At 42.6% G+C, this 144,179-nt stretch overlaps 2 protein-coding genes, 1 non-coding gene and 1 pseudogene across 5 annotated transcripts in view; 3 read left to right on the top strand and 1 right to left on the bottom strand.

Annotated features, from left to right (window-relative positions):
• The window catches only part of MSGN1 (mesogenin 1), a 14,395-nt gene extending 4,774 nt beyond the window's left edge, over positions 1-9,621 (top strand). For all 3 annotated transcript variants that reach the window (XM_039887805.1, XM_039887803.1, XM_039887804.1), the window contains exon 2: positions 8,525-9,621. In XM_039887805.1, coding sequence (XP_039743739.1) covers positions 8,773-9,357 — 585 coding nt within the window. In that variant the 5' untranslated portion in view covers positions 8,525-8,772 and the 3' untranslated portion in view covers positions 9,358-9,621. The remainder of the gene's footprint in view (positions 1-8,524) is intronic.
• A 35,018-nt stretch (positions 9,622-44,639) lies between these two features.
• Positions 44,640-81,047, top strand: KCNS3 (potassium voltage-gated channel modifier subfamily S member 3). Its single transcript, XM_039887795.1, is given in 7 exon segments — positions 44,640-44,811; positions 59,437-59,575; positions 60,223-60,329; positions 65,878-66,011; positions 66,756-66,933; positions 79,048-79,929; positions 79,932-81,047. Coding segments are annotated over 2 exon segments (1,473 nt in total). The 5' UTR covers positions 44,640-44,811; positions 59,437-59,575; positions 60,223-60,329; positions 65,878-66,011; positions 66,756-66,933; positions 79,048-79,106; the 3' UTR covers positions 80,582-81,047.
• LOC120622454 (5S ribosomal RNA) lies at positions 49,641-49,759 on the top strand. The gene has a single exon (XR_005658483.1). It is a non-coding gene; the product is annotated as a 5S ribosomal RNA (ribosomal RNA).
• A 12,208-nt stretch (positions 81,048-93,255) lies between the features above and the next one.
• LOC120622600 (uncharacterized) lies at positions 93,256-93,374 on the bottom strand (annotated as a pseudogene).
• Positions 93,375-144,179: the final 50,805 nt, after the last annotated feature.

The raw sequence follows: 144,179 nt of genomic DNA, 5'->3' as shown, positions 1-144,179 counted from the left end.
AAGGAAAGATGGGACTGGAGGGAAGGGACAGGTGGGGATGAGATAGGAAGCTTTAGTGACGAGAGAGATGGGCGAAAAGAATCTCAAAAGAGAAAACAGAACAAGGGCTCATCAGTGGGCCTGGTCCCTACGGCATCGGGAAAAAGATGCTAAGATCCATAGGATGGCAACAGCTTCTGTCGTGGGGACGGGATGGGAGGGGAGGAAAGAAGACGGGAGGAGAAGGGAGGGAAATGAGGGGAGCAGGAATTTACCTCCAACCCCATCGTCTAGGAAAGGCCAGTTGAAGACACTTACCTTCTGCCTGGCTTTCTCACTTGTGCTTCCCAAACCTGGTCTTCCTATGAAGAATAATTAGATTACATCTTCGGCATGTTTTGAGCTACGAGAAGGGAGAACATCGTGCCCCGAACTACAGGCACAGTTATTTTCACAAGATTCCATTTCCTCTGTTCTCTTTGAATCCATCTCCTGCTAACAGCTGTCTGGCTTCCTAAAGCAGCAACAGCTGCAATGATGAGCCCACCATTTGAGCCTGTGGATGACACGGGCTCAGCCCCGAGATGCAGCTGTTCCTTAAAGCCTCATGTCTTGGCCCTCCCCCCGGTCTGGACAACAAAGAGAGACACTTATTAACCACCCACGTTTCCAGGTTTTATATGGGTGACCCCATATTCCTTTCACCAGTGGTCCAGTCTCTTAATTCTGCCACTTACTGGTAGTTTTACCATAGGGAGGCATGAAGAGCCTCTCTGAACTCAGTTTCCTCAACTCTCTGATAGAGACGATACCATCACTCACATTACGGGGTTGCTGCGAAGCTCTGAGGATGTGATAGATACGCGGACATTTTACAAACTATAAGGCACTATTCCTGTATTAGTTTTTATTAAGGACCTTCCAAATGAAATGGTCACTGAGGGGTGGAGGAGACATAGAGGGATTCTGGAGAAGATACTTGGCCAGGCTTAAAGGAACCCATAAAATCTGAGAGGTTAAGGGAGAGGGAGGGACATTGGGATGAAGGACAACAGTCCAGGCAAAGGCTGAGGAAAGAAAATGTGGTCTAGGGACAGTGCAGGGCCACCCTGTAATGGGGCAGAGAAAGGGCTTAGGAGCCAGGGGGACATAAAGTTGGACCAGGATGGGCCAGGTCATGGATAGCCTTAAGTGGCAGGCAAACACGTTACCAGGAGAGCTTTTAATAGCATGAAAAAGTCTAGGAGTTATGGAGGTCAGCCAGTGCCGCTCCCCGTGTGCTGTGTTTTATCTCTATTGAACGATCAAGATAAAGGGGCCTGCGCTGGGCATTCTCTTGGCTTCCATGTGCCAGGCTCAGTAGCTCTTGGACTCTTGTGGGCCTTCTGTCTGTCCAACCAGCAGTTCCCCACTTCTCTGCCTGTTAAAAAAAGAGATTACCCAGCTCCAGCCTAGATTTACTAAATCAGAATTTCCAGGACAGGGGCCCAGGAATCTTCCTTTTGAAAATAATCGTTCCTCTCTCCCCAAGTGTTCTTGTCCTCGTGACGATGTGGGAGTGCTGTGCCTGCGAACTGGATGATTCTCCCATGAGGGCTGATCCAGGGGCTTCAGATCTGCTGGAGAGGGAGGATGGGCGCTCAGGCTGCAAAGGGCTGGGAACCGTCATTCAGTGCTCTGTGCCTCACCCAGCGGGGATGTAGAAGACTGGAACTTTTTCTTCAGAGGAACATGTCCTCTCTTTCATCTCTCTTGTCACCCTCCCCGGAAACTCCTTCCCATTTCTTTCTGCCGCATGAAATGCAGAGCTTCGACAAGGGCTCAGCGAAATCCTCATCATATCCCACTCGTCAGTGTCCCGTTATCTTTACAGTGCTGTCTCACCCAGTCACTCTCCTCCTTCCTTCCTTCCTTCCTTCCTTCTTTCTTTCCTTCCTTCCTTCCAACTTTGTCTTTTCTTTATTTTTAAATAAGTATATTGACCAGATGCTTCGATTCAACCCGAGGGCAACTGTGATTTCAGAGTCTTTTCCCCTAATTCATGGATCCACTCAGGCCAGCTTTGCCTCGTTGCTACTGTTAAAATTCTACTTTTTAAATGAATACTTTTTGAAAATTTAGAAAATACTAACAACTATAAAGAATAAGAGCATCTACCAATGGTCGAATGCTTATTATGTCTGAGGGCCGTTTTGATGAAATGTGTTTACAAGCTTCAGTCTTCACAATAATCTTGTGAAGTAGGTACTGTCATAATCCCCATATCACAAGTAGAGAAACTGAGGCACAGACCAATTAAATTACTTGCTTATGATCACATAGTTACGAAAGTAGAGGGGTCCAGGTTTTAACCCAGGTACACTGGCTGCAGTCTATGCCTCAAACCGTGACACAGACTACCCCCTCAAAAAAAAAGTCTGATGAATAAATAAAAATGACCCTATATTCCTACTACCAGAAATAACCATTCTTAAACACTTAGACGTTTTTTCCTAAGAGAAAAATTTAATCATATTAAAGTATTAATTTTACGTGTCCTGCTACGTATTCTAATCTTAGCTTATATTTTGTTATGTGTTCTTCGTAAATATGATTTTTATCAACTATATGTGTTCCATCACATGGAGAGGACGTCACTTATGTCATCGATTCTTCCTTGTTAGATATCGAATTTGTTCCTAATTTTTTATTATCGTAATACTATGACAAGTATTCTTGTTCATGAATTTTGACTACTAGTGTTTAGTTCTATAGAATAAAGTTCATGCAACCAAGCTAGTTTTTAATCTCAAATGCATTCTAGAGACTTTAGAATATTTGTTCAATCTAAATTGACCCACAATCAGTGTGTGGGGTGGACCATTTCCTCACCCTCTTGCCAAGGTTGCCAATTTGGGAGGTGAAAAATGGCCTCTCTTTGTTTGCATTTACATGTCTTTGATTCCTAATGAGATGGACATTTTCTTCTATGTTTATTACCACTTGTATTTCTTCTTTTGTGGGTTGTTTATTCATGTTCTTATTCATTTCTCCAATGGTAAGCTCGTGTTTTCCTTATCTGTGTGGGTTCTTCATAGCTGTAACCTTTTGACTCTCATATTTGTGAGAAATATTTTCCCAAGTTTGTTCTTTGCCTCGTATCTGCTTTTTAGGTGTTAATTGACTTCCAAATATGGTGATCTGAATTTAAAATGATCCAGTGTAGAGGCCAGTGTTTCTGAAAATAAGCAGGCTTAGAATGCATATATCCTACTAAAAACATTTTTAGTATTCATATCACTACCCGGAGTCTCAGCATCTTAATTACTGGCAATGGAGAAGACGAAAGAAGTAACTTTGCACTTTTCTGCTCTTCAGGCTGGTAAAAACAGAGGGAAACGCCTCCTTTTGAGAACAGCCTCAGTGCAAATTGCTTTCACCTTTTTTGACATGGGTATTAAAATGCCACCCCAGATACCAGCGGTAATAAAGAATCCAACTTAAAAGGGGCAGTAGGTGTAAATGTAACACATGAGATTTTTTTTTTTTTTTTTTTTTTGAATCTTGCTAACCAGTTGCTGAGAATCAGTGGCAAGCAATCAAAGCTGCTGCCCCTCCCTAGTCTGTGGGGGGAAAACCGGGCTATTTGGGACTAAATGTTGACATGAGATTTTTGAACCAAGAGGAAGTGCTCATATTCTCTTGCAATAAGAATAATCCACACATCCTGCCCTGTTGCTCTCAAGCGAGAATTAGCTTTCACTTCCCCTATTTATTACTCTCATCTCTGCTCTGATGTCCCCTCTACCCCAAACACACACAGAGTTGAGTCCTCTGCTACCCCCCTAACCCGCCCCCCGTCCTCCACATCACCGCTCATTTTGTGCAGACATAGCGACTAGATTTTCTCCCTCCCAAATGAATGTATTTAGTCACATTTTCAAAAGTGAAGGAGGCTTACATTCTGATCAGACACCATAGAGACCCCACAGGGACATGGCTACCTGGAAATGGACTATTTTTAGGGAAAGTCTTGGCTTCCATCTACATTCACTTGGCAAGGAAAATCCACATGGCACTTGGCTGAGGAGCGGGTCGAGGACTTAGGATGTGGAGCTCAGGCCGTCAGTGTGCCTGAGGAGAAAGGAGGTCGTACAGACGTGTAGGACAGAGGTCTGTCCTTCCTTGTGATGTCGCTTAGTGAAGGGGCTGGAGATAAGCATTATTTCGGGTCTGGAAATCCCCCTCAGAATGGCTTGAGAAGTTCACAAGGGTTTTCTGTTTCTGTTCTGGAGGCTTTCTACAGGTCAGCATATTTGTCTTCTGTCTCTCATCTCTCCTGTGAAGCAAGCCACATTATTTCCTATTTTTTTTTTTCCTGCAATTTTGTACTGGTGAAATACCTAGCCTGTGAAAATCTCCTGTTTGTACATTGCGTGATGCTTTACAATTTATTTTGAGGAGGATTAAAACCAAAATAGTACTCTTTGTCTTTGCAATGGACCTGAAACTCACATCAGGAGAGCCCAAAACTTTCGTTATTTCCCTAGTTTGTAGCGAGAGTAACGGCAGGGCTAAGAAAGTAATACACCCACGGGCTTTGCTAAAACTCTCACAAGCGTAACAGCCTGGGAGACCTATGTCAGAAACCAGGTAGGAAATTGCTACTTTTATGAGAAATAACTCATTACTAGCTCAAAGACATAGGAAGACATCACATTGCACTTAGGTGTTTTCTTTTAATACACACACATGTCATACTCCCTTCGTACCACAAGAATTATTTCGATAATTCAAGAATTATCAAAAATTATCTTGGCCGAGTGTTAGTTGGGTGCCAAAATTGCGATGGCGTGAACGGATCCAGGTTTTCAACTTAGTCCTAACTGCATTCAAACACTGGCCCTATTCCTTGCCCAAGAGGAAGGCCAGTGGGCCGGTCAGGCCAGGGGCTGGTCAGGCCAGGGGCTGGTTCAGCCAGAGGGGTGTGTGGCTGTGGCTGTGAATAGGGACCTTGGAGTATACAAAGATCAGAGGAGTGTGTACACCCCAATGGCCAAAGACAGCTATTGAAACCAGGGTCCACTGAACATCTGTGATCAGCTCAGAGTTGGATTAGAGACAGTGAGGACAGGAAATGGCTGCATTACTGTACGTGGCTCTGGGTGTGTCAGCCACAGAGGTGTTGGTTGAAGCTGTGGCCTTGAAAGGAGAAGCTGTGTCCATTAACTCTGGGCCAGGTACTTAGCATCTGAGTTTTGCTTCCTCTTCTGTCAGATGCCTACCTTTACCCAATAGCATGTGAGGTTCTCTGTTTTAGCACCTGGCCCAGAGTGATGTAAGTACTCAATAAAAGGGAAGCATTTTTAATGTTATTATTGATATTAATAAGTAAAGTGTTTTATTTATTAGAGAATAAGATATTCTTTCTAAAATTTTCAGTAATGAGAAAATAAATCTAAATATCAACTATACCTGTTGTTTAATAAAGATAATTGTGTGGCCTAAGGCCAGGGAAAGTACTAGAAAGTGGTAGGGGGAGACAGATGCCTTTTCTTCTAGAACTATGAATCCAAAGTTGTAACCTTACAACATGCAGCTAGGGCCCTTACTTAACTCCCCCCCAACCCCCGCCCGGTTTCCTCCCCTGCGATATAAATCACTCACTGGAGCCCAGTGCTCCGTAGTCAGGCTGCCTGGGTCCCGAGTGTGGCAACTCCATTTTTTAATCGTGACTTCAGAAAACTCTTTCGACTTCTTTAAGACTCAGTTTTTTTTTTCCTCATGTAAAATGGGAACAAAAAGAATACTTTCTTTAAAGAATGTTTGTAAGATTTCAATGGAATAAATTATACAAAGCATTTAGCACTAAATAAGTTTATTATTATTACTGTTACCGTCACTGAGATGACTACAGGTATAGCCAAGAAAGGGGGTCCCTGTGCAGGTCACACACACAGCCCTCCCTTTAGAAGAATCAGGCCTGTCCGCTCACCGGGGTAGAGATGAGTTTTGTGGTGCTTACCTATCTCACCATCTAATTTAGGAACGAAAATGGAGAGTCCAAACCTATTGCATCTTTTTAGCCCCTACGGTGTCTAATACACTGAGCCATTTCAGGTGCTCTGTAGACACTGGCTACGTAAGAATGGTACCAATCAATCAGTTTTCCCACACTGACTGAGCTGCAGTTACAACTCGAATTCAGGCTTCAAGAGCACTACAGGGACGATGATGCTGAGGCCTCCAACTGTTCTCAGTTGATTTAGCCAGTGGTTAAAAGCCTGGGCCTGAGGCAACCTGCCTGGGGCTGAATCCTGGGGCTGCCAGTAATTAGGTGCGGTGTCTTGGGGAAGTTACATAACCCCTCTGTGACTCAGTTTCTTATTAACAAAACAGGATGGGTGATGATAACAGCTCTTACTTTGTAGGGTTGTTGCGAGGATTAATGTGAGTTAGCCTATGTAAATCTATGTTAAGAATAAGATCTGGCGCCGCATTGGCCTCTTGGCGACATGCTGTCCCCAAGCATGCGGAGCGATGGCTCCCGGGCTCCGTGGTCCCGCACGTCCAACACACAGACCGCACACAGAATGCTTTGTGGAGACCAGCAGCATAAACGCAAGTCTGGTTCTGCTTTGTTTCTGACTAGAGACGGAGAGAGAACATCAACAAACATGAAAACTAGGCAGCTTCCTTGTTCTAAGAACAGGTTTTGGGGGGCCAGCAAAGCTGGGTGTCCATCTGATGTCAGTGGTAGAGGAGTCAGGGCACAGTAAGTTGTTCCAATACAGGTGACAATAAGAACAGAACCTACACTTATGAAGTGTCCACACTGTACCACGGACATTGTCTCATTTAGGAAAGGAAATTCCTGATAATAGAAGTTTTAGAAATTAGCAATTTCAGAAAGCAGCTATGGAAAAAGAGTTGTCGAATCTGAGAGCTGAAGTAATATTATATGGAAACCATGATGCTTAGACTATAAGGACTGAACACAGACTGTGACAGTGGCCACCACTGCCACCTTGGGTCTACTGGGAGTCCCCTTCTCTTTGAATCGCATTCAGGTCACCTGCCTCTACCACGACACCTGAAATAGAAAAATAGATTTTTGCTTTAAAAAAAGGTGAACTCTAAGGTTTTACAAAGGATCTTGACTTGGCCACTTCCTACTGGCTTCACCAATCCCTGTCGTCTTAACTGAGACTTTTAATCTCTTAGATCCTTAGTTCTTTCATCTGTAAAATGTTTTTTGTTTTTTTGTTTTAAATAAAAGTTAATTATAATATATGTAAAGTTCCTTGAATAGTATCAACAGATTCTAGGCTTCTCAATAAGAGCTGAAGGAAAAGGAAGAGGAGCAGAGAGAGAAAGGAGAAATGACTACATTTATTGTTTCATTAAAGTTATTATTCTTCCAGATACGGCTGAGAGTCTTTAAGTAAATTGCAAAATTAAGAGCATTCTTCTACACATTGTCTGCTTGAGCTTTTTCTTCCTGATCCAAGCTAATTAAAAAATACCATAAATGTTTTAATTAGACCACTTTTTTTCCCCAATAATTGCAAAGGAGCCTTAAATAATCACGTCAGAGGACATGTTGATTTTACTCTAAAATATCACTCACAGTGTTTCCGATGTTAATACTAATTTGTAGAATCAGTTACATGGAGAATAAGTAACTTTCATGGAACAAATGGGGATCTGAGATGACCTTTCCCAAAACACAGGGTCTATCTCTCAGAGCCTGTAGGAAGTGGAGCAAACTAGCAGGACCATCCAACTTAACACATTCGGAGGCAGCTGGAGCTGTGGTGGGGAAAACAGCCCGGCTCTCTGGTTAATTTCACACTTCCTCTATACATTTCAAAAACTAGGTGTGACTCTGCAGCTGGATTAAAAAAAACCTTCAGAAGTATCAATGCCAGGTATTCTACAAATTCCCTGCTTTAAAGGGACCTTCTCTCTTCTGTTCGCTGTGGAGGAACCCCGGTCGGCTCAGTTAAGACGAAGGCTTTGAGCTTCTTGAATGATGATATTTCCTGCTCATTAGGCTCTCTGGATTTACCGGAGCTGCTGGCCTATGTCATTCTGCGTGTAGGATGTTAGGGGCTTGTCTGCGCTCTACAAAACCTAAAGAAATTTGCTAAAGAGGAAGGAAAGATGGAAACTGGCATCCGTTATGTGCCTGCCGTGTACCCTCCTCCCTATGAAACAGCCCTATGAAATAAGAACTGTTTATTGCCTGCGTTTGACATATGAGAGAATCCGAGCTCAGAGGGGTTACCTCCTCCCCAGACCACAGTTTCTCCAGCAGTTTCTCTAGCAGTACACCCCGTCTGCTCTGGAATGTCCAGGAGGCCTTAGAGGATGGGGTGGAGGCCCTCTGGGGCACTCTGCTGCTCTCTGCCAGGCCCCTGGCCACCACCTTGCTGCAGAGTGCCCCACGTTTGTTTTCTTTGGCTCCCTAGTTAATGACTTCCACAGGACGATGCTAAGTCTAGTTATGCAGCCTTAATTGGTTTAGTTACAACAAGATAATTCCTTTTTTCTTCTCTTGGAGGCCTTTCTGTTTAAAGACATTTTAGCTGGAAGATGCTAATTATCGATGAGGAGAAAGTGACACCTGAAGAGTTCATCTTCCATCTTGGTCCTCGCTTGCTCCTTTGAACTCCCCTCTCCCGGCCTGCTTTCCCACTTCATCACTTCTCCCCCACCATCATAAAAGAGACTTCTGCCCTGGCCGGAGGCAGGACTTGCTTTCTCACTTGCCAGGGAGTCGTCCGTCCTCTCTGTAGCTGTCTCGCAGGCATGGACAACCTGCGTGAGACCTTCCTCAGCCTCGAAGATGGCTTGGGCTCCACCGCCGACAGCCCTGGCCTGCTGTCCTCCTGGGACTGGAAACCCAGGGCGGGGCCCTTTGAGCTGAACCAGGCCTCCCCCGCTCAGAGCGTCTCTCCAGCTCCGTCGCTGGAGTCTTATACTTCTTCTCCCTGTCCAGCTGTGGCTGGGCTGCCCTGTGGGCATGAAGTTGCCAGCAATGGGGGCAGTGATGGCTGTAGCGTCCGTGGGACCGGCGGCCTGGTGGAGGTGGACTATAATATGTTAGCTTTCCAGCCTGCTTATCTGCAGGGCGCTGGTGGCCCCAAAACCCAGAAGGGCACCAAAGTCAGGATGTCTGTGCAGCGGAGACGGAAGGCCAGCGAGAGGGAGAAGCTCCGGATGAGGACCTTGGCAGATGCCCTGCACACCCTCCGGAATTACCTGCCACCTGTCTACAGCCAGAGGGGCCAGCCACTCACCAAGATCCAGACGCTGAAGTACACCATCAAGTACATCGGGGAACTCACGGACCTCCTCAACGGCGGGAGGGAGCCCCGGCCCCAGAGCGCCTGAGCCCCAGGCACTCCACCCGCCCATCCAGCTCCCTGGGGCGGTCGGGAGAGGAGCTCACAGACCTGGAGCAGCTCACGGGACAGCAGCGCACAGTCATGTTTGTGTATAAGAGAGGTGACCTTGTCGTCAGGACAGGTCTGAGGGAATGCCCATGGGACTTGCTGGACCTGCCGGGACACTTAGCTGCCAGACAAGCAGGTACTTTGGCTTCCAGTTTTCCCATCATTTCTCAGGAGTCGACTCGCCCTTTGCAAAGAGACAGATTACTTTGCCCTTCTCTGTCTGTTCAAGTTATTTTAAAGGGTCGATGATTTTAAATGCAGTTTTTCGATAATGTGAAATTGTTACAGTTAATCTTTTCCCTCTTCTTGGCATCGGGAGCTTGCTTTCTTATTTAGAAAGATTTGTCAAGCAAAGGGCTATGGAGCCCCGTTTTCTTTCGTCTCTGTGTGTGTATGACTGAAATCATGCTTTTACTTGTTCAGGGACCAAGTAGGAAGAAGGAATTAGTGTCACAGTAAACGGAAAGTCACAGGCAGACAGGTTATATTAAGACACAGTGACAAGCCCAAAGGCTAGTGCCTCTTTTCTTCAGGGAAGGAAAAGAAGACAGCCTAGGCTGGGTGCAGGGAAGAAGGGGGCAGGATGGAGGAAGAGGAGGTGGGCTCAGCACCCGGGGGTGGCCTGGAGCAGGGCTGGGCTGGCCGGAGTGCCCTGTGCCAGGCCTGGTATGGATATGGCCTCACTGGGTCCCTTTACGTATTCATTTCTCAAGTGCAGAGATTGGTTCAAAAAGAGGAGGGGACGATTTTACTTCTGTACACAAATGTAAAAGGTCAGGATTAGAACTCAAGGCGATGTCTAATCCCTCCAAAGGTATTTGTTTCTTCCACAACATCTTCCTCTCCCATTCGCCCCCAAATCACCCCACGTGCAGCCATACACAAACACACACCCCTCTTCACTGCACCTCGTCTTAGGGGGGTGACTGTATCACCCTAAGCTGGGCTAATTGGGTGGCGCATGGCATCAAAAAAGGGGCTTTAAATTAAGGAGCTTTCCCCAAACCAGTAGGCTTTAAGACTGCAATGGCCCTTTGCATAAAGCTTACAGATAAATATAGGCATACACACATTTTGCGAGAACATCTGTAATTCCGCAAATTGCTTTTGCTTTTGTTTTTGACTTGGCAATATATAGTAAAAGTCCTTCCAAGTGAACACTGATAAATCTGTGATGTGAGTTCCAGTATTACTTTGATCTTATAGACGAGGAGATTGAAGTACGGAGTCACACGTGTGGACATGTAAAGCAGAGGTTCAATGTTCCATGGGGTATAAAGCAGAGGTTCAATGTTCCATGGCACAGGTTTTGCCTAATTTGTCACATTTTGAATAACATCTAGGTTGTTTTCAGTTTTTTTTTTAATTACAAAAACTGCTTTAACAAGCATCGCAGACAACTAGCTTTATCCACTGATATTTTAAATAGCCTGAAAAATACCCAGGTATGGGATTCTTGTATCAGAATGCATGCACTGTTAGATGACTTTTTTAAAAGTTTATGGTTATTTATACTTTCCCTAACACTCTATGACAGAACCAGCTGTCTCATGTTGCCACTGGATATTCCTAATCTTCTGAAATTTTTAACTGATAAAATATTATATCGTTGTGCTAATTTTAATTTCCTATGTACTATTTGAGATGGCACATTTAAAAAAAAAATTTTCGTGACTATTGTTCATTTTGCTTTCTCTTCTATAACTTACCAGTTTATGTTCTTTGCCATTTTTCTATTGGGTTATTTTTCTTGTTAATAATTTGAGAGTGTTCTTAGTATATTATTTGTGTCGAAAATATTTTCTTCTAATCTATAATTTTGTTATAAACTTTGTTTATGGTGTCATATTTATGGTATTGATTATGGTATCTTTTGCTCTTTGAAGCTTTTCATTTTTATGTGATCGAATCTCTCCTTTTTTCATGGCTTAAGTATTTTTTCATGGCTTAAGTATTTTTTCCCTTTGCTTAATTTTTTCCAGTTCCAAGGCTATCCAAATGTTCTGATTTTTGCAAATGTTTTTACAATTGTTTACAATAGATCTCTAATGTACCTGTGACTTATTTTTGTCTGTGATGCATAGAAGGAATCTAACTTGATTTCCGATTAATGTTTTTATAACTGAAGAATATCTTGTCATCAGGAGGTGATGTGTGGTGGTGGGCACAGTTGCTAAAATGTCACTCTGTGTATACACAAATCTTCATCAACTTCTCATGTATTAGTCGTTGGTGTTTTAGAGAAGAAACTAGAAAATGTTGGACAATATCAAGATTTTCTTCAAGGGACTCAACCCTGTGCGTGTATAGTTGTTCGTGTGAGAGTGCATGCATGTGTACATGTATATGTATATTTGTTTGTGTGGTGTGAGTGCGTGTGTGTGTGTGTGTGTGTGTGTATGGTGTTTCATGTGTTGGGGAAGGAGGATTAGAGAAAATAATAATATGGGGAAGGGGGTGTCCAGCCTCTGATCAGCTTTTAGATAGACTGTTATTTTCCTTGCCATTTTTAAAAGAGTAGAACTCAAATGCTCTTAGTTTTGATTTTTTCAAGCTCCAGCATTAAGAATGGGCCATAAATAGCTTGGATAATTTTGGTTGGCCTGGGACTCAATACTGTGGATGGGTTAGGAGGTCCCGTCCTCACTTTCAGAAAATCCTAGAAAGCCACAGACACCTAATATCTGGGCTTGCCCTCAGGAATTTTAAGGTGTCCACTGGACGAGAGGCAGCTGGGAAACCAGGAGAAGGTGACAGCTTCTGGGGAGGAGGCCTCTGGCCCAGGGCCTTGCCTCACGAGCGGGTCAAGCTTAACATGGCTGCAGTCCTTTCTAGATGGCCATGGGTCACCCTCAGCCCTGTCCTGGAGAAGCGGCTCTCCATCAGCAATGGAGTCCTGTAGCCCCAACGATATCGCTTCTGGTGCTGGCAAGGAGAGCAGGAGCCAATCCCTGATTCCTCTAGGGAGCATTTAAAAGCAGTTCTGGGCGAAGCTCAAGAATAGGAATCAGTTACTCCTGGTGCTTGGACAGGGAACCACACAGCTCGTGTGTGTCTGGTGTGTGGTGGTTGGAATTTTCGTATTTTTTATTTCATGTCATCCCTCTAACACCTGGAGGCGGTTGGCATTATCAGTTCCATTTTGAGGATGAGGAAACTGAGGGTTAGGACAGCTAAGCAGTGCAAAGCCACATGATTAGCGAGTGGCTGATCGCCGCTCTAAACATGATTGACTGACTAGTTGGCTAGTAAGTTCAGCTCTGATGCCAAAAGCTCAGGCACCTTCCATTTAATCATGCTGCCGTCTCTTCCAGCCGGCTCTGAGGACACTGCATGCCCTGGGCTGGCACTGGGAGAGCGTTCTGGGCACATGCTCACTCTTGGGGCTTTTCTACCTTTTCTCTGCTTCCCTATCCCTGGGACCCTCATTTCTGTCACCATCTGAAACATTTTAGAAGGGGCTGTTCATCTTGCCCTCTAAATTCACTCCCTTTGAACTTCTGCCTCCACCCCAAACATTTCCAGAAATTCCTTTCACTTCCTTTCTGGCACCTGGAGTCCTTAACTCAGAGAGGAAAGCTGACTTCTGCTCATTTGTGTTCAATAAAGTGTTCCACAATTCACACCAGGCTGAGGTTTCTTTCTTCTTCTTGTACTTTCTGCCACATTAGCTAATTGGGAGAGAGGCCAGAGCAGGGGTGGGGAGGTGCTCTCCACACTGACAAGTCGACAGAATTACCCTTATGTTGGTTAAGATATTTTTTTAAACCAAGAGTAAAGAAGACGCATATGTAAGTGAGTTTTGGATTGTTGCCTTCGAGGTCCTGTTACAGTGGCTCTGTATGTTCCGTGCCTGCACTGGGGCATTATTTGATCCCAGGCTGTTCCTACACTCACTCCAGGCGGCAGGAAGGAGCCTGGGCTTGGGCCCCGACCCATGTGGGCTCAGCCCGTGCTGGCTTGCCTGTGACCAGAACTTGGCACACTCTTCCTGTCCTCTTATCTTGCAAATAAAATATTGAACTGAAACTGCGCCTATTAGAAGGCCCTTGATCTTGGTATTTTGGTTCCAAAAAGGCCCTTGAACTCTGAGGAGAAAGAAAGTAAAGAAAAACTTCTGAGGAGGTTGGGGTAAAGGACCATTATTTGTTTGTCTCTTGGGTTTGAAAACTACTGAATCTCTCTCCCTTAGCAGAGTGTCCCCTGAAGTCCTCCACATGAGCTCTGTTGGCCTGTTTCTCTTTGAGTTAAGAGGGGAGACAGGGCAGGGCTGAAGGTCAGGGCCCTGTAGGAGGGAGGAGAGTTTAGGATGCAGCACTTGGGGCTATGCTCAGCCCAGTCAGCAGCAGTTGTGGATTCATTCTCTGAGTTGTCAGGCTCAGGGCCAAGGACTCTATATACTTTTTCTCCTTTAATCTTGACAGCTAACAATAGGAGATGGCTATTATTAGCCCATTTTGCAAATAAAGAAATAGGCTCAGAGAGGCCAAGTTACCTTGCCCAAGGTCACATAACTGGTGACGGGCCCAGGGTTGGGCCCAGGTCTGCTTGACTCATTCCTTTGACTACACTGAGTTCTAAGTGCCAGAAAAGCAGCAGTGACCAAAACAAACAACGGAAAAGCCTCTGCATTCAGGCCTTTCCCACTAGTGTGGTTTCCTCTGAGGAAGCTCTGCGTTTGCATACGCATTGTCCAAACACCTGATTAGCATTTATGTAGATCAGGGCATATTTTAAACTGTGACACCCTCTCTACTCTCCTCCCACTGGTATGAAGCATGATCATTCTCTCAATTTCTCTCCTCTCTCTCTCTCTCTCTCTTTCTCTCTCTCTCTCTTGTTCTTTCTCATAAAATAGAATTTGAAAAAGTGTGGGAGTTTTGTAACAATTTCAGGGCATTAGGTACCCTCCAAAGGTATCTAAACTGAATTTGAAACACCTGTTCTTAGGGACTACAGCTTACATATCTTTTCCTTTAGTTTCTTTTAGCACAAAGTGACAAAACTAAATAAGAGCAACGACAATATTTATGGTGTGCTTACTGTGGTTGAGGCACTATTCTAAGTATTGTACCCTCTATGAAGTAAGAAATAACTTACAATCCTCTGAAGTAAGGACTAAAGTCATCCCCATTTTTACAGATGGGGAAACTGAGGCACAGAGCTATGAAAACTTGATTCAAACCCCAGCCCGGTGAGATGCACAGCACAGCAGATGTGTCTTTATATTGCTTCAGTGGTTACAAAGTATTTTATATACATTATGCCGTTTAATTCTTATCTATACTTCACTACATATGAGGTTGAACAGGAATTACGTCTACATACAGGTGAGATTAAGGCTCATAATGACAAAATATTATAACTACTAATAAATGACGGAATCCAATTTTCAAACTCCCACTCTGGTTCTTTCTGGCTGTCTCCTGAGGAACTCCAGCCATGCCCTAAACCCTGCACCCAAAGGTATCCTCATAACGACAGGAGTGTACGGTACATTTCTGCAAGGTGGCTTTTGCATGGAACCTGTCTGCGCTTTTGAATCTAATCATTGTGCACACACAAAACAATCAACATCCACATGTAATGCGGGGTGGCAAAACCCTAAACCCTTGAACAGAATTTTATCCCCTTCCATAATTCAAGAATTAGTACCCCCGAGAGACCCGTCACTATTTTTACTGTATGTCTAATTACTTCCTAGCAGAGAATGCTGAGGACATGTAAGTAATTTAAGTTCCAGGATGCTAACAAGCATCACAATGCCTGCTATATTCTGTGGCAGCTGAGACTCCTGCAGTGTGGGCGGAGGACCTGTCACTGGAACACAGAAGAGAGAGGTGATGGCAGGAGCTGCCAGGCCAGCAGAGAGGAGCAGTGAAGGAGACAGGAGTCCAGTTTTAGCCTGGCCCTTCCACTGTGCTGGATGAAGGGGACACAGAGATGAGATGCCCACAGCCCAGCCAGGGAGAGAGGTAAGTAAAGAGACGAAAGGAACTAGTGCTCTCTGTGGGACTCAGGGAAGGTGTCACACAGGAGGCAGCTCTTGAGTTGTCCTCTGGGTACCTGACGTTGCATACTCAACAGGGAAAACACTGTGTGCAAAAGCAAGGAAGTCTGAAATAGGTTCGGGATTTGGGGATCAGAAGTGGGCTGGTCTGGCTGAGTCAAGGACTGAGTTGGAGGTGCAGGGGAAGGAGAAGCGTTGGGCAAGCAGGAGCAGGAGGCTGAAGACGCGAACGTCCTTCAAGCTGTGGGGACTGTCAACCTGAGAGAAGCCCCTCTCGCTCACCGGCTAACTCAGGTGGTTATTTATCTGGGTCCCCATCAGAGGACCTGGCACAGAACACAACATGTGTGTAAAGAGACATTGACGTGTGGTTCACGAGGCTCCATCACTGGATACTCGAGTTTGTCTTGGTTTACTTCTTATGTGGTATTTCTTTACATAACCATGAAGGCGAAATCCCGCCTGTCGCAATATTTCTTCAAAATCTTTTTTCTCATATCTGCTTTTTCCGTATCTCACAGTTCATCGCAGATCTTTTTTTCAAGCTCTGCAAACATTCCTTCCCCGTTCTGTCCAGTTCTCTGTTATCCTTGCCCGCTCGGTTCTGGCCACGCCCCCTGTTCTGGCCACGCCCCTCGGCTCTGGCCACGCCCTCCAGCTCTAGTGCTCACCCTGCACTCCACGCTGCACTGGTTTGCACTTCAGGGCCCTTCCATTCTTCAGATCACTCACGCCCTGCAGATTATCAAGTCTGCAGTGTAGCTAGCTACACATAACGAGGCCTCGGGCCAGGAAGGAGTGGAGAGTGACCGAGATGCCACAAATTTAGACACAGGTAAGGTTGTATTCCTTTTCCACCTATGTGGTCTTGTTTAATCCTTGTAATAACCTTGTGAGGATCAAATGCTGTCTCTGTCCTAAAGAAGTTTCAGTGGAGTTGGGGGAGATAGGCCTGTACTTAAATAAGCATAATACAGGCATAAAACAAAGGAATAAAAACATTTTTTTTAAAGGTATCTAAAATCAAAGGGAGAAAGGGAGGGAGGGGGAGTTCTGTTTGATGGGACACCTGGCTTTGTGGGTGAGCTGGCGCTGCACTTGAACCTAGAAGGATAAGTGGGATATTGATAATGCTGAGGGGATTCAAGAGAAAAAGAAGAAGAAAAGCAAAGATACAAAGGTAGGAATCAGTGAGAGGCACATCAGGGGGGCGTGTGGCAGAGACAGAGGGTAGAAAAGTGACTTTGGGCTCGAAAGCTAAGGTTTTGGATTTAGCAAATGCCTTTATTTTTTGTTTTTTTTTGTTTTACTCATTGTGTAAAGATATGTGAAGATGACCAGTTTATTTACTGAACAAGAATTTATAAGCCGATGGCATGCTTCTTAGCCTATGCTTGGTTCCTGGGAGAGAGACGGGGCGTCTGTCCTTTGGAAGTTTATAATCTAGTGGTTGGAGAATAAGACTTGATGCCTAGAGAGAACGTGGCTCAGGCCAGAGTCTGCTCGGAACTTTGGGGATGGAGGGGCATTCTGCAGGCACTGGAAGCGCAGAAGGGGGGCGTTGAGGGTTACAAAATGTGAGAGTCGAGTGAGGAGGGGTGGGAAGGGAGTGGGGAGCAGAGAATTCCTAGTGGAACAGAAGAGTGGGGTGAATGAGGGGCCGAGAGACACGGTGAGAAGGGAAAGTGGGCTCAGCTCTGGGAAGCTCTGGAGAAGCCAGTACAAAAGACATATCCAGATTTTGACCGGTCCTCGAGCATTCGGCTGTTCTTGAAAGTCCATTTCAGTGCATACCTGGCACTATAGACTGCTTATCTCACATCTGCCACATCCTGGCACTTCCAGCAAGGCTGTGACGTAGCCATCACTATCCTCATTTTACAGACTCAGAGAGGTGAAGCAAGTTTCCTGGGGCTCATACCTAGTAAAGGGCTGTCTGGTCACAGAGCTTGATAAAGAACCTGAAAGTAGAGACTTTGGAGTGATAATCACGTGGGAGGAATTATTGCTTAGGAGGCTTCTGAGGACAGGTATTACCTCTGCTTAATACGTAAACACGACACATTCCAGGAACAGACAAGGGGCAGATTTGTTTCTTTAGTTATAGCCGAATTAAGGAAGTGCAAAAGCCTCCCCATTCTGATCTGTTCTTGTTTGAGGGATGACCTTAAATAGATATATAAAACCAAATAAAATGCCGCCGGCACTCCACTGGGGTCTCTGGCTCTTGCAAAAGAGGCCGTATCAGTCCATCCTACTCTGGTGTTCCCCGGGCCATCCCTCACCACAGCAGGTGAGGGTCCAAGGTGCTCCCATGCTGGCTTTTAACACCACTAAGGAGGCCGGAGGTGCCAAAGTGGGCCCCTGGGGGACGAAGAACCAGGAGGCTCCACCATAAAAGGCTCCAGTTAAAAGGAGCAAAAGGTGCCGGAGAAACGCTGGGGCCTTGCTTTTTGTTTGTGTGTTTGGTGTGCGTGTATTTTAAATATCAGGAGGGAATAAGTTTTCCACTCCTGAGCCCGAGGCACGTCTATCAGTGCTGAGGACCCAGTAGTGACAGAGAGAGCAGCTCATTGCTGCAGAAGCAGAAACCCAAGGCAGACGCTGTTCCCCCCACTTTTGAACCCCCCACCAATCCTCCTTGTGAACAGAGCCTTTTTCTTTCCTCAAAAGCTGTAATTTTCCCTAGTCACCAGCTGCCGCTTCCAGACCCAGTGTCCCTTGGATGTCCAAATTCAGTGGTGAGGGAACAGCCAGCCGTGTCGCAGCAGCCCGTGCTCCATGGCCACCAGGTTCATGTTTGCACTGCCAGGGAGGCCCTGTTGCTGGAAAGCAAGTAATCCATCCAGAAATCTATTTCTGAGCAAGTAGGTCAAGTCCTGCAGATCTGGGCCTGGACTGCAGATGGGGAAGGGTGGAGCCGGTGGGATGCTCAGCAGATGCCCGAGGGTGCTCCCGGGAAGGGCGAGCGGTCTGCTCTCCCGGGCACAAGGCCATGTGGTACCAACAGCTATCATTATACACCAGCCTCGCTTCCAGTCGAGGGCCTACCCGCCAGCCCTCAGCTTGTTTTCCTTCATGTCAGGTGCTTAGTTAAGTCTTTGGTGGAAGAGCAGTTAGCTAAGTTTCTGTACCTTTAGCAAGATCTGAATCCCTCTTAATTATATTTTAAAATAATACCAAGGTTTCAGGAATGTGGAAGGCAAGGAAGGAAGGAAAGAAGACTCTTTCCAGAGTTTCATCGTGGAGTTTAATGCTCAAAAGCTGTACGTGTACAATACATATATACATTAGAAGCTGTAAGTCTAGACATCCTCAGAGACCCATGATGCAAAAAGAATATGTTTTTGGGAATATGTTTTTGACTTCTGGGTAAAAACCGTGCTTAGCTTATATTCGAAGTAGCCAAGAGGGTGGCTCCGGAAGAGATATGCCTCTCAGGTGATCTAAGCCAGCACTTCTTCTTAATATTATTCCAAGAGATTAAAGAATTCACCTTTTAGGTCTAATGATTCTCAAATTTTGGGAGATGATAGTAACAATTTTATATAAAGGTGATACAATTTAATATGCAAATGCTGATAAGGGTACTCTCCAAATATAGGGAGTTGCAGATAGACTTCATGTCCTAGGCATAGACCTATTATGAAAGATTCGAAGTAAAAAAAAGTTATAACTTAAAATAAAACGACCGTTCAGTGTCTATCTCATGGCTCGTAATGACAATGGCTTTTTAGGCTGGGTCATGCATTAAAGAAAGTGCTACAGCTCTTTTGAATTAAGATGCTGACTCATTCTGGTTTTCCTCTTTTCCAATCAACCACACCTAGACAAATATGACTTTTCAAATTAAATTGCATTCACTTGGTCTTAAACCTGTCCATTGGAATATTTCAGCAAGTCTAAGCGAGCATGAAACAGGAGCATGGAACAGTCATGTGTGACAAGCCTGCTCACATCTTCCAGTGCTGTACTTTCTTCCCTCATGGAGGTGAACATTTTTACTTCAAAGCTTTTCAGGTGGGAAGGAAACTTTATGGAGGTTACATCCATGGGGTGGGAGACAGTTTCATGGGAATCCTCGGCATTTACACAGCTTATTTAAAAAAAAAATGGTAGAAATAAGAAGAACTTATATAAGATTAGTAATCAGTGCTACAGGAACATCAGTTAATATCTGTAACTTACATCTAGATTTCAGTCCAAAGAAAACAGCCTTAAATGCTTCTCACTGTCTGAAGTTCTCAACAAAATAAAGAAACCTCACTATCCAGATGCTGGATCCTTTGCATGCGACAGGAACAGAATGATACCACTATCTTGGTTCTTCTGGGGAAGTGAACTTGAAGGGTCAATTTATGCTGAATTTAAAAATTTGCTTATCATAAATATTGATAAGACAAGATAAAGTCTTTTGAAATAGTAAAAGAAAAGTGAAAGCTTGTGAGAGTAGGGAGAATAGTTTAATCCTTGGTAGATAAAATATTTACTTCTGAGTCTCTTAACATCCAAGGCAGAAAAAGAAACAGTGTCATGGAATCACTAACTGAAGGCAAAACATACAAAGAATAATGTTCATGGCATTGAGTGCTAAATAGCACTGGTTTTACAAGGGCCAGTCCATTTTATTGCTTGATCTTCAAAAATAGTTTCCTAGAAGATGAAATGTTTGATGGCTTTCCACAGATTCTCAACATGAGCCAAAGACATGATGTAATTTGCTCTCAGGGAGAACTGTCACCCTAGGCAATGAATTCAGTTGGCCAAATTTCTAATTTCTAGGAAGAAACACTTTACTAATTAATTCCCTGGACATTTAAAATAGTACAGATTCTTTGTGATTAGCCTCACTTTTCAGGTCTCTGCCCAATGTCACCTTCTCAAAGAGTAGCTATCGCATCCAACATAGGGCTCATTAGTATTGCAACCCTTTAACCATCTTCATGTTCTTCAGAGCATTAGATTGTATCTGTGCTTGTTTTCTTCAAATGATTATAGGCTCTGAGGGCAGACACTTTGTTTTGTTCGCAGCTATATTCTTGGTATATACACAGTACTTGGTATATACTCTATGCTCAAAGAGTTTGAATGAATTCTTACCCTGGAAGTGAGTCTCTGTAAGGACTGGGAAAATGAATTGGGACTTGTGATGCCATGAGCATTCTAATGAGTAGAGGACTCATTTCACTCACGTGTAGCATCATAATGAACACCTGTTATCAATTTGAAGTCACTTAGCTATTAATAATGAATGACATTCCACCACCATGGGCTGCTCTTGGGATCTGTGCCTACAGCTGACCAGCAATCCTCTAGAAATGACTCCAGTCATGGATCTTCTGAATACAGAAGCTCGATTTCGAAGAAAACTTCTCTTAAGTGTTTCGTAACTGAAGAGTCTGCATCCTGGTAGAATTCTGAATACAGTGAATCTATAAGAATCAATCTGGAAATTAATTCTTTGGGTAATAGGTTTAATAGAATGTTTTTGGTTGAAAAATAATTGTTTTGACAGTTCAGAGACTGTGATATAATGAAAATTAAGTTGGAAATAGAAAACTTAGGTCTGAGGACTCCTAAAATCCCAAACACCCGAAGAGAACATCATCTCAAAGTCAGGATGTTATTTTTGAACTAGGTCAGGGAAGACAATTGTGAATACAGCATCATCCTCACTGGAAATAGACAAGATACAGGGATTATGATAAAAGAAAAAAATCTTACCTTCCTGCTGGTTCTGCGAGTGTTCACGTCGAACACAAACGTTGCACTTGTTTTGGTAACAAAAACTGTGGGTCAGCAGCATTTGTTTCATGAAGTGAATTCTGACGGATCCAGGCCTACCGTTTCTTCCAGGTTCGCTGCAGTCACTGCCACAGAGCCACTGGAAAATGTCTGGCAGACATTTTCAATAGGTAAGGAGACTCCTTTCCAGAAATATTGTGAACCAGAGAAACGTGGAAATCCCTACCCCGGAATGACGGCTAGAAAAGGTGATAGAATATAATAAACAGACTTAGGAGCGTGGCTGGGCTTGCAGAGACCATAAAGGAAATCCGTGAGATCAAAAAAGAAGAGGTAATAAAAATAGGGCAAATAAAAAAAAGAGGTATAATCTGCCCCCGAAGCTGCTATAGAATGGGCATGGCGGGGATAGACGGTGGTGTGAGTTCTAATGAACGAGGACTTATATTTTAACATCTGTACGGTGACAAGAGAATCTCAGGCTTGGATTTAAAATGAGACCTCCGAAAGGATCATATTCTCACTTAAAAGGTAAGCTAGAGAAACGTTTCCACAGAGCAGGAAGAAAAGATGACAAGGAAGTTTCTCCATCTGTGATTGAGTTCTTGGGGGGCGGGGGAGAGTAAAGAAGAGCTGCGAAAAGTATTAATAACCCTGAATATAACTACTCGAATGTATCACGTTAAGTCAAGAACATTCTTGCAATTAGTAATTCTTCCTGCTTGGGAATTTGTGGTAGTTTCAAGTTAAACTAAAAGACATTTACCCTTTCAAGTTGAACATCCGAAGCAAAATTAGCTGGCAAGAGAAATTAGGCAAAGAGTGAGACAGATAAAAATAACATGGCATGTTTAATAATCAGTTTTCATTCATAGATTTATTTGGTTGTGAATTTCTTGTTTAAGAGTTTTCTTTTCGTTCGCAGAACATTGATATATCTCATGTGCCAAGCAAGAAGTTTTAAGTTATAAGAATATGAAAATTGTACCTATTAATTCTTCAGGGGAGAAGGGACAAGTCATAGAAAAATCCTTCGTATCAGCAGAAGTTTGTCCTTTAAATGCAGATTCAGAGAAGCACAGATTCTGGAGGAATTTACGTCCTAAGAGAGTACAGATCATATTTGGAGTTCCAAAGTGGTTTCAATCAGAGTAATGAAGGAGGGGAGTTAAAATATCACTTTATATTTTATGGCTATTTTATCTGTTTCCATTCCCACCCCTTCTACAGAGTATCAAGTCTTCAGCTGGCTTCAAGGGAAGGTTTAGACAATGTGGGTAAATAAGAACTAGTAGGCTGTGGGGTCAGTTCTGACATCAGACAAAAATATACATACAAGAGGACGTAGAGTCTAGATCATATGTGTACATAAACAAATTTACTATTAAGTTTAGGTGGCAGAGCTGATATGAGCCTAAGTCATGTCTCAATATTATGTACCTAGCTCTGTAGCTTTCTTTCTAGTGGTTCTATAAGCTGTTGGTCACAAATTATTTCAAATATAGATGTTGTGGCAAATCTGACTGAGAAGAAAGAAGTTTCCATTGATAATTAAATCATTGTAGGAAGTTAAGAAATTAACATGGAATCACAAATTCTCAGTCATTCCCTCACGTGCACTGAGAAGCAAGGGACTTGAAGAGCTATATGCGTTCTGTCGTCCTGGAGCCAGTAACCATGCTTTTGTGCAGGTTTAGGTGTCAGGTGCAAGGAAGAGAGAAATGGGACTCAGCCTTGGTCAGCGTCGCCTCTAGTGATGGTGAGGGAGAGGCGGTCAGCATCACAGTGTCCATCAGCCTTGGGTGACACCAGAGAAGGAGCCACAGTGGTTTCTTGTAGAAGCCCTGCCTCCTCTCTGGACTCCACTGTCAACACAGCCATGCTGTTTGTTTCTAAAGAACTCACTCATCTACATCTCTAGCAAGAGAGACTATATATGTAAGTCCTGGAGTAGTGAACACGTAACATGTGCGCATCTACTCTGAAGTTCAAGGCAGTGTTCAGAGTATGTATCCTGAAATCTTCACCTGTATACTGAAGATCAGACCTCTTAAGAATTTTGACATTCTAAGATAAGGCAAGATAGAGCTTTAATGCATACCTCCACCTGGAGCATCAAAACAGACTTCTGATGATATAGGTGTTGCTTCCATTAGCAAGTACTGTCTCGTTAATGCCGAAGGTAGTTAGATGCCTCAGGCACTGGCACAGGGAAGGCTTTATTCTTCACAGTGAAGTTTACTAACCCCATATCTGGAAGAAATGATCCTACTGTAACACTGAAGAGTCAAGCGTGGCGCTGGAGTCTAAGGGAGGAGGACATGACTGCTGAGTATTCTGCAGAGTTATCTCTGCCCGATTAAAATGAGATTAGCCCCAAGCAGCCCGGTAGCCAGGAAGCCTTACTGGTGATGATTATGGGTTCTTGGAAGTGCTAAGGGGTCGTTCCCGCTTTGGTCATGTGTGCTTTCTTACTCTCTGGTTGTCATCCTCCCACTGTTGTTCCAGAAGCAAGTTAATAATACAGATTTTCCCTTGCTGCCCATTTCTCACATGAGTCTAAAAGGGAAGTTGAGACAAAGTAGACTGACATGATAAGGTATGTTCTTTTTTTTAATCGGAAGTTCAATTTTTGACCGCGCAAGGCAGTAATTTTTAAATTAACAATGAACTTGTCAATGACAAGGAACATAAACACTAGTCTTGACTGCCACTGAGGTAGCCACTTTGTACAAATTCCAAGTTCCCTTTCCATCCCTAACTTGTATAATAATTCAAGGAAGTATCTAAAATTTTCTTGTTTGGAGCTAGAAACACCTAATTCTTTTCAGAAAGCTGTGGACAGCAATATTTTGGTAACTAGAACCTGATAAATCCTATAAATTAGGATCCATGTTGTAATGAAGTCTCATGCTTCCAATAACTATACTTTCTCGGATAAGGGATCCAAGAAAGGTAGTTTTCTACTGATATTTGTGCTTTGGCCGGCCATGTTAGAATGAGGCACCAGCATATTAGATTCCATCTATATTTCACTTATTCTTATCATGGTGTTTCTCTAAATGGGTCGATGTTTAATCATTAAGCTGAGATTAAATTGGCAACCTTGTAATAACTGCCTTTTTCACTAACAGGAACCTTGATGACAATTGTGTTGCTATCGCCCGTCAATTCATAGTTCCTGGAAACAATGCCATCAGTGAACAGTTTGTGATATTCTTGGGGACAGTCCAAGGAATGATGTGCTTGGAGTAATCCATGTCATCTCAGAGAAGACACATTGCACCCTATTTTTCTGTACACAAATATTGTAATTAAAGTATTAGAGTTTTCATGGAAAGAAAAATGTCTGTGTCCAGCAATGGCAATGGGTATTGGGACGGGAGATTTTGTCTGTATCACAGATTGAAAGACACAGAAACAATTAGAATAACGAGGTTCTAACTCATGTAGTTTGGTTATGATACAATAAGAAAGTTATAATCTGAAGTGCTGCCCAGAGTAGGGACACTAACCAGACTTTGAAGGATAAATTTACAATAATGAACTATGGCTATAGAATCTGTTAGCTTGTATTAGGGATTGTGACAGACAGGAATAAGTGTAGCCAAGACAAGATGACTGAGCAGCCAGCATGGGAGGGACGTGGAGGGGACCAGCTCCTTCCCCCAAGAATTGCCCCTTCCCCAGCTGCACTTGCTTAGATATCATATGACCATTACCCTTGCCGTGGAAATATGGACGGTGGATGAAGGGGGGCTATTTGACCTTAGCACCCCTAAACACATTTCCTTGGCCATGATGATTGTTTCAGAGATGGTTAAGTGATAGAGCATGGGCTAGTCAGGCACCCCTGGAGGACTTTTATTTGAACTCTTGAGACTGATGCTTAAAAAATTTTTTTTTTTTTATATATTAGTTTCAGGTATATAGTAGAGTAGTTAGACAAAAGATTGAAGCCTTTTCTTTAGAATCTTTGGAAATAAAGAAGCTGTCCTAGGATTATCTTTGCCACAGCAGAGAAGATCTTTCTGAGAATAGAGAAGATGAAGGAAGGGCCAACCTAGCCACAGCTCGGGCCGACTCTAACCCTGGAGTTTTCAATTTCTTATATGAAGCACTTTTGTTGACCTGATTAGAATTAGGGATCTGATGATTGCAACCAAGAGCCCTAATGCAGGATAGTTCTTACATCGTACACCAGGCTAAAATAGCCAGGTCTTCTCAAGTAAATGCTATCAAAACTCAACTCCCTTTCTCTTCCCCACAGGGCAAGCCACAGCTGTGTCCACCATTAAAATCATCCAGTGCTGTTTGCAGAATGAGCTTGATCCAATAGCAGAAAGAGTAATGCCTTACACCTGCCGAGAACCACAAATAGCTAGGATCCTGATAATTCGTTTTAGTTTGTTTCTGTAATAAGTTATACCATTGAATGGTTATAAAATAACTCCATTTGCATTTTCCATTCAAAATTTGTATCTTAGAATTTTATGGGAAATAAGTCTGCTTCTTATTTGCAGATAGCATCCCCCACCCTATGCAATTTAAAAACCACGATGACCGAATAGTATTTTCATGACTATTTAATAATGGAGACACCATCGTTACAAACAATCTTGTACTTAGAGTTTGAGATTTCTAACTTCTCATAATGATGTCAGAATATTTATATATACACTTTCTCTATATTCGACACACTTTCTCTATATTCTAGGTCAAGAAATATGAATTTCAGGACAAAAATCAGACTGCTTTCCAATTAGTGTTCTTATCAAACAAACAAACAAAAGTCTTCATTAGTTTTGTGGGGGAGGAAAAGAATCCCACAAGTTTTTTAGAAGAAAAAGGTTATTTTTAGATTTAGAAATTCACCCACCTGTGATGGCTGGGCTTCAGAGGCTGTGTACGCAGCAGGATCTTGGTGTGGGTTGTGCTGACTTCACAGCCAGCCTGGTGGGTGTCCCTCACTAGCATCACATGCCATGTGGCTGGAGTGTGAAAGACGATGCTCCAGATGCAGGCCACCCCTGAAGCTGCTTGAGTCAAGGTCACATGTGTGAGAACACTTGGAATTACTTCACAGTGGAAACCCCAAAAGCCATCGGACCAGTCTCTTTCATGGGACTCAATCTCCCATCCCAGCCAGAGGTGAGAATCAGAGGCTCGGGGAAGGCTCTCATGAGTTTTCCTACCAAACTCTCGCCTCAGGGAAGGCTGCCGCCCGGTCCGTGAGCTCATCCTGGAGCCAGGAGTGGGACTTCTTTCTTAACAGAGACCTTTGAGAAGAAGGTTTATTTAATCCTGTTCATTTGTGCACACTTTAGGTCCCCTCATCTTGATAGATAAGATCTCTTCTTGGCCTCAAGTCAGTATGATTATTATCCCATGTGCATATATGCTCGAGTACTCAGAAGGTATTATCTAGTTCTAGCACGTGATGGCTCCTGTTTTATGAACATTATAACATCTAAGAAGGAGGCCAAGGGTAATTCCAGAGTACTTTGTATTTGTATAAGAGGAGAGGCTGTATAAGACGCCCAGCAGAGAGCTGCCACACAGTAGATATCGATGTAGCTACCCTTTATTAATACGGCAGAAGCCTGGGGTAGGCCAAGCTAATAAGAACAGAGATAATTGACTCAGTCAGAAACAACTGCCATCTTGCATACTTGGCATAGCTTTGCAGTGTGTCTATTAACCCAGGAATAACTTCTGCTTGGTAACTGTTTTAACAGAATTTTAGCTTTGTTCAGGATTGAGCAAAAACATGAAAGTACAGTGCTTTTATTTCTGCTTTGAGGATTGCGACCTGACTCATTGATTCCAGAAAGCATTTCTGCCCCCTGGCCAACTATAACAGCAATGCTCACTTGTGAGAATTGGAAGGTAGCAATGTCACATGTCCACGCCTTTCTCTGGCACCTGCCGAAGAGCAGGCTTAAGGGTAAGGGCCTGTTAGCTCTGGATGCTGTTGCTTTGAGCCCTGGTTCTACTGATTTTTTAATAAGATTTATTTACTCAGCTTTTAAACTCACCTCCCTTGTTTGTATGGTGGGGAAAACAGCTCCTGGGGCAGTTGAGAGATTAAGTGAGCTAATAACACATGTGATGTTCTTGTAATGCTGGATATATGTTTAAGGCTCAATAAATGGCACCTCTTTCGATCGTCGCTAGTTGTTGGAACTGAGTCAGATGTCAGCCACATGAGAGAGAACACTACAGAATTCTCACGGGGCGTGAAGGGCTCAAAGGGACAGGCAGGCCCATCGCTGAGTCGTATCTAGAAAAACTGCTAAAGACTAGAACAAATTCCAGGTAAAGACATACCCGAAGTTTCCCCCCTAGACCAAGTTCCTCGACGGCACTTGTAATTGACCTTCACAGCCTCCCTCAGCACTTCACATTGTGTCTGATAACTCATCTGTTTGTTGGAACATTTGAAAGTCCTGGAAATGGACTAGTGGGAAAGTAGCTGGAAAGTTAATATGGACATTGATATGGCAACGTAACTAGTTTATGGATCTATGGAACTAGTTGACTACTTCGCATAGAGCGAGGAAGTGGGTGGAAATAGCTAGAGCCACAGTTACGTAAGCTTGAATCACTTTCCAGTAGAGTAACATGGTGCCTGCCTTACTTGGCCAGGAGAGGACGCTTCCTCTCACCTCCGTGTCGTTTGTCTCACACACGACGTCTCTGGAGCACCATGAGGTGTATGGGTGGTTCACACTTACCTGATAAGAAGCATCGTGGCAGGATCGGTGGCAACATCCTGTCGCAGAGTTACAGTGAAGTTGGCACCTCACTGTGGGGAGAGGATCTGGCTTTATCAGAGGCGCACATTCGTTTTCCACATGAGGCCCTATGGCCAATGCTGGAAGTCTTAACTGAACCAAATCTGATCAGCTTTCCATAATATGCCGTCATTCATTCACCTCCCTCCTCTCCCCATGAGAGTGAACTTAAGCTGTTCACTGCCATATCCCAGTGCCCACGACGGGGCCTGCTGCATAATAGGCACAATTTAAACACACAGAACAAAAGAAACCTAACTATGTGACTTCAACCTGCTTACAAAGAAACACGAACTACCGGGTACCCCCTCATGAGCCCACACTTGGGCATGCTCTGAGATTAACTTATCTTCTAGGTCTTAAAACTCTGATGGGGCCTGTGGGACGGCTGGAGGGGCCTGAATGTCTCAGAAAAACAAGTGCAACTAAACTCGACCATCTCTCTGTAGATGCCAAATATTAGTTTCATTGTAGTAAAACTAATTCCATTCAGTCAAACAAAGCTAAACCACCATCATCTACCACATAGCCTGCTTTTCCATGACCAATTCCACATCCCACGTGTTGGCTGTGCTTGTTATAAGTGACCCTCATTACTGAGAGGCCTCGGCTGACCCGGCCTGGGCGCCGAGTGCCCACAGGCGGACCGTGTCTACCACAGTCCTGCGGATGAGGATGGAGCAGCCTGCCCGCCTGTGATCAATGCATTGCGGGCTCTGGTTTTTAATTTGCCGCCAGCGATGGGCCAAACACCGGAAGTTTTGCCCTTCCTCTGTGTCACACGTGAGAGTCTCTCCGAGGAGCCACAAATAGCTGCCGAGCTTTCTCTGGCCCCACTCCACTTCTGTGCTTTGGAGGCGTTACCCCTCTTCTCCTGGCTTCCATTTCATTTACTTATGTATTAGTAAAATGAGTGAGTTGGGCTGGATGTTCTCCAAGGGCTGGGACTTTTTATTAAAGGAACCGTTCTCCAACGAGGGTCACGGTCATAGGATTACAGCCTTAGGCGGAGGCCTGGGTGGGTCTGGCCGTCAGCAGAACAGGGCTCGCTGACTGCTGGGGACACAGAGGGATTTTTTTTTTTTTCCACTCAGTTTCAGACTTCCAGGCTGGTCGTATCCACTGGGACAGATGCTAAACTATGACTGCGGGGAGAACTCTCAGGGTCTGGAACATCTTTAAACCAAGCAAGGCGCATTTACTGGGAACGGGAGAAATGGACCCAGGGATGAGCCCTGGGGGGCACTGTGGGTGCCATTCGGGGAAACTGGGGGAGAGCGGGAGCCCTTCTGTTTGAATGTGTAAAACTGATAAAACAAACAAACAAAACCAAGAAACCAAAAACAAATCTTTGGAAGCTGTCCCAGCCGATGGGACTGGAGGGCAAAGGTGGGAGGAAGCTCTAGTTCGGCAGGTCTAGTAAGTACCTCGGAGGTAACAGGGCTTCCGGGTCATTAAGGAGTGTATTCGATTCCTGGTCTTGACACTCGTCGGCTGTGTGACCTTGGGAAAGTTACTTAACTCAAGGTCTTTATCTGTGAAGCAGGGATTTCTTGAGTCACAGGGTTCCTAGGTAAAAAGCCCCTGATGACTTATGGAAACACACTCAGAAAGCATGTGAGAAACTCCATTCTCTTCCAACTCCTACCTAGAAGAAAAACGATTCCCTAAGTGTGTGTGTGTGTGTGTGTGTGTGTGTGTGTGTGTGTGTGTGTGAGAGAGAGAGAGAGAGAGAGAGAGAGAGAACTACTGAGCATAAGTTGTGATTCTTAGTATTTCAGCAATACTTCACCGTTTTGTACAATGATTTTTTTATATTAAAAAATGCCCGAGTAGCAAAATTAAATTGCGTAGGAAAATTAAGTGAAAAAAAGAAAGACACGATCTGCATGTTTTCTGTGTTCACGGAACTCCTCCTAGAAGTAAATATAACCGTAGTCCTATGATGATTTCTGCGTGCAGGATTTTGAGTTATTGAAACTCCGCGGCTGCAGTCTCGGGCCGATGCAATGGCAGGAGCTGGCCACGGGGTGGAGCCTGCGCCCCTCTAATGGATTTAGGGGACGCGGCCCAGGCGCTGGGGAACAAGAGCGCTGAGTGCGGCGAGGCTTGGAGAGTCCTACTCCACGAACAGGCCTCCTCTGAAATAGAGCCTGCTCTAAGCCGTCCTCTATAACATTAGCGGGCCCCACTTAGCAAGGACGAAGTGAGGCTGCAACTGAGAAAGACATCCTCGGGTCTGCGGGTCAGGGTACGCGGCCTCCCCGCGCTTTACTGGGTTGAGCGAGGCTTTCGCGTCGGCCGCTGTGGATCACTAGGACTCAGAAAGGCGATGTCCCACAGCAAACTCAGAAGCCGGAGGCTCTGGGACATTCAGGTCGTGGATTATGCGAAGGTGGGACTGGACACCTGTCTGGGCGGCAGTCTTGCACACCTGCCCCTGTGCTGACCTGAGCAAGCGAGCACATGGGGGAGACGGCAGGGCCCTTGTAGGGGGGCAGTCTCTGTTCCCACACGTTGACTCGGTGCGAACTACGGGTTTCCCGTGGGCCTGCTGGGTACCACGGAGGGCCCCGAGGCATCCAGGTTCATCCCCTCAGAAAGCCCCTGTCAGGAGGGAGTCTCATTGCAAAAGAAATTGGGAGACGGGGAGGGAAGAGGCTGCAGTCTGGACCGGGACGTCCAGTCCTAGCGGAATGTGCAGAGGGAGCCTGTCAGGTCCTCTGAGGTGCGCACGCCCCTTCTCCCTGCCAGCAAAGAAACCCACGTTGGACATCTGTCGCTCAAGAGCATTGATGGCTAATTGGTGGGAACCAGCCATGACTGAGGGCCACAGCAGTAACTAATTCAGTAAAAACGAAGAAAAAACACACGCACACACACCACAAAATACTTGTCTTTCCCCCTCTTTCTCTCCTCCTGCCCCAATTTATTGGAGGTCTTGATCCTATAGAAGGAAAGGGGTGGCGGTGCTGGGAAAGAATAACTCAGCCCTGGCCACCCCAAGGTGTCTCTGAGTCCAGGGCCCTTCAGCCGCAGGCCCAACCAGGAATTGAGGGGAAGTGAAAGCTGTGAATTGGCCATCGGACTATTGGCTGCATGACATTTTATTTCAAACTTTCCTAGACTTTTAACAAACAAAACTACCTGACAGGTTGTGGCCTCTGCCCAGGGTGTCACTGAGGGCAAAGAATGAGCCATTTGAAAGGACGTGGTTGAGATCGGTGATTGGAAACGGAATGCTTTTCAGGTTTGTTTTGGAGCTAAGGCTGATCAACAAGCCTCTTGGCCTCAGTTTTCTCTTTAGCAAATCAGTAGCGCTGGTCGGTGCCCTTCCCACCTGCAGGCCAGCCCTGAGGGGAGGGGTGGGGAGGTCTCTGCGGTAAAATGCAGTGACTGGTGAGGCCCAATCACCTTCTCATGATGTCCCTGCTTCTCCTGGCTCCTCCCAGGGCCTAAGCACTTTTAGCCGAAACACCTGAGCAGCATCTCTCTGCATCTTGTGAGATCTGAAATGTTTTTCAGTTAGTTCCAGCAGAAACGAGATTGCAGGTCACAAGTAAAGGTGTCCACGAGCCTAGAGCAGGAGTGAGGAAACTGTAAAAACTGAGTGCAAAATATTTTAGGCAGTGGTGGGCCACACAGTCTGTGATAAATGTTCATTCAAATTTGCCTTGTAGTCGGAGGGCAGACGCAGGTAACGGAGTGGGGCTGGGTCCCAGTTAGAGCTTTATTTACCAACAGCAGCATTTGAATTTCATATAATTTTCATGTGCTATGAAATGTCATTCTTCTTTTTATTTTTTCCAGCCAAGACTCACAGCAGCCCAGAGGCCCGACGAGGACTGGGAGACAGGTACCCGAATGTACACGCTTTTAAGAGCATTCTGTGACAGCATTCTGTGGCTCGGCACCCTACTAGGTGTGCTGGGAAGAGAGACTGGTTTTCTCAGGAGCCTCTATTTGCTGGGCATAAACACAAAATAGTGCTACTTCTTACAATCACTGTCTTCAAATGGGACACCTTCCCCTTCCTACGTCCTGGGTAGATTTCAAAACCTCTGCTTATTTTTTTTTATTAAAACTAGTTCCATTCAGTTTACGAGGCCAACCTTATATGTGATTCAAAGTGGTTCTCCTTGCCCATTTTAGGCCATTGCCATGCTGACAGGGCTTGGACTGGGCAATGTGAATTATTAGACACTGGATACGTGAATTACAAATGCATCTAAGTTTGGAATTCTCCGGTCTGTTAGTGGGTCAGTGGTTTTCATGGTTAGATTTTAGATATGAATATTACTAGATAAGTTCATGGCTTGGGAAGAAAAGGAAGGAATAGCCTTAATTATTTTTAAGGGTAGCGATGATTTTTTCCCCTTCATTTTGGTCTTCTCCAGAGTGCCAGCTCGTTGAAACAATACTTGAAAATATGAACTGTTTGGTGGCGCTTCATATTTTATTTTATACAGAAGGAGTTGGAGGGCTATTAAAAAGGGTCTCTGAGTGCTCGGCTGCCCCCAGGGAGATGGGGCTGGCCCTTCTCGACAAGTGTGAACTCTCCAGCACCTCTGAGAAGTAAGTGGCAGGCAGTTTTTCAGCAGTTTTCGAGCCCTAATTGGGACAGTTTCATCCGACAGCAAGCGACCTGGGTTCACCAACCGAGAGAGAATGGAATAGATTGGGGAGGGACATTCAGAGGATACTTTGCACCGTTTGAAAGAGTAAACTTGAAGTACAGGCTTCTCATCAGCAAACAGGCTGCCTGGGTACCTGCAGGGCTGAGATGGGTAAATGGGAACATTAGCCTCCGCCCTTGCTAAGGAGCCAGATGAACTGACGCCTGGGAAAGGCAGTCTGAATGTGAATGGAACACTTAAGACTAGGATTCTAATTGAGGTTCACTGACCTGAACGAGCCTTCCTATTATGTCCTGACACCTGCTTCAGAGGGTTGTGGGTTGAGGTGTCCATTAGCTTGAGAGCGAAAGTCTCTTACGCTCTTGGAAGGAACCAATATGGGAAGGCAAGGGGATCCGAAAGAGGCTGGCGACCTCTGTCTGCGCTCTCGCCCTGGCCCCACAAATGTCAAGATTAGAGCTGAATCTAAGGGTTAGATTTTTTGTGAAGCACAGCTGATCTTTGGAGTTTATATTGGTCTGGTCAATTAACCTAACTTGCCATTTCGTGTAAATTTTCCATTGACTGTGAGCTTTTCAAGGGCAAGGACCATATGTGCTTAATATGTAGAGAGGTAATATTTTAAAATATTAATCAGGGTGCCTCCTCCTTCTTCATTTTTTTGTACACAACCTCCCTCCCCCCACCCCCCATTTAGTCTGAGGTGAGAACTTGGATTGTTAATATAGGAATGCGAAGGAAAAAACATCAGAGTTTCACTTTGACTTGCAAAATAGGCACTTGAAGCCCATAACGATGACTTTGAGAGAAAGGAATTAATTAGGGAAGCTTGAGAGCCAAGCTTCTGGCAGAAACAATAGATGGGAAAGGGAGTTGATGAAGATGGAGCCGGTTTTTCCACAGAGCTGATAGGAGAAACCGTGGATGGTGGGGAGATTGGTCACTTAGATTCTAGAGAGCCGGCAGAGGCCTTGAGAGGAGGGGACGGTGGAACCCCTTGAGGACTTTGGAAGGGTCCCAGAGCAGAGGATACCAGTATCCATTTTTCCAACCGATAAAGTGTGGTGTTTGCACCAAAGGGTGGTGGCAGCTGAGTGCAGTGTTTGGGACGTGGGTCTGAGTGTGCCTTACAGGGTGCACCTTGCAGAGCTGAGAGGGGCTGAGAGGTCCTAAACCCCTCGGAGTGCTGCTGTAAGTGGCCCGAAGGCGTGAGGGTCAGGTTTACGAGGAACTGAGTGAATTCAACAAGCAGCTGAGGGCCTAGTGAAAATGTGCGGATTGATGATGAGTGACAGTTGCAGGACGAACGTCAAACGGTGAGCAGCCCATCTTAGCCGAGGCCCATTGTGAAGACTCTTCTCCACTCACCCCCACTACTGGGGTGATACACAGCTCCCCCAGATCAGAGATACCTCATAGGACGAGGGAAGCAAGGGGGCAGGGAGGAGCTGGATTTTACAGAATTGAATTCTAGGAATCACCTGGAATTACAAGGATTATTATTATTATTATTATTTCTGCTATGTAGAAGTCGGTTCTCAAGAGCTAAGTCGGGGATAGAGAAATAAAACAAATAAAAAACGTGCACCTCTGAATCTGAGTCCTTGAAATTCGCATCCGATGACCCAGTTCCTTGCACTGGGCCGGGTGTTATGTTGATATTTCGAAAGGCCTGCCAACTGGGGGATGAATGAAAGCAAGTGTGACTTCTCGATCGTCCGATTGTCCGGGAGGGTGGGGGGCGTGCGTGTGTGTTTGGAAGTCACGCTGCCAGCTCTTTAACCTAAAGGGCCTGCCCCGTCATTACTTGGCAGAACTTACAGACCCTGCTCTGAGATGGTTTACAAATAAGGAGAATGTGGTTCAACCAGCTACTCATGAGGAGTACTTCACTGTGGAAATGGAAGGGTGTGCTTTACATTTCTGTCGGATTTATGGTGATGCTCCTCATTATCCAACTAGGAATTTATTTTGTTTATGAGAAATTCCTCTTTTATATACAGAAAAGGACCATGGGTACGAAGGGCTGGAAGAAGAAAGGGAAAGATAATTCATACTTATTTCTCCCTTTAGGCTTGAAGCACCTAAGCTTCGAGACAAATTTTTAAGTTAGTTAGTATTACGATTACATCCATGTTATAATGGTTAAATTGTAGCTGTGGTTGGTACACTTGGCACTTAATAAAACTTCAAATGTGGGTCAAAGGAATTAATGAATGAAAATTGAGTCACGGACTCAGTGCTACACGGTGGTGAGTGGTAAAGCCTGGAAATAGCTCTGAAACCTGTATGTTTCCACTACGCTGTGATGCGCATTCTAGGGTCGTGATTAGTCCTTTGGTAACCTTGTGTTGAAATCCTCTTTTTTCATAGTCTTGGATCTTTGGGCAGCATTATTTTGACACTCCCAAAGTAGTTGGATATATGCATCCTTGCTGGAGGCAGGAAAAAAGCGAGGCGTGTGAAGCCTCGGAGGGAGTTCAAGGTGAATGAAATGGAAGCTGAGGGACCACACCTTCTGTGGCTTCCACCTTCTCAGTAAGTAGGTGGCCGGGATATCCACGGAAGATGAGACCTGGGGATTGGGCTGGGGTGGAGACGCTCCAGGGCTTAGAATGGAGAAGATTCGGTTGATGTTCTATGGGAAATATTGCAAAAATTAGAGTTAAATAAAAGATTTGCTGAACACCAGAGGGGGACCCTAATAATGTGTGAGGAGAGTTATACTCAGCTCACAATTTTCTGAGGGTTCGAGTTATCTTTCCCAAAATGCGAACGAGAAAAGTAAGAATTTCCCAAGGCTCTATAGGTAGTAAGTGGTATTTTAGATCTATATCAACGGCTGTAAATACGCATACATCATGGAGTTGGTTCTCGATATTTATTTCTCAGTCGATTATCTGATAGAGTGCTCACTTCTTGAGAGTGGAGACTAAGTATCTTCATCTCCGTGTTTTCCAAAGTTCTTAGCACAATGTGCAGCCCTGAGCAGGCTCTCAAAGGACTGGGTTCGGAGCCAGAGGCTGGGGTCCAGGAGACATCGAAACACAGCAGACACAGGGACAGAGTCAGCTGGCGGGCTGGTCCGGAGGGGCAGCGCTGGAGACAGGAGGACGGAGGCTCACGCGGGCACTTACGCTGCACTGCCATGGATGTGTCCTCCGTGGAGGGGAGGCCCCACGATGCCCAGATCGCCCCTGACTCATCAGGGGTCTCCTTCTAACCCTGAACACATGTGTGGGAGGGGCTCCTCCTCTCCCTGTCTCTCCCCAAGTGCGCTGCCACGGTCAAGGATCCACTTACCGTATTTTCTTGGTCTTATTCTTTACGATTCAGGATCCCACTTCCATTTGTATCCAAGGTTATTAAAAATAATAACTCATATTAACTTAGTGCTCTGGGGCCTCTGTCATCACAGGAAACCACCAGAGCCATTGCGTGTGGCTTCCTGAGAGTATGCACACACCCATGCAAGTGTGTGCCTATGAGTGTATGCGTGTGAATGAGGGTGCGTGTGAGCCCACGTCCTGTAGAGCACATTCACTGTTTTAGAAATCTATTTGCTAGTTCAGGAAAAAGAGTAGAATTTTTCAGACTTAAATGACCTGAGCCCAGACATTAGTTTGGATCTTATAAAGGTAGCTGTGAAAATACCTGCAAGGCAGTGAATGCTGTACCACCGTAAAACTGGACATTTTAGAAAATACAACATTTTTTTGAAGAGTCTTTAAAAAAAAAAAACTTGTGATATCATCAAGAGCTCAATAAAATAGTGACCATGTGTAATATTTATTATTAAATCTTCACTATCAGTTCAGATTAGGATCAGTCGCATTAACACATACAGAGACACAAACACAGACACACAAATAAATGGTTTACTTTTCTCTCAGATGAAAGAAGTGCAGCACCTGGCAGTATGCAGCCTCGAAGTGACAGCTCTGTGAAGTGGTCACACTTCATCATTCCTGGCGTGTATCTTTTGTTTCCATGCTCCAAAATGGCTGCTGGAGCTCCAGTCATCTCGTTCACATTCTAGGCAGGAGTTAGAGGAAGGTAAAAAAAAGGGCATGCCTCTTCTCTCTCTTTTTTTTTAACTTTGTTTTTATTTATAATTTTTAATTTTCAATTCCAGTTGGCATACAGTATTATATTAGCTTCAGGTGTACAGCATAGTGATTAGACGCTTATATAACTTTTGAAGTGATCACCCTGCTAGGTCTAGTACACATCTGACACTGTGCGTAGTTATTACAATATTATCGACGATATTCCCTGTGCTGTACTTTACATCTCCATGACTATTTTTTAACTACCAATTTGTACTTCTTAATCCCTTCCCTCTTCACCCATCTGGCAGCCATCGAAATGTTCTCTGCGTCTATGAGTTTGTTTCTGTTCTGTTCGTTTGTACCTCCTCTTTTTAAAGAAACTCTCTGGGAACCCTTGGGCTTACATGTGACTCTGTGGCCACACTAGTTGCAAGACAGGCTGGGAAATTTAAAGTGTTTGGTTGGACACATGACTGCCTTGCAAACAACAGAGTTTTGTCTGTAAGCTGGAAGGGAACAATGGAAACTGAGTGACCAGTGGCAGTCCCTGTCACATTCTATAGTGCTCTTATCTACCAGCTCCTTTCTTGCTATGTTATCTTCACTCCTTGCCTGGTGGATAAGGCAGGCAGATGTCATCTCATTGAATTGTGACCCTTTTCAGGAAGGGACAATGCGATCGGTCTTTTTGATCCTGTCTCTTCAGCTCCCTTCTTTAGCTTAGTATCTGGCATATTAGTAAGTTTAAAATCTCGATTTTACGGGTGAAAAAACTGAGCCAAAGGGAGATGAGGTGACTTACACTGCCATTCAATTATGCATGATAACGTTTCCTATTATACTAAGAAAAAGAGAAGTCATCTACGTGCTTTTCCCCTTCGGCAAGGAAAACACGAAGTCAGTCAGCATGAGGTAGCCATAGCAGTTAAGGAGGCTCTTGGTTCATCCTCATCCACATTCTAGCAGTGGCTCACCTTTGGTTGGGACCCACATTCTACCTGTGGCTAAGTTCTCTTTTGTGTTTCTCTTTGTTGGCATGAACTTCTACCTGACCGGGCAGGATACTAGGTGCTTTACAGATATCGTTCACTTCAATTTTGTAACTCTTTGAGATAAGTATTGTTCCGATCACCTCCTATTTACCCAGTAGTGAAGGAGGGATCTCCTGCCCTAAATAGTATAAGATGGCTAAACACAACACCCAGTACAGAACAGATGAGATTGACAGCAGTTTACTGGTCAGCTATGCTCCCAGCCTTGGGGAGGAGGGCACCACATGTCATGCAGGGCACATGGGGCTACACTCCGGAGTGGAGTGAACCAGATGGGGCCGCGGGAGGCAGGCTCTGTAGCGATAGGAGGGTAAGGTGATGCTTGGTTCCTGCAGGGGATGTGATTGTCTTTGAACAGTTTTGTGGGATGGCAGGTTGGTGAAACGCATTAAGTCAAGAACCAGGTGGGGTGCAGATGGTCCGATTGACGGTGAACTAGCCAGGTAGGGAGGATTTCTTACTAGGGGATGGGGGAGTGCATATCTAGGGGACCTGTGAGGCTCAGAGATGTAAAGACAGAACATGGAATCTCATAATAACTGGGGGACACAATCCAGTATAATTATCCCCGTTTTACATGGGAGGTACTGAGACACAGGGAGCACCAAGGTGACACAGCTAGCTTGATGCTGAGTTGGACACAAAAGCCTTTTTCTTTCCTCTGTATAATATAATTATCTTATTTGAACCCCACCCCCACCCTGTGGAGGAGCATCTAGCTAATGAGGAAAACTGAGGGACACAGACAGAGGTGAAATGCTCCAAGTCACACAGCCAGAGAGAGTCGGAGCTAAGTTAAAACTCAGCGGTGTGTCCAAGGCTGTTGACCAGCTGGCACAGCTGTCTGTGGTGTTAGCTCTGACAGCAGGAGAGTGGTCACAGCCTGCCGGCCCCTGCCTATCTGCGGGATTAGGTAGGACACAGACTTGATGATACAAACGGGGACATCGGCAGGGTTTCCACAGCTCTGAGAACTCTTTAAAGGTAGAGACTGGACTGAACTCTAGATTGGTTCGTTGTTTGTTCGTTTATGGTTTCTCTGTGGAGAAATAAGGACCAAGACAATTAAATTAAATATATGCATATCCAGGGGTGACATTAAAAATATTTAACGACTGCTGGAAAGACTGTCAGTTCTAGCTGGGCCAAGCATCAACCTTTTAGTTGCTGGATGTTGGACAGTCCTGGGGTTTCCTGGAGAAGGGGCTGGAGTGACAGGAAGGATACTCAGGGAGTTTGGGGGCAGGGCTATTTACCAACCGGTATAGAAGTGTTCCAATCTTTATTTCTCTATCAGCCCTGTCCGTACCCTATGACGAGCAATCCTGTGTGTGGGTATATATACTCCCTTCAATTATCACCAGGTCCATAAGGTGGCACATATGAGGATGTCCATCTCAGTGTTGTTTGTGGTGGCAAGGAATTTGGGACCAAGGAATTCTGGATGCAGCCATCCTTGGGGAGTGGATGATGTGGACAGTAAGAAAGAGGAACAGACCATATGAGAAGAGAGCAATAGAAATGGAGCTAAAAACAGCCCCAGTGTGTGGCACGAAAGACACAAGGAGATGTAGCTAATGGACAAATGACCATTTGCATAAGTTAAAAATACATGCATTCAAACAACCATACACATCTTACCAGGACACGTGGAAACTGAAGGTTATCCAATAAACATATTAGAATGGCTGCAGGTGGAGGGCTGGACGGCAGTGCAGTATGGAATGGGGGAAAAAAAAAGGCATAAATAAACAATGAAAATAGGAGAGAGGCCTTGTGGGTGCTAATGATGATAATTTTCTATAACCGAAGAGTGAGAGAGCCTTCTGCAACCAGCGGGGAAAACAAGAAAAAGGAAAGAAAGATGAGTAAGCCAGCGAAGCTGACGGTGCTCACAGGTAGTTGCAGCTGCATTTAAAGAGAGGGGCGGGCGCATCTGAGGGAGCGGCCAGCCCGTTACCGCAGCTGCGGACGGGGCGTTTCCTTTCCACCGTGCTCCTCCAAAACGCCCTTTCGGCTCCTTCTCACCACCATGTCTTGCTATGGTAGAATTTCCTCCTTAATCTCGTGGTCAAAGTTGTGATATTTTTCAAAAGAAATTTTCGTAGAAGCTTCCTTCTGGCCTAGAGGCCGCACGGGCTGCTTCCACCAGCCTCACACTGGAAAGAGCTCAGTTGAGTGCTCTCCCTGGCAGCACAGCAGCTTGACCCGTAGACGTGATCCTGGGAAGCAGGTGGGGCAGCCATCGGGGCTGGTTTTCTCTGGACCGAGGAGGTTCCTGGGACACTGGACTTTCAGTTTTGAAGCTGGGATAATCCCGGGGAAACCAGGAAGAGTTGGTTACTCTGTGACTATTTCTCAGGAAGCAGAAGGAAAAAAATCATGGGGTTGTGCCTAGTGGTCTCTGTCATGGGGATACTTTTCAGTCTTCTAGCTGGAAATGAAGGCTGGAATCTAAGTCCCATCAGACAAATGAAGGATTACTAAAATAGGTACAGAACTCCCCTAGAGGACAAACCATGAGGTTGACACATTTGGCCTTTGGTGCCTGTGAGTGTGCTTTTCTGCATCCTCCTGCAGTCTGAAGGCCTTAGTTCATCCACCTGTTCACACACCTGTCCATCCACCAATCCATCCATCGATTCATCCATCCACCCCTTTTATCCCTAAAACACTGAGCATCTATCGTGGACCAGTCTCTGAAGATACTGAGATGAATAACTCCACATAGTGCTTCCTCTCAAGGAGCTCACGGATTAATTCAGAAGACTCAATCCAAGCCCAAGACAACAGCACAGGAATAAAACTGTAACTGGACGTTTGTACAAAATATAATGGGACCCAGCAGAAGGAGCAACTAAATGTGATTCGGGTCGGGGGAAGCTTCAGAGAATCGGAGGATAATGACGCTGAAGGCGAAGGTGACAGGAAGGAAGGGGGCACTCGGGAAACAGGGTACAGGCAGGGCCAAGGCTCAGGGAGTCCCGTGGAAAGATGGATAGGATGTGTCAGGCTGGAATATAAGAGTGGAGTGTGTGTGTGTGTGTGTCGAGATTGGGGAGGATGTGTGGGAATGAGTAAGGCAGAGCGAAAGGTATGAAGAGCTTGAAATGTGGCTGAAGAAGTAAGTTTGGCCAGATGTGAGCACTCTAGAAGTCCATTCCTTGGAGTATTTTTATCACCTGACCTCTTGGACGGAGCCTTTATTCTGCTAAAGATTATTATGAGTATCGACAGTGGAATGTAGTATGTGCTTGTCCAAAGCCTTTTAACTATGGCATAGGTGTTCTAGGGAACTCTCCTTGGGAAATGCTCAGGGTCCTTGGAGGACAGACACCTCCAGGTACCTGAGGAGACCATTCCTTTGTGCAATTTATAATCTATGTCCTTCTCGCTATAGAATTATAAAGCCTTTAGAGCTGGCAAAAACTATGGACCTATCCAGAGAGGAGAAATCACCGAGCTGATCAGAGGTAAAGGCAGATTAGGATTCAAATCTTTGGACTTGTAACCGTAAGGTCCTTTCAATAGAAAAATAATATAACAGAGCATTTAAAGTAGTCATATTAATAATTTTGTGAAAGAAGAATGATCATCGTATCAATAATCTGGAATAAAACCAGTCTAGCTGCATCCAAGCAGAGAGATGGACGTGATGGTTTATGTTTTCTTCTCACCTGTTAGAAGATAATAAAGAAATAAAGGCTGTCCGTTCCCATCAGGAGCAGGTGATGCTGAGCGGCCCTGTGACAGACAGAGCCTTCAGACATTCACCTCACAGACATGCAGAGCCTATAAGAGGTCCTGGAAACTCCATCTTCAAGGAGCTCTTCACCTGCTTGGAGATAAACAATGAAAATCCAGTATGGTAGGTGCCATGCAAGAGGGAAGCAAAAGATGCTGAGGGAGCATGGAGAGGAGACATATGACCCAGGACAGGAGACGGGGCTTTCAGGGGGCCATGATAATTAACCGAGTGGTATTCTAGGGCCCGCGAGTTTGTTGAGCAAAGGAGGGCTAGGTGACTGGGGAGGGCGTACCAAGCAGCGGGAGGACCACTGTAAATGCAGGTGACATGAAAAGCCTGGGGCGGGTGGGCTTGGGGAATGGCACATGTTCCATGTGCTCGCATTGGCTGGAGTGACATTCAGGCTGCTTGTTGAAGAGTAGTGAGTAAGAGGCTCCATTTTCACCTGTCGACCTGTCTCCACTTAGAAATCGAATTCACGCTTCCCTTACCCCCAGGGGAATCACCCGGCTGGTTTTCTGTCATTTAGATTGTGGTGAGAATGACAGGTCAAGGACAGGCTTGGGTGGGGAAAGGGAAGGGAGTATGGATAAGTGGATAAGTGGGTAAGAGAGGGAGCGAGACCCGAGAAAGGGGAAAGTGTCCCGAGCTAGAGAATCTGGAGGCCTGGGACACTGAGCTCACACATCCCACATCTGCTCGCGATGCCTCCACTGACTCTGGGGGGCCTTTGAAACCATGGAGGAGTGAGTACCACTGTCGGCTGATAATCAGCCCCGTACATGTTAATGCCTGGCTTTTCTAGATGCTTCCCTATGGGCATGGTTAATGAAGAAGGGATGAGATGTCATAGCATGTGGTGTTAAGACATTCTGATGGAGTAGGCGGTGGGCCTATGGGAGGAGTGGGGCAGTGAGACAGAGCATGCCCTGTGGTGATGGGCACTGAGGTGAGAGGGCTACAGACACAGGGGGTAAGAGAGTGTGTGTGTGTGTGTGTGCGTGTGTGTGTGTGGTGTATAGGAATGCATTCACCACTTTGCCCGCAGCAACCTTGGTAAACTTTTGGGAGTAACTTTCAGGAAAAAGACATGCTTTTTATGGTCTACACAATGCTACCTGGATTATGACTTTGTTTCACATGTTCACTCTGTGAGAGAGAATGTTTCTTATAGACAAAGAAATCAGGGCTGAAAGGCTAAGTGACTTTCACAGGGCTCCCCACAAGGTCCAGCAGGATGAGAACCCCAGTCTTTCTGACTCTCGAATCTGTGCCTTCTACACCTGCATCTCCCCCAGAAAATGCCCACAAGGAGGTCTGCCTTTTTTGTCGCCAGCTTTCACAGATGCCAAGCAGGGTCCTTTCTGACTCCCAGTGGGTGTGCCTCCCCTCCGGTTCACATGTGCTGTCCAGACCCCATGGGAAGGACCTCAGTCTCCAAGCGTCATGCACTGCAGATGCCTTCTGTAGCACTTAGAGATTCTGAAGGTATTTCATTCTCAAGTAAACAATGCCGGGCCTCTGGATAACCTTAGCGATTTAAAAAACGATTCAATAGCTAACTTCTGGGAGAGATCTGAATATTCTTCTCAAGAGCTGATAAAATGTAAACAAATTTTATAATAATCTTAGACTTTACCCTAAGGATGATGAATTGGGTATGGAAATTACCTTCTCCAGTTGCTTGCAAACAGCAGTGTAGACAAATGCTTTGCATCCTCTTCAAAAGGACAGGGACTCGCTTAGGGGAGCCAAACAAGCTTGGGATGAGGGACAGAGGCTGCCCAAACCCCTCATCCCTGGCCACCTGAGTCCCACCCTTGCCTTCCAGGAGCCAAATGAAAACGCTGGAGTCTGAAGGACGATCGCCTGTGCTTTCACTTCCCTGCCATTCCTGCTGGCTACTAGCCTGTCCTCTCGCCAAACCTCGCTGTAAGATGCAGGTTGCACCTCCTTTTGGAAACCTGCTCGAGTCTGTGAACACGGCTCGCTTTTCTGACTCCCACTGCCGGTTTTGATCAAACAAAAACAATGAGAAAACCCAGACACCACCGGGTACTTCGATGAGGTCAGAGAAAGTGTCTTTCACCTTTTCCACAAAACCCTTGGCCCCCACCCCTCGCGTGTGCCTGGCTCAAGGCCTGGAACTTAACTACGTGTGGTCTTGCGAGGTGCTCGTCTGAGGCGAGAGGTCAGCGGGTGCTGGGCTCGGGGCAGCTGGCAGATTGTGTGATGTGGGGCGGGGACCCAGGGAACACTGGGCGCCTACAGCTTGGAGCAGCTGGCTCCGAGGAATTATTGCAAGTCTGCACAACTTAAAAATCTGCAGTTTGGGGGCGGGAGGGGGAGTGCGGGGGTGGGTCCTCGAGCGTCCCGTGTCTCCTCAGGCGGTTCACCGAACCTTCTTGCTCACTGCAGAAGGGCGGGCGATGCCTTCTGGACCACACGGCTCCCTCCCAGAGGTCCTGGTTTGTTCCTCAACCTCGGCCTCAGGCATCTCCCTCTGACCGTCTTTCCATTTTTCGGAAAGGGGACCCAACTCGGTCCCCCTTCCACTGGGTGCACATATATCCACCACCTCTTCTGACTTGGTAAGTCGAGGAACAGAGCGTGGAAGCCAGTCTCGTTCTGCCCGAGTCGTCAGGCGGCCGGGCTGGTGGTAAACAGGCAGGACGTGGGGCTGTTTCTTCCTTCGCACTTTGTTTTGAAACAAGTTGGGGCCTCGCGACTTCCTAAGAAAATCCCGGCAAATTTGCAGTGTCTCCCGGGCCGCGCGACTTTTGAAACGCGGTTGCCGGAGCCGCGGGGGCCGCAGAGTAGGTCTGTCTCCCAAGGGGTCGCGCTGCTCCTGGCCAAGGAGGGCGCGCAGGTGGGAGGCGCGGGGCGCGCTCCAGCTCCCCCCAGGACGGGGCGCGCGGCTCCAGGGGTGACTCTGCACTTGGGTCTGGGCCGGGGCGCGCGCCCTGCAGGGCGGCCTCGCTCTGTCCAGCCATCCGTCTGCCTGTCGCGCCGCCAAACCCATGCAGCCAACAGCCGCCCGCGGCGGAGCGCCGCGCCCTCTGCCCCGGGGAGCCCTGGCTGTGGGCCGAAGCTAGGTGGCGGGAGGAGCTGGGACCCGCGGGGCGGTAGCCGAGCGCCCCGCCCCGCCGCGCCCCGCCCGCGGCTCCCGAGTGCCTCGAGCTCCTGCCGGGCGGGACGGAAAGACGGACGGACGGATGCTGGCGGGCCACCCGGCTCTCCTGGCCGCTGCGGCGGCGGGCGCGGGGCCGCGCGGCGAGGCCTGATCCCTGCAGCGCGGTCGGGCGGCGCGTCGCAGAGCCGAGCGAGTCAGAGACACCGGGACTCCTGCAGGTACCTGCTCCTGTCCCCATTTCCCCGTGCGCTCCGGTGACTTATCTGTGCGACCCTGCAACTTTCCCCACTTTTTGCCGCCGCAGCCTTCCCCTCCTACCCGCGGTGGCCCAGGTCACGAGTGCGCGACCCTTGAGATCTACGTCCGCAGGGGACTTTGCACACTGCTGGGCGCTCCCCATCCTCCAGTCCCCAGAGCCAGCCGTCGTCGCTAGAGCCCTAGGGATCCGCCTGTTGCGCGAGCTGCCGGCAGCCGAGACCGGGCCTGGGTCCCTCGGAAAGCCGCAGGCAGGACATCCAGGATGAGTTCGTGGGCGCAGGGTGGGCCAGGGCGGGTGGAGGACAGACTGGAGGCGGGAGAGTCGGTGAGCTGGGGAGAGGCGGCACTTCGCATGGGGGCGTCCCTGGGCGTTTCCTTCGCCGGGAAGCTGTTCCTTCTCCTCCTCGAGAGGAGGCGCCTTCCCGGCGGCCTTGCTCCGCCTTCTTCCCTGTCATTCCTCCCCTCCCCTTTGCCCTGGCGCCCCCCGACAGTTGCAGGCAAGAGCGCGCCGAGGACCCTGGTCCTGGTGCAGCGCTGTGCACAGGGACCGCCGCGCGGTCGGGGTGGGAGCGGCTTGGGGGTCTCGGGGCCGGTGTCTGGTCTCCCGCAGACTCCTCGCGTTCGGACCAGTGGTTGTGGTGGGATAGGTGCCATGGAGCGGTAACTTCCCTTTCCCGCGACCCTCTGGGCGGCTGCCAGATCTCTTGAGGTGCACGGGCCGGCGAATGAGCCACATCTTCCAGCAGGGGCCGCGGCGAGCCGGCCGGCGCCTTTCGCATTGCAGGGCTCGTTCTGTGCGCCCGCTCAACTCCCGCTGTCTTTCTTCGTCTCTTTTGGGAAAGGAGCACCCTTTGCGCCCTGCGAGTCTCCCTGATCTGGCTGGGGAGACCGAGGCGGTATTCTAACTCCGGCAGCCCGCGGCGGGGGCGGAGGGTAGCAAAGAACTCCCACCACTCGCCAGGATGATAAGCCAGCGGCCCTGGTTTGATGCCGCCCTTGAACGCGGGGCGAGGGGACCGGGCGCGGGGCCGCTCCTGTCCTCATAGAGGTTTTCCCTGCTCTTGGTTTTTGTATTTCATCTTACTCTCTGAAGAGTGGGGCAGGTGAGGTAAACCAGAGCAGAGACCTTTCCCGTCCCTTTTCATGTATTTGCTTAAGTGATTTGCATAACCATTCGCTTACAACTGTATGTTATGCCTAGTCGCCCCCCACCCCACCCCCACTTCTAGACTACTTGCAAATACCTGCCCAGGTAAATAGAAAGCAGGCATTTCCCTGAGCACCTGCCCCCTCTCTAAAGGCAGATGCTCTAGTTTCTCTCCTTTCTGCTTTTTTCAGACCGAGAGAGGGGTGGTGTTGACTCTGTCGTTGAACTTGGTGTATTGTGTGGGTCTCACTGCTACCTGGCTTCTAAAATCCTTGAGGACACTGATTCATTCAGTATGTGTTTGCAAGCAGGCCACCCTGGGCCAGGCCCTGTGTTCCATTCTAGGGGCACACGATTTTAAGTTGCGATTTCTGCTCCCTGTCTAGTCCTGCTGTTCCTTTTTTATTGTCACCAGACTGCTTCCTTCTCCTGTTCTAACATTAAATAAAAATTGACTAGGAATTGTCAATATTGGAGTAGGAGAGAGAAGGTGATACCAAAGTGCTTAAGAACTCTGAATCTAAAGCACGTTGTGAATATTCTAAGGAGACTCATGGGATCTGTTGTAATTTGGTTTTATGTCTGAGCCATGATCATCTGGAAAATCAGCCCGATGAAACCCATTCACGAATGCAGCAAAGATAAACTTTTGCTGGTCACGTGTATAGGAGCAAATTGGGAAGTTGAAAGCAATCTTTGTTCTGTTCAGAAAAATTAGAATATTAAAAATCCAATGCTCTGATGTTTGGGTTTGCCAGCAAAGCACCAGCTATGTATTTTCCCTTCTTTCTTGTTAGCGTGTGTGTGTGTGTGTGTGTGTGTGTGTGTGTGTTTAAGAAAGAAGGAAAAGAATGAGGAGGACTCCAGGTACTTCCCCTGTCTTCAGTGAGTTCTGCTGACAATCACTGTAATCCTTCACAGACTCTGCCTCCCTCTGTTCTGCCCAAGGTCTCAGTCTGCCCTGCATCTGGCATTTGGGATTGGACTGTGTGTCAGCTTTGAGAGAGCAGCCACCACAGGGTTTTCCTTCTTTTTTCTTTTTTTTTTTGTAGATAACATTTATTGGCTACATACTACATGGCAGCTACTCTGCTCGGCACTTTTCCAGGCATTAGCTCATGTAATCCTCAGAGCGACCCCATGAGGAACTGAGACTATCGTTCTTTATTGCAGTACTTCTATGGGAGCCAGCCTTAGATGGAGCCCCGATAGGTGATAGGTGCATTCTGAGATGGATGGGAGAGAAAAGGACTGGGTGGGGCCTGAGTCTCACCAACAGGTGAGGACAGCTCTTCTAGGAGAGAAGTGAGTTTATTGCTCCTGCTTATCAGGTGTCAGGAAGGTGAATCCTCCAGGGTGACACTGTGTGTGAAATACCCACAAAGTGAAATCATAGAAAATAGATTGCAACTAAGGACCTGGGTTCTAGCCCTGATTCCTACCTCTTTATGGCTCCCGATTTGACATAAGTCACTTTTCTTCTCTGAGTCTCAGTCTGTTTAGCTCCAAGTATCAATATGTCTCATATTTATTATTACCCTGTACTAGGCACTGGGCTAAAAGCTCTCTACGTATTAATTCATTTCATCCTGATGACAACCTTAGGAGGTGGGCTCTGTTATTACTCTATTTTAGAAGAGAAAAGAAGAGACCAATTGAGCCACCTGTGCAAAATCACACAGCTAGGACAATGTGAAGCCAGGATTCTAACCTCTGGCCGTCTGGCTGCAGAGCCGTTGTGAGATTCCCTGCTCCTTGTTTTACTGCTACAGCCCCCGCACTATGCACTGTGCTTAGTAGGACTAAGACTGGTGACATTGTTCAATGGTGACAGGTAGAGGCTTCTTGCTGTTACTAATAGACTTTTTGGCCACTTGTCTAATCTTTAAAAGGAACCTTGAAAACTGGACTAGGAAAAAAATATATATTTTTTGCTTTTGCCAAAATAGTCTTCTTTCTAATGGAATTCTGTCCAGTTGGTTGGGAAAAAGAAAGACAGACCATAAAGATCATAGGCTAGGTAAACATTATGGCTATTTCCAGAAAACGTGTTTATTATCAGTGAGAAACCCAGAAAAATCACAGAACACTTTGCATTCTGAGTCAAATCCATTAAAAAAAAAAAAATCAATCCAACCAGTAACCAACCCACAAAAATTTTTTGTGTGGGGATCATGTGCTCAGTACTGCAGGCGTCGAGGGCAGGCAGAGTCTAAGACATGTTCTCTGAGCTTGAGCTTACAGTGGACCTGGAGACTCCAGATTAAGAAGCACAAAACAGGACAATAGAAGATGCTAAATATTTGAGTCTTGATAAAAATCACAGTGACTCTGCCAAATTTGTAAAGACTGTTGTAGTTTGCAGAACCTTTCACAAGGTGATCTCATTTCAGTTCTCAGTAGTAACTGTGGTAAGTGGTAGGCAGGGTGGAGGTGAGGAAGCCCATCTTGCAGATGAAGAAAAAAAAAAATAAAGCAAAGCGAACCTTGGACTTGGCCACAGCCAAGATTCTTCTGATTTCAAGTCCATCATCTTTCTGCCTCACAAAGAGGACGGTGATATGCGGAGGGCTCTTGGAGGTGGCTGAGTTTTAGTATCATCCTAAAGCTGGCTTTTGGTTACTGGTCTTGGCTAGTTAGGGTGCTTAGTTAGGGGCAGGGGAGGATGAGAAAGTGTTTTTTTGCTGTTGTTTTATTTTTGCATTCAGGGACCTGGTATGTGAAACGTGGAGAGACCCTAATTATGATTAAACACAATCAACGATATTTAGAATGTACAATAAAATATAGAAGCTGATTTAGAAGAATTTCTATCCCTGTATTCCTTTATCTTTTCTCTAGATCACCTTTTGCAACTTTGTGATACACACACACCTACCCCTTATAAAAATAAACTCTTCTTGCTAAGCTATGGATAGTTAAGACCAGGTTGTAGTATTTAGGGGCCTTGCTCACTTTGGAATCCTGAAAGCCTTGCACCATGGTTTGCTTGGAGTAGGACCCTATAAATTATTATCTTTAATTGCACACGTGTTGAATGATAAAGGCCCAAGATCTGCTTTTAGCCACTAATGTTACAGAGAAGCAGTTAATGTTGACAAGAGCGGCTTCAGTGTGCTTGCCAAAGTCTCCAGGGAACGAAGCATCCTGCAGCTCAACCTCTGCTGAGCAGCTAGCAGATTCTTTCCAATGTTGACTTATCGATTAACTTATGTAGTCATATATATATATATGTATATATATATACATATACATATATGTACATACACATATACATATACGTGTGTGTGTATATATATGTAGACTCTTTACATATGCAAGTATGTACAAGCATTTATTCATTAAGTATTTGAGTACATACCCGCTGTTAAGTACTATGCTAGGGGCTGGGCATGCTGTCCTAAAGGAAACAGGTATGGGGATGGGATGGGAGATGGGTAAGGAGACAGGCAGTGAGCAAATCAATGCAAACATTTAAGTAGTAGCAAGTGTTCTAAAGAACTTCATGGAGAAGAAAAACAAGGGTGATGAGGGCACTAGTTTAGATGGGGGAGCTGAGAAGACCTTGCTGAGGAAGAGACTTTCCATTCAGAGGGCCAGGTGGGAGTTTATTAAGTGAAAACTGGGAGAAAGACAATTTCAGTCTACGGCCATGCCACCCTGAACAAGCGCGATCCCGTCTGATCTCGGAAACTAAGCAGGGTCGGGCCTGGTTAGTACTTGGATGGAAGACCATCTAGGAAGACCAGGTGCTGTAGGCTTAAAAAATGAAAAGATAAGAGATTGTAAGCTGACAAAGTTCTTGCAATCTGTGAGGTCAACCAATGGTTGCCTTGCCTAAAAAAAAAAAAAAAAAAAAGAGAATTTCATGCAGAGGCAAGAGTATGAGGATTCTAAGGCAGGAATGAGCATTGAGCATGGGAGGACTTCTGGGAGAATGGAGATGGCTGGTTGGAAAGGAGGCCAGTGGCCAGATCGTGCTGCACCCTTTAGGTCAAGGTCAGGATCTTAAGAGTTTATCCTGAGGGCCGTGGGAAGGAAATAATGGAGTTTCAGGGAGTTTCAGGAGCCATTTGTGTTTCTGGAAGATTATCGGTGAAGACTGTGAGGAGCAGATTAGAGAGATTCAAGAATGGCAGTTGGGAGCCTGGTTAAGAGGTGTGCTGGAGAGGTGGGGTCTAAAGCCAGATGGGCCTGAGTGAACAGTGAGTGGGAGGTGAGGAAGTGGAGACCGTACGTGTGTAGGTTGGTTGCAAAACAGAACAGAGAAACTGAGTGGGTGCCATTGAGAGTTTGTAGATATGCATATGTCTATGTGGAAGGTGACCTTGGCTGAGGTTAGGGAGCTGAGTCCAGCTCCTCGATAAATCAACACACACACATTTTTGCGTGTGGAGTGAAATGGTACTAACTCTACTAGGAAATTAGAAATTTAAATCCTAGGGCTGGCTTCATTTCCAATTGCTGGATAAATTTGAGCTGATCACTTGTCCTTCGCTGTTTTATACCCCCACAGCCTAGTGATTTTTTGACTAAAAAAAAAGATATCCTTCAATGAATATTCTTCTTTAGTAGCATCATTTATTTGTGTTAATTTGGATCCTTTTTATAAATTGAATTAGGAGACATTTAAGTGGAACATTTGTGGTGAGATTGTAAGCATTCGCTCTTTGATGATCACCAATAAGTTGCTTTCAAAATGACTTAAATGGAGAGAAACTAGTGGTAAGCCTGGCGATGAGGAGATGCCAGTCCCTTCCAAGACATATGGGTAGGGAGCAGGGCGCTGTGGAGAGCCCAGGATGTGGCTATAAGCCAACTCTCGTGTGTCAGTGGAATCCTTCCTTACCTGATCTTCCTCATCACGTGACACACATTCTCCGTACCCTTGGATATCTTTTAAAAATATTCAAGAGAGTACATCTGGTCTGTCCTCTGGGAACCCATGTTTAGCAGAATACACTGGCCTAAAGATCAGTAATGAACGTCACCAATAGCCCGACGGAGCCTTGAAGAAGAGAGAGCGTACCCAATGATTAATTTATAGTTGCAGAGACTGAGAGAGTAAACAGGTCCATAGAATGGAGTTCCTGCAAAGATCATGTAAGGCAGTTGCTCTCTCTTGAAGACTTCTTCCAGGACTGCTGACATATCTTGACAAGTTAGTGTGTTGAGATGAAAGAATGCTAGAAGTCTAAAATTTGGAGTTTGATCATGCTCACATTTTTTTACTTTCATTCTTCTATGGACTGGTTTGGCTTTCCTATGCCGTGGTTGATATGCCAAGGTGAACTTATAAGCATTTCCTACGATTTACTTAAGGTAAAGGATTGAACTGGCCAAAGAGATGAGAGAACTTTGTAGTTAAGGACTGTGGTCTGTAGGTGTGGATTGAGAGGAGACACTTGGGTTCTGTAGGGTTACTTCAGCATTTTTTGTCTTGGAGGTCAATAAATCATACCCTCCAGGCAGTGTTTTTCTTGTGGGTTTTTAAGATCCCAGTTTTCTAAGTGTGGTGCTCTCATGAGGCTACTGACATAAGACAGCTACCTGACCACCTCCCCTTGGTAATTAGACATTGCCTGGCCAAGATTTAGGCCCACGGCCGTTTCATCTACTTGGCGAAGCTTATCTCTTCTAGGCTCGAAGGGTAAATGAAAGTGTCATTATGCAGCAGTGTCGTTCTGTGGGTCGGTCAGTTGATCGATGACTGATCTATCTGTCTGTCTGTCTGTCTGTCTGTCTATCTGTCTATCTGTCTAATCTATCTTAGCTGAAGTGTAAAATGTTATCGCTACCCCATACATTCTCATCATCTCCTTAAGTCACAAATCCTGCAGTGTAGGCGCTCTCAATATACAAAAATAGGACTCTTATGAAAGTTCATATGCTGCTTTAGAACTTACCTTTTAAGCGGTTCCCCCGACTTCTTGATCTGATTAGAAAGCGAATGTCAGCACGGGGCATCTTTGGGGCGATGAGCACCGAGCTTTCGTCTCCCAGCTCCTCCAGAGTTAAAATGGGGAAGCTGCAGTACAACTTTGCTTTCTTATCTCGTCTCTTTTATATGGGACTTTGAAGTACAGAGTCCAGGGGGCCCTCCATTCTAACAGGTTTTCTTTTAGTTGCGTTTTACCAGTCACTCCTGGCACCCACATCAACAGTTAAGAGCACGTGAGCAAGCTGTGTTATACAACCCTTTGTTTGTAAGTCAGTGTCAGCAACTTGGAAATAATTCCCATCTAAGCATGACTGGCCATTGGAGTTCGGTTTCAGACTGCCCCATCAATGCCGTGAGGTCAAAGGAGTGGGAGGTCGGGCGGTTTGGAGTAGTGGAACTCCAGAGTTGTGTGGTATAGGAGGGAGGAGATGGAGTCATCTCTCGTGGGACCCGGGCTCTGCTTCTCTTACTCACCTGTCCTCACTGATAACACTCAGGAGGAGACAGAGTCTTCATTAGTGTGGGCCGCTTAGCTGATTGGTCAGAAGGAGGCAACCACAGAAAACGACCCTATTGGGTACAGAGTTTCAGTTTGACAAGATGAAGAGTTCTGGAGACGGATGGTGGTGGTGGTTGTACAACACTGTAAATGCATTTAATACCACAGATGGTTAGGATGGTTAAATTTTATGTTGTGTATTTTGCCACAATAAAAAATTGGCAAAAAAGAAAAAAAAAAGAAATCGAGATTCTAATGCTATAAAATAGCATTCTCAGATGTTGTAGTCTCAACGTTTACATGCTTAAAAATGATCGAGAACACCCCCCAAAGCTTTTATTTAATGTGGGTTACATCTACCAGCATTTATACTAGAAATTAAAATAGATAAAATTTAAAGTATTTAATTACTAATTCAAAGTATTAACTTTCGCAATTCAAAGTATTGAGTTTTAACTTTCGCAATTCAAAGTATTGCTTCCATGTTTTACAATAAAATAACTAGATGACTCCTTCAAAAAAAAATACCACCTAATTTTTTCGAGTTTATGTAACAAGCCAACATAAACAATCTCCCCAAACCCTGTTTGCACCGTTCTCTTGAGAGCATCTTCAGAAGTTACCAAATTGGTAGGATGTGGAATTATTTTGGATTTCCTTTGCTAAACTCAATTGAGTAGGAAACTGACAGACAGAAAAACTTTGAATGTGAAAACCAAAGCCATGTTGTACTCCACGGTATGCAGAGTTTGTTTTTTTCCAGCATGCATTCCTGTTTCCTGCTGAGCAAGGACCTTCTCAGGAGGAAAGCCTGCAGCTGTCTCCTGGGCTGGGCCGAGCTGCCAGCTGTCACTGCTGAGCTCCTTGGAGGCGGTGGGTCTCCTTGGAGTCAGAGGGTCTCCTTTGCTCCCCTCCAGCTCTATCCCACCTCGTTCTTCCTTTTATGGAGAACTTGGAAACTTAGAGAAAGGTGGGTACACTTAGAAAATGGATTGGAAGATGGAGGGATGTCAGAATTAATTTTAATATGTCAAATTGAAAACGTTTGACTTGCATTGCCTGGGGATCTCATTATTTTATAATTTTTTTCATGTTGATGTAGTATGGAATTAGTCATAGAAGGCAGTTGTGGGCAGAGCATTAAAAAAATTCCCTAGTATGGCTGCCACAAGCAGGATGGGGATGTTTGTGAAGCATAAAAACATTATATTCTATTTTTCAAATAATGGATTAGATGCTATATAAACCATTATATTTATTTTATTATATTTTTTAAAAAGTTCGGTGAAAGGTTTTTTTCTTTTTTTCAGTCTGTGAAGTAAATAGTCACTGTGGCAACATTCTAGGAGAAGGCACTTGGCTCTCTAATAGTTTCGTTGAAAACATGCTGAGGATTTATGATTTGGCAAAAGCACTCTGTTACTTCCAGCAGCAAGACACGCTTTCCTCCAATCCTCTGGAAATGTCCTAACATGCCAGGTGCTCGGACTGAGCACAGAGAAACAATAGCTTGGTCAGGCGATCTCACCCCAATGTCCTAGACCCCCAGGAAAGGCCGTGTGCTGAGAAGACACTCCCAAGCAGCCTTCTCCACTCTATTTTGAGCAGGAAAGTTCTTGTCTTTTATACTTAAGCAGAACATTCATTTCGTTATATTTCCACCAGACGTCTCCCACTCGCTTGCTGTGTACAAGACACTGATGTTGCTGAGCTTTGGCGATATTGCTAAGAAATGAGTCTCCGTAAGCCCAAAGGGGAAGTGTCTGTTGGCATTAGATGTGTGTGCAAGGGCATGCGTGTGTAACACATCCAAGGAAAGTGTCCTGGAACAGATGACATTTGAGCTGATTTCTTGAAGATAAAACTGGAACTAACTGGAAAAGAAAGGAACAGAGGGAACAGCTTCAGTGAGGTTTGGAAATGAGAGTGAACCGTAAGGCTGGGTGGGGATGGTGAACGATTTGCCGGGATTGAGGCTGAGGGGTCTGCAGTAGGTTGGTGGATATTAGGCCAGAAAGACAGGCGGGGATGTTGCTGTTTGAAAGTTGAGGAGTTGGGATTGTATATCCTGAAGATGCTGGGGAGCCACAGAAGGTTTATGTGAGGTATTGACATGTTCTGATTTGTACTTTAGGGAAATCCTTCTGGCTGCCTGTGGAGAGGGAAGGGTGTTAGTGAGAGGTGGGGGCAAGGTGATGCCACTGACTTGGGGACTGGCTTCTGTCATCCGGGTAGTTAATTTGGCCCATTCCTTGATTTCTGAAGTGGCCTGGCTCCTGCCTGATTCCAGGTATGGCTCTTCAGACTTCTCTTTGAGCCCCAGAGCTTCAGACGCCTTCTGACCAAAACTGGATTTGTTGTTGTTCAAACCAGCTGCTCTTGCTTGTAGTCAAAGAACCCTGAGAGATGTGAGGGCGTAAAGACTAATCTCACAGCCTTTCCTGCTGGTTTTGAAAGGGGAACACGGAGCAAACACACAGATGGTGTTTGCCAAAGGGGAGTGAGGGATTCCTGGGAGGGGCACAGGAGACCAGGTCCTGCAGAGGGACTCTGCTGGCTTCCCAGTCCTGCTGCAGGTGGTCCGGCTGCAGGTGTGTCTACCTGGGGGAGAGGGTCTAGATAGCATCAAATAGATGAGGCAAAGCCTGCTTACTTAGAATTCCAGTTCTTATGCAAATGATACTTAGGGCTCTGGCCATGCTTAATAATAATAATAAAAAAAATAAGTATTTATATAGCACTTATGTTAAGTGCTGGGTACTGTTCTAAACATGATATACATATTAACTCATTTTATTCTCATAACAATACTTTTATGTATTATCATCTTATATTAAATTATATAATTTGTATCTATCATCTATCTATCAGAAGAAATATCAAAGAGAAATTTCAATAATTTTCCCAAGACGTACAACTAGAAAGTGGCAGAACTGGGATTCAAATCGGGGAAGGCAAGGTACAGAGTCTGTGCTCTTACCTTTGAATTTGAATCTTAGCTCCATTACTTACTGTCTGGGAAAAGGTATTTAACCTCTCTGCGATCATTTTCTTCATCTGCAGAGTGGGAATAATAATAGCATCTCCCTTAAGATAGATAAGTAAGGCATTTAAAGCCGTGCTTGGTACAAAGTAAGCACTATAGAGTGTTTGCTAGAAAAATGGTTTTGTAATAGACACTGTAAAGAAGGCTGGGTGTACATCCTTTGCAGAGGTAAGCCCAGAAAACATTGCGACTCGTCTGCAGATCACTTGTGCTCCATGTAATGACCTTTGTAGATATTACGTAGCTCTTCATAGAAAGAGCACAAGATGTTAAAAAGTCATTTGTATTTTCCCTACACTCATTTAGGGAGATGATAGGACAAAAGTAAAGTGTGTTCTATGGACATGGGCCTGGTCTGTAAGGTCACAGAACAAACCACGATGAACAGGAGGAGAGTGTGTGACTCTCTTCCCTAGCATGGACATCTCTGAGGCAGCTGGCCTTGGGCTCTGGGCTGCCACTTCCCCTCCATCCTTAACCATTCTGAATCTCGATTTTCTCATTCATAAATGGTGGGTCATAAGAATGTCTGCCTCTCTGGGTTCATCTGGGGATTAAAGAGCGCATTAGTTCATTCATTACTTCATGCTGGGCATTAAGGATGCAAAGATTACGGGCCTCAGTGTTGAGGAAATTGTGCTACTGCAGTTCAGCAAGTTCAATACTCTGCTCGGATGGAGGCAGGCGCTGGTGGGTAGAGGTGGGCGGCCTGGTTTGAGGTTAGGGAGAGGTCTGGGGTCAGGGCTTGGTTCTGGAGAATAGGAAAGAGAATATGAATCTTGAGGGCATTCTGAGCAGACAGACAAGTGAGAAGTGAGGATAATTTTAGAGAATTTTAAGTAATTCTTTATAGTTCTAGACTTTGAGTTGGGTTGTGGCCAATGAGGATAATGGATGAGAAAAAATAACGGCCGCGAACATTTAACTGTGCATTTACTATGCACGAAGCACAGAGGGCTTTATTTTCATTGTATAATTTTTAATCCTCATAACTGCTCTATGTGATGTGCGATATTTTGTATCCATATTTTACGAATGAGGAAACCAAGGCTCAGAGACGTTAAATGACTTGCCCAAGGTCACACAGCTAGTGCGTGGTAAAGCTGGGATTCAGACTCAAGCAGTCTGAATCCAGAGTTTATCCCAAAGGCAAAGGGAGCTGTCAGAGGACTTTAAGCCTGTGCATTTTGGAAGGTAACATTAGCTGGCATGAGGCATGAATCTGAGGATGGGAAAGGGCACGGGCCTAAGGCAGGGAGGATTATTGTAGTTAATCGTGGAAAACACGGAGCGTCTGAATAAAAGCAGAGGCAGGAGCGATAGGGGAGGGAAAGAGATTTGAAGTATGTTTGGGAATCGAAGGGAAAATGTGGGCGTGTTTATTTTAATGTCCCAAGGGGTCATATAAATGAACATGTCCAGTGGGCAGTTATATGAACCTGAACTGTAGGAGGGGATCTGGATGGAGTTATACCTCTGGGTGCTGTGGTCGTTAGATGAAATCGTCAAAGAGCAGAGGAGGAGCCCATGGGATGGGGAGAGGCACGGATTTGAGGTCTGCAGATTGCATCCAGGCTGCAGATTTGTGTGATTTGGTTTATAGTATTAAAACATTAAAGACAATAGTTGCCAACATGTGAAAAATTGGGAAAGTTACCATGAAAATAAGATGTGTGGGTGTTCTGGACAGATTGGGAGAGCCAACCACTTGATGCCCACAGATAAGGGACAGCGGTCAGGGTCAGTACTCTCCACCTTGTCACAGCAGCCAGGTGTCCTCCTTCATTATTTTGGGCACCTGCCTGTGATCTCAGATTTAAGGTTTGAGAAGAGGAAGCAGAGTTTCACAGGAAATCAAGAATGAGTAGTCAGATGAGTGATGTCAGGGGCCGGGAGGTCGGCAGCGACAACGCCTGGGACAGGTGATCTGGATTTGGGGATGCTCATTTGGAGATGCCCTTTGCAAAAACACTTACAGGAGAGTTAGGGCAAGAACTGTAGGAGGAGAAAGAAGGATGAGTGTAAAAAATGATTTGAAGAAGCTGTGTTGCAAAGAGGCATTTGGGGTTGGGAGATTTAATTTTGTGTTATTTTTTAGCATGAGTAACTTGAGCATATCTCTATAAAGATGTATATTATATAAAATAGCGTTTTCTTCATTTGCCCTTGGCTTACGTTTATACCTCCGAGGAGTCCAGTCTTATCTTTGGTTGTACTTATTAAAACAGAGCACTGCCAGGGTATCAAATGGAGTGAGGTACTTCGCGTGTCTGGGAAGACTGTCCTGCCAACTTCAGATCTTACCCATGTTGAATGTGTTTTTGCTATTTTAGTACATAAGCAGCAGGGGCTTCAAATAAATAATTCTCCATTTTAACAGCAGCAGGCTAAGTCGAGCAGTGCCCAAGTGGTGATGTGTTACCTGCATTCGCTCATATGTTCGTCTATTGTCCATTTCCTTCCATCATTGACCAGGTGGAATCCGTGGGGTGATCTTATCGACCAGCATCACCTCTGTTGCAGTCTGAGTTAGTGTGCTCTGATTGGTTTTTATGCCATATGCCAATTTTCCCATTTCCATTTTTTGTATTTGCTTTATAATATCGCCTGATCGAATAGCTTGTTGTTTATGAATATGGGTTTGAAATGAACTACCTTGTCTTTGATGAAAACTCTTTTTATTATGGAAAAACTGTATCTCCCTTCTGCAGTGGCTGACAAATAAGCTACTTCTCTTCTGCAGTGACCACAATTTCAAAAGCACATTGGCTATGATTTTTCGTTTCTACCAGTAAGGCTGCGGGCAAGAGATTTTAAAATTTGACATAGAATGGAAGCATCCAGTAGCTATTCCTAACCTTCATCCTAACAATTGTCAACTGACTAATTAACTCACTAATTAAATTCACCAAATGATTTTGAAGAACCTACTACGTGTCAGATGAGGCATTAGACACTGAGGATATGGTGTTGCTTAAGACAGACGATGATTCCTACCTTCATGGAGCTCATATTTGAGTCAGGAAATGAACAATAAATAAGAGAAAGAAATAAAGTATATGTTTTTAAGTGTATTTTAGGAATTTGATAAATGCTAAAGATAAAAACAAATAAAGCAACGAAGGGGGATATTCATTGGGGGGTTTAGCTAGGGTAACCCAGGAAGGCCTCATTGGGAAGGTATCATTTGAGTGAAGACCTGAGGGCAGTGAGGAAGCAAGCCAACAGCCACCTGGAGACAGAGCATTCCAGGCAGAGATCAGCCAGTGCAGAGACCCAGAGGCAAAAATGTGCCTCATTTAAGGAGCAGTACAGAGACCGGCATGCTGGATGGGAACGAAAGAGAGGGAGAGGAGTGGGGGAGGAAACCAGATGCGTAAAGTGGGGAAGGGGGCTTTGACTCTGAGTGAGGTGGGAGCTACTGAAGGACTGAACGTAGAAGTGACGCGATGTGACCTACACTTTAACAGATCTCTAGCTAAGCGATTCTTAATCCTTTTCGTGTCATGGACCCCTTTTGCAGTCTGGGGATGCCGATGGACCGCTTTCCAGAATAGTGTGTTTAAATGCAAAAAATAACAACCACAGGATATGAAGCCAATTGTCTTCATCGAACTATTATGATTTAGCAATACATGTGCTTCTTTATTCACTCATGGAAGAAGATCTAGCGGTAGATCTGTAACTACCGTGATTTCAGAGTAATAATGAGCACACGTGATATTTTGGGAGAGCTGCAACAACTCTGATATGATGTTAAATTATCTGGGATTTATATTTTGGCAAAGTCACAGGCACTGCTAATACTGCCCTGGACCGCTGCCTGCATTTTTCATAAGAGAAATTGCTAAATTTCAGTTAGTGAAAATCAAGATTCACACCCCCCTACCCCCTACCCTGCAGTTAAGTTCAAGGGCCTCCTGAGTTCTTTCTACAGACCCTTCTCTGTTAGGTGGAGAATCGATTAAGTGGGCTCCGAAAGATAATTGGAGCCATCCAATGAAATGCTGCCGGTGTTCCTGTTCGCCCTGTCTGCATCTCGGTAGGCACTGCTGGAGTCCACTGCCCCTGTGTCCGACCTGCTGTTCCTGGTGAGTTGCTGTACCCAGTGCTAGCCTCTAGTTTTTAAGATGTTCTAGCACCAGCAGTAAAACTCCAAGAGGTTTTGTTTTGTTTTGTTTTGTTTTTGTTTTTTAAATATCTTTCTGGTTCCTCGTGGCTAAAGAGTTAGGGAGACCTGGGTTACGGTCCCTTTGTTTCAGCCATTCCCATGCCTACTGTTCTCCCTTCCCAAGGATGTTTCAGACCTGTCATTCCCAGCTCACAAAGGTGTGGATAGTACAGGCAGACTTCTTTATATTCTACGAAGATCTGTATAATTATCTCTAGATCATAGGGTTAGATCCTGGCCATTCCGTGAGCTTTCTAGTCTCCACGTCTCTGCAAGCATTCTTCCTATTGCTTGGAGAAGAGCCTTCTTACCTGTCTTCTTTACTTGTTGGGATCTGACCCGGCCCTCAGGGCTCAGCTCACATACCACCTGTTCATTTAGTTGTCCCCATTTCCCTATCCCGGCGAAACCCTTGACCTCATCTCAAGGCACCGGATGTCTTCTTCCTTAAAGTGAGAAGGCTCCTTATTTATTTACCTTTTTATTTTCCCGCAAGTTTTTCTATGTATGCTCTTTTAAACTCTGAAGGCAAGAGCCATGTTGTCTTTTGTTCTCCGTCGTTCTCAGGACAGTGCCTGCCATAAGCAGATGTGAATAAACAGCAGAAGCTTATGATTCCTACAAATGACACAAGAGCATCTTGGACGAAGATTCTGTCTCACCCAAATCTGTATGTAAGTTCACCTCACGTCTACGCCTCCCCCCCACCCCCACCGATGGAGGGTGATAAGGACCTTTTCTTTTCCCGAGTAGAAATAATTATTTTCATTAAGTGTTTTACAAGTGATACTTATAAAGAAATTCACACAATATCGAGAGGTAGAGTAGAAAACAAAAATTACCCCAAATTCCATCTCCCACACAGAATGCACTTAACATTTTGGTGTATATTCTTATAGATGTTTTTATCACTTTAGAAGATTAGACATATTTTATAAAGATCAGATCATGCCATATATTGTATTAATTACTAATTACTTTCTTTTTTTTTACCTACTTTTTAAAAAATTACGAATTACTTTCTTTTTTTCTTACCTACCCTATTGTGACTGTCTTATGAATCTACAGGCAGTAGAACAGAGAGGCTAAGAGAATGGCTTTAGAGCATTATCGTTTGAATTCAAACCACAAAGGTCCCTTTCATAGCTGTTGACCCTGAGAGTTGTTAGTTAATGTCTCTATTTACCAGTTTCTCCATCTGTAAAATGAAAATACTGGTTGTACAAGTGTTGGAGGATTAAGCGGGTTCAGACATGCAAACGTGTAGACGGGGCCTGATCGTATACAGGAACTCTTACTATTATTATTCCAGCATTTTTAGTGGCCAGAGAGTCTGTCGTTACACAGCTACCTCCTCATCTATTTGATCTTTCCCGTATTGATGGACATTTAGGTCGCCTTTGGCTTTTTGCTCTTATGAATAATTAACGGGGCAGGAAACATCCTTGTCCATACATCCTTGTACGCGTATCTGATTCATTTCCTCGGTGTCTAACTGTAGAAACCAGAAGGTTTCTTTTCATCAGTTTACACCCCTATTATCATCACATATGTTTTTTTTCCCCCTATACCTTCTCAAACTGCTTACTTTCAGGTCCTTTTTATCGCTGTGTCGGTGCAGACTTTGATGCATCAGTCTTTGAAAACGTGGGGACAGATGAGACTGAGCACAGGGTCGAACGCCTCCAGGTGGGCTGATATCTTGACCATTTCCTGGCTGAGGCCAGGGCCCCAGCATTTGTCTAGCCCCGCTGCTGGAGCACGCCGGCAAGGTGGAGCGAGCCAGGCCATTCCTACTTGGAGTCGGTGGAAAGGTGGCGGTCACATCAGGGTGGCCCCGAGCCTTGTTGACTCACGGGGATGACCGTGCTGGGGTCCGTGGCTGTGTGGTTTTGCTTCTTCTTATGAGGCACACACCCTTCCACAGGGTTTTCCTGGCTTCCCTCTTCGTAGATTGTCTTCAGAGCCGACTTGGTGACTCAGCATCAGCCTGCGGCCTCCTTCAGCTCCCTAGGGGGAGGTAGTCTAGGAACAGAGAACCAGAGGTGAGGAGGGTGGGGGTTAGTTACCCGTGCCTCCAGCCTTAGGGGTTTCTGGTATTCACTCATTCTGGATGGCCAAGAGAAATCAAATTTATATTAACCTTTCAAATATCATTTAGAGGCTTTGCTTTAGAAAGTCTTCACTGGTTTTCCTCTCTGAAGACCAGAGCTTTTAGAAATTTATTTTTAATCCCTGAATATATTAGATCTTGAGGAGTTTTCCTTTTCTTCCTAGGACAGATAAAAAAAAATTAAGAAAAAAATCATTGGCAATGCAAGGATTTCTCATATTTTAATATACTTATTGAAATTTGGTAATTTGGAAAAAGTAAGTGGTTGGGAGATATTCTTAGTAATCTATCTGAATCACCTAGAAGGTGTTGTATTATTCTGATTACTTTGGATTATAGGATTTTACAGGATTTAAATATAAGTACAAATTTTCTGGTACAGTAAATACAATTATGGTAGTCTGATTGCAATGTTTTAATTTTATTAAAGCAAAACCTTGAACCACAATTCTCATTAGTTAGAGCAAGATGGAGGTAGGGTCGGATGTCACCTTTTATTATTATTATTATTTCATTTCAGAATTTTTTTTAAGTATATCGGGGTAACATTGTTTAATACAATTATATAATTTTTAGGTGTACATTATAATTCGACATCTATATATTCTATTGTATGATTACCACCCAGAGTCATTTCAGATTTTATTATAAATTGGTCTGTGTTTGATACATAGTGGCAAGACCACAAAACAGATGCATATTTGCATTTTTCCTGGGACTCCAGTTGGCCTCCACAAGGCTGGGGTTTTGGTCAAGAGTGGGTGTGATTAGCTGGAGCACCACTACCTGCAGAAAGCCGAGGCAGGCCTCTTCTTTGAAACTATATTAGTGCATGTGCACTGCATGTCATTCTGCCACTGAAAATGTTAGCAAATATAAGACAGACTCTCAGAGAAAAATCACTAACCTTTACTCTGGACTTAAATTGCACGAAGCGTGCTTTGAGTTTCAGCAAAAAGGTTAACCTTGCTTTTATCTTGCCTCATTTGCCGAGTTTTGCTTGTCTGACACCAGAAACGCCATGATCGAATTCTGAAAGCACAAGCATTTGGGGGACTATCCCCAGCTCCTGTCAGCAGATGAAGTATTAGTACGGTCTGTTGCTCTGAGCGTTCTGAACTTAAGGCTTCTAAAAGGTGTCTGCAGTCTTTTCACTTTAGAGCAGTGGTTTACAGCTAGTGATGATTTTGCCCTCCTGGGGACATTTGGCAATATCTGGAGGCACTTTTGGTTATCAGAGCCTTTGGAGGAGGGGAGGAGACATGCTACTGGCATCTAGTGGGTAGAGACCAGGGATGCTGCTAAATATCTCATAGTGCATAAATAAGGTAGCTCCTCCCCACCACACAAAAAGAATTCTCTGGCCTCAAAATGTCGAAGTTTGCAAGTTCAAGATGTCTCCAGGGAAGTCGGCTGGCTTCCGGGAGGGTGCTCAGAGGTGTCATTTACCTGGTAAGCTCATCACAGGCCACGGTCTTCGCAAACTCACTTTCCAGCGTCCCAGAACCGATCAGACTCTAGGAGGTTGACTGGCATAGAAACTCACAGGAAACTAAGTGATGAACCTTCTTGTCTTGTTAAGTTCCACTAATCAATAGAACTAGTAGACAGAGTGGACACCGGTGTTGGCTGCATAGCTCGTATGCTCCTTGTTGGCAAGGTGCCAGGGAACTGAAATTTCCAGGAGGTGCTTTGGGGACCTTGGATCAGAACAAGAGGCCAGAGTTAGGGTATCTAATGCTGCCTGAAGCTCTGAGGCCTGGACACTCAACACTCCACTCACAATGAATCTCATCAGGGTTGGAGATGCTGCATCTTCAGGATAAGAGTCTCTTGTAGAAAATGCTGGGACGTGTCTTGGGAACCAACTTTGATGTTTTCTCCTTTGCTTCCTTTGCTGACCGGCTGCCTTTCATTATCCTTATTGATTCTTTTAATTAATTTACTCTTTAGTCTGGTTGGCTTGGGGGAGAGGAATTGGTTCAATAAAAATGTGTTAAACACCATCGTGTAACAGGGATAAATAATACGAAGATTGATATTAGGACACTCTACCTAACTGGCTGCTTTCTCAGTCTACTGGGTGGCACTGAGGTGACAACATTTCAGAAGAATGTGCGCAGAGCGATGACTGGTCCACTAAAGATTCTATGCAAGCACAAGAGGACACATACCTGTGCTATAATGTCACTTGCACTGTCAGCTTTGATCTCTCAGGCGCCGATTATATAGTTTTAACTTTTGGAGAACAACCTTATTCTTGTGATTCTGAGTCCTGGGAGAAGGGTACAGGGTCATTATCACTCCTGTGTACTCTGCCTTTCCATTTGATAGTCCTCATTATATTCCAAGATTGGATGTCAGGTGTCTGGACGATGAAAGAGTCCAAGATGTCACCTTATCTTCACCTTTTCCCTTTCAATAATGGAGGCAGTCATTTTGTACGTTTGGGATGCTGTCATCAACCCACCGGGAAATATAGCCATGCAAGAATGGTGCAGAGTTTCCCTTTTTATTTATGAAGAGAAGAATTCTACAGAGACTAGCAACACTTGGGTGAACTTGATGTGTTTTGCCAGGATCCTGCTGAATCACTCAGCAAAGTCAGAAATCTGTTTAAATGCTAAGTCACAAATGATACTGTCTTCTTCTGAACAGTCACACACTCATAGGAGTGGTAGGAACACAGAGAAATAGAAACATTTACTGGGGTTTGGAAGCAGCAGGGGGAGGCTCTAGTGGATGTGCGCATTTTTCTTCTCCAAAGCCTGCCAGTTTGGGCCATGTTCTGCCCACCTCCCCCAATCCTTCCTTAACTGTCCCCAACAACTAAAAGTGGATCTCGATTTTCTACGCGAATTGAAATCAGGCAGATCTACCTGCATTGGAATCCTGGCCCTGGCACTTATTAGATGTGGGACTTGAGGCAGGTATCGTCTCTGAGCCTTGAAGTTCCAGCTACAAAATGGGAATAACAACGTTTACTACTTATAGCGGTTGAGGACAGAGAAGGGAAGGTTCCTGGCATGTTGTAGGGACTCAGAAAAAGCTAGTTATTTTCTGTGCAGAGGTCACACTTAGAATGTGAATGCCCTAAGGAGATGTAAAGTGACATAAATTCACACCTAGAGAGATTGACTGGTATTACATTTTCCCTCCCAAATCCAGTATTTTGGACAGGAAACATGGTGATGGAAATGAGGTGAGGCATAAGAATTCTGCGTTCTGGTGGAGGGAGAGAGAAAGGGACAGCCTGGGGTGTTATTCATCCATCGGATGTTGACGGAGGGCCCACTAGCTACCCGTTTCTGTAAAGCAGATACACCTGGCTAACCTTGAAGCCTGTCCCTGGGCCAGCCCGGTCCTCTGTGGTCTGCCGGTGCCCAGCAGTGCTTGGGTGTCTTCTAGATGTGCTGAACAGCCTAAGTACTTGCTCACTTTTTGTTTTGGTAATTAATATAGTCATATCAAAGCTATTTGCAGTTAATTAATTCTCTCCCAGCCAGATTAGTCTTACCTTCCCTTGGAATGTGCTACATTTGGGAAAACATCTGACAGGGAAAGGAAGACTACACGTGTGTGCTGCATCCTTTAAAAAGGTGCAGTAGTGTGTCTTCGTTTGGCTGGACCACAGACACCTGAGGCTGACCCAGTGGCGTACGGCCGGGAGGCCTCGCAGGAGGAAGTGGGGGAGGAGGATTTTAGCTCCTGAAGTGATTCTCTTTAGCCCTGTTGAGATTTCTCTAACTCTTCTGCCAAGAATTTTATCTCAGAAGTTCAGTTTGGATGGAGAGGCAATTTTTTTCTGGAACATTTCTCCTTATCAACTCTATTGGAGGTAGAAAATCACTGAAGGATGGCTCTGCCCATTGTTCGTTGGCACCGGCTGTCCCTCTCCATTCCTTGATGCTGGTAGGATGGACACCAGTTACTTGTTTAATATTTGGTTTTGGATCTGTGGCCCCCTCACGTCAGTGGAGAGGGGCGGCAGGCACCAGTCTCGTTCTTAACCCCCCTGCCTCTGGCATCATGCTCTGCAGATCGTAATCTAGAATGAACCTTGCCTAGTGGCTGACAGAGCCAGAGGCACTTCTTTCATTTTCTTTCAGAAGCTCAGAATCAATCTTTTCTTTTCCCTCCCGAAACTCTACTCCTTTGGACCTGGCATTGATTGGAAAACATGAAAATCAATGGATGGATGCTTAGAGACTAGTAGAAAGCTTTGGGAATGCGTCGACATGAGGTAAGGCTTACCTTGTTGGGAATTGAATTTTTTCGTTTCCTTTATTTTATTCAGAGAGAGAATTGAAATTTGTCCTTCTATTTGTTTTTGATACAAACTAAATTCTCCCTCTATTTACAACTCCCCCCGCCCCCACACACCTTCATTAACCAGAGGACTCAGATCCAGCCCATAGAGTCATTTCTCATCTGTGAAATATAGCAATGAACAAATAAAGCAAAATCGAATTCGGCCAGCCTTTGAAACCTATCGATTTTAAATTAGAGCAGCAGTGTTAATTCTATTAGGGCGGGCGCACGCAGAACTTGGTCTCTGGGATGGATTAAAATGTATTCATTGGAGATTCATGAGTATATCCTTGATGAATTAGGTGGGAGGGCAAAGCTCCTGAAAGAAACTGTGGGAGGTGAATGACTGCAGTGCTCATCCGCGTGCCTCGGTTTATCTCTGGATGTTTTGTTGGCTTCAGTGGAGATGCCCCAAGCGTCCACTACAGTCAAGATCTGAGAGTCCTTGGGCCTGAGAGCGATTGTAAATCCTGCGGCTTCGTGACAATGTCTCTCAATCTGCGTGTCCAGTGGGAGCGATGATTCCGTGGGGGGAAAAGACCAGCCCCTCCCTGAGCTGGATGGGGTCTAAGATACGGGGAGGATCAGTAAAGTGCTCTTGTGCCGACTTGGAGATTGGACGTCTTGGGTGTGTTTCTACTTGGAGTTACAACTTGTCTCGTGCTTTCTCCTGCAGGTGAGATTGATTCCCAGCGATTGCTTCGTACAGCATAGTATTTCTCTTCCTTTTGGCCACTAAATGCCCATGCGGACCACACATTCCAGCGGGGGCAGAAAGGCGGAGCTTCTTGGATGATGATGGACGTTCCGCCGAGCAGGATGACGGCAGAGTGTGTTACATCAACACCACGAGGGTAAGAGTTCCTCTCTGACATTTTCTTTGGCACCATCATTTGTCAAAGGAAGGGGAGAATGAATCCTACAGTGTAGTGACAGACACGAAGGTCAGTCATCGGGGAGATCGTTCTGGTGGTAAAATCTACTGGGCAGTTGGGGCAGACGACGGAAGGGGAGAGAGAGTGTCAGCCTGGAGGAGTAGGTGGAAGTCATTCTGGGGGACACAGCAGACCATCTTTGGAAGGCTCTGCAGTTCTCATTGCCCAGCCCCTCTTTTGACATTTGTAGTTCAGACTTGAGGAAGAAACACTGCTGTTTTTGTGACAAGATTTCATTCTGTCCATTTGAGTCAGTCTGGCTTAAAATCCGTTCTGTGGAGCTGAGGTGGGTAAGAATCTGGCTCAGGTCACAGACTGAGGGCTTAGCGGAAGTACCTGGCCTAGAGACACATTTTTGTTTGAGCCACATAATGTTGAAATTAAGTCCAATTAAACTTGAGATAATCTACAAGAACCCCGAAATTTTCTGGTTCTCCTGGAACACTGAAATGTACATCTACACTGGCCCTCCGTTCCCACGGGGAAGTGTGGTGTCGAGTAGCCTCCGCCTCTTAGACAAGTGTGGATGGTTCACCAGTCCCCAACCAGCCCCCTCCATTTGTTTAAATGACTTGTTTGCCGCTGGAAGCATCTCACTTCGGCACACCTGTTCTAGATCATTCTGCTAACTCTTTCACAAAAACAGTGATAGCTTTTGTTAAAAAGCTACCTTTTTAACAAAAAAACCTACTGCCCCAACTGCCCAGTAGGTTTTACCTCCAGAATGATCTCCCTGGTGTCGGACCTTCGTTTTCGTCATTCTCGCCTTCCTTTGTTAATTCTCCCAGATGAAAGGGAGCATCTTCCACTAGACTGTGGGCAGCAGTTAGCATCAGCGGCTGTGGCTGTGGAGATGACAATACGTAATCTATGGAAATGCTTAGAGTCTAGTGACAGCAATGGTCAGACTTGTCGGGGTCAGAAGAACTGTAAACACATGATATCTTGTGGTGGGTGCTACAAGGAAAGCACACCTGAAGGTCTGTGGGGGAAAGTCAGTGGGGTGGGGGAGCGGGAGGGAGAACTATTAATTTGGCCAAGGTGTATTCAACTTCTCCCAAACTCCCTCCTTGGACACTGGAGTATCACCATGACAGCCATTTGTCTGTGGGTTCCCCATTTGCGTATGGGTTCCTCCATGTGATGGAGATGTGACGAGGTGCCCTACCACAGAGTTAAGGCCCCCCTCTTCTGGCAAAGTTCACATTTTTCCTGTTTCTGGTTGAAAATTTTTTGTTTGTGATTTTTTTGTTTGTTTGTTTTTTCTTTCCTTTTTTTTTTTTTTTTTTTTTTTTTTACAAATAGGACTGATTTCTGGCTACTTGGCTCACTCCGCCTTCTGAGCCGCCCTCTGCTTGGAGATGAGGAGATGAGCTGTGTGAATTACAGGGACCCCTGGAGTTTTGAGAGAGGAGTAGCCACACTAAATAGAGGTCCAGAGGGAATGAATGCAACTCTAGTATGACTGTGCTTGGTGGCGGGAGAAAGAGAAGGCATGGAGTAGGGGCGGGAAGGAGGAGGTAGAGGTACTTTCATCTCAGTCTCTTATTTTTGGAATAAGTTTCACATGAGTCTTTGCTTTGTGCTTTCAAAAGACTTTTGCATTTGCTATTTATCATCAAGCTGTGTTTGTCATCTTATAAGGGTCATGACCCAAAGTCATGTAGTTGGAAAGTGGCAACTCAAACACAAGCATTCGGAGTCGAGCCTTTTCTCTTTAGTTCAGCGTGGATAAGGGGACCTGGTGGGTTCATTTCATTCAGTTCAACATTTAAAAGTTGGGTTTAGGTTATTAATGTTCTGAATTAGGGTGACTTGGGGCCCCAGTGAACTACTCAGACCTGTGTCCTTGACATGTTGTCAGCTGCGCCTGTGCCGTCAGAACGGGTCAGTGGTGGAGCAGACGAAGGAGGGGGTTTCTTTGCTATCTCTTTGGCCAGTAGGACTCACATGTGAAGCTTCCTCACTGGGCTGGGCTGAGCTACTTGGAAGGTTACTGGAGGAATGGCTCAGGGGATGCCGATCCCTGGAAACGAAGACTCGGATCCAGAGGGCTCTTTGAGGTTCTGTGTGTTCTGCACTCTGGCTCCGGGCATGCCCTTCTAGATGTCTCATTAGCAGCTATTTCTTTCTCAGGATTACACTATTTTAGCTCCTGTAAAAGCACTCGGAATCGTGAACATCTAAACCAAGGACCACTAGCATCTCCATTTCCAAACCGACAGTCAGGGTGGACTATGCAATGCCATCGACATTGCATCGTACTTTCTGCTCTTCTCTGGCTCATCACTGATGTGCTTCCCCTGCACATTACCTGTGCCAATGCACCAGGAGCTTGCTGTAAGATCGTCACCGGGGAAGGTGCCTGGTAGGAGGAGGGAGGCCAATCCATGAGTGTGGATTGAGTTTAGATTTTCAATTATTTTTATGTTGGCTCGGTTTTATTTGGAATATTCTTACATGACATGGCCAGACATAGAATTTAGCATGACTTACCATTTTAAAAAACATAAATGATTAAAAAATTAAATAGAATGAAACATAGCTTCTTTAGAAGAACATTCCAAAAGATGTCAGTATCAATGCAGAAAAATGCCACCCTCCCCCCTTTTTCTTTGATAAAAGGACTAATGTAGATTTTGGACAAGTGGGAAGGGAAAAGCAATCTAGGTTTTCTTTTACATTTATGGAATTGATTTAAAAAGGTGGTTCTGCCCAATTAAAACACTGACTTTGTCTGTTATACTTTTCTGAGCAAAGCAAATGCATGTCAAAGCCACTGGTGCACATGTGTGCGTGCATATGTGCCAGCCTTGAAAAGACAGTTTTGAGAGTATTTTCCAAGCGAATTTGGGAGCAAGAAGCAAAGAGAGAGGTAAGAGGTTAATGGCTTTGAAAAGGCTTTGCGGGTGTCACTTAGAAGTGGATCGATGCAGTTTTTTTGAAGCTGCCAGTGAATATTTTGGACTTTTGACATCTTTGTCTTTCTTTTCAATCTTACAAACACCAAGAGGCACAAGGTGGGAAAATACGGTATATAGTGTTCTCAGCATGAGTGACCTGGGTTGATAGTAGGTAGGGGGATTGATGCAGTGAGGAAGAGAGTGGAAATAGTAGTTGATTTTTGTACCCTGTGGCCAAATGCCTTTTGTATCCACAGCAGCAAAAAGAGCATAGCATTCTTTACTGAAGAAGATTTGTAAAATATGTAGATCGAAAGATTAGCCAGTCCCTCCTTCATCCTGTTTTTTGGAAAAAAATTAAATCCTCATGTTTCAGGCATAGCAGAAAGAGTCTGCCCCATAAAAACTGGATAATGTTGCCTAAACTCTGAGCCTCCGTTTTCCCTATTTGCAGTATGGGAGGACTGTTGGAGAATTGAAGGAAATGATTCATTCATTCAGTGATACTTCATCCCTAGGAGTGTTCAGGTACTGCACGATTTACTGGGAATTAAGTGAACAGTAGTGTATATGAAAGCACTTACCATAGTGTATGGTTCAAAAAGGCGCTTAGTAAATTTTTCTGAAAACATTTTGATGATGAATTTTAATATGTGCGAAAATAGATTAATACAGTAAACTCCTCTGTACCCGTCATGCAGCTGCAACAGTTATCAATTAATGGCCATCTTGCGTGGTCAGTGTTGTCCCACTCACCCTGCCCTCCACAGATGATTTTGAAGTGAATTTCAAAGCTGGCATAATCTTATCCATACAATTTTAGTACATATTTCCAAAAGATAATGATTTTTTTAGAGAGCATAATTGTAATATCATTAGCACGTTGAACAAAGTAACAATAATTCTTTTTTGTTACCAAGTGTTTAGTTTGCGTTCAAATGTTCCTGATTTTCACATTTTATTTTAAGCATTTGGCTAGTTAGAATCAGGATGCATACAAAGCCCACACATTGGATCTACTTGATAAGCCACTTATTTGGTCCATGTCATTTGTCTTGTATTGTTTCCCACAGTCTGGATTTTACTGATTGCATTTCTACAGTGCCCTTGAACATTAAAAAAAAAAAAAATCTCTATTCGATTTCAGCTGGTAGATCTAGAGTCTAGATTAAATTCAAGCCTTTTGGGAGGTGGGGAGGGTTGAAATATTGCAGAATTGTGTATACACTTCCATCAGGAAGCACATCATGTCTTGTCTCTTTTTGACACATCAGGCTTGTTCAGTGGGTTCAGATCTTCTGGTACTCTGCCCTACTTGTTATAAAATTCCCCATCAGCGTTTAATCCTGGTTTTGGAGGCCATTTATGATCAGTGCCTAAATCCATTACTTCATTATGAGTTGCAAAATTCTTAGATTTTAATTCTATCATTCCTTCTTCATGAGCTGAAATCCTTTTTTTTTTTAAATAGTAGTTTTACTGAGCTATACTTCACTTACAGTAAGATTTACCTTTTTAAAATGTATAATTCAGTGGTTCTTTATATATTCAGAAGGTTGTACAATCATGTAATTTTTAAACGTTTTTCTCACTCCATTTTTATCACCCCCAAGAGAATCACATATCCATTAGCAGTCACATCCCATTTTCTCTTCTTCCCAGCCCCTAGCAACTGTTAATCTACTTTCTGTCTCTATGGATTTGCCTATTCTGGATATTTTGCATAAACCATACAATCTGTGGCTTTTTACATTGGCATAATGTTTTCAAAGTTCATCTGTGTTGTAGCATATATCAGTTCCTTTTCATGGCCCAATAATATTCCACTGAATAGATATACCATTTTGTTTATTCATTCATCAACTGATAGACATTTGGGTTGTTTCCAAAATATGAATAATGCTACTATGAACAATCATGCACATGTTTTTGTTTGAAGATCTGTTTTCAATTCTCAGGAAACATATCTAGGAGTGCAATTGCTGAATCATGTGATGTTTAATTTTTGAGAAGTGGGCCTAAATTGTATTCCACAATGGCTGCACAATTTTACGTTACCACCAGTAATGCATAAGATTCCCATTTTCCCACATCCTCACTAACACTTGTTGTATTATGATACAGTACTTTTATTATTTTTATTTTTTTATTATAGCCATTTTATCAGCATGACGTGGGATTTCATTGTGATTTTGACTTGCATTTTCCTAATGACTAATGATGTTGAAAATCTCTTTGGGTATTTTTTGACCATTTGTATATCTTCAGAGAAATGTCTATTGAAATCCTTTGCTCATTTTAAAACAGATTGTTTGTCTTTTTCTTGTTGGGTTATAGGAGTTCATTATCCTTGATACTGGACCCCTCTCAGATATATGATTTGCAAATATTTTCTCCCATTTTATGGATTGTCTTTTTACCTTCTTGATACTTGTCCTTTGACTTGGTCGTATCCTTTGAAGCATAACATTTTTAATTTTGATGAAGCCAGTTTATCTATTTTTTCTTTTATTGTGATTTTGGTGTCATATATAAGAAGGTATTACCTAATCCAAGTTCAAGAAAACTTATGCCTACATTTTCTTATCAGAGTTTTAAATTTTAACACCTATGTTCAGGTTTTTGATCCATTTTAAGTTACTTTTTGTATATGGTGTGAGGTAGACACCCAATTTTATTGTTTCGTATGTGGCTCTTCAATTGTATTGTGTATGTAGCTATCCAAATGCTATCCATTTATCGAAAAGATTATTCTTCCCCCATTGAATTGTCTTGACACCCTGTCAAGAGTCAGATGACCATAGATAGATATGGACTTATTTCTGCATTCTCAGTTCTGTAGCCTTGACCTACCAGACTGTCCTATGCCAGTATCACTCTTCTTGATCTCGTTTTGTAGCAAGTTTTGAAATCATGAGGTATGTGTATCCAACTTTATTCTTCTTTTTCAAGATTGTTTGGCTATTCTGGGTCTCTTACATTTCCATATGAATTTTAGATCGTTTGTCTGTTTCTGACAAAAAAAAAAAAAGCAGCTAATATTTTGATCAGGATTGTGCCGAATCTATAGATTAATTTGGGGGCGGTTTATCATTTTAACAATAGTAAGTCTTCAAATCCATGAACATGGAATGTCTTTCCATTTATTTATGTGTTATGTAATCTCTTTCAATAGTATTTTGTAGTTTTCATGTGTGCAAATTTGCACCACTTTTGTTAAATTTATTTCTAAATAATATCATTTTGATGCTATTATAAATGGAATTGTTTTCTTTACTTCATATTTGTGTTTACTCATTGCTGTTTTATAGAACACAATTAGTGTTTGTATACTGATTTTGTATTTTGCAACGTTGCTGAACTTATCTATTAGTTCTAAAATTTTTATATGTGAATTCTATGGGATTTTTCTGTATACATAATCATGTCCTCTGCAAATAGAGATAGTATTTTTGAGCTCTATTGCTAGGTACATGTCTCTTTATAATTCTTATGTCTTCTTGATGGATTGACTCTTCTATTATAAAATTCGCTTTGTCTCTAGTAACAATTTTTGTCTTAAGTTTTATTTTGTGTGATATCAGTGTAGTCACTCCTACTCTATTTTGACTATAGTTTCATCCTTTTACTTTCAACCTGTTTGTGTTTTTTAACCTAAATAAATATTCCCTAGTGTACCATCTTAATGGTTTCTGTTATTATTGTTTTTGAATTATCGGCCATATTTTTATAAAGAAAAATCTTCCTTATTAACTACTACATGGTTCTCGTAAGATATAATTCATGCAGGATAAATGTTTGATTTTTTGCTATATTTCTCACATTTAGAAATAATGCGTTGGTACTCTACTACCCTCCAAAGGTGATTTCTTTTTTTCTTTTTTAAAAATACTACTAAGAACTTAGGGTTTTTAACATACTGAATATGTTTCAGTGCATTAAAGATTTCTTTTTCTTTTTGATGTACAAATTTTCCATATTTGACCAGTGGGAGTCTCCTTAAGTTGGCCCTGATTCCTTTTAACTCTACCTTTGATCTTGCTGTTAGCTTCCTTGTTTTCTGGTATAACAAGATATTCCAGGCTTATCTTGTACATTTCTTGCATCAGATCTGGGGTTGGCTATTTCTCCAAGGAGTCCTTGTTCTTTTAGTGAGAAATTGTATTTTGATGCCTCAGTTTGCACAAGTTCAGGATGTTCATTCTTCCTGGGTGTGTGTCTTCAGTTGGGTTCCCTGAGAAATAGACTGAGACAGAGATTTATGTGGAGGAAATTTGTTGGGAGATGCCCTCAGGATCAACACCTGAAAGAAGGGAAGGAAATGAAGGAAGTAGAGTTGGTCAAAGAGAAGAATTGAACTCTGATGAGGTTGTAACAGGAACCTCAGCTGATCCTATGGGGAGCTTTGGAGCAGGATTATCTACCTTGAAAAAAGGGTGCTGGGTCTTGATAGCCCCCTCATAGATAAATCATCGGATGTGAGATAGACTGGGGAGTGAGTGTGACCTTGAGTGAGGCAGCTCTCTTTGGCTGAGGGTGGTTCCCAAAGAGGGACTTAACTGAGAGCCCTTAGCTATTAACACTCCCAGCAGGTGCGAGAGGGAATGTCTCAGTCCTAAAGGGGATCTATGTGATGCTCCACAGCATCCACTCTAGTTGGCCATTTTGTTCTGGGCCTTTTCAGTGGAAATAAGATATATTTTTTTTAACAAAAAGTAAATCATGAATTCATATTGATATTCTCATTTTAAATTTAGGGTCACAGGATTTTACTTAATTTCTTTGATTTTTGTATTTGTATTTTTTTATCTTACACCCCAAATCTTGGGGGTTCTTAATAACATTAACATAATCCTTTATTATATTTACTTTACCCTGTGTGTGTATAAAAGTTTCAGAATAATTATATCAATAATAATAATAAAAAAAATTTAAGATTTCTCATATTTATTTATTCTAGGGTATATCCCACTAGAGATGTATAGTTAAATTATTATGTTTAAAAAACCTTGAAATGATTAATCTTCTTGAGGTCAATGACCAAGTTGATACACAGTAAGATTAAATTTGGGGGATTGTCTTTTTAATTTTTATTTACTTTTATTTTTATTAATTTTAAAACATTTACATGGTTCCTAAGTCCAGCTTCCAACACTGTCTCCAATTTCCTGTTCTTTTTTTCCCCATAGATGGAAGCATTTTATTCATTTTTGGTTTTTCCTTCTACTGTTTCTTTTTTTTTTTTTTAATAGCTAAGCACATGTGTGTATGTGTGTGTGTATGTGTATATATATATATACATATACATATATATATATATGTATATGTATATATATATATATATATACACACACGGATATCCCCCCCAACTTAACTAATATATCCCAGAAATTGCTTCATTGCATATATATATAGAGAGAGATAGACCATAGTTTATTCAGCCTATCCTCTATTAATGGATATTTGGATTGTTTCTGATTATGCAAATGTATTTAACTTTTGCCTGTCTCTTTTTGTGAGAGATTTCTAGAAGAGGACTACTGGGTGAAAGGGTAAATGCCTATGCTAGATTTTGCCAAATTCCTCCCATAATCATGCCTACTTACAATGTGTGAGATGCCCGCTTCCCCACAGACTTGTTAATTGGGTATAGTCCAATTTTCGGATTTTTTCCAATTAGATAGATTAAATATGCTACTTCAGCATAGTTTTAATGTGCATTTATCTTATGATGTTCAAGGCAGAGCATTTTTTTCCTGTCTTAAGGCTCATTTGAATTTTTTTCTGTGAACTGCCTATTCATAGCTCGTCCATTTTTCTTTATTGTTGTTGCCTTTTTTCTTCTCTACTTAAAGGTCTTTATATGTTAGGCATATTAACTTCTTGTCTGTGATATAAGTGGCAAATTTTTTTTCCTGTGTTTTTTTTTTTTTAACTCTGTTTAAGGCATGTTTTCCCATAAAATTATTTTGCTTTTACCTAATAAATTTTATTTCTTTTATTATTTTTTCTATATATATTTTGAGTGAGAATTAAGACAGTTTGCCCACTTATAGAGGAATTGATTCATATTTCTATTTAGTACATACATAGTTCACTTTATACATACATATGTACATACCTTTATATATATACCTTCATATATAAATGTATATTTACTATTTAATAATATACAAATATACAATTAATATATAAATATATAAAATACATAAGTAATATATGTAAAGAAGTATAGATTACCTTTGAGCTAGTCAATGTTTTCTGAATAGGAGTGAATGAATGGCAGTTAAATAAATGCTGGCCTGAATATAGGAATCTTGGAAGTATTGATGTTCAGTGTCTGGGTTTTTTTTGTGTCACTCTGAACGCGTGAGCCAGCATGCTGTAGAGAGCATGGGGGTTGGCATAAGGAGCCCTGGCAGGGCCTCTGCTTTAACCCTTAATAGCTGCGTGATACCCACTCATCTCTCCCGATCTTGCTTCCTCACCTGCAAAATTTCAGGGTAGTTGTGAGGGACAAATGACATAAGGAATGTTTACACTGGCGAGAGCCTGTCTGTGTGTAAGGGACCCTCACTACGGTTTGTAGAGGCGGAAGTTTCTCCTTCCCTGCCTGTCACCTGCTGTGGGACAGACACAACCTAGGAAACCAACAGTATACTCCGGCTACTGTGACTTGGAGAAGCTCAGCTTGACCTCTGAGCTGTAGCAACGGATCTGATCCAGAGATGCGTTCCTTCTTCTCTCTTCTGAAAACCCCACAAAAAGAACCCTTGGTTTTATGATGCATGTTGCTTTTACTATTAGACCTCATGGAATTAAGGGACCACATAATGGGCTCTTTCACTGGCATAGGGTGAGCAAAAAGCCAGGAGGACAGTGCAGGAAGACTAATATTATGGGTGATAATAGTGTTTTTTTTTTAGAGAAATGACTGCAGTATGATTAGTAAATGGATTACCTGCCCAAGGATTATGAGACCAACTTACACAGATAGTATCATGGAGGCAGACACTGGCTTTCTATCACTGTGGCTTTTCAGGAGAGCCAAGGAGATGAAAAATAAGCCACCAGAAGATAACATCCATTAAAGTCTTAATGTCAGCTCAGCTAAAACTAGCTCCTTGGAGCATTTTACTCCCATCCTTGCCATGAGCATAAGCCTGCTTTCAGAGAGCTAAAGTTCCGTAAACATTTGGACCAAGCCATGGCTCTTATTTAGGTCCTTCAGAGAAGACATCCAACTAAAAATAGAAAGCAAGAGTTGGAAAAAAATCAAGTCTTTTGGAGTTGTGAGCATATCTATTAAGTGGTGTGTCAGGCCATGCTATGAAACACATTCAGCGCTGGCGTCTCGGGAGCAGATGCCCATGTATTCTTTATGACTGTAAGCTGCCTCCTGGGGTGGATGGCAGAAGGCTGCGTCTTCTAGTGTGTCCTTTTCAGAGGAAGAATCTTTTGTCTTGCCTACAGCCCTGGTTTTCTATAAACATAAGGGACAAGAAATTCCTTTCCAACATTGCTGCCTCCTCTGATGACGTCACCATCTGACCACTCATGTAGAATAGAAAATACACCCCCCTTTAGCCTTTCCACTTCCTTGTTCCTTGTTTTCAGTCAATCACCAATATTGCCAATTCTATTTTATGAACTTGCCTTCAATTTATCACTTCTTCTTTATATGCAGCATCACTGCTATATGAGTTTGGGTCCTCTCACTTCCTGTCACCTGTTCTATCAAAGCCCTGTCTCCTTGGCCCCACCCTGTCCCCCTAGCAGTCTTCCGCCCTGCTGCCAATGGGGTCTTTCTAAGTCATAGTCACAAATACAACCGTGTTCACTCAACTGACTAGGATTGTTTAGTGGTCTTGCCTACAGGATAGTCCTTTCAGACTGTTATACAGCAGGTCCTTGAGTCTCAGCATACCATTCAATGCCATTTTGTCATAGTGGTGATGAGGTGCCACAGGAACTTAACTCTTGTTTATTTCAATTTAACCCATGGTAAAGTCGGTTTCATTATATGTCATTTCACTTAACGTTACAGAACCTATCGATGACGTTGAGTGATCGCTTTTGCGATGTTGCTTTTGCACACACTTTGGTGCCTGTTGGTGAGAATTCCTTCTCCTCCTGTTGGTCAGCTCATGGGAAAATCTCCTCCCCTTCTCTTACAGCACCATCTGTTCAGTGGAAGCATCATATTGAACGATGGTCAAAATCTGTTATTTTCTTTCTGAGAAATGGGTCTGGTACACCCTGGTGAGTGTCAAGATTAAATGTGCTGGGCCGGTATAAACTTGAGTACCCTGGATTGAGAGTGTGTGGGAGAGGATCTGGGAGGGGAGGGAAGCAGTGGAGAGGAGCGTGTTTGCGTCAGGAAATTGATAGTGCAATTAACTTAAAAAGGTTTCCTGAGTCCGTTTCTTCCTTTGTGGATGTACCTGAAACACCATCCCGTGGAATGTAACGATATCTTTAAGATATAGGGTACTTAAGGACAGGGAGATAATTATATCCTTTTGATTGTCCACATCCAAACCTAGGGAACAAGGCTTTCTCTTAAAGGAGCGAAACATACCTCTCTTGTAAGAGCTGAGCTGAGTGAGACCCCCGTGATGTGGGTTGGGGGTGAGGCACAGAGCAGAGGAGAATGCTGTTTCTGAGGGTATGTGACCGAGCCTCAGGGACAGGGAGCGATGAGCTACGAACTGGGCAGCAGCTGGCTTATCACCTCTGAACTGAGCACTCCCAAACATGGGAGCCTCATGGTTGAGACTGGAGATGCTTGTATTGTGTAAGTCATCCTAAACACATTGCTTTGGGGGTGCTGAGAAGTAAATTTTAGATGCCTAATAAATAGACAAATAAGAATTAGTGTTCGTAAAAATTATATGGCACTTTTTTCCCTAAAAAAATGGATTTATCAACCCCAGTCTTTTGAAAAAACATCTGTTTTGTGTTGACTTTTTTTTTTTTTAGTCAAAATGTGTAATGCTGTATCCCTTTTTATTTCATTTCCTGCTTTTGCTTTTAATGTAGCCCATCATCCTGATAAGGGCACATTAAAAATACGCTTGGCAAAGCACACGGATGGATCAGTGCTAATGCCATCTTGTGTTCCTTCCAGGTGCAACGTGAACTTCCTCGTCTCCCTTCCCAGCCAGCTCTCTGCCTCCCGTATCCACCATGGTGTTTGGTGAGTTTTTCCATCGCCCTGGACAAGACGAGGAACTTGTCAACTTGAACGTGGGGGGCTTTAAGCAGTCTGTCAACCAAAGCACCCTCCTGCGGTTTCCTCACACGAGACTGGGAAAGCTGCTCACCTGCCACTCGGAGGAGGCGATTCTGGAGCTGTGTGATGACTACAGTGTGGCTGATAAAGAGTACTATTTCGATCGGAACCCCTCTCTGTTCAGATATGTTTTGAATTTTTATTACACAGGGAAGCTGCATGTCATGGAGGAGCTGTGTGTGTTCTCGTTCTGCCAGGAGATTGAGTACTGGGGCATCAATGAGCTCTTCATCGATTCCTGCTGCAGTAATCGCTACCAGGAACGCAAGGAGGAGAACCTCGAGAAGGACTGGGAGCAGAAGAGCAACGACGTGAGCACCGACTCCTCCTTTGAAGAGTCGTCTCTGTTTGAGAAGGAGCTGGAGAAGTTTGATAAGCTGAGGTTTGGTCAGCTCCGGAAGAAGATCTGGATTCGAATGGAAAACCCAGCCTACTCCCTGTCTGCCAAGCTCATCGCCATCTCTTCTTTGAGCGTGGTGCTAGCCTCTATTGTGGCCATGTGTGTCCACAGCATGTTGGAGTTCCAGAATGAGGATGGAGAGGTGGATGACCCTGTGCTGGAAGGCGTGGAGATCGCCTGCATCGCTTGGTTCACCGGCGAGCTTGCCATCCGGCTGGTGGCTGCTCCCTGTCAAAAGAAATTCTGGAAAAACCCTCTGAACATAATTGACTTTGTCTCCATCGTTCCCTTCTATGCCACGTTGGCCGTAGACACCAAGGAGAAGAGAGTGAGGACATTGAGAACATGGGCAAAGTGGTCCAGATCCTCAGGCTTATGAGGATTTTCCGAATTCTTAAGATTGCCCGGCACTCAGTAGGACTTCGATCTCTGGGTGCCACGCTGAGGCACAGCTACCATGAAGTCGGACTGCTGCTTCTCTTCCTATCTGTGGGCATTTCCATCTTCTCTGTGCTCATATACTCTGTGGAGAAAGATGACCACACATCCAGCCTCACCAGCATTCCCATCTGCTGGTGGTGGGCCACCATCAGCATGACAACTGTGGGCTATGGAGACACCCACCCAGTCACCTTAGCCGGGAAGCTTATCGCCAGCACATGCATCATCTGCGGCATCTTGGTGGTGGCCCTTCCCATCACCATTATCTTCAACAAGTTTTCCAAGTACTACCAGAAACAAAAGGACATCGATGTGGATCAGTGTGGTGAGGACCCACCGGAGAAGTGTCATGAGCTACCTTACTTTAACATTAGGGACATTTATGCACAGCGGATGCATGCCTTCATTACCAGCCTATCTTCTGTGGGCATTGTGATGGGCGACCCTGATTCCACAGATGCCTCAAGCATCGAGGACACCGAGGACGTTTATAACATGGCATCCTTGGAAAGGTGCACAGCGAAATGAGCAGAGGTGTTTGTGCCTGTATCTTGTGTCCCTTCCTGATGTTAGGTTAACACAGCTTTATAAACCTCAATGGGTTTGTTAAAATCATTTAATTCTCAGGGTGTACCTTTCAGCCATAGTTGGACATTCCTTGCTCTGAAATAATAGAATTGTCTTTATTTTTTCAGTGAGGTGAATTAAATGCCTTGTTCTGAAATTTATTTTTTATGAGAGAGTTGTTATATGATTCTGGAGAAAAAGGTAAATAGTATTGGGTGGGATTTGTTGCTACAGCTTACATCATTCTGTGTTTATCATTTACTCACATTGAGCTAACTGTAAATTACTGACAAGTAGAATCAAAGGCCCAGCCAACTGAGGATGACATGTATGTAAAATGCACAAAATGAGTCAATGCATGTAAATCCATGTTCACGTTCTAGACATGGAAATTCGGAGCCTAATAAATGGCCTAATTCAGTATGGAGAATGTCTTGGTTCTATGTTTTTATGTCAAGTAAGTACATTTTAGTAAATAGGCTTGGAAGGAAAATTCTCATTTGGGTGCCTTGAGAGGACTTTCAGTATGTTTTTGAATTTTGGATATATGTCAACAATGGGCTATTTCTTTTGTTCAGTAGCCTGCGTGGTGGTTGGCAGGTAGAAGGATCATGCATCATTAAACACACTGTCCAGTGTAAACTGATTAAACATATAAATATTTAGGACATATTCAAATTGGCATGCATGAATGAAACATGAGCCCCTACAGATGTACACACACACACACACACACACACACACATAATTTTATAATTTCTGCTGCTAAAATAAAACCTCCTCACCTGAAAATTACATAGAGCAGAGGAAGCCAACACGCTCACAGGCAGAGATACATTGAGAATAGAAGAAACGAGACATGTTGTAAAACACAACCAGATATGATTTATTCTGGCCAGAGAAGTGAAACTTAAATCACCGAAACAAGCTATGCCAGCAGCTATAAAATGAGCCTGCACTTAAAAATAGCCTCGGAGACAGTAACATCTACACCTTTTGTAGAAACCTCTCATAACAAAAGAAGACAAACATACTCATTTCCAGAGCAATGACAGTTCTAATGCAATTCTATTCCATGCGGAGAGAATTCAGCTAAAGTCTTCATTGTGGAGATGGACAGTGACTCTAACTCATGCCCTCAGGCTGCGTTCTTTTCCTGAGATCTTTTGAATAGAAGAGCCACGTGGATTCCTTACCCAACTTTTTATGTTTGCAGATGCACTTCATTGAAAAGGACATTGTCTCTAGGTTATCTGATGAAAGTAACTCTGACTCATCACTCCTCTTAACGTTCCTGTCACTTGTGAGATGGATGTCACTGGACAGGGTTTATGGTCACTTTTAAATATGGAGGTTTATTACATGCATGTGTGTCATCCCCTGCCCATTAAAAAACAAATCTTCCTTTCCCCTCCAAATGCCTTTGATGGTGGCAGAAATATAGTTTTGAAGCATAGCAATAGAATTTGGGATCTGGTTTTATTAAAGATTTCCCATTTGAAGATTTCCCATAACTGAAGACTGGTTATATATAATAGTAAAAGTAATGGTAGTAGTAAAGTAGTAATAACAGCAGCAGCAACAATAACAATAAACTACTGTGTAAGTGCTTTACTATATAATCTCATTTATTCCTTATAATATCCCTAGGAGCAAAGGCTTATTGCTGCCTCCATTTTAGGATCAGGAAACAGGTGGTCAGGTAAAGTGGTCTGCTTAAGTTCACACCACAAGTGGTGGAGTTGGCCTGAGAACCTGGGGTCAGATGCCGGAGCCCGCATTTTGACCCCTGTGTCACACTGCCTTCTCTGCTGTGTCCGGGAGAGGCTTTAAGGAAGCATCAGGACAGAGTTCATCTGAAGAGACTCTAAGCAACGAACTGTCAGACTTGGATTTTTCCAGTATGACCGTCGAAAGGGGAAAATGCTGGCTTCTGAACCTTCCCTCTCCTGACCCACAATGTGAACATGTTTTTGTTTCCAGAGAAGAGTTTTCTAGAATGCCCTTGAAGCTGGAGCGGGCTCTGAGGACTTTCCCTGACCCTGAGTGGCAGGCAGAGTGGGAAGCTGTGGTTCTGCAAGAATTCAGGAATGTCTCTCAGCTGGTGGGTTCTGAAGGAGAGCCCCCAAACCTAGATGCTTCTGTGGGGCCACATAGGAGTTGTGTTTTTGCCTGGGGGTGGCTCACCCGAGCACTCGGCAGCGTGTGGAGTGAGTGGCTGTGGCGGCCTCGCTGTGGGCTCGGTCAGGTCAGCACCTTCTCACCTCAGGCCCTGCTGTGTTCTTCAGTCACAATTGGCACCCTGTCATTAGGCCCTGAGCCACAAGGAGCCGCAGTGCCTTCTTTGCTTTCCCACAGTCCACGCAGGTCGCCTGTTTCATTTCCACTTGGTGAGATGGTGGGTTCCTTGCTATGGGTATTAGTTTTCTATAGCTGTTGTGACAAGTTATCTCAAACTTGGTGGCTTAACACAACAGAAATTTATTCTCTCACAGTTCTGAAGTTCAGAAGTTTGAACTGAGTCTCAGCGGCTAAAAATAAGAGGTCGGCAGGGCTCGTTTCTTCTGGAGGCTTTGGAGGGAGAGTCCATTTGGTGACTCTTCTAGCTTCTGACCGTCGCCTGCATTCCTTGGCTGTGCACGTGTCATGCCAATCTGCCTTCTCCGTCCTCGGTGTCACACTTCTCTCTGCCTCACCCTTATAAGGACACTTGTGATCATGGTTAGAATAATCCAGCATGTCAAGATCCCCAACTTAATCACACTTGAAAAGTCCCTTTTGTCATATAAGGTAACATTCACAGGTCACAAAGGTTAGGACCTGGATATCTTTGGGGGCAGCTACTTCGCCTACTACACCAAAATTACACAGCTACTAAAGAGCCTTAATTTTGGTGATGCTCTAATATAAACTAATCTTTTTGGTTGGGAAAAAGGAACAGTGGATAAGAACATGGGTTTTGGTGTCAGATAAACTTGAGTTCTAATCCTAGCTTTGTCTGTGGTCATAGACAAGCCGTTTAACTTCTTTAAGCCCTGGAGTATACTATGCACTCCATAGATGGTATTCCATGTATTATTATAATGCAAGACTTTTGGCTTATCTCAGGTGATACCCATGCAAGACCAAATCTTTTGCTGTCTGACTGCAGTCTTTTGATAAAATTAAACACAATTTGACTGTCAAGACATTTATAGGTGTCAGCAGAAAGGTAATTTATGAAATATCATTCTGTGAAAAGATACTAATGCTAATTTGAAAGCCAGACATGTAAAATCTAAAATAGAAGAGTCACATTTAATGTCGTGACAACTTTTAAGTGGATTAGAAGTGTTTTTGGAAAACAGAAAATGTCACTGACATGCAAGGGATGTGAAGATGGGGAAAAAACACTGGACCCGGAGTCAGAATATCTTTTTTTGCATTCCAGATCTGTTTGTTTCTCTCTGAATGCACTTTGGGAAGCCACTTCACCTCTCTTAACCTCAGTGTCTTGATCTTTGGAAAGAGAACAAGATCACGATTGTGAAGACGTAAAAAATGCTTCACATATGTTCTACAAACACTCGATTGTAAGAAGCTATCGTGACGCCCTCCTTCCTTGACAAGACAGAGAAGAAATAACTACACGTGTGTCTATGATGAATTTTATTGCATCATTAAGAAAATCAATGAACAGAATATTTGGTTCCTGCGGCATCGTGTAGCTTTATTTGAACTCAGCATTCTATCCAAATTAATCCTGTCAGCCTCCAATGTGAGTATATATTTTATCGAAAAGTTCCATGGTGCAGTAAGGCCAGATGTATGAAGTACACTCAGAGCTCTTTTTCCAGTAGCAATTATCTGATGAAATTGCGCCTTGTCTGCAGCAGGCGAACCGGATTCATTCCCTTTGGAGTCGGGAGCACGTGCTATGATATTTATAAACTATAAAAGTTGTTTGTCAGCATGCACAGAACATGCATTCATCCCTGAGCGCCAGCAAGAAATAGCCTCATTGTTTCTGAAGAGCTAATGATGGATTCATAAATTCTGTCAGCAAATCCGTGGTTGCAAGGGATTCTCTCCCTCGATAAAGATAACTCCGCCTGAGCAGTTCTAATTGTGGACCGAATGGAGTATAAGGCCCAGGGTCAGACACATGGCCCATTCTTCCCTAGACCAACTCCAGCATATTCCAGGAGCAAGGGAAGAGTCTAAGTGTATGGTCCATGGTGTCACAGAGAAGATGAATCGTGGAAGGTCATTTCCACGTGGAAGCACATTTCCAGTCCTCATCTTCAGCTCTCCCTCTGCTCAGCAAGATAAAGTTTGCAGACACATCTCACCCCACTTGCATATGTCTTTCCAAGTTCTCAAGGGGGTTGGTTTGCTTTTTTGAGGATGGGGGCAAAAATAGTTCCTATTCGCTATGCCCTTCGCCTCTGGGCCAGCCTGACCACCCAGCCAGCCCATGGAAATGTGTTGCGAGCCCTTCCAGCTTGTGATGGATCTGGGTATGATCGGGCTCTGACTCTGGGCTTTGACTTCTGTTCACCATTTGCCCTTGGGTTTTGGCGAATGGTTTCTCTGTTTCTCACTCCAGTTTGCCCTCATACCTTTCTCACTTCAGACCTTTTACAATGTGACCCTACCCCAGCCAGCCTCTCAGGAAGGCTCCAACCAGCTGGGGTCTGCACAACCGGCTGAAAGGCCTGTAGCGGGGACCTGCACATTTCAGGCTGCTGGAGTCATGGCCTCAGCTGACTGATGCAGGCCTGATCAGACGTCACTCCAGGTTTCACAGCCAGAGTTATCAACTAACACTGGGAGCCCAGAGGCAAACCTAAGATATCACATGATGTATAATAGGAATTAGATGGACCACCTTCTCTTGCATATTCTTGACACCTTCAATATAACTGCCCCCTTTCCTAACCAGCCAGTGCCAGTGGCTCTTAGTGGTTGTCAACAAGGGATTTTATAGAGTTGTGTCGTTATTTGTGGGTGCCTCACAGGTGATAGGAGAGGACCCTAGAACTTTATTCTGGATGATGATCCTCAAGGACTCAGATTTTGCCTGATGTCCAGTTTCATTTTCTCAATAAAAATTTAGTAAAAGCTCTACTTCAATATATGTATTTTATACCATATATATATATATATAAATGAAAAGGACACAGCTCCTGCTTGCAAGAAGCTCTCAGTGGAGTGGACATCTGGGGCTGTGGTGCTCGAGGCAAAGCAGGGAACAAGCACAGGCCTTGGGGTACAGAGCTTGGTTCAGAGTCTGGCCTCACCACTTACTTCTCTGTGATCATGGTCAGGTTACTTAACCTCTCTGAAGCCTCTGTTTTCTCGGCTGTTCAAAGTGGGCTAATATGGCCCATTTCACAAGGTTGAGATAATGTACATTATGGACACATATAAATGCTCAATAAACATTGCTTTCTGCCTCTTTTCGTTAACTAATATTGCACTCTTGGCTAAGCTTTCATTACATAAGATGAACGGAAACATCGATATCTATTCAGTGAATCTGAACAGTGTAGACAGTAAACCAGATCATTCGAACTTGCTCGCCACATCATTCTTTGCCTAATAAACTCATGGTGGTTCCTCAGTGTGATATTAACCCCTGACTGGCTGCTGGTACAGATCTTGCCCCTTCCCCTGCTGATAGTATGCATCATGAGGCAGGCAGAGGATCTCTCTGAACCTTGGGATCTTCCTAGAGCTGCTACAAACTTGCTGACAGTTGACAATCCAATATTGCCTGGTCAAATAACGAGGCATTCTAAAAACAATGTGGGCCCCAAATAACTGCCTCATGAGCATTGTATTCGAGTGCTGACAATTATCACCATGGTCTATAAAAGTTATGGCAAGGATTTCCATTGCTTCTTGAGCACCGGACTTCTATAATGGGGCTGCACAGGTTTGCCTGACACAAGTATCCTTCATTCCTGATAAATGTTTTAGTCTATCTCAGGAAACCATCTTCAATCAGCAGATCTAATAAAACTGGAGTTTTTCAAGTAGTTTTGATGCCACTGAAATGTGCTGCTGTATTTGGAATGACAGTTGTACAGTAAGAGTATTACATGTGTGCTTGGGATGGATTTTAGTGCTTTATATAGATTCGCTCATTTAATCCTTACAACAACCCCATGAGGTAAAATACTGCTATTTATTCTCATTTTATCATTGAGAAAAGTAAAGAACAGAGGGGTTATAAAACTTGCCCAGTCACACAACTAGTAATTAGGGAGCTAGGATTGGAACCCAGACACATGGCTTGATCTCTGAATTTATGCTCTCAACTACTACAATATACGGTTTTTTTTAAAATATAGTTTAAAATTTTTAATGCAATTGGCATACAATATTAAATTAGTTTCTGGTGTACAACATAGACACTTACATTACTTATGTGTGATCACCTTGATAAATCTGGTACCCATCTGACACGTACATAATTATTATAGTATTATTACAATATTAGAGTATAGTATAGGGTATATAGACATTATTATTGTAATTATTGTGTATAGTGCTAGATGGGTGTTAGAATAATTGGGGGATCACTTCGTGGATTGAATAAATGTCTTAACTTTTTAAAATTAAAAAAATATATATATATAATTTAAAAAACTAACTCTATTCCTTATGCTATACTTTACATCCCCATAACTATTTTGCAACTACCAATCTGTACTTCTTAATCCCGTCCCCTTATTCATTCATCCGTAACCCCCTTCCTATCTTGTAATCATCAAACATTCTCTATATCTATGAGTTTGTTTCTATTCCACTTGTTTATTTTGTTCTTTAGATTCCACATGTAAGTGAAATCATATGGCATTTGTCTTTCTCTGTCTGACCTGCTCCACTCAGCACGATACCCTCTAGGTCCATCCATGTTGCTGCAGGTGGCAAGATTTCATTCTTTTTTATGGCTGAGTAATATTCCATGGTATATATGTACCACCTCTTCTTTATCCATTCCTCCATTGATGGACACCCACGTATCCCCCATATCTTCCCTATTGTAAATAATGCTTCAATGGACATATAGATTCACATGTCTCTTCAAAGTAGTGTTTTGGGTTTCTTTGGATAAATACCCAAAGTGGGATAAATGCGTTCTTCTTTGTTTCTTGTTATAGCCTTTGTTTTAAAGTCGATTTTATCTGGTATAAGTATTGCTACCACAGTTTATTTGTTTCTATTTTCATGAAATATCCTTTTTACATCCCTTCGCCTTCACTCTGTGTGTGTCTTGATCTAAAGTGAGTCTCTTGTAGGCAGCATATGTAAAGGTCTTGTTTTCTTATCATTAGGCCACACTTTCTTTTAACCGGAGCATTTAATCCATTTACATTTAAAGTAATTGTTGGTGGATATGTAGTTATTGCCATTTTATTATTCATATTTTGATCTTTTTTTCTTCTTAAAGGAATCCCTCCAACATTTCCTATAATACTGGCTTGGTGGTGAAGCTCTTTATCTGTCCTTCAATTCTAAATGATAGCTTTGCTAGGTAGAAGAATCTTGGTTATAAGTCCTTGCTTTTCATCCTTTTGAATATTTCATGCCAGTCCCTTCTGGCTTGCAAAGTTTCTGTTGAGAAATCAGCTGACAGTCTTAAGGGAGCTCCCAGTCTTATAGGTAACTAATTGCTTTTCTCTTGCTGCTTTTAAGAGTCTCTCTTTGTCTTTAACTTTTGGTATTTTAATTATGATGTGTCTTGGTGTGGGCCTCTTTGGGTTCATCTTGTTTGGGACTCTCTGTGCTTCCTGGGCTTGTATATCTATTTCCTTCACCAGAGTAGGGAAGTTTTCAGTCATTATTTCTTGAAATAGGTTTTCAATTCCTTTCTCTCTTCTCCTTCTGGTACCCCTATGATGTGAATATTGTCAGTATGCGTGATGTTGTCCCAGAGGCCTCTTCAACTAGCTTTATTTTTTTGGATTCTTTTTTCTTGTTGCTGTTCTGATTGGGTGTTTTCTGCTACCTTATCTTCTGAGTTGCTGGTTCGATCCTCCACTTCATCTAATCTACTATTGATTCTTCCTAAGGTATTCTTCATTTCAGTCACTGTATTCTTTATTTCTGCCTGGTTCTTTTTTATATTTTTTATTTCCACTTTTATGTTTTCTATCTTTGTTGAAGTTCTCACTGAATTCATCTATTCTTCCCCTAAGTTCATAGAGCATTTTTATAACCAATGTTTTGAACTCTGCAGCTGATAGATAGCTTGTCTCCATTTTGCTTAGTTCTGTTTCTGGAGCTTTGTTCTCTTCTTTCATTTGGACATGTTTCTTTGTCTCCCCACTTTGGCTGCCTCCCTGTGTTTCTTTCTATGTACTAGATAGGGCTCCTAAGTCTCCCAGTCTTGGTAGAGTGGCCTCATGTAGTAAGTGTCCTGTGAGGCCCAGTGATGCAGTCTCCCCAGTCACCTGAGCTGGGTGCTCCAGGTGTGTCCCTTGTATGAGTTGTGTATGCCCTCCTGTTGTAGTTGAGCCTTGGTTTCTGTTTACCAGGCAATGGGAGTGATTGACCCTTGGGCTGAGGGTAGTAAGGACTGGCCAGTGACTACAGTGGAGGAGCGGTTGCGCAGGGGCTGACCTACAGAGCAGGATTCACTTTAGCAGGGTTCTAGTGCCTGCCTAGTCTGCCCTTTGGGTGTGTTGTCCATGGATATGGCCTCAGGTGGTTCTCAGGCTCAGACCAGAGCCAACCACAGGGTGCGCAGGCTGGGTCCTCTTGGGAGGGGCCCCACCACAGGCCAAGTTCAGCCACAGCCTGTGCCCTGCCTGGGACCACCTGCCGTGAGCCACCAAGCAATCTGCAGGTGGCTGTCACCTCTGCTGGGCTTGGATGTGCCTTGAGAGGTCAAGCTGCAAACTGAGGCTGGCTGCCACTAGTGCCATGATTGAGGCTGCTCAACAAGAGATACGGGGCAGGCTGAAGCCAGATGCTGCTTGTTTAGGTTTTATGAACCTTTAAGAGTCAAGACAGGCCATTTGTATAGAAAAGCCATTAGAAGCAGCTGGGGTGGGCCTGGATATTGGGGGAAGGCGGGGTCTCAGGGAAGCATCTGGGCAGGGCAACCAGTGTTAGCTATGTTGGTGGAGACTCAGATATGGCGGTCACCTGCGTCTGTATGCCAGAGCAGGGAGAGCTCAACAAAGAAACAATAGATTTTGCCAGCTTTTCTGTCTCGCAGAAAGCTGCCCCTCCAGCCCTCGCCCTGAAGCCAGACAACTCAGTTGTCCCTCCCCCCGCCACCTCCCTGTATCTCTGGCACTTTTCTAGCAGTCCCAGTGCTGGAGCTCAGAGCAAGTGAGTTTGTCAGTGGTAAGTCTGTGCGCGGGCCCTTTAAGGGAAATTCCAGTCACTCTGTCTCAGCTACAGTCTCCACTGTTTTTTACAGCCAGATGTTGTGGAGGCTTCTATTCCTGGCACTGGAACCCTGGGCTGGGGAGTGTGATGTGTGGCTGGGACCCCTTGCTTATCCAGGGGGACCTCTATAGACGAGATATCTCTCTCAATTTTTAACCGCCACACACAGGTGTAGGACCAGCCCGTTCCACATCTCTGCTCCTCCTATCAGTCTCAAGGTGGCCTCTTCAGTGTGTCCTCAGTTGTAGGACTTCTGTTCAGATGGATTTCAGATGATTCTCAATGATGGTTGTTATGTAGTTTAGTTGTAATTTCGAAGTGGTTGTGAGAGAAAGTGAACACAGTATTTACCTACTCTGCCCTCTTGACTGGAATTCTAGGTTGATAATTTTATAATTTTATTAAGCTGAGTGAAGGGACTATTCTGTATATTTTCTACGACTTTTCTGTAAGTGTAAAATTATGCCAAAATAAAAAGTAAAAACAACAAAGAAGCAGATTTCTCATCACCTTATGTGGGCTGTGAGGTCAGTCAGGCTGGACTAGTGGTGAAGGACCATAGCTGACCAAGTACCTCTTCCTCAGATCCAGGGCATCCTAGAGAAGGAGCTAGGGCTGACCCTAGAGGCAGAAGGTCAGGGGTCTCTTGCATGAGAAAAAAGAGTGGAGGAGTGCAGATGGTTATCAGCTACATCTTAGACTCTGAGGATAAGTATACTACTGTAGAATAAAAACTGAGGACAGCACACCTGCTCAGAGTACTACCGTGTAATGTTTAGATTAAGTCTGTGAAGGGTGTCCTTGGAAGACAGTTCCTTTATTTTAAAGTCTCATCTCATATGTGTGAGAGATTTACTCTCCTTTCCCTGTCACTTGTTATTTGTAGTGTATATTTCAATACCTTAAACTATTAAGACCATCTACAACCCTCTCTTTATGTGGCATTTTCAGTCTTACAGATAGAAAGCTATGAAATGCGTAAGATGAGGATTTGGTTCTTTCTCCCAAATGATTTGCTCAAAAATGTAGTCTGTTTATTTTTAAAAGATTATAAAGTTGACAAATGAATTGGAGTGTCCTTAAGATGACTTGGGTGTCTACTAACATTTTTTATTATTTCTAATTTATGCTTTATAGTGAAAAAGAGATTAGCTGCTTTTTTTTCCTGCTGTTCTGAATTATTTTGCCATTTGAGCTTCAGTGACACCTCATCAAAATATTAAACCCTGCTCCTGTGAAGATGGGGTGAATTAATGGGTATATAGGGAATGGTTTAACCATGAACCTTGCCTAATTTGTTGTGTTCATGATGCTGCCAGTTTTCTGGGGTCAACTCAGAGGCAGGGAGGGACTAGCTCAGTCAAGGTGTCCCTTCCTTTGGTGTGGGGTGCATCTGCACAGGGCCTCCTACCGTGAGCACCTGCATGAGCTAGATACCATGTTGAAGTCAATATGTCATTTAATCACCCCAGTAACCCTGCGAAGGCTCAGAGAGGTTAAGTGCTTTCCCGAAGGTCACAACGCTAAGAAATAGTGGAGCTGGGGTTTCAGTCTGTGTAACCTGAAGTCCAGAGTTCTTTTTACTAAGCATACTATCCAGCCAGAGGGGACAAATTGGATAGCTCTGCCACCTAGCTGAGGCCTGGCTCCTTCCATGGTATGGGAAAAATAATAGAGTGTCCTTCTGTCAGTACAGGCACCTTATCTCTGTTCTGAAAATCAATGTCTTCTCCTTGTTCCCATTCAAACCCTATAATGTTTTCTTGTGCATAGATGTCATTTTGAAAGAAGCCTCATTGGCCAGTTCTTAGAATATTGGTTTAAGAGGGGACCCGGAGCAAACCTGGCCTCGCCTTCTTCTGAGACTTTATGGCACATGACTCAGGGACATCAGGTTGGGAAATGCCTCGGAATTTCCTTTTTTTTCTGAGGGAAGTTTCCATTTGTGTTTTGAAAAGGGCACAGGCTTGGAGTCACACTAGCAGGTGAACTCTGTCTCAGCACTATGTTTTCCTGGATAAATGAACTCACCTCTCCATACTTCAGTCTTTTTTTCTATAAAGCCGGGATGGCATTACTTTTTACAGAATTATTGTCCGAATTTAATAACATAACAGAAAAAACAACTAGCACATAGTAGGCATTTAATAAATGATTGTTATTATCTTGACAAGCACTATTAATTCTCAATATAGCATTTACCCCGTATAGTCCCTCCACAGTGCTCAGGCTATTACCAAGAAGAATGAAGTTGCAAAGCATGCTGCCTCTCGGAATTACTTTTATTTCTAGAGGACAGAAACTCTGCCAAGGAGGAAATGGAAGTTATCCCAGGCTTTTGTGCAGGTTTTATTTGTATGCAAAGCGAGCAAGTCTTTGTTCTGAAGATGAATTTCATTCTAATGATGCCAATGAATCTTTTAAAATTTCATAATTGCCATTCTTAGCATGCTCCAAATGGAAAGACAACAAAAGAATTAGGTGGCCAGTTCAGATTGAATCTGGAGATGGATGTGCATTTGAAAATGCTTCAGCTGCTCCCTGAGTCATCCCAGTCCACTGAGACCTGCAGCTGAGCTACATCTTGGGAGTCAGCAACACCAGCCCTGCCCTGCCCCCCACCAGTGGTACCAGGGAGGGCAGGGTGGTGCAAATCATGGCCAAGTGAGCGCCGAGCTGACTCCCCTGCCTATCTCCCTCACCCTCCTCTTTGTTACTCTTGCGTGCAAATGTGTGGAGCACTTGACAACTTGCAAAGTATTTTTTACATTTATCGTCTCCTGTAATTCTCTCAAAAATCCTTGAGAATAGATATGGCCAAGATTATTATCCCATTTCGTAGATGAGGAAACTGAGGTTCAGAAAGATTGTGGCTGGTAAATGACAGAGCCTGGACTTGACTTCATATCACCTGACTCTAAAACTAATAACCTTCCAACTATATTTGTTTGCCTTTTCTGGTACAGTATAATTGTCTTCTTCTCACAAAGAGAGAACGTCATCTAAGGTCTATTAGCGCAGAGTGTAAGCTGGGAAGTAAGAGGACAAGATGATCCAGAGGCTACAGTGGGGTAAGCTGAGTGGGCAGAGGGAGGCTTGCATCTTTTGGAGAAGGCTTTAGTCCTTTTTTTTTTTTTTTCTTTCATTTATATATTTTTTAGGTGAGGCAACTCTTGGTTAACCTCACAAATTGCAAGGAACTTGTCAGCTTACAATCCCTTCTTTTTTATTTTATTTTATTTTTACGTTTACAGCACCTGGTCTTCCTACGTGGTCTCCCATCCAAGTACTAACCAGACCTGACCATGCTTAGCTTCCGAGATCAGACGGGATCGAGCTTGTTCAGGGTGACAAAGTCATAGACGAGAAGTCTTTAGTTCTTACACAATCCAAAGATAGGTTTCCAATATCCAAAGCAGCTTGGAGTAGTGTTTTTCAAATTGAGCAGCATGTAGACCCCTCTTAAAAGAAAAAACATTTTCAAGGACCCCCAACTAACTTAAATTGTTTTTATATTGAAGTTATTTGAAAACATAAAAACATCAAAGTTCTTATAAATTCCTTGTGCTTATAGTATTATACAACAATAAATGAGATTTAAAGTTTATGTTTAATTTCTGATGACCTAAAAAATTAACATAAGAATATTCTGGGCCATCTGCCTTGAAATTTCAGTGCCCTCATGTGAGGTAGTTTATAAGTATGTACAAACAAAGATCCAGTAATGTTTTGACAAGTTGTTAAAACAGAGGGAGAATTTAATTAATGCACGGTACGAGAATCCTATAGACTTCAGGGCATATATGTTTTAGAGTTACCCAGAGAAAGTATGATCGCCGATGGAGGCAAATGATCAATCTACAAATATCTGCTTTTGTTGCCTAGAATGATAGAATAATCTGTCCCACCTTCTTCTGGCTAACTCCTATTTTATCCTTTAAAACTCAGCTCAGGTCAACAATTACAGGTAACTTTTCCTAACTACTCCCTCTGCTCTCTCACCAGACTATAATAGGTATCCCTCTTCTGTGTCCCCATTTCACTCCATGAGACTTCTGTCATGGCCCCTATCTTACTGTCCAAAGATTAACTGTTCCTTGGGTGAATCACTTGAAACACTTCTCTCTGGTGCATTTGTGAGTAATGTCTATTCCTGAGTTGGTTCACACCCAGATGCTTCTTCGTGGTCACTGCCATCTACAGCTATTTCTGTTTTACCTCTTGGACCTCTCAGATTTCTTTTGTGTCTCAAAAACTTTGCTGCCACCAGCATGCTGTCCCCAATAGGTAAGACGCTCTTCTCTTTATTGCTTGTCCTTTTATTTCTTATAACAACATCAAAATAAAGCTATAATGTAATGAATTTTACTAAGCATTTGGGATAATGAGAACATAATGAGAAATAATTAAAGCTGAATGTTAAATATCACAGTTTCCATCACCCAAAGGAAAAAGAAAAAGGTTAATTCCTTCTCAGAGATCTCCTCATGATGCCTTGCCTCACTTTTCCTGTCTCATTTCTTTTTTGCTGAGAAAGCCTTTCTTTAACCCTTCACAGTATAAATCTCTCCTTTTAAGGAAACTGCATTCCCTGCTCACAGAAGTTGGCTCTGTCTAAGCATCTGTCCTGTAGATCTCCTCTGTCTTAGTCCAGGCTACCACAACGAAATACCAGAGACAGAGTGGCTCACACATGTAATATTTATTTCTCATCATTCTGGAGGCTACGAAGTCCAAGATCAAGGCACTGGCAGATCCACCGCCTGATGAGAGCCCTCCTCCTGGTTTGCTGACAGTCACCTTCTTGTGTTCTCACATGGCAGAGAGAGCGAGCTTGGGTTTCTTTTTCTTCTTATAAAGACGCTCATCCTATCATGGGGGCTCCACCATTATGACCTCATGTAAACCTACTTGGCTCTCAAAGTCCCAGTTCCTAATCATCCCGTTGGGGGTTAGGGTTTCATCCTATGAATTTTGGCAGAGGCACCAACATGAAGTTCATTACATCCTCTTACACAGGCCATCCATGGGGCAAAATGATTCATGATGGTTCATTTACCAAATGTGCTTGTGTGAAGGAGAAAAGGTCTTGCCAAACCAGGTCTGCTTCAAGGTCAATACTAGCGTGACGTGAAAATAAGGGCTTGTGTTTTTTGTGGCCTCTCAGCCACCTAAGGATGGTCCATGGACACAAATTTGTATTTGAATACACATATCTCCTTCAAGGACAAGCAAAACGCTCACAGGCAGTTCAGACTAATTCTAGATTTAGAATGAGAACGGTTTTCCTAAAGGGGATGTAATTTGCATTCTTTCCCTGGCCCACAATGCAGGCAGTTCTCAACCTTCTTTTCTCATCCTTTCGCTTTACGGTTCATGTCCAGGAAGCTTTCGGTGCAGAAGAAGCGGGATGCATTAGAGTGCTCCTTGAACGCCAGAGCCATCTACCTCTTATCCCACCTCTCCCTACAAATTAAACAAAGTAATAGAAACTTCAGAGTTTGACCTTGGGATAGCAAAGTGAGGCTTTTTTTTGGATTAGTCTCCTCCTGTCCACAGTTAAACTCAGGGGCTCTCTGCGTATGTGAACATTTCTTTTGCTTTTTATACCAGCTACTTACTCTCTAAACAATGTGAGATCCCTGGAAACAGATACGATTTTTTTTTTTTACTCATCTTTATATTTTCACAGCTTGGTACATACCTGGCACATAAAGGCTGGTTTACAGACTGACTGAATATACTAAAAAAATGAGTGTCCCTGAAACTAAGGGAAATTTAGAGAAATAGTGGAAACCGTCCATTTATATTTAAGCAAGAATAAGAACAATATATTCCCCTGTATCAGTTTAGATTTTTGGCTCCTAACAGGTGGAGACCATGTATTGATTTGTATATTTACCAAGGCGCCTAATAAAGTAGTGCTTTTTATAAATAAAGTCATTACAATTTCTATAGTCTTCATCATACCTAGCATAATACTTTTCATGTAGAAATATCACTGTCTTTTGAATCAATTAATTTTAGGTCAACACTGTGTCTTATTTTTTTGTGTTGTTTTTAAAGTCAGTTATCTAGAAACTACAATGGTTGCATCATAACTTTCTCTGATCTCGATAGAATAATCAGTTGCTACTGGAAATACTCCTTAGAACACAGCTTTGTGATTCTTTTTCTCAATTGAAAACAAAAATTTGGCAATCACCTTTAATTGTGACTTGCAGATGGAATTTTCACGTATTTTATGTAGTGTCTTCTGATAAAAGAAGTAAAAAATGTGGTGGGCAAATTCTTAATGCAGTGGAAAGTTTGGAAGGTTAACTCAAGGATATGTCCTGGAAAAGAGAACATGCTGGCAAATAAGAGAGGAAAGATAATATTTAAGGAACTAGTCTGGAGTCTCCAAAAACAAAAGTTTGGACATTCTTTTTAGAATGTATAGAAGAGACAATAGGGGAGAGAAAACTTTCCAGAAAAATTTATGAAATTTAATTAGAAATGAAGGACAAAGTGTGTTTTGTACTAAAAAGGCCATATAACGCCCAACCTTATGAGTTTAAAAAGACCCATATTAAGGCAAATTGTTGTCTCAGAATAGTGTGGATTAAAAAAAAGCACCTTAAACATTTCAGAAAAAAAAATCAATTCACTTGCAAAGGAATAAGAATTCAAACTGTTACTTCTTTAATAGTAACAGGAAATCAGAAGATAATATGGTAATCACTTCAACATTTTGAAAAAAAATTACTTCTAGTTTATAATCCTATATTTAGCCAAAATATTAATAAATATGTAGGCAAAGTAAAGATAATTTTCAACACGAAAGGCTTTAAGCTTTTATTTCTTATGCCCCTTTTACGAGGAGGCTGCTGAAAGTCGCGCTTCCTAAAAACGAGGGAGTAAGCCATGGAGACAGAAAGACACATGATCCAGAAAGCAGGGATTCTGCAAAAGAGGTGAAGAATGTTTCTAGAAAACTGATGTAGGAAAATTTCAGGATGTGTGCCAGGCAGCAGGTAGGAGAGCAGCCAGCTCAGGAAGGAGCAGGAGATAAGCATCCCGGAGGGATGTCTCCAAAGGGCGTGTGTGTGTAAGTAAGGAAACTGATAGCTTACCTGACGCATTTGACATCGAGGGGACTATCACTTCACAGCTGGGGTCCTTGAGGAAAATTGCATGATGGAAACAGAAAAAGCTAAGACATATTAAAAAAACGGAAGCAATTTTTTTCCTAGGAAAAAGTAAAGTTCTGTGAGAAAAGAAATATGCTCATGGTGCACTCTATTCTCAGCTGCGAATAACATTCCCATGGTCAAATCGAATACGAATTTAACTGGAAATGTGATAAAAATATGAGTATAGGGAGAGAGAGAGAGAGAGTGTGTGTGTGTGTGTGCATGGTGTGTGTAGTGCTAGTTTAAGATAGAGTAAATTTTTATTCTCCATAGTGACGCCAATAGACAATGCCTAAAATTGACAAATAACCAGGAAGTAGCCATATAAGTATGATATTCAGTAAAGTATGGTTTCAAATATACGAGGCAGCTAAGAATGGAAAGTGGCTTCCTTTGAGCGGTGGAACTCAGGGTAGGATGGGGGCTGGGGAACGTTCCAGTCTCTTACCCTGCTTTCCTTCTCTCTATTACACTTTCAACAGTCCTAAATAAACCAGACGAAGTACCAAACTTTATCTCGAGGTCCTAGGATGAAAGGAAGGAGGTTACATCCATAATATATAAAGATTAATCATTTTTCTCTCTAATTATTCGAATTTGTAGTAGGCTCCAACAGTATCAGTCAGTTCTTTTAGAGTGCCAAGCCCGATTCCTGTGGCAGAAATTGGAGCTGAGATTTAAAAGGAAGAAGACGAAAATAACCACAGACTAGTTCTGTGCATAAACCAGTGCTTGGCTCAACCTGACACACTGTGGGAAATTTGCAGAGGTGTGACAGGCCGTACTCATCACGGAGTTGTTCATTTTGGCATGATCACTCTATCGAGAGTTTATACAATTTTTTAAAAAGATGATCCTGGATTGACATCTCTTATGAAATCAGTGAGGAGAGGTGGACAGTGGTTTGGAAGTTTTTACGTTGTTCTGGGAATTGAGGCTGAGGAGAAGCTCGGAGGGAGTATGGCATTGACAATTGGATATACTTGTAGGTGACTTTCTAACTTAATGTCACTCCTTTGCCATTGTTAATTATTGAGGGATGTTTGGGGGAATGAGACTTCCTTAGAATCGAAGTATTTAACCCTTTAACCCCAGTTCCCTGGCCCTTACCTTCTCCCTTCTCTGCCTCACATCTTTTTCTGCTGATGAGCTACTGAAATCCTGTTCTCCTGAGCCTGCATTCTGTGGGTCTCAGATATCACCAGCCGCATGGCCAGATGGGGGTGGCCACTGGCTGCAGGGACACTGTCACCCATGGGAATGTAATTGCATGAATATACAGTTACTTGGGTTCAAAATAGGCTCCAAAGACACCTGGCCCATTAAAGCAAAGAGTATTTATTTCTGAGTGGTTATTGCTCAGAGGCTCAGGCATGTATTGTGTGGCCAGTTAATTGAAAATTACTTCCTGTTTTTAGCTGGTCGCTGCTCACCGTAGACAAATAATGATGCATTTGACAAACTTCTTGTGAGTGCTGTGTCTCAGCTCAGTTCCAAATATTTAAAGCAGTCTGTTCTCTATTCAACGTGACTCTAAGTGATTTTCTGATTGTAGCATGTTTTGTTCTCTATTAAAACTACCTGCACTTTTCTAAGTGTTGAATAAAAGAACAGACAGGAGCAGGTCTGGGCCACACCTGGCCCCAGTAGGGTTATTTATCTGTAAATACTCTGAGAAGCAGCCAGCGGGAGCATTGCTCACTTTTCTCTTTCTCCCAGGAGTTCTCTTGTAAAGTTTGAGCAAGGCTGCAAAGTCTCCTCTTTCTATTTTTGATAGGAAAACATGTTTGCAAAGGTCCTTGGTACCATTGAGACAGAGACCAAAAAGATGCTTAGAAGGCTAACAGTGGATGAAAGCCCAAGCCTGGTCTCCCGATCAGGTGTCCTCCTCCCTTTGTGGAAGGAGCATCCAGGGAAATCCCTCTGCTGGTTGGTATTTAGCGAGTGTTTCTGTAGTATGTGAATCAAGACTCCACGGATGACAACGTATCAGAAACAATGGTGTAAAGCGCTGAGTCCACAGAACTTACTGTTTGCCTTCAGAAGCCCTGGGTTGCTGTTTCAGCCCTCGCTTTTCTAGTCCGGTGACCTTAACACTGTGTCTCTGGACCTCAATTTCTTTTATTTGCAAATGGAGGTGAGTCTAGTTACTTTTCGTGAGCATAAATACAATAATGCATGACAAAAATTTATATAAATATAAATATAGTTTTTATTTAGTCAATAATTAAGTGAGGAATAAAATATTTTTTCTCTCTCTTATTCAAACAATTTGGTATTTTTATGTTTTTAGTCCAGCACAAAAAATGTGGAATTATTTGATATTTGAGCATTCAGACCAGCAGAAATAAAATGACTATATTTTCTGTATATAATATGACCACAAAGTGTTTCTAGCTGGGGAAATTTGATGGAAGTAAGTACAAGTCTTAGGCAGTTTCATTTACATTGATATCTTCTCTTCCAAATTCTTGCAGCACTTATTTTTCTGTTATTCGGTTAGCCCTTATTTAAGTAAAGATGTGTGAGTGAATGAAAATTATTGAGTTGAGAGAGTTCAAACTTTTCCCCTGCCAGAGAGAATCCATAGTTGCAACCAAATGTACTATCTACCTCCCAGCCTGTTTCCAAAAAGCTATTCTTCGCACTAAAAATCTATGGGAAATAAGGGAGAGGGAAGACAGGAAGAAGAGAAGGAGAGCGAAAAGAGGCTAGAAGGAAGATTTTTCTAGGAGCAATTTGCAAACGAGAAGCTCTTCAGAGAAAGAGAGGCTGTGAAAACATCGTCGAGAAGAGAAAGAAGTTTGGGACTTATGACACATGTAAGCGGTGGAATTATTTAAGATCATTTTTTGCAGGTTGACCTCCACATGGCATTTCCTACAGACTGGCCCCGTGTGGTTCACAGCTTTAGTAGGGTTACAGATGAAAGCTTCAGATAGTACTTTATGTGAATTTTTTTGTCTGTCCAACCAAATAGTGTCATCTTTTCTGTCACTTCCCAGTAAACTATTGCCTAGTTTGTTCTCCGCTACCAACCATCAGAATAATTTCTGTGAAATACAAGTGTGCTTATGTCAATCCCTTGTTCAAAACCCTAATGATATGGACCACCAGCCCTCTGTCATTCAAGTTCGGCAGACAAGCGCATGCAAACATCCATGAGCCCTGTGCCCATTTGACTGCTCAGGATGGCACTCCCACCCTTCCCCCAGTAAGTGGTTTACTTAACCCAGTAAACAACACCGATTCTCACTCAAGGATAAAGAGGAAGATTTTTCAGCAGAAGATGAAAACAGAGACACCTTCCTAGATTTCCTGATCATCTAGGCCCAAGCCCACATGTATTACCAGCCAAAGGGGCAAAGCCAGCAGCCACATCCTCCATGAAATTCAGCTGTCGTCTGAGACACCAGTGACACATCAAGAAGCGAGAGTATGGTGGGAGTGTCTGCCCTGCTGGGGAGCAGCGTTTTATCACTGCCATTGTTTAAAATTTCCAGCACAGGATAATACTTTGGTTTTATTATTGTTTTTAAATTGTCTACGACAAAGCACCCTCTTACTGCCTGCGGGGTACTGCTCCCCTGAGGCAAGCTGCTTCTTCTCCCCACCCACTCCGTCCACCGCGGGACAGCTCCACTCCCTGATTTTTCTTTAGATTGAGATTGAAGAGCAGTTGGATCACATGCTGGACCTGCCTGATCCAGAAACACCTGGTGACCATTTAAGTGGCATCCTCTTAGGACTGTAGAAATCACAATTTGAAGACAAAGTATGACTGGAGTTAACACGGTCGGGTGCTATAGGTCCGTGCACAGAGAGACCAGTGGAGCTATTCCATTTCTTGGACTACGGATGAGAGGTGATGGGCCAAAGAAGGTGAGATGCCCACAAGGGAAAAAGGAGAATTGGCGTTGTTTGTGCCACTGCACTTGGGACATCTCCTTTGGCGGTCGTAGCTACATTCTGAACTTTGGATTGCTTTTCTAAGTACCTGTAGCCATTTAAATACTATTCCTTTCAAGGGGCTCTGTCAAATCGTTTAGGTCCTCAATTTGTTATATTTTAAAGGTGCTTTATAAAGTGTTTCTTTTTTTTTCAACGCACTTTTGTTAGTACTCTAAATCCTAATGAATTTTGATTTTTTTATTCTTTTTTTTACTTTTTATTTTTTATGGTGACACTGGTTAATGAAATCCAGTAAGTTTCAGCTGTACACTTTAACAGTAAGGCATATATATGTTTACGCTGTGTGTTCACCTCCCATAGTTGGATTTCTTTCTGTCACCACATATTTGACGCCCTTTACCCTGTCTGCCTCTCCCCTCCTCCCATCCCCTACCCACTGGTAATCACTAGTCCATTGTCAATGTCCATAAGTCTCTGTTTGTTTGTCCTGCTCATTTGTTGCTTTTAGGTTTATATCCCACATATAAGTGATATCATGTGATTTTCAACTTTTTCCGTCTGGCTTATTTCACTTAGCATGATTATCTCGAGATCCATCCATGTTGTCGTGAGTGGCAGTATTTCATCTCTGAGTAATATTCCATTGTATATATGTACCACACTCTCAGCTTGCTTAAAAGGCGCAGGTATTTGATATTGTGACTTGTTTCCAGGAAACTCTTAAAGAATAAGAGTTGATTTACATGGTACAGAGAGGCAGGAACTGGTCAAATACTAAAACTAGTGTTATTGGCAGCTGGGCAGAAATGAGAAAGGGATGGCCTGGCTGGGAGCAGACGCCAGGGCTTTTGATGGAGATCCTTCCTGGGCCCCCTGATGTGCAAGGCTTCCCATCTCCTGAAGACAGGCTCATGCTCCTAAATGTTAGAATCCTGCCTACCTCTCCCACTCCATCTTCCCACATTGTCTCTTGCACATATCCTGTCTCTGTGCTCTACGCACCCAGAAGCATCCAGTCCCTAAATGTAAACACACTCTTCCATGCCTCTGTGCCTTTGTATGTACTCTTTCTCCTTCCTGGGAAGCCCAGTTTTTTCTTTCTCTATCTTCCTATATTCATCTTCAAGAATTAGCAAAATATTTTCTCTCCCATGGACATTTCTCTAATTTTATTCCTAGTCACATCTGAGGCAGAAGTAATTGTTTTCTCATCTGTGATGTTGTTCTAGAGTCGGAACGCCGAGTTTCACTCCTGTCTCCACCAGTTAATGCTGTGCGATCTTGGCCATATTACTTCTCTGTGCTCCAATTTCCTCAGTTGTGTCATGGGGATAATAACAATAACAATCCGATCACTTACGAAACTATGAGGATAAAGTTTTTGGAAAGTTTTTTAGAATTACATAGTAACTTAGTGTGTGAATTATTTATTATTTTTATTATAATTTTTTACTACCACCATCATTATTATCAACATATATACCACCTTAGTGCTTTTATTCACACAGATTTTATTCACATGATTATTATTATTTATGTCAGTCTGCCTCGACCGCATGTGTCTTTACTTCTCAGGGCTTAGCATAGTCCTTGACATGAATAGTTTAGCATTTTAATTATTAGTGTCTGTACCTTTTTTCCTTACCGGATTATAAGCTTCTTAAAGTGTGCTTTCTGCTTTATAGCTCTCTTTAGAGGTGCTAGCGCAGTACCCTGCACATGATCAGCACTCAAAAATTGACTGAAGAAACCAGCAAATGCATGAAGTGTGTTAATGAATTAATGAAATGATTGTTTAAATACCAGCTTCCAGAGAGCAGGGCAGACCACGGGTGTAATGGGGGACTTAACACCCAGCTTGTCATATGGGGCCAGTGGAGGTCTGAAAGCACACACTTTGGTCCAATTCTTTGTTGCATAAGCTTCAGCTGGAACTAAAGACAGTCAAGATGTAGTGTTAAAGATGACAGTCTGCCTTCTGAGCCTGAAACCAGTGTGTGGAAGTGTTAAGGGACAGATGTAAATCCCTTCGATAAGATTCTATACCCCATCATTTTAAGAGTCTGTAAGTCCAAAAAATTGGGGGCTCGTAATTAAAGTTTCTCTGCTTCTACACACTAGCTAATGGATGTTTGATTGGTGTTTCATTCTGTTACATTTGTCAGGTTACAAATTGCTTAAAGTCACAGTTTTCTTCAGTTTGAAACTAGACTGAATGGAATACTTTGATCCAACTTCCAACTGAGAAAGGACATGAATATTTCTGTGGGAGTGTTTAAAATGGGTTGTTTCATACCCAAGAGTGTGACGTGTTTTGATCCATCTCACATCATCTTCTATTAATAACTTTTTCAACTTTGAATTGATTATTTAATAGCTCATACAATTAAATACTATTCCTTTAAAGGGACTCATATTGAGCTGTTTCAATCCTGAATTTATGTTTTGCCTAAAGAGTGCCATTTAAGGTTAAGATCAAGAGATTTGGAGGGAATGGCTGAAGTTAAAAAATGACAAAGTTACTTGAGTTCAAATGTAACCCTTCAAGATTTTCCCAGGAAACTGAAACACACAGGAAAAAATGTGGGGTCATTATAAATGGAATGTAAGACTCTTTACTCTTCTTCTTTAACTGCTAGAAATGAAAACTGTAAGTAGAAATATAAATGAGGGAGGGATTTTGATCATTCTTTATTAAGCAGTGGAATCGTTGCCTGAAATGGCAAAGGGAGTGGAGCAGATGCCTCTTGAAGAAGCGTCAGAGAGTCTCAGCTTCCCAGAGAAGCTCCCCCAAGACAGGTTACCCAGCATTCTCTGCTTTTGTACCTGTCTCTGCCTCCAGGAGCTTTCATTCTCCCGAGCTGAAGGCAGCACTCCTTTATTCGTTCACTCAGTCAATATCCATCTTTCGTTCTATTTCGGGTGTATTCAAGAATAAAGATTTGCCTAAAAGTGAGAAGGCAGTCATTTATTCACTAAGGAAGCATTTTTTGAGAACCCACAGTATCGTGCCTGGCACCGTGATAAATGATGCAAGTTCAGGGATGGTGCGGCTTAGTTACTTTTTGGTGCTCATTAGAACAGTTTCCTTTTTTTCTTGGACCCATAAGTTACAGTATTTTTTAGTTCTCTTGCAGTCAGGTGAGACCACGTGACCAGATTCTGACTAATAGGTTTGAGCATAAGTAACATAGGTATTTGCAGGATTAGCTCCTAAAATATCTTGCGTGATCTCACTCTCTTCCCTCTTTCATCATCTCCAGCTGAGGATCTAGAAAAGGACTCCGAAGCTCAAAATGTTAGCTCTATCACTAGATCAGAAAGTCTGGGTCCCTGAATGACCATGTGGAGGAGAAACACGTGGGATAGCTGCTTAAACACAACTGCACGGGACTTTGCGTGATCAAGAAATGAACTTCAGTGTTGTTAAGCTACTGAGATCTTGAGGCTTATGTATTACTGCAGCAGCTGTGTTATGTTTTCTGACTAACAGGGATGAGTAAGATACACATTTGTTCTTCAGGGAGTTAGCATTTTGGTTGGGAGAAGCATATAATAAATGACTATAAAACAACGTGATCAGTATACCAAATTAGATGTATAAGACACAATGAAGGTAGAGTAAGAAGTAAGATCGGCATGATTATGGTGATAGAAAGAGTTTCTAGGTTGGGGAGGGTGGTCATGTGTGGGGAGAAGGAGAGGGGGAGAGGCAGGTAAGTGTCGCTGGAGCAGAGAAGATAAGGTTGAGCATGATGACACATGGGGCTGGAGAGGGAAGCGGATGTCAGAACTTAGATGATCTTACATGCCATACTGGGCACCTGTACTTTTTGAGATCAGTGCTATTCAAAGTGCTGATCTGTGATGATGTAAGAAGCTTGTGGCACAGTATAAATCAACACTGCTTCTTTCACGGAGAATATCTTGCTTAAAAAAAATTAAAAAGGTCAGCTGAACTAAATAGCAAGCTAGCGATGTACTTAATTCACATTTTGGTACTAGCTTCTTATTTTATCATGCCCAGAAAAGCCTGTTCACTTGTCTGAGAGCCACACTTTGAGCGGCTCTGTTTTAGATAAAATTTTCTGCTTGCTGTGGACGATGGGAGTGAAGGGTAAATAGCCAGGTCAAGAAGACCACATAAGGGGAATGGGGAGATAATTTCAGAGGAAGATAATGGAGACCTAAACTAGAACAGCGGTGATATTGATGCACAAGAGGGAACCGATTTCAGAAATATGTAGTATAGGAGTAGGGTGTGGTATTGGAGTGAGAGAAAGAATTAAAAAAAAAAAATGAGTCCTAAGTGTCTTGATCATGTCTGGGTGACACCCAGGTAGATGTGTTGAGTACCCAGTTGAAGCCAATTGCCTAGAGCGTGAGGGGAAGAGCTCCAGGATGGAGGTTCAAATCTGAGAGTCATCATAGAAAATGAGAATGTAATTCTACAGAGTGAGAAAGACAGTGGCCCGAGGTGAAACCCTAGGGGACACCAAAATTAAGAAGACAAAGAAGAGCTCAGATGACAGACCTGATGCTCCAGTGGAGTGAGGGGCGCTGGGAACCCAGAGGGCAGAAAGATTGTAGCGCTCCTGAGCCAACAAAGCTTCAGAGAGGGACGGTCAAATAACAATGACAATGACCACACCGGAACTGGTAATTAGGGTATCTGGTGAAATCTGGGGCAGAGAAGTGGTGGGGCAGATGCAACAGAGGTATAAGAAATTCTCAAACCATCAAGAGATCTGGCCAAGCCTCTTTTCCCTTAGGATCCTGTGTTTCCACCTCTGAAAGATGAGCAGTCCGATGAGGTGAGTTCTGAGATGCTTTCAGCTCTAACATTCTGTAATCATAGATACCATTTTGAACACTGAATGTGTGGTAGGCGCATAATTTTCCTAAAAAATTGTGCAAGATATTGGCATGCCACTTTTCCTGGGGCTGAGAGAGCTTAAGTGTCAAGCAGAGGTTCATATAGTCAAGAATTTCTGAACTGAGAATTAAAAACTGGAGTTGTCTGACAACAAAACCTGTGTTCTTTATACTCTCTGTGCTGTACTATGATTTTAAGGAGAGATAAGGGGTTGGGCAGAATGTGAATTGAATTTTGGTAGTGGATCATTTATAAGAGTCATCCTTGTTATTTTTCACAGGTGTTTCCTTTAATAAAAGGCAGAATGTTCCTTTTGAGGAGCATAAAATTCAATGTGAGTGCTTTGAACTAATTGGATATTAGGTACATAAAAAAGACCAGGTTGACCAGTAAGTGACAAGGAGATTGGAAACTTTTATACAGGCAGAAAAAAAAAATCAGTACTAGCATAATAGTTTACAGAGACAATGCATTTTTCAGTTACAAATCTTTGAAGATGAGTTTAGTAGTCGAGAGTTATAGAAACTCTTGGGAACATAATTCTCATTCGGGGCAGAAAAGCAGTTATCTGAAGCCAATTATCTGATACAATAAGAGCTCATGCTTTCTCAAGGTGCTTTCCTTTGAGTATGTTTTAGGAATGATGGTTTTCAAAGTTAGCCAGCTTATCGGAGAATGTTCTGCATTTACCTAGAGAGAAAAAGGGGGCAAATTTTGAATATATAACACATTTAAAGAATTAGTGTTGCTATGGGCTTTGAGGAACTGGGTGAATAGGTACAGCTAAGATTTTCAGAAGCTCTGTGATTTAGGTATTCAGACTTTTTTTATGTACCCTTTCTGGAGCAGACGCCCTCTGTCCAGTAATCTTGCAATTGTGTCTTATGCCCCCAAGTAGTCCTTTCAGAGCTAGCCAAAGTTATAAGGTGTTTCAGATGTTACCAAGTCCAAATATTCCATTTTCTAGCCGAAGAAATGAAACATAGATAGGGAGGGGTCTCGCCCAAGGTCACAGTTAGAGTAAAGCTGTGGCTACAGCCCAAGCGTCCCAGCCTCCAGGGTGGTGCTGTTTCTGTTACTCTGGGTCTGAAATGTAAGCTCTGCACATTTAGGTCTTCCTCATCCAAGCCCCTGTTAGATCCCCAGGGCCTATCGCAGTGCCTGGCGCACAGAGCGTGTGTTGGCTGTGCAACTTCAGTAATAGACAAAGTAATTATGTTTCAGGATCCTTAGCAACATGGAAAAGCCTGGTACGAAACTTGGTGTGATGCCAGTTTTCCCATCTGTTCTAATTCCATCAGGCTACCTGTCCTCTGGGCTGCTCAGCCCCATCCCTAGCTCACGGCTATCTGAGGATCTGGCCCAGTCCCAGGGTGGCAGGCAGTAAGGTGGAGAGCCCAAGGGCTCTGCACTCAGGCAAGCTGCTGGAATCCTGCTCTGACCTGGCTCAGATTCTTGCTAGGTTCTTGCTCTATCTCGAATCAACAATTGAGGCTATTTTGTGACAACCCCAGGCTTAAGTCTCTGTCGTGATTTTTGCTTGTTATCAACACAAAACTAGTCTGATTAGTCTAGGTTTTAGTGCAGAAACAAACAAGCTCCTCAATCTGAGTGCCTTAATACATAAAAGTTCATTTCTCACTCATACATCTGGGATCTCTCTGGGACAATTCTCTTTCAAGTAGTGGCTTAGAGATCTCAGTTTCTTGCATCTTGTAGTTATACCAGGCAAAAAAACATGGCTTCCAGGTGAACTGGCAGAGGAAGACTGAGCTGGAGGGTTGTGTATTGTCTCTTAAATGCTTTAACTTGGAAAAGACACACATCGCCTCTGTTCACTGCCTGTTAGCCAGAACTAGTTATATGGCCTTCTCTAACTGTAAGAGATTTGGGAATTTAGGAAAGCACATAGATTTTGGTAAACAAAGAACTTTGTCAGAATGGAGTCAGGCAAATGAGAGCTCACCGAGATTTTCATCTTACTTTCTTTTCTTCCTAAAAAAAAAACAAAACAAACAAAAAACCCCCCAAAGTTGTAATAAGCTGACTTTGCACAGTGGAATGTTCTTCTCTGTGGCTTAGCAAGACATAAATAGCAGTATCACTGGGTCTAGAAATATATACGGAGGTGCTTTAGGCTCCTGAGGACTTTGCCAGACCTGATGACTGCTCAGAGATGAGGTCACACGAGCTGTCTCACTGAGTAATAAAAGGTGGGATAGATGTGGCTGAGCTGACCCCAGTTGGCTGATTCTTCGGTTCAGACAGAGCTAAAGAAAAACAGTCGCCCAGTGGCCTTTCAACTCTGCTCCTTTCCTGTTATTTCTTCAGCCATTTATAGTCTAGTGTCTGGATAGAGCTGGGCCAAAGTTTGGCAGGATTTGAGGCAGATAAATCATTTGCAATACAGCAAGGGCCTCACAGCTTTACTAGAAAAGGGAAAATTGGAAGCTTGGATTGGGGTATAACGAGGTCTCCTCTTACTGACCAAGAGTGCTTTTATTTTAACCCCTTATTGTGGCCAAAGCATCATGCTAGAGTCACACATTCCACACCTTCAGTGGGTAAATGCTCTGCTCGGCAGTTGGTGGGGAGAATCTAAGGGTTCTCTGCAGGCTCAACGAATAACCAGTTAGATATAATGTGGGCATGGCGATAGGATTTGTAGGGCTCGAAGTCGTGCCCTTCTGTTTCCTACTGGTTCCTGCTCTTGTATAGGATCGTCCCTTGAAAGAGGGCTTTGTTGTTCACTTTAAAATAAAGTCAGGGACTTAAAGTTACACTTGATAGGAAAAGGGGGAAAAAATCAACTATAAGTCATTCCCTCTTTCTCCTCCAATGCTTCTCAACTCCATGTCTAATCGGTTATCACATCTTCGTGACTATGCCCTTCAAATATCTTCCCAATCTGCTTTGTACTCACTACCTGATTGTCTTTGCCTTAGGTTAAAGCACCATTACATCGCATCTGGAGTATTTTAATAGCATCCTAACAGGTCTTGCTACTTTCATGTTCCAACTGTTTTATTGAAATTTTCGCTTCTACTATCCTCCCACTCCATCCAGCCCAGGCTGCTGGAATAACATTCCTTAAGTATAGCTTTGCTCATGAGCTTGCTAAAAACCTTCAGTGCCTTTCTCAAACCAAAAGATAAGGCAGAACTTATTCACTTGGCATCAAGATGCTTCAAAATCCACTCTCCCACGCCCTAGACCACCTTATTTGCTGGGTTTCTTACTCTGAGTGACGGACTCTGGGGACGACGTCCCTTAGACCTTCTTTAGCACTTCTCCGTTGGTTGTTCTCATCTATATGTCATATTCGATTGCCGCGTGTATGTGTGTGTATGTGTGTGTGCGACTGTGTCTATACCTCTACTAGACTGTAAGCTCCCTATGGCCAGCTCCTCTTTTGTTCACCGTATTGTCACTTTAGAACCAGGCACCATTCCTTCCCATTGTAGATGCTCGATTCATATTTGCTGGAGGTAGATAACAAAGAAGTGGAGCAGAGCAGAGCAGAGGATGCCCCAGGTGTGTGTTGCATCAGGGAAAGACACAGACCACCTATCCAGAAGCTTACACTCTGGACCTGGCTGGGGGTAAGGATAAACAAGTTCTACTTAACGGATCACCTCAAGGCTACATATTAAAATATACTATTCAATACTGATCTCAGAGGAAGAAATTTAAATTCATGCTCCACTAATGCCTGCTGGTGAAATATTAAGCTTGGTTCGGTTTCCCCTGATTTAATGAGCTGTAAAAGAGAACACCACACTCCTCCATCTGCTGCCCTAGGCATGTGGTTACCACGATGAGACGGCCAGATTTTATCAGCAGTGAAAAAGGAGACTAACCTGTGCCCAGTCAGTAGCAGGAAGATCACTGAAGGTCGGGAATAGAATAAGAAGGAAGAGCATCACATTCAGTCTATTGAAGAAATTTTCATTGATGGGCACTCTCGAGTGAGGCTATTTGTGTTCAAAGTGCTTTTCCTGCCGTTACGCACACCTGCACTATGCTGTACACCACGCAGAAACCATGGGGCGCACAGAGGAATTGTCCACAAGGAGCTACAGGACACATGGACAGCCATTTTAAAAGGTCTCTCATATTTATGTCCAACTTTACAGTTTTCCTTTACAATTTGCTCTATCATTATAAAGTTATCTCATAAAACATTCATAAAAAAATCAAAAAGAACGTATTTTATGTTATATATTTTGTAATGTAGATAACATATTTTTAAAAATATATAACATATTTTAATATTTCTGCACACAGATGATTGTTAAAATTATGCTAAATGTTTCATTCCTTTATGCATGAGTACTTTTCAGTAGTCGAGAACATACCATACATTGTCCTCTTTTGCCAAGTTAGTTACACAAGCATTTTCTCATGTTAATATATGTCATTTTTAAAGTATAATTTACATAGAGTAAAAGTCATATTTTTAGCGCATTGCTCCTGTGAGAATGCGTACAGTCACGTACGTAACCATCCCCATGATGAAGTATAGAACAGTACCATCATCTCCCCAAATTTTCCTGTGCCCCTTTGTAGTCAACCACCCCAACCCCAGATACTGGCAATCATTGATCTATTTTCTGTTCTTATAGTTTTATTTTCGCATGAATTTCATATGAATAGACTCATACAGTATGTAGGCTTTTGGGTCTGGCTTCTTCTCAGCATAATGCATTTAAGATTCATACTTGTCATTCTGTGTATAACCAGTTTGTTCATTTTTATCACTTAGTAATAAAATCATCCATTGTATGATGGGCCACACTTTATCATGTCCCTAGTTGAGGTATATTCGGCTTTTGTAAAAACTCAAACAGATTTTAGCAATTACGAGAAAAGCCACTGTAAACATTCACATACAGGTTTTTGTATGAATGTACGTTTTCATTTCTCTTGAGTGAATATCTAGGATTGCTGCATCGTAAGGTAAATGAATATTTAGCTCTATAAAAACCCCACCCACGCAGAACCCAGATCTTGAGTTTTAATACCCTTTTATAAATGAAAAGAATCAGGGCTCTTGGGCTGAATGGCTGATTCTAGAACTGAAGAAGGAACTATTTATGAGCTTGGAACATCTTGTAGTAACCCAAACAAACAAAAACAAAAATAAAAATGCCACTTTGATGGAGTAAGTCCAAGGGGCATAGGGGTCGACTGAAAGACGTCTCAAGGGCCAAAGCTGGAACAATTTGAGCAAAAAAGTAAATAAAGTAGTTTTGGATTATAATCAAAGTATAAGAGAAATATCTATATTGATATAAAAAAAGATTGAATAATAATAAATGTACATTATGGAAGGAGAGGAGGTAGTGAAAAGAGTAACTTTAAAGTTGAGAAACCTGACAAATACTACCTCAGATCAAGGTCAACATCAGTAGTCAAAAATCATGTTGATTGTCTATACTCTCAATACAAAATGATGAAAATGACGCTTTATATCTATAATTGTCCCCCCCAAAACCCACAACCTTAGTCTAATTATGAGAAAAATGTCATACAAATTCTAATAGACTTCCTACAAAGTACCTGTCAAGGTCATAAAAGCAAGGCAAGTCTGAGAAACTATCACAGCCAGGAGGAGCCTTAGGAGGCTTGATGACCACGTGTAATGTCCTATCTAGATGGGATCCTGCAACAGAAGCAGACAGGTGAAAAATAATGAAATATGAATAAACTATGGACTTTAGTTGATATATCAATAATATATCAGTATCGATTGATTCATTGTAACAAATGTACCATACTGATATGAGATGTTTGTAGTAGAAGAAGCTATCTGTAGGGGTGGATGGGAATTCTGTATTATCTGCTCAATTTCTCTGTAAACCTATGACTATTCCTCCTCAAATTAAAATCTGTTCATTTGGAAAAAACCTACCAAATTGCTTTCTAAGATTCTTATGTCACTTTGCGTCCCCACCACCAGTGTATGAACGTTTCCGTTGCCCCACATCCTCCTTAGCACTGGGTGTGGTCAGTTTATTTGATCTTAATCAAATTAATAAAGACTCTTCAACTGTATATTGACTTTGTATCCTGTGACCCAACTAGTTCTTGTAGTTTCTTTTTGGATTTGTTGGTGTTTTCTATGTAGATAACCATGGTAACTATGTAGATTCTATGGTAAATGACATTGATTTTTGAAGGTTAAGCCAGCCTAAATCCTCAGTATCAGTCCTACTTGGTTATCATACATTGTCCTTTTTCTGTATCGTGTGGCTCAGTTTGCTAGAAGTTTGTTGAAGATCTTTGGGTCTATGTTCGTGAGGGATACTGGTCTGTAGTCTTATTTTCTTGTAAGGTCTGATTTTGGTATCAGGTTAATGCTTGCCTCATAAAATATGTTGGAAAGTATCTCCTTTTATAATTCTAGAATAGTTTGTGTAGAATTGGTATTATTTCTTTCTTAAATGTTTAGTATAATTCACAATGAAGCCACCTGAGCCAGGAGGTTTTTTCCTTTTTTTTTTTTTTTTTTAAATAATGAATTCAGTTTCTTTAAGAAGTATAGAACTAATTAGGTTCTCTTGCTCTCTTTTCTCTTTTTGAGTGAGCTTTGGCAATTTCATCTTTTAAGAAATTTGTCTACATCATTGAAATTGCTAAGATTATGGACATAGAGTTATTTGTAGTATTCTCCAAACCACAGGCTATTGGTTTCATTAATTTTTGTCTATTTATCTGTTCTCAGTGTTACTAAATTCTGCTTTTATTTTCTTCGGCTTGCTTTGGATTTGTTTTGCTTTCTTTTCTAGTACCTTAAGTAAAATCTTAGGTCACTGGTTAGAGACCTCTTTTCTAACACATGTCTTTAATGTCATGCTTTTCAAAGCACTGTTTTTAGTACATTGCACACATTTTAATATGTTGTGTCTCTATTTTTACTCTTAAACTATTCATCTGAGTGCCTCTAGCCAAACATTAGAATCTCCTGCGGAGCTTTGAAAAATGCCAGTGTCCACCCTACCAAAGGCCCTGTGAGCCTGAAAATATGGGGGTGGTGCCTGGGCATTGCTTTGTTTTAAATTTCCCTGGAGAGTTCACCCAAGGTTGAGAATCTCTGCTCTACCCTTAATTGAAAGTGATTCCCAGACTTGTGTGCAAATGCTCATGTGGATGCTTATGAAAAATGCATCTTCTTACACCCACCCCTAGAGATTTTGACTCAGCAAGTATGCATGATGGTCAGTGGAAACTGAATTTTTAAAAAAGTTGCCCATGTGTTGCTGATGAATGTGGGCCTCAGTCTACACTTTGAGGAAATCTGCATTAGAACATCTGTAAAATAAGAAATGAGCCCCTGTTGTGATAGCAGGTGTATGCATTTCAGGAGGCAAAAAATAGGCGGAATACTGTTGGCATTGTTGGAGAGGGTGTCCTCCTCGCCCCCACTCGCTCTCACAGAACAAATCCACGATGGTGAGGAGTTATTCCTTTCTTTGAATACCTGGGATGGCTTTTTTATTGCAACTGCTATCCTTAACGTCACTTTCAAGGCCAAGTAGAATTACCTTCATAGATTTCAGGTCTTAGCTCAGGCAGGTTGCTCTGTCTAAATGTCTCCCTTTCCCCTTTTCACCTGGTTGACTCCTACTCTCCCCTGCCACTGCAGCCAGAAAGCTTTCTCTGACCTTCTCTCACACTAGAAGCCTTCAGGCTCCTCTGGTCTAGGCTAGGTGCTTCTCCCCAGGGGCCTCATGCCCTCTCTGCATGTTAATCTCTGGATTAATCTTCTACTTACTCAACTGTGACACCACTAAATCCCTTGAGGACAAGTTTAGTCTTCTTTATCTTCAGGCTTTAGCCTAGGGTCTGGCCTATAACAGACACTCAGGAAATGTATGCTGAGCTGATCTGAACTGAGCACTGTTCGAATAGTAGATGCCCCGCCCTTCTGATTTCCTATGGTTTTTAGTTTGGGATTAGGTCAGAGTAGTGACTTCCCACTTGTTCTATATGACAGTGCCACCATCTGGAACCTAATCAACGCACATGTGGGTGGAGGTGGAGGGAGCACACAGACGGTCTCTTCAAGTCTCTAGCTTAGGGCCTAGCAAATAATAACTGCTCAGAAATACTGTTTGACTGAATGAGATAAAGAAACAAAGGAGGAAAAAGCTAAAGACTATTCAGAATGAGAATGCAGAGACCCCACAAAGGCCCCTGAAAGTCCTTTCTTTAAGAAGAAAACCTCACTTTAATTGTTTATTAGATTCTAATCACTCTGAAATCTCCAAATACACTTCTGGGCTTTCTAAGTAGAAGAGACTGATAATCTGAGAAGGACTTACTTTTGTTTTCCCAGAAAATAAGATATATGAGAATATTTTCGTGAACCTTCCAGGTAATGGGTTAACATAATGAGTGTTGGTAGGTCAAATAATGTAGTTGCATAAACAAGTGTTTAAATTGCGGCCACAAAAATGTTTAATCTCCCCAAAGGAAACTTAGTTTTTAGGTCCTTTAGAAACATCCATTTACAAGTAATCAAGTTGGTAATAAACACATCATGTATTTCTCAATGTACAATCCTAATCCCAGGGCACAAGTTTATCTCACAGCATGTCATATTTTGCTAAAGGCACTCGTAAATAATAAAATTGCTTTTCTTTAAAAAGTAATAGACATCCTTGCACGTTCCCCATGGTTATTTAAAATAGAGTTGTTGTTTTTTTCCCTGTAGAAGTAAGTGCATGCATTTTTTTTTGTTTTTTATTTATTTTTATTTTTTTTAGATTTTATTTTATTAGTTTCAAGTATACAGTACATTGGTTAGACATTTATATAGTTTATAAAATGATGCCCCTAATTGCTCTTTCTCTCCACCTAGCCATTACATTACTGCTAACAGTATTCCCTATGCTGTGCTCTCCATCCTCATGACTATTACTAGTTTGTACTTCTTTAACCCTTTACCCCATTGTTTGTTTTTTAATTCAAAGAATGGAATGATGTCCTTTTCATTGTAAAGTCAGTTGAAGAGCAGGTGCAGGTATCCCCCGCTTTTCAGAAGTTCACTTTACACTACTTTGCTTTTACGAAAGACCTACATTAGTGCAGGAGATCCTTGAATCACGTCGTTTACAATTTTGATGAGATGCCATAGAAACTTAACTCTTGTTTATATCAATGAGCCTATGGTAAAATTGCTTTCTTAATACATTGTTTCATTTAAAGTTGCAGTACCTATCCATGACGTTAAGTGAGGATTTACTGTACTTGTTTTTGCTAATTGAAAAAAAAAAAAAATCCAAACGGGATTTCCTTTTTATCAAAAAAAGCCAAAAGCAAAAATAGCGTTCAGCATTTGTTTTGCAGGGGGCCGTCATGAAGGCAGGGTGCACCCTGAGCAGTAACAGTAGCACTGCTAAGCAGCTTCCCCTGAACCACACCGGGCATCTCAGCTTCCAGCCATCACAGCTTTGAACTGTGTCTGTAAGCATCTGTGCTTGATTCATTTTGTGCATCCGTTAGCAAGATGTATCCTAAGGTAACGGAAAAGCCTAAGAGAGCTCACATGAGTGTTATACTTAGCGAAAAACTGGACATGAGTAAGTGTATTTGGTATTATTTGGTAGGTTATTTTTTAGGGTCCAGGGATGCTAAAAAGTTTTTCTGTATAGACTAATGGTCATTGCTTTTTTGCTTTACCCCATGTTGGCTTACAAAAAGTTTCATAGGAATGCTGTACTTTCAGACGGTGGGGGAAACCTGTAATATGATTGTCTGTCTGTGAGCTGCAGGGAGGAGGGAGCAGTGAAGCCCTGACAGCTAGGGAAAGAGGAAAAGATGAGGATGGTTGAGGTAGTTGGGTGGAGAGTACTGAGTAGAATTCATTGATGAGAACGTCATTCATTTAATCAGAAAATATTTATTGAGTACTTACTATGGGTCAGTCACTGCTTTGGAATCTGAATGATGATGCAAAGGCAATTTCACAAAACAGATTATGGTAAAATAGAAAGAACTCTGAACAAGGAAGTCTGATTTTAGTTCTGTGAATGCCTTGGGTGATCCCTTTGCCTTCTTGGGACTCTAGCTTCTACGTAAATAAAATGCGGGAGACGAGACTGGACCAGATGATCTTTGAGGTCTCATTTATCTCTGTCATCAAGGTACCACCAGGCAACTGAAAATGAAAATTTGCATAAGTGATTTCAACATGTTGAAGTTCAGTATGGGACTAGGCTGAGGACATGGCTTACGTGGCTGGTATAATGGATAGAGTGTGTTCATAATTCTTTTTGAAGAGGGTGTGGAAAATGGGGTGGAAGGTGGGAGGAAGGAGTCTATGAAAATCACAGGTAAGGACTGGGTCTGCTTCTCCATGTCTCTGTACATAAGGGTGGGCTGCAGTTAAAAGGAACACACAGACAGAAGCCAGCTTAACATTGACTGTGTGGTAGAGCAGAAATGTTATGTAATAGTTTTGCATTTGTTTTTCTCATATGTCACTCAGTTCTTAGCTTTCTGAGGCCTCCCTCTGCCATTGTCATTTGCTATCTGTATGATGTTGAGCAGTGTCTCACAGTTTCAGATTGAGGGCGATACATATATTTTTTGAGATGAGACACACAAGACACTTAAAGTAAAGCTTGATACTGAATAAATTCTAGAATGACTGTTTCTTTTCTTGCTAGTGCAAAAGCATCATGATCTGGGATCTTGTATTGCAGGGCCAAACTGTGAACGTATAGTCCATTTGGGTTATTCTCTCACAAGATGACAATGGCTTTTACATTCTCCTCCTTGGACTGAAGCACGTGTTCTCTTTCACCAGGATTTCCAGTTACAGGCTTGTAAGTATTTTCTCCCTACACCCAATCACTCCTTTTGTCAGGGCATCATCCTCTTGCTGTTGGAATTTTCTTTCTAAAGCACCATTCTGGTCATATCATTCCCCGGCTCAAAATTCTACAATGGCTCGCAGAGTAGAATCCCAACCCCTGAGCTTGCAGTCTAAGCTCACCACGATGCAGACCCAGCAGGTCTTTTCAGCCTCATTTCATATGGTATCACTCCATGCACATTACCCTCTATCCCAGTGCTTCAGAATCCCCCGGAGGGCTGGCAAAAACACATGTGTCTGGGCCTCATGCCCAGCATTTCTGATTCAGTGAGTTTGAGATGGGACCTTGAGATACTGCAGTTCTACCAAGTTCCCAGGTGACTCTGATGCTGTTTGCTAAGGATCACAATTTAACAACCATTATTCTAACCACACAAAGTCCTGATTCTACTGAGGTAGATCTGATATATATTTTACATCTTGGTATTTTCTTGGGCTCTTTCCTCAAGCTCCTGCTATCGGTAGAGTTTCACGCATTTTCAAGCTGGTTTTACTTTCTAAAGAAGCTGGTCTCTCAGTCAAAATTAGGGAGGGAAGGAGGCACTCTCTTGTGTATTTCTACAACATGCTGCTCATACATCCGTTTTAGTATTTTTTTTCTATCCTACATTGTACTAGAGTTAATTGTGTGTTTGCCCTCTCTTTCATTCAAGTATCATTCCTCGGAAGGAAGGGACCATATTTCATTAATCTTGGAATTCTCAAAAGGCTTAAATTTCATCACGGTACCTAGGAGGCATCTCTGGTAATTACACATCTGTTTTTTCTCCTGTCTCTGCTTATTGTAGCCCCCCAAGGAGACAGCAGTCTCTAGTATGGCAGCCACCCCTCTTTTTGAGCTTGAAGGTTTCACACCATTTAAATGTCTGAACTAAAGGATTTTATCAGCAGTGTTAGAATGGAACCAGCATAAAATGTTGGTCTGGTAGGTTTCAGAGCTACTCGAATCATAAAGATGTTAAACACCTTTGTATTAAGTCAAGCTGTCATGGGGGACACCAGAGTCAACTCTGATCTAATGAAGTATTTGAATTATTTTTAAAAGGAAAAGTGCCAGGAGCAATTTTTTTCTCTGTGGATCACCCTTTTCTATACCGAATGTGCAGGAAAGAAGCAGGAGAATTAGTAATGAAGCCAGAGTAAGTGCACAGTCTGGAGAAAGTTTTGTTCAAAGTAAATTTCCGGGAATGTAAAATAATCAATCTCCTTAAAATACCCTGTCAGTTTCCAGAATGCAGAGTGCACCCAGTTCTCCCGCATGGCTCCCTGCTCCCTGTTAGTGAGGAAGGTGGTTCTTAGGCTCCTCCTGTTCCAGGTCCTCGTCGCCTTTCTCTTCAGCACCAGGTCCCTGTCCTGGCTCTCTCGATTTCCTACGCCTCACATTATCCTTGTGGGGTCGCATCTGACCTTGTGATGTCCTCTCTCACCTCTGTGCTGATGACTGTGTAGATCTTTCTCCTGAGCCTCAGATCCCTGGAGGCACAATTCCTCTTAACTCCCCTTAACTCCACAGGGTCCCAGATTCAATATGCCCCTAAATTAACTCATCGTTTGCCCGGTTCTTTGGCCATTTGCAGGGCATGAATTACAAAGAGCATGGAATTGGTATAACCACTTGGGAAAACTGTTCAGTCATATCTATGAAAATAGAACAAACGCATAGCTTGTGACCCCAAAACTCCACTCCTAGGTAGATTGCTAACAGAAATGCTTACGTATATTCACCAAAAGATACATACAAGAATGTTGAGAGCAGCACGATTTGCAGTATCCCCAAACTAGCCAGTGGTTCACTGACTGTAGAATGGATATGTAAATATAGTTTATTCAAATGATGAAATACAATGCAGCACGAATGACAAACAAGTTGTATAACAAACAAGCTATGTGGAATACTATGAATGAATCGTACCAACATAATGTTGGACAAAAGAAGCCAATGACAGAATACATCCTGAATGCTTCCATTTACATGAAGCTCAGAAGCAGGCAAAATGAATTTATGCTGTGGGAAGTCAGGAGAGTGAATACCTTGGGGAGTGTGAGATGGGAAGGGGGCGTGAGGGGCTTTAGGGGAGCAGGTAACGTTCTTCTCCTTGATCCGGGTGCTAATTTGCATGGCAGTAGTCAGTTTGTGAAAATTCCTTGAGCTGTACACTTAGGAGCCAACTGTCTCTCTTGTGTACTTTTTTTTCAATGTATATTATGCATCAATAAAAGTTATCCAAAAAAAAAAAAAAAAAAGGAAAGAACAAGGGCCGCTGCTTCTCTTTTTTCAGCTGAGAGTTCAGGCCTCGGTTCTGGTGTCTGTCATTTCTTATTCTGGGACTTTGTGGCTTATTTCCCCCTTTGTGGCCAAAAGTGAAACAAACAGCCCCAATAGAATGAGAAGACATACTATAAGACGGCAGACTCTGTGCAAGGTCTAATCGAAGTGATGCTTCTAAACATCGCATTGGGTGTTCTGGCCTCCATGACTGCCCCCTTTCAGCCTCCAAAGCAGGATCCCAGGGTGCTGGCCTCAGTCTAGAACTCAGCCTAAGAAGAGTTTGCAGGTCGAGGCTCTGTAGCCTGTGTAGCTTGTGGACGTAGATTCCCCATCAACAGGCTGCAGAGGGTTTTTGTGTGTGTGCGTGTGTGAATCAACTTCATAGTTTCTAGGTGACTGGAATTTTCAAAGCTGTCGTTGGCCAGAAATCTGAATTGTTTCACAAGCGAGATAGAATTCATTATCGGCTGAGTTGCAACACTGTTTTAGTTAACTGATGACTGCTGAAATTTCAGTGGCCTAATGGATAAAACCTAAAACCTCAATAGTTTAAATCAATAGAAGTTTGTTTCTAGCTTATTCAAGTCTAACAGTACCAGGGAGGTGGGGCAGGGGAGAGAGGGCTCTGCTCCACATGGTCACCTACACTTGTGGAGGTGGTGGCATCTTCGACATGTGGCTTCAAAGATCACCTCAAACGTTGGCATCCAACAGGCAGATGGGGAAAAATGAGAGGGGAGGTTTGTACAGTCTTCTAGGTTGGGTCCGACAGTGGGAGCCATCACTTATTCCCACTTTTCATTAGTTAGACCTTGCAATATGATCACACCTAACATCAAGGAAGGCTATGAAATATGGTCCAGCTGTGAGCATGGAGGAAAGGAAAACTCATTTGATGAATACCTTGCCAGCCTCTGCTATGCTTGGATTTAGCTGCAAGCAGAGAAAAATTAAAAGAAGGTGAAAGGGTATAATAGCAAATGTGATCTTCTGTTGGCTGGAATATGTCACGAGTGAGGCACCAGGAAGTAAGCTATCCTGCCTGGTGGGCTGAAGGGAGATGGAAGCCTGATTGTAACCCCAAATTGATTTTTTAATTAAAAAGGGTTTTTTTCTTTTTTCTTTTTTCTTTTGGTGCCACAGACTCGAATTGCAACACTGAATAGGGGCAAGTATACCCAGGTGAGTAAACAGAAGAGGAAGACCAACTTTCCAATTCAATGTCCTTCCCCACCAATCTCTTCCTTTTCTTACATTCTCTCGCCTTTGCACGGCCACCTGTGCCTGACTCTGGGAGCAGCTTTTCCATTTCTATATTTATCCAAGCTTTTATCAAATCCTGTCAAGTTCACGTCCTAAATTTTATTTACTCCATTGTATCATTCTATTTCTATTAATATTGTCCCATTTCTGGATCTTTTTAGCTCTCAAGTGGGTTATTGCAATAGATTTCTAACAGATCTTCGCACTTACAATCTCTCTACTTTAATCTAGGCTCCCTACATTGTCAAAATAATCTTAGAGTCCATTATTTCAGCATTTCGATAACTCTTCACTGCGTGCCAAATTAAACATAAACTTCTTAGTTTAACACATACAACGTTTCCCAGTCTAGTTCCCAAGTGACCCATCCACCCTTATCTCTAGCAATTTAAACCCTAGAAATGCTTGTGTTTCAAAACAATCTCCTTCTTATTCTCTATACAATCCTCAAGTCCATTTCACAGACTTCCAAACATTCCCTTTCTGGGCTCTAGCTGGTGAACTAATCAATACTACCACCTGATTCCAGTGACTCCTCTTCTGTTAGAATTCCAAGACTCCACCAGGAAGAGTTAATTCCAAAGATTTATCTCTATTATAGCACTCATCATATTGCATTATATTTTCTTGTTATCCGCCTGCCTTGCTACACTGTCCTGGGAGTCAGTGTAATGTAGCGGAGAAAGCAAGAAATTAGGAGGCAAATTAGACCTGGACTTGAATAGCACCTCGCTACATTACTACTTGGGTTGCCTTAAATTGCCTAAGTTCTTTGAACTGCAGGTTCCTCTTCTGTAAGATGGAGGTAGTAATATTCACCATATGAGGTTTTTGTGAGGATTATAAATGTTTACAACATCTAACAGAGGACCTGGCTCCATGTGCCTAATTTATTTCTTCTCCTCTTCCTCTTGCTCTCCTTCCTTTCTCTCCTCCCCCACCCTTTCTTGTATTTTGTCTCATATAAAAGGCACCTTCGGCACTCAGTAAAGGTTTGGTTAATGAATGAACTGGAAAGCTCCCCAGCATAGGACTATTAATTTTGTTCTATAATCCATGTTTGAATTCTTGCATATGAGATCAAAGGGTTTTTTTTTTCCTGTATATGCAAAGCCAATGTTTCCAGCATCATTTGTTGGAAAGCCCATCCTTCCTCTACTCAGTCGCCTTTGTCAAAATCAATCGTCTATATATGTGTGAGTTAATTTCTGGACTCTCTGTTCTACTGATCTATTTGTCTGTTTTTAAGGCAATACTGCATTGTCTCGATCATTGTAAAACCTCTTTGGAGGTCTGCCTTGTGAACTCCAGCTACATAGGCCTCTTCCAGATCTGTCTGTCTTCTCAAGGAAATAGTCCAGCACCTCCAGAGATCAGCCTCCTATAGAGCGGTCTGGAAATTTTCTCAGATCTTAAGCTGAACAATTGCAGTGCTCAATTTGTTTATTTCCTCTATCTCAAGGATCACTCTCCTGCATTGTCTGGTATCCACTGTCTGAAAACAGATATTTCATAGAATTTGTTGGTTTTTTTTTTTCAGTGGCTTCAAATGGGAAGAAAATTCCTATCTCATTACTCTATTTTGGCCAGAAGCACAAATTTGTATTTATTTTATTTAGGTATCTATCTTTTCTATTAACTATATTGGTTGCTTTCGATATTACATAGATCTTTCAGTTATCACAGCTAACCTTCAAATAAAATAAAATTATGCTTTTTAATGAATGTTAAAAAAACTTACTATTATATATTTTCATTCACTCTTCTGCTTTTTGTGCTCCAATTATCTTACATATTTTCTCTGTATATGTTATGCTACAGTATCTTGTCATTATTTATAATTTCAACTGTTAATAGCCTATAGCGCATTTCAAAATGCTAACAAAAATGACTTATGTTTGCTCGGGTATTTACCCTTTTTGTGCTCTTTATTTTTTCCTATAGGTATGGAGTTTCATTTGGTTTAGTTTTCTATCAATCTGAGGAAAAAATTTATCTTTGAAATTAACTCTTTTTAATTTTATGTGAGTAAATGTATATATTATTTTGTCTTCATTTTTTAAGAATATTTTCATTGGATATAGAATTCTAGATTGACAGCTTTTTTCTTTTCAACACTTCAGAATTGTCGTTCCATTGTTTTCTGGTCTTTAGTGTTTCTGATGAGAAAGCAGCTGTGTTCATATTGTTCTTTTCTACTTTGTGTTCATTTGAGAATTTCTCTTTATACTGATTTCACATGTTTTCATACTTATGCTTAGGTATAGTTTTCTTTGTATTTATGCTACTTGGGGTTGACTTTCTGAATCTGTGGGTTGATGTCCTTCATCAGTTTTGAAAATTTCTTGGCCATATTTGTTTTAAAATATTTCTTCTGCACTATTCTTTTTATTTTGCTTCTAGGACTCCAATAATACACCTATTAGAACTTTCCATATTGTCTCATAGAGTTCAAATGGTCTGTTCTTTTTTTTAACTATTGACTTCGAGTCTCATTATTTTATATTGATCGATCTTCAGGTTCACTGTTCCATTTCTTTACTGCATCCATTTTAATTTTTAAAGCCTTTTATTGAATTCTTCATTTCTGATAACATAGCTCTCATTTCTAGCATTTCTATTGGTTTAAAAATAGTTTCTGTTTTCCACTGTAATCACTCAGCTCTTGAAGCTTATTGTATACCTTTTCTATTAGGCCCTTTAGCATTTTTATCCTAGATATTTTCAAGACCCAGTCTGATGTTTCAATATCTGAGCTAACTGGTTCTGCTTTCATTGACTGTTTCAATTGTCCATGTCGCATTTTCTTGATTTTTGATACATCTTATAATTTTGGTCATATGGCAGACATTTGGATCAAAAATAGACTGAAGCAAACAATATTTACTTCCAGAAAAGAACACACCCTTCCTCTATCAGGCATTTAGAATGAAGGCCTAAGTCACTCTGATCTGTCACTGACCTGAGCCTAGACTTCGTAGCAGCTTAAATTTAATTCAATTCACTCAATATAGGCTTGAGTTGGTTTGAGAGTGGCTTGTGACTTTCTCTTCAGCAAAGTTATGGTTTGGACCTACCTGAGTTCTGGAGATTTTTTAATGGATTAAAACCAAGTCAATGGCTCTCCTAACTGTGTGGAAACTCTATTTTATAGTATAGATGTAAGATTTATGGGTTGCTAGGGAGCTCTCTTTGTTCTTGAGACTACTTCCTGTGTTTTTGTGACTTAGGAGAATTGTATTTCCTGCTAACCTGCCCACACCTTCTGGCGACAGCTTCAGTCCACTTTGTGAAAACTTGGAATGCCATATCTCTCTTAGAAGTCTTGCATTTCCTCAAGATTTTGTTGCCTGAGAAATTGTAATGCCTCCAGTGAATTTCTTTAAACTCTCTTGTATTCTTGCCTCTGGAGGGCGGCTGCTTTGTACTCAGAGGAGGCACTATGCACCTCATGGGTGAGCTCTCTCAGTGCTCCCAATCTGCATGGAGGCTTTGGCACACTACCTCGGAGCACTCAGCGAAGATTTGTTGGAAATATTTGGCAAGTGAATTCAAACTCACTCTGTGCCTGGGGTTTCTCAGGATATTAATCTGTCATACTGACCCATTTACAGCCTGAAAATTTTGTTAAAATTAAGCCAGCTTCTCCAATTATGTTTTCCCGCCACCACTCTGCCAGGGAGGCAAACAACTGAGTAACTCTTCTCTCTTATAAAGAACTTGTTTTTTCTTGGAATTTAGTTCAGTTAGGTTTGTGTCTTCAACTCGTGTATTATTTTTTTTTTTAAAGGTATTGTAGGTTCTCTGGCATGTTTTGTTTCTTAGGGTGAGAATAACACTCTCTGTGTCATTGTAAATCCTAAACAGTGGCTGAAGATTTATCTGTGATATTTTAAAAAGTTTCCTAATTTATTCAGCATGCCTGAGATTTTCAGCAGTTACTGTATTGCAGGTTAATTCTGAAAGAGATGTTCTCTCATAGTAACATTCATGTGATTAAGCAGAACAAAATTTCACTTTTTTGAGACCATTAACCAATTCTGTTTTGCTATTTCTATCTATCCTAACCTTAACCAGCTCCTGGGACAGGTAGAATCATGTTGTACTGCTTGATCTAGAAATACCACTAGTGATGCAACTCATATTTATGTGGTACTTCTACAGGGATTCAATTTTATTTACTGGAACATCCCTAAATTCTGGAACTGTATGTGCAGAGACCAAACATTTAATAAATATTTGTTGAATGACTATTCGATCCTTAAACTATTCCCAAAGATAAACAGAAAGGGAGAACAACAACTCACATTTATTAAGTGTCTATTTTGTGTTAGGAACTGTTCCATGTGCATAGAAAATTATTTCATTTAATCCTTAAAATAACACTGTGGTACATTATTATTAATGTCTTGAAGAATAGAAAACTAAGGTCTCAGACCTGTCAATGGGAGCTCTGCTTCACTAGAAACCAAGTCCATCACGGTTCTTTACTTTTTCCACCATCTAGCACTCTGTCTCTCAGAAAATGGCTCTCCCTGTATGAGAAAACTGAAGAACAAATACAACATCTCTAGACATTCTTCACCCTTGACAGTTAAGACATCTCTTCTCAGTTATAACCAAGCTCAGATGTGTGCATCAGGGAATAAAAAAGACATATACAAATTTATAATTTCATGTTTGACAACCAGGATGAAAATGGACTTTTTTTTCAGTAACAAATTCTGCCTATGTAAGAATTAATGTACTTGAGTAAATACATAGGCTACTAATATTCTAATACTATGTATTACTTAAAAACTCTGGTTGTTTCAAAAAATTCCAAGATCAACTCACTTTCCCATATGTACCTCTGTCATCTCTAATAGAAGGTTTTGGTTTTATTAAGTCAACCAAGCGGTATCCTTTGCACTAGAAGTGAATTTAAACCACCAGTTCCTGAATTTGCTACATTTAATGACTCTTGTGTAGATGTATATTCTATGTTTGCATTAAAGTAATGTTAAAAGATGATAATTAGGATATTTGCAGAAAACTGAATTTATCGAAAGAAGTGGATACTTAATAGTATCTGAATTGACACAATCCCTAATTTTCTAGAAATAAATACATTTTTCAATTAGCAAAATATTTGTAAAATATATTTTTTTAATGTTTTAGAAAATGTTATATATTTTGAAAAAACCCCACACATCGATATTGGAGTTTTCAAATCAAATCTCCTGATTGCTGATTTTTCTTTCGAATATTTAAATTTGATTAAATAGATCTCTATTAGAGCACTACCATTTTGAGTACTTGTTCACCCACATTTCAGAGATACTAGAGAATAATTAGATGAGAAAATGCTGAAAGATTCTGGATCTCCATGAGAAGGAAGAGAGATAGGAGCCAGCACTTGAATGCAGGGCAGTATTTCTTCAAAGGCACGTCTGTCTTAGAATTTGTACAAAGGAGATCAATTACCAAAATATCAAGAGGTTCTTATTATTTGAAAGAAGATGTTGGGGAGAATCAGTACATATAACAAAGTAGGAGAGATTCCCTATAGAACTTATTACTGGGAAAAATTTTGTTTTCACCACGTTACTAATCTCCTTTCTCCATCCCCATAATGAAAGCTATGAATTCACCCTGCTTGTCTTTGCGTTGACTCCCAGGAAGCTCAGTATCGAATTACAGAGAGCTTACCAGCATGCCAATTACTGTCACACACACACACACACACCCCCCATATTGCAATATGTATGTATATATTATATGTACATACATATACATATATTAAAATTGTGTGTATATATGTTTATGTGTATAGAGAAAGAACATACTTCATTAATTAATAGCAGACTATAATTAGCATGTTTGCTTTGGTCCTAATTTCCTCATTCCAATTTGAATGTTATTGGGTATCTTTGTTGGAGGAGGATAAGTGGGATGTAGATAAATACAGAATGCTATATGGAACATATATCAAATAATAACATAGTAATGTTTGAAAAGATTAAAAAGAGAAGAAAGTTGAATCTATAGGATTGGAGGATGGAGGAGATAATAGAAAACAGAGGCTAATGATTCAGAAGAGAGAGCATAGTTGATGGAATCAGGCTCAGCAGAAAAAAATTTATGGCTCTACTAATAGTTACGTGAATTATGGGAAGCCAATGAATTTTTCTGAGTTTCATATTTCTCTCTCTGTAAAATGGGGCTTGTGGACAGAATCAAATGAAGTAATGTAGGACAAGTGCTTCACCATCTGTGGAATGCCACTCACATGTAGTTTGCTGGTGAGTCCCCCAAGGGGCACAGCAGGAAGTTAGCAGCAACCCCAGTTGCCCCATTTCCCCCTTGCTGGTTGTGATTTCGGCCAGGCACCCGGGTTGCATGTGAGAGTCCCGGTGGTTAGAAGATGGCCTTGATAAGAAGCAGCAGGTCCCTGTTCTCCACACTGCGAGCCTCCAGAGATGGGCTCGCTGAGGCTGGGTTGTTTTTTTTCCTCTCTGTCTCCTTCGAGGGGATACTGCCATCTTGCCTCTGTGCCATTTTGTCCTATTCCCAAATGCAATTCTTGTTCAGCCAAAGAATTCATACCCTGAAATCCCTACTTGAGCTCCCCATGCTCAGAATAGTTCTCCTTATAGAGTCAACACATTGCCAGTCATCTGTTTTCATTTCTAAGGTCCCTATCAAACCTCACTGATCTATCTTCATGGAGGTCTGGGGTTGGGGAGCTTGAGTGAACAGGGCAGCCTGAAATAACAGAAATAGTAATTACTGTCTTTTTTTTTTTTCCCCAAAGCAATTCAGTTTCATTTCTTTCAAATATGCAAACTACCTAAAACAAGACGAATAGCATTGTCCTTAAGGAACTTGCTTTGGTGACTAGCCAAATAAGATCCATAATTAGCACACCGATTGTGGATAGAAACAATTGAGTGTCTTAAATGCCTACTTCCCCTCCCTCGTCTTGTTTACATTATTAATTTAATCAGCTGAAAGTTACTTCAAAGAATACAAGGTGAACCTGAAACCTCTAACTTAAATTATATTCAGTGGTCACGAAATAAACTTTCACATGTTTCCTACATTATGATAGTATCACATGCTTGCAGATTATAAAGTACTTTATTGCATAATGATCTAATTTTGTCTTCCTAACAACTCTATTAGGTGAACTGGAAAGTCTTCTTATCTCTGTTTCACAGAGGAAGAAATGGAGACTCCAAAGTATTAAGTTACTTATCTAAGGCCACACAGCTAGAGATCAGTCAGATCACTGTAATTTTCTGATTCTTCAGAGAGTCATTCTATTTCTGTTGATATTGGAAAGGAACCAAGCAAAACAAATACTGGTGGGTAATTTTGTTCATTCATTCATTCATTCATTCATTTTTATTTCCACAGACTGCTGCTATACTCAGAATGTATTTTCACATTGCTGCTGTGTCATACCTGCAGTCTCTCAAGTAGGGTAAGTAACCTAGGAAACAATCTCACTTTATAAGTCATTCCTTCTTCACCTGGGGAGGGTGCTGGATGGCTGTGTTAGGAAGTGTCACCTTCGAAGTGTTCACATGGCCATTCTTCCCACTGCCTCCCCACACCCCAAAAATCCACGCCAGTTGCCTCAATCTTCTATTGACTTTTGTTCTTATATTAACCCCCGGACCATGTCTGTCTGTCTGTCCGTCCCTCTCTCTCTCACTCTCTCTCTCTGTGTATGTGTATGTCTCTTTAGGTTTCTTTCTTTCCTCCTCTTTTCCTCTTCCTCCCCCTTCTTCTCCTTTTCCATTTTCCCTTCCCTCTCGCTTTTAGTGAGAACTTATTCAAAGACTGAGTATCATGAATAAGGTTAGGTATTTCCACAAGTTGATGATCCAGGATTGAGTCATTTGAAGATGATGACATGTCAAGTGTCCCTCAGGCTAAAATTCATTTTCTATGTGAAACAAACCTATTACTGTTAAAATATTTTAGAGATGAGTTTTCCAGACAATTGGCTTAATACTCTATTTCTGCATTATTGAGAATTTATTTACTTATTACAGTATTCTTCTATATTAAGGATCTTTCTAAGGAGTATCAGATAACCCAACAATACATTAGCTTTCTCTTCGGCTGAAATGGAATAAGATTTCTATAAGATTTCTGAGAAATACCTTAAAGTTATTAAGAGGCAGCTTTGGACTCAGTAAATGAATTCTGGAACCATCTCCCTGCTAGAGCTGCACGTCAGGCTCAGCACGTTCTACAGCTTTTTAACTGACCTATAAGCTTCTATTTCTTCAGCCCCCTACCCCCAGACCCAAGAATAATTTCTCTAAAAAGTCAGATTTTATGAATTTTCTATTTAATATATCAATTGGTCCCTTGTCAACAAAGTACTATTTGAACATTTTTTTCTTGCTGTACAAGGTCTGTATGACTTAGCCTAGTCGATCTCTTTTGATCTGCCTTCAACTCACTCCCTTGCTTACCTCCCATTGTCCCTGGAACACACACCATACCTCTGTGCCTCCCCAATGCAGGCTTTTCTTTTTCTTTTTCTTTTCGTTTCTTTCCTTCCTCTCTCTCTCTCTCTCTCTCTCTCTCTCTCTCTCTCTCTCTCTCTCTCTCTCTCTCTCTCTCTCTCTCTCTCATGCAGATGCTATTTCTTCCTGGAGTGCTTCCTCTTCTCTACATGCCCTTCCTTTGCCTCATGTGGTGGTGAAGATGAAGAGAAGGGGATATATTTGAGGGATATTTTCCAGGTCCCAAATCCATCTCCTCCACAAAGCCTTTTATTGTTCCATGTAAATCTCTCCATCTATTTGATGTGTTCCTGAATTATAGCCTGGAAAATTCTGTCTTGTATTGCAATTACTTTTTTAAAAAATGTGTTTATCTCTCCCCAGGCTTGAGTTTATATCTTATTCACCATACTTTCGGGGTGCTGCACTTGGTGCTTGGCACACACTTGCTGTTCAGGAGTAGGTGGTCACTAAATTGTTGAATAGGACTGTCTTTCTGTGCTTTGAGTTGGAATATTCTGTAGATAATAAGATCCCCTCAGTTCTCAGAAGCCAGTCCTTTATATCACAGGCTACAAGTGTAGTAAGAAAGGAAAGTTTAAAGTTCACTTTCTCAAAAGTTAGAAGTTCTGATTGAGACCATTTTGCAAACACATCACAGAAATGCCAAGAATCAAAGCATTTCTTTTGCATCTATAGAAGATTGTGACTCAGCTATTACACTACCTTCTGTTCTGGTGGCCGCAGTCTCTCAAAGCATGCATTTCTGCCTCAGATGGAGTCCCAAGGGTGGCTTTGGGAGTTTTCATCCTCTTCTTGGTAAATGAGTCATTTGGGGCTGTTTTCCCTTGGATGGGGAGTATTCACCATTTTCCCCACTACATCTAGATTGAGCTTACTTTTTCTACCATTATAAATCACATTTATGGATTTCATTGATAAAGTTTTATTTCATATGTATCCAAGGCTGATGACTAATATTACTAGGTGATATAGCAAGGATTTGGAGTCAGGAGACTTGTTCTGGGCACATGACGTTGAGCAAGTCGTTCGCCCTCTACAAGGTTCAGTTTCACTAGTAGAATCATGATAGTGATGCACCCACTTTATGGGATTATTGGATGGACTGTACAAGGTAGTGTTTGGAAATGGGCTTCTCAGCCTTTCAGGTAGGCTGTGGAGAAGTTCCTGACCTTCAGATGAAGGGTTGGGGGCTGGGATAACAACTGAAAAGGTCTTTCTCACCAGAACCGTTTGAAGAGTTACATGTATATCCCATATTTTCTCTTTGATTGGATCAGGATCGATTTTTATGTGCATAGTGCATATGTGCATATATGTGCCATTTTATATGGTACTCAATTTTTTTGTGTGCCATGAATCTCTTAGGTACTGGTGAAGGAGATGAATCTTATAAGAGAGTAATATTTTTAAGTGCATAAAATAAAACATTAGGCTGACCAAGAAAAATTGTATTGAAATATAGTCTTATCTACAGATCCCTTGAGGATGCATGGACTGCAGCTTAAAAATTCTAAGTGCCTTAAAAATTTTAAATCCAAAATGACACTTAAGTGTCACAGATCCCTCCACTCTCACTTTAAAGATGGGGAAACTGTGATCCCAAAGACAGTTAACGAAACCAGTCCAGAAACACACAGGGATTTTTTTCAGTGTAATACTTCTGGTTACTCTGCTTCCAGCCCTTGGAATTATTTGTGCTTTGGTTCTTGTTTCTAGCACCTAACCCTGTAGACGTGTTAGGTTGAATGCTACTTGAAGTGATTTACTCGCTGATCATTTCAACCCAGAAGGGAGATCACAAATAGAGTCTTCCCAAAGACTCAGTATACCCCACCAAAGTGTATTTGCTCCATCAAGGTTAATTATTTATAGGTAGAGCACTGACAAATGAATTCTAATTGCAAATAAGTGCAATTGCTGTCGATTGCATAATTTATGATTCCATTTGTTAAACTAAGACAATGGGAGTTGATGAAAGACATTAAGCGGCCCCAAATTAAAGGTAATTTGGGTTCAAAAGCTTATATCTATGTAAACATAATTTGAAGTCATCACCTTTTCTGAGACACTCTCTCCACACTGGTGATAAATATACCAAGTAAATTGTGTTTTTTTTTGGACTCTGTGTCTGCCTGGAGATGTATCACTCGGAGCTTCCTTGAGACCTGTGGTCCAGCCTGTGATGAGAAGGTCTCTTGCCCACATGGAAGCGCAGCAGCTACCATCTTTCTCTATTGCTCAGGGCCCATCCTCTGTGTCTTGGCTGCATGAGAACCTGGCTGGGCAGCTTTGTTTGCGTTGCACTCTGACTCTTTGCCGAGAAGAGTTTGGATAACATGGCAAAATAGGCTCTGGAGAGGTTCACTGGAAACGATTTCCTAGAAAATGAGGACAATGTTTTTCTTTCCATGGGACAGACAGTCCCACAGATCAGCATCTCACAGAGGTTAAGTGCGGTCTCTGAGATTGCTCGCTGCCCTTCCTGCTGTGTAACTTGAGATGAAGACTCTAGTGAAGATGAAATCTTTTACATAAGACATTTCAAGATAAGTCTGTTAAACAAAAAAATGGGTCTCGGCAAGATGATTTATGGGGTGTGCAATGAGGTATTTGAGATTCAAAATAGGCATTGTGAGAGTTCATTCCAAGGCTCTGACTTCCCTTTCTTTGAAGAATCCGAGTTGTTACTAGGACATATTTGGTCTTTGAATCGTGCAGCTTTGTTCTCTAAAGATGAAATTTTATCCAAGCTCAAAGGAAGGGTCTGGAAACAATGAGTGTAGATGTAACTGCATTTGCGTTATATTCTGTGATTAATTAATGAGCAAGATGATGGGTTCGTTGACTTCCGACTACATGTTGTGTACTGAAGTGGAACAAGGCACTGGGCCAGACTGGAGACTATGTTACCAGGCATTGCCGGGAGGGATGGGGAGCAGCTATGCAGAGAGACTGTTCCCTGCCAGGGCGCAGATGACACACTTAGCAGTTCTCTGACATCTAGGCCAGGAAGCGTGAGTCCACCAGGAAGCTGGGGAGACACCAGAGAGACCAGCACAGCTAGAACTGCCTGTGGCAGAGGAACATAGGGAGCTGACACTCAAAGGGAAGGCTGTTTGCAGAGGGAAAGCCCAAGGCCTGCCCCGATTGCTCTCTGTACATCTGTAGGGAGAGATGTCATACTCCCTATTGCCTGGTTGTTGTGTGACAAGGGATTCAGGATGGGAGGACTCTTGAGAGAACAAATGCTTAAGAATGAATTCATGAAGGGGTGTGGGAGGGCCTTGGGCACTGCCCTGGGCTAGCCAGACTGTGCTTGTGGGGGCCAGACTCCCACATCTCTGGGTCTTTATAAAGTCCCGTCTTGTTCTATAAGTCGTCATTTAGTTCTAATCACTGGGGATACCAACGTGAGCCAGGCAGTGTCCTAGCGCTTGGGAAACTCACAATCTCATGATAGTTTCCATCTGCTGAGTTCCCATATGCCAGGAACATTCAAGTGTTATCTCACTTAGTGTTCACAGCAACCTTCAGGATAGAGGTGCCCGTTGCTTATAAGCGAAGGGCTGGAAAGGCCGCACTCACAGCTGGTAAGGGTGAGGTCTGGTCTCCTGCTCTGTCTTCTGACTTTGGAACATAGTTCTTTGGAAGGTGAGAGTGTGAGGAGGATGGAAGGTGGTGGGGCCTTTACAACAGGGCAGGGAGGCATAGCGTAGAAGTGGCAATGAGGAGAAGTTAAGCGGGCTACAGGCGAAGCAGGGCCTCAGCTCCGCCACTTGCCGATTGGATGACTCGTATGAGTTATCCATCCTCTCTGAGCTTCGATTTCCTCATCTGGAAAAGGGACTGTGACAAATGCACATTTGGTAGAGCTGTTGTGAAGATCAGGTAAAATAAAGTGCAGATATGAGCCTGAGAGCATCTGGAATGTTGCCAGCACCTGGTAGTCCCCTTGTCCCATTGACTGTCACCTAGTCATCCTTTAAGATAACAACATGCATAGAGCTTGTTTCTTTATTTTAATCAATTTAAAAATGCTTCATACAGTTTCTTAAGAGAAAAAAAGCAGCGGATCTCATCTGAAAGCAGAGAGGGCTTAATTCAGTCATATTGTGTAAGATCGTCCCTGGGGTTAATTACCTGATTGTCCCCATAGTGGCCTAAGGAGTCAGCTGTGCGTGCAGCTGTGCTTAACACAGAAATGCTTGGTTAATGCATTCTAATACTCTCAGTCTAATGATTTGCAGTTTATATGGGTTTTATATCATTTGATCTTCTCAGAAGCCCAACAAGACAGATAACTCTTTTAAAAAGGAGGAAGCTAAGGCTCAGGGTTAAGTAGTTTTCCTCAGGGTGCACCCCAGCACCCGGTCACCCCTTTCCCCAACTGCCGGCCTCTCTCAAGACCAGCAGATCTCCCTTTGACCCTAAGCCAACATACGGCTCTGGGAATCAAGCACTCAATGCTGCTTACCTGCCCTCCTAAGAATGTTCATCTCCTACCCCCTTGGTTTACATGACACCAGACCATTCTCATGCATGGCACGAGGGACGTGATGGGCAAGATGATATCCAGGGTTTCATAAAGTTCCCACCTTCTCTGGCTTGAGTATCTCAACAGGGAACACTACCACTGCTGATGGCTTCTCCTCTTCTTTCTTGACCAGCATTTCTGAGAACTTGACCAACTCTCCTCCAAACCCCCGCATCCAGGCTACTGCTGTGGGTGCTGGCCTTCCAGAGAACTTTCATGAATAAGAGTTTGGTGTCTTGAGTTCTCGATACCAAAAATAACTCTGGCTATACTGAGATGCAGACATTTTTCTGGATTTGCTCCTCTGTGTACAATAGATTGCTGAGCATAACAACAATTTTTATACATTTTGCTTTCAAAAAGTTATTCTCAAACATCTGGTGGGATAAACTGAAGATGCTTTTAATTAGACAAGATGATGGGCCTCACCTCATGTAAAAGGCCATGGCCAGCAGGATCGATGTGGTGGATGATGTACTCAGTGAACTCCTGGAAGAAAAGGAAGGAACTGGGGTGCCTGGAAATGCAGCAGCCAAGGCTCAAGTAGGATTCTTCTGAGTTTATTGATTCTGGACCCTGGAATATAGGCCTTAGATTAAATGTGAAGTTGATGGACCTCTAAGTTCCCATAGGCTGGAGCCTGTGCTTGGCTGTAGGAGATGCAGACAGGTACCCACTAGATCCTGTCTCTTATGGTTCATAACCTAGTGGAAGAGATTACTTGTGAGCTCCAAGAACCCTGGGCAAGAACACACATCAGGCATGACCCATTGTTTGAACACCACAGCTTTGGTCAGACCCCCACCTCATACTCTCCCTGCAGATTCAATAATACATTATGAGTCCTATATACTAACTGATATTTTCACTCATTCATTTCACAAACATTTATCCAACACCTGTGATGCCATACCTACAAGATGGAATACTGTGAAAGCAGAAACTTATCTGTATTGTTTGTATTCCTAGCAGTCGGCAGGCACTCGATAAATGCTTGTTAAATGAATGAATGAATGAATGAATGGATGAACAAACGAACAAATGCCAGGCACTGGGCCTAGCTAAGTCCTGGGAATATAGGACTCACAATGGTAGGAGTATTAGGTGAAGAAATGAGTTCAAGTCTATGCTATGGAAGCTTAAAGAAGGTAGTGACCAATCCTACCAGAGGTTGAGAGAGGACCAGGAAGGTGTGCCTGCAGAAAGAGACACCAAAGTTTACTCACCCCTGAGACCAAACCTCTCACCTGCTCTGACACATGCACTTGGAAAACATCTTAGGAGCCATTCCATATGAATATGGTATTGACTGTGTCTTTAATGGATTTTCACCATCATCTATGACATAGACATCTTCCCATTCATAAACAAGAAAGCCAAAGCTTAGGGGACTTGTCAATTCTCTGTCACCCACCTCTAATGTCACTCAAAAGGTATTTCTTTTAAGAAAAAAAATCACATTTCGATGAACTATGAGAGATATTCGCAAGCCATAGCTTTGCATCCTAGAACAAAACTATAATCCAGATACGAAAGAGAGGTCTGGCAGGGACATCTGAAAAATCAACTCTGCCTCTGTTTCAACTAGGAAACCAAAAGCACTAGATGTCACAGGTCTCTCTCGACACTGCTGGTGATGTTTCCGGTGCCCTGGATGTCCCGATAACCTCGAGTGGCTCAGATGATTATGCCTACAGTGAGACTGAAGCACAGCAGGTATATTTCCTGAGGAGTGTGACCCCTCTGTGTCAGCTGCCTCCTAATTGTGAAAGGGTCACAGGGGCCATTGGGGTGGAAAAGACCAAGAGCCCTGGAGGCAGACAGGTCCCTTTCCAAGTCCCAGCTCCACCATTTTCCAGCTGTATGAACCTGGGCAGGTTTCTTACCCTCTTTGACCCTCAATTTCCTCAGATGGAAAATGTGGCTATTAGAAAGACTTCGAGATAACAAATGGAAAACCAAGTCACGTAGTGATTTTGACTACCATTAGATTTATTATCTCAGAGATGGATGGGCCTACTATCTCCAACCTTCCTTTGTCACATGCCGAAATTAAAGACCGATAGAGTTTATGTCCCTTTCCTTACAGAGAAGACTCAAAGACTGGGACTTAGAAAAACAAGGTCTTTTCTGTTTCTTTTTTTTTTTCCTTTCATTTTTATTTTACAGTCATAAACTGAGTTAATTCCAGTTTTTCCAGCCCAACCATGGAGTAGAAAAAACCATCATCACTGAGAAGCAATTTTTGTCCTCCAAGGAGAATTCTAGGGCATCCACAGTGCTGATCCCCAGCTGCACAGCTCTGTGTCTTTGGAAATTGCTGCCACACACCTCTCTTTGCCTTCAAGTGAACATTTTAACGGGCCCAAGAATCTTCAGAAACATTACCTGGGGAACATTTAGGGCCCCTTATTCTGGAGATGGCTTACTCTCACTTATGTAGAGACCAATCCACATCTCACGCGTCTCCTATTATCTGCTTTCCTCCCAATTGGACCCTCCCAGTCTCATCCTCTCTCTCTGGACCTCGCTGACCTCTCCGATCTCTTTTATCCACCATCTTCTTCGTTTCTCGCATACACCCCATTGCTTGGCCCAGAGAGATATCTCTGCTTTGGAGGTGGAGCAGGGTGGCGGAGGCAGAGAGCGTTCTTCCTTATCTCAACATTTCTGCCAGATTTTGCCTTGCTCAAGGTCCTCTTAGGTTTTTAGAAAGCAACATCTAGAGTACTTGATGTATTTTGGTGGCCCCGTCATCCCTTCACAGGTATACTGAGCACTGAGTGGTGGGGCTGCTTCATTAGCATCTGCGTCACAGAAGTGATGTAATCAATATTAATGAAAACTGCCATTTAGAGAGTGTTCACCGTGTGACTACACTGTAGCTGCTCTTTCTATCCATGATCTACTTTAGCCATCACAGGAACCAGGTGAGCTGAGCATTTCTAAACTCATCTTATAAGAGTGGAAGCTGCCGTAAATCACACAGCTAGTAAGTGCTAGAGGTGAGACCCAAACTGTGAATACAGAAGTCTGGCTCTTTCTGCTGCACCAAATACCTTTTGATTGAATATGAGAGAGAGAGATTCATTAAATAGAAGTGACATTAGCCTAATGCAAGGGACCCTAGGCTTCTCTTTTTTTTTTTTTACTGGTTGAATCTAAATAGTCTAAGCATGTGCGAGAAGCCTGATATTGGGCTAATTCACTGCATGTGTAGAAATGAAACTAGCAACATTTTTGTAACGTATGAGCAGGGATGGCATAGGTGTAGATGTTCCAGTCCTAGTCAACTTAAAAGCTCAGGTCTTTGAACTTGGAAAGCTACTAGAATTAAGTATCTGGAGCATTCTTCATGAGGGAATTAAGAGAGAACATCAAAGTAATTTTCAGACTTAGGCATTCCACAATTCTAAATCCTACAGATACCCACTATGACATTAAATTTTAATTAAAAGGATTCTGAGGGTCATGAGTACATAAGAAAAATGTAGAGGAGAACTTAGGGTGGGGCTGAAGTGGACGGGATGAGAGCCATGTGAAAGCTAAAGCTGGATCTGTAAGAAAGAAATTTCAGATTTTTTGTTCAGGAAGAAGAGGCATGAGTTCATGTATAATGGAAAGAGATCCAGAGGTGAAAAAAATGGGGTAAAACTATAATGAAAAGGATTAGTAGAACGAAGGACTAGTTTTCTGGGGTGCAGGGTTGAAAACAACTTATGAGACCTTGATTTTTTTTTTTTTAGTATGTAACAGAAGTGCCCTCCTCCTGCTTTTTAATATGGAGGTATCATTGACATGTGACATTATATTATTTTCAGGTGTACAACATGATTTGATTTTTGTATATATTGTGAAATGATCATCACAGTGAGTTTATTTAACAGCCACCACCACATATGATCACAAATTCTTTTTTCTTTCCCTTCTTTTCTGGGGCAGCCGACACATCTGTCAGCGTGTAGGTAAGAAATGGTAGCCCTGGCTTTCTCGGGAGCCAGAGGCCGGGAGGGCTCCCAGTCCTCATTAGCAATGGTGCAATGGCGGATGGGGTGAGCTAGGATGACGGTCCCCTGCAGCAGAAGGGCGGGCACCCCTCACCAGGGCCCCCCAGTGTGGGTCTCCTTTTAGGAATGCCCTGGGCACTCTTCTTTGAGACTCTCCCTCTTACCAGAGGGCAGGGCTTCATCTACCAAGCAGATTTCTATGGAACACTTAAATTTCCCAACAAATGATTTTAAGATATAATGAAAACGAGTGATGTTGGTAGAGATGAATGGTGCTGCAGAGAAAGTTAAAAAAATATTTATTCCTGTCAAGGGAAGCAAAATGAAACTCTCGAAGCTGAGAACCAAGGAGCTCTGCAAAAAGAAATTCCAGCTTTTATTAGAAGCAGAGTCCGCTTCAAATCTATCTCTTAGATGTCTTCAATTTTAAGCTGAATTCTATTTTTTTCAGTTGTTCACCCAACCACCATGCTCTGACTACCAGTCCTGGGCACAGATTGGGGACTGGGAAAGGAAATGACATCATCCCAATCCTCAAAGAACTAATAGCCTAGTAGGAGCACAGGGATGCCCAGAACTTGCCCAAGATCTATAGTATATAGTAAATGTTAAGTAAATATTTGTTCAATAAATTAAACATATCATTCAAATGCATGGTCAAGAATATTACCCTCAGATAAAAGTACAAATTGATTTTCCAACTATTGTATTCGTTATCGATCTCTGTGTAACAAATTACCCCCAAACTTAGCAAATAGAGACAAGAAACTTTTACTATCTCACAGTTTCAGTGGGGGCTGAAATCTAGGTATAGCTTAGCGTGGTGACTCTGAGCTACGATCTATCACAAGGCTACAATCAAGTATCCAGCTAAGGCAGTGGTCATCTCCAGGCTTGAATGGGAGAGAATCCGTTTGGGAGGTCATTCATGGGACTGTTAGCACAATTCAGTTTCCCATGGGCTGTTGCGTTAAGGGCCCGAGCTTCTTGCTGGCTGGTGGCTGGAGTGTGCCCTCAGCTCCTTTCCATGTGGGCTGCCCCAGAGGGCAGATGACAACGTGGAAGCTGGATTCCTTCAGAAAGAGCCCAAGAGGGCAAGAAGAGAGAGGGAAAGAGAAATTGTGTTCCAGACAAAAATCACAGTCTTTTTGTATTCTAATCTTGGAAGTGACATTCTGAATTCTGTTCCTTAGATGAGAGTCACTAGGTCGAGTGGATATGGATACAAGGAGAAGGTTGAGGTTACCTACGATAGTTCAGGAGCCTTATTGGCCCCCTTTTCCCCCCGACAGCAGAAGAGAGGACTTCTCCGAAGGCCACAAGCAAAGGCAGTAGTCAGAGCCCATCCTTGTTCCTCTGGGAACCACCACGTCTACCACAACTATGTGCTCTGCATCACAGTCCCTGAGGGCCATTTACAAAGGGACTAACTAGTGATGGTTTTGCCATGGCTGACAAAAATCTAGACTCAGCAAAATCTCTTAGCATTGTAGTCTAGGAACTTCCTAGGAAGCTGTGCTCAAGGTCAGGGCTCGGAGAGGTAAGGGGCTGCACTTCACCTTGGACTGTTACTATCATATAGGAACGATCACTGGCGAAGGAAGAAGAGAGCTTGCGTTTGAATTCACATAATAGGTGTGACTTTAAGCAGGTTACTTAACCTCTCTGAGTCTGTTTCCTCATCCATAAAATGAGCATCTACCTGTGGTGTGGCCATTCAATACACGCTTCCCATGTGTGGAGAATTCCCCTAAATCCTAATTCCATGAGAAACTCCTAATCTCGGCTTCCCTGGCGGCTCCAGTGCAGGCATGTAACATAGGCTCTGCCAATCAAATGGCTGGCGAGAGATGCAGAATTCAAAGTGTGCTCATGAGAAAAAGGGCGACAGGAGAAATGAATCTTCCGGAGATCGTGGTGGCAGTGTTTGGGCTCTTGGAAGCCACATTGCTCTTGTCCCAGCCCAGCATTAGCAGTGCACGTCCCCGTGTGTCGTGGTATGAGTTTGAAGCCTGTGCCGAAGGAGGCTGCAGTTGGGTCACTGATGGAGGATTTCTGCAGCGTGCTCCAGACAAAAATCACAGTCCTTTCGTCTCCTCATCTTGGAGTGACATTCTGAATTCTGTTCCTTAGGCGTGAGTCACTAGGTTGTGGTTCCCAGATGTCCAGCTCCAACTTGACCTTTTGGCATGCCTGGAGATTCAGTGAGCTACCTAATATCATTAATTAAATTTCATTTCCATTTAAACCACCTAGAATGTATCATTTTTTGCAGCTGAGAGCATTGATTGATCCACTACCTCTTTGGGTATCATGGGGACAAAATGAGATAATTTATGTAAAGCACCTCTCACAGTGCTTTTTATGTAGTAGGCACTAAGCAGATGGTAGCTCTTAAAGTTTATTTTATTACTATGTCTTTCTGTCGATATCACTTAAGTATCTCTTGAGTAAAAGTCATATCTCACCTACATGCTTAAATTGTACACCAAGGATCTCAACCCTGGGTGGTTTTGTCCCCAAAAAGTGTTGAACAGTGTCTAGAGACATTTTTGGCTAACACGGCAAGGGGTGGAGTGCTACTGGCATTTAGTGGGTAGAGACCAGGTATGCTGCTAAAATTCTGACACAATACAACCCTTACAGCAAAGAATAATGGAGCCCACTATCCAGCCAACAGTGCTGAGACCGAGAAGCCCTGCCGTAAACACAGAAGCAGAGTGAAATCTGGCCACCACTTTCCACTCTGACAGTAAGTACCTACTCAGTTTTGTCAGGACAGGTTCTAGCACAGAAAATCTCCAGATGCAGGAGCACCAGAGTGCAAGTTTAATCACACAATTTCATAACCCTGGGAAGCACTACTTACCTGTGAGAGCAGAACATGAAACACTACAAGTTTTCACGTGTATTCGCAATGTCCTGGATTGAGGAATTATGGGGGGAAAAAGCAAATTAGGGAATGTCTCAATTTCCGCTTGGTTGGGAAGTTTTTTTTCTTTGTTTGATTTTGCTGATGCTTTTTAAATTCCTGGGGTTTTCTGTGCCAGGGAATCTTGGTATTTCCCTTATAGACTATAAATCTATATTATGCCCACATACAGCAACAGAGTGTCTCTCTGCAGTTATGCACTTTTATTAGTGCACAGAAAATTGAAACATAAAACATCAAGTAAGCTATTTCTTTAAACCACAGATATGAGTTGAATACATTGCCTTATAGTTCTTCGACTTCAAAATGACTTTGGCTTATTCCAAATGGAAAATGAATCCAAACGAAGAAGACACCTATAATGCAGCACAGGTGATGGGCTTGTGACTCTCACTAAGTTTCTTGCCCTCCCTGGGCCTCAGTTTTCCCTTCTGAAAGGGTAGACCAGATGACCTCTAAGGTCCATCCTGATTTCTGGTATTATTAGAAAATGCCAAGCTCCCAGGGTCCTCCCCAAAGGGAAGTAATTTCATGAATATGTTGGAGTATTGCATGATTCAGCCTCAAATTCAAGGCCATGACCTTTTGTCTGGGCATAAACTAAGGTCATCTTTACCAGGCAGGGTGCTCCTGTGAAGGTCACGTGGGAAAAACTGGTTGTTTCTTTAGTTCACGTGCTCAGCTGTGACAAGGAAGAGTTTCTGGGAAATAGCAATGCAATGCGGCATCCAGGTTTTATCTTTCCAGTTGACTTCTCATACGCTCAGCAAGGTTGCTGCCTTTTCAGCTAAGATTCTTATATCTCAGTCTGGTTTTTAATTCCTCTCCTAAGTCACAACCTTCTCGAGAGGAGAAATGGAATCTGAGCCATCTCTGTGTACGTGATCTTGTATATGTTTTTAGACATAAACATTTGTTTTTTTTTTCAGAGCAACATTTATATTTTATTACACAATTTCTTTTAATAAATATTTTTATTGAAGCATAAAATGCATAAAAGTGTACAGATCAGTACATGTGGATGGATATTCTTAGTCTTCTACCCCTAAACAACCGCTAATATATTTTCTGTCCCAGTAGATTGCAGTGTTAGATAGACTCATACAACACGTGACCTTTCTCAGGACTAATTTCTTTTACTTAGCATAATGTTTTAAGATTCACCCATGTTGTAGCATGTATCGTTTCCTTATTCCTTTTTATTGCTAAGTAATAATTCATTGTATTAGATGTACCATATTTTGTTTATCCATTCGTTAGTTGGTAATGTTTGGGTTGTTTCTACTTTTTGGTTTCTATGAATAATGCTGCTATGAACATCCATGTAGAAGTTTTGTGTGGTCTTATATTTTTAGTTCTCTTGGATGTATACCTAGGAGTGGAATTGCTGGATTTTATGATAATGCTATGTCTAGGTTTTTGAGAATTTATCAAACTATTTTTCAAAGCAGCTATAGCATTTTACATTCCCAAAAGCAACGAACGAGGGTTCCAATTTCTCCACATCTTCACCATACTTATTATTGTCTGCCTTTTTAATTCTAGCCATCTGTTATGGGCTGCATTTTGTCTTCCTGTCTCTAAATTAACATATTGAAGTCCTAACCCCTAGTACCTCAGAATGTGACTGTATTTGGGGATAGGGTCTTTAAAGGGGTAATTAAATAAAAATGTGGTTATAAGGGTGGGTCCTAATCCAATATGACTGGTGACATTATAAGAAGAGAAAATCTGTACCCAGAGACGTACAGAGGGAAGGCCAGGAGAGAGAAGACAGCAATTTACAGGCCAAGGAGAGAAGTCTCAGAAGAAACCAACCCTGCCAACACCTAGATCTTGGGCTTCTAGTCTCTAGATTTGTGAGAAAATAAATTTCCATTGTATAAGCCACCCAGTCTGTGGTACTTTTTGGGGTATCTCTAGAAAACTAATACCCCATCCCAGAAAATGTGAAGTGCTATCTTATTGTGGTTTTGATGTGCATATTCCTTAATGACTAACGGTACCTTTTTCTGAGCTTTTTGGTCATTTGTATATTTTCTTTGAAAGCACATCTATTGGGAATTTTTACCCATTTGAAATTGGGTTATCTGTCTTTTTAATTATGAGTTATAATAGTTTTTTTAAAAATATATATTTTAGATACAAGTCCCCTATCACATATATGATTTGCAAAAATTTTCTTCCATTTCGTGGATTGTGTTTTCACTTTTATGCTGAAAGTTTTTGGGACAAAAGTTTTATATTTTGTTGTAGTTTAATTTGTCATTTTTTTCTCCTTTCATTTATACTTTTGGTTTTATATTAAAGCCAGTTTCATAAAGATTTACTACTATGTGGTCTTCCATGAGTTTTATAGCTTTAGCTCTTATGTTTGGGTCTATAATCCACCTTGAATTGAATTTTATGTATATGTTGGGTGGATATTCAGTTGTCCCAGAACCGTTTGTCAAGCTTTGGCTTATTTTCGGAAGTTAAATCTATTTTGCATTCTTACGGTAAGTTTAACTGCGTGTGTGTGTGTTGTTGGATTTGGATTGCTAATATTTTGTTTAGAATTTTCCTTCTTATGTTTTTAGATGAGATGTCCTCTAGTCATGTGCTGCATAATGACATTTTAGTCACTGCTTATGTGACAGTGGTCCCATAGCTTAGTGATGTTTTAGCCATTGTAATGTTATAGTGCGAAGCACTACTTGCGTTTGCGGTAACGCTGGGGTAAACAAACCTGCTGCATTTCCAATCATGTAGAAGTATAGTGCATACAATTACAGTAACAGCCTATGCCATCTAGGTTTACGTAAGGGCACTCTATGATGTTCGCGCGACAAAATTGCCTAACCATACATTTCTCAGGATGTATCCCCATCGTTAAGTAGTACATGACTGTTTTATAATTTCTTTGTTAGTGTTTGTGATCAAGGTGATATTGGCCTCATGAAATGAGTTGGAAAGTTCTCTCTTTCACTAACTTCTGAAAGAATTTGGATATGATTATTTTTATTTATTTCTTCCTTAAGTGTTTGAAAAAGTTCACTAATGAAGCCACTTTGTGCTGAAACTTTCTTTTGAGATCATTTTTAAGGAATGTTTTAAATTACAGATTCAAGTTTTAAATAGATATAGGATCACTGAGATTTTCTATTTCTTCCTATACCAGTGCGGCAAGTAGTGTTTCCTAAAAATTTGTCTATTTCTTCTAAATTTTCAAAATTTTTTTACATAAAATTATTTTTAACATCTTTTCATTTTTTTTGAATTTCTGCCCAAACTATAATTTTGTGCCCTGTTTCATTTTCATGTTGGTTATTTGTGTCTTCTCACTTTTCTTTTTTTGCTCAGTCTTGTCAAGGGTTTATCTATTTTATTAGCCTTTTAAAAGAATGTCTATTGTCTTTATTTTTATCTTTTCTTTTTGTTTCATCTTTGATTAATTATCTGTATTATTTTTTCTCCTCTATTATCTTCGGATTTGATTTTCTGTCCTTTAACTTCTAGAGAGGGATGCTTTACATTACTGATTTTCAATTTTGTGTCTTTTTCAATATATGAGAGTAAAGCTATAGATTTTAGCATCTCACAAGTTTTTATATTTTGCAGTTTTCAATATCATTTATTTCAAAATAATTTTATAATTCTTCCTATGATTTATTAATTGACCCATGAATTATTTAGACATGTATCACTTAATTTCCAAATTTTAGACATTTCTCTCGGGACTTTATTATTGATTTCTACTCCAATTTTCTAATTGCGGTGAGAAAATATACAGTGAATGATTTTAA

This window comes from Pteropus medius, unplaced genomic scaffold (assembly GCF_902729225.1).
Source record: "Pteropus medius unplaced genomic scaffold, Ma_sr-lr_union100, whole genome shotgun sequence".
Classification (NCBI taxonomy): Eukaryota; Metazoa; Chordata; class Mammalia; order Chiroptera; family Pteropodidae; genus Pteropus; species Pteropus medius.
Note: the sequence above shows the minus strand (reverse complement) of the source record. Positions and strands in the feature narration are given on the sequence as shown.